General features: G+C 36.7%; 6 protein-coding genes across 9 annotated transcripts in view; 2 read left to right on the top strand and 4 right to left on the bottom strand.

Moving 5' to 3' along the window:
* Positions 1-2,875: 2,875 nt before the first annotated feature.
* ppil2 (peptidylprolyl isomerase (cyclophilin)-like 2) lies at positions 2,876-48,320 on the bottom strand. The gene is made up of 20 exons (XM_059549591.1): positions 48,165-48,320; positions 47,849-47,898; positions 39,356-39,401; positions 38,797-38,859; positions 38,270-38,321; positions 34,818-34,869; positions 34,546-34,637; positions 33,823-33,912; positions 31,652-31,727; positions 28,088-28,248; positions 25,989-26,064; positions 25,045-25,151; positions 17,315-17,404; positions 16,630-16,663; positions 10,107-10,224; positions 9,773-9,829; positions 6,643-6,715; positions 6,230-6,292; positions 5,996-6,138; positions 2,876-3,255 (listed from the first exon to the last, which is right to left on the bottom strand). The coding sequence occupies exons 1-20, from the start codon at positions 48,194-48,196 to the stop codon at positions 3,156-3,158; spliced, it is 1,575 nt and encodes a 524-aa protein (XP_059405574.1). The 5' UTR covers positions 48,197-48,320; the 3' UTR covers positions 2,876-3,155.
* Positions 48,321-50,207: 1,887 nt separating this feature from the next.
* Positions 50,208-62,316, bottom strand: gal3st1a (galactose-3-O-sulfotransferase 1a). The gene is made up of 3 exons (XM_059549057.1): positions 61,887-62,316; positions 53,005-53,165; positions 50,208-51,598 (listed from the first exon to the last, which is right to left on the bottom strand). Exons 2-3 carry the CDS (start codon positions 53,133-53,135, stop codon positions 50,446-50,448), a joined length of 1,284 nt encoding a protein of 427 aa, XP_059405040.1. The 5' UTR covers positions 53,136-53,165; positions 61,887-62,316; the 3' UTR covers positions 50,208-50,445.
* Positions 62,317-65,288: 2,972 nt separating this feature from the next.
* On the bottom strand, positions 65,289-77,969 carry pes (pescadillo). Of its 2 annotated transcripts, none has more exons than XM_059549590.1 (15): positions 77,786-77,969; positions 77,339-77,418; positions 76,081-76,234; positions 74,996-75,105; positions 73,780-73,951; positions 73,592-73,681; positions 71,967-72,083; positions 71,778-71,855; positions 71,592-71,681; positions 68,124-68,254; positions 67,378-67,503; positions 67,105-67,289; positions 66,884-67,014; positions 65,994-66,161; positions 65,289-65,605 (listed from the first exon to the last, which is right to left on the bottom strand). In XM_059549590.1, exons 1-15 carry the CDS (start codon positions 77,807-77,809, stop codon positions 65,525-65,527), a joined length of 1,737 nt encoding a protein of 578 aa, XP_059405573.1. In that variant the 5' UTR covers positions 77,810-77,969; the 3' UTR covers positions 65,289-65,524. The 2 variants fall into 2 exon arrangements, with proteins under 2 accessions (XP_059405573.1, XP_059405572.1); XM_059549589.1 differs by having other exon boundaries at positions 66,884-67,020; positions 77,786-77,968.
* Positions 77,970-78,526: 557 nt separating this feature from the next.
* On the top strand, positions 78,527-83,263 carry p2rx2 (purinergic receptor P2X, ligand-gated ion channel, 2). Its single transcript, XM_059549056.1, has 12 exons — positions 78,527-78,775; positions 79,317-79,452; positions 79,632-79,703; positions 79,806-79,881; positions 80,044-80,140; positions 80,217-80,297; positions 81,249-81,387; positions 81,494-81,624; positions 81,713-81,803; positions 81,873-81,938; positions 82,183-82,260; positions 82,950-83,263. The coding sequence occupies exons 1-12, from the start codon at positions 78,636-78,638 to the stop codon at positions 83,043-83,045; spliced, it is 1,203 nt and encodes a 400-aa protein (XP_059405039.1). The 5' UTR covers positions 78,527-78,635; the 3' UTR covers positions 83,046-83,263.
* A 1,418-nt stretch (positions 83,264-84,681) lies between these two features.
* On the bottom strand, positions 84,682-118,986 carry pole (polymerase (DNA directed), epsilon). 2 transcript variants are annotated; one of them, XM_059549586.1, is made up of 50 exons: positions 118,917-118,986; positions 118,570-118,655; positions 117,805-117,940; positions 117,604-117,684; positions 116,924-116,968; positions 116,751-116,843; positions 116,346-116,500; positions 116,034-116,178; positions 115,849-115,929; positions 115,621-115,728; positions 115,349-115,459; positions 115,131-115,216; positions 114,855-114,974; positions 114,619-114,751; positions 114,187-114,300; positions 113,853-114,065; positions 113,647-113,754; positions 113,371-113,499; positions 113,125-113,227; positions 112,601-112,747; positions 109,767-109,912; positions 109,400-109,548; positions 109,160-109,252; positions 108,913-109,057; positions 108,600-108,757; positions 108,202-108,397; positions 107,815-108,029; positions 105,817-105,919; positions 105,625-105,705; positions 105,158-105,280; positions 103,992-104,201; positions 103,655-103,867; positions 98,604-98,747; positions 98,294-98,434; positions 97,929-98,082; positions 97,675-97,781; positions 95,937-96,113; positions 95,624-95,847; positions 95,089-95,309; positions 91,844-92,048; positions 91,286-91,459; positions 90,408-90,533; positions 90,118-90,250; positions 89,792-89,996; positions 88,844-88,975; positions 88,366-88,559; positions 87,801-88,001; positions 87,455-87,580; positions 87,201-87,290; positions 84,682-84,935 (listed from the first exon to the last, which is right to left on the bottom strand). In XM_059549586.1, exons 2-50 carry the CDS (start codon positions 118,632-118,634, stop codon positions 84,834-84,836), a joined length of 6,861 nt encoding a protein of 2,286 aa, XP_059405569.1. In that variant the 5' UTR covers positions 118,635-118,655; positions 118,917-118,986; the 3' UTR covers positions 84,682-84,833. The 2 variants fall into 2 exon arrangements, with proteins under 2 accessions (XP_059405569.1, XP_059405568.1); XM_059549585.1 differs by lacking the exon at positions 118,917-118,986 and having other exon boundaries at positions 118,570-118,910.
* Positions 118,987-119,183: 197 nt separating this feature from the next.
* The window catches only part of lztr1 (leucine zipper like post translational regulator 1), a 10,222-nt gene continuing 7,509 nt past the window's right edge, over positions 119,184-121,896 (top strand). Inside the window, exons 1-8 of one of the 2 annotated variants that reach the window (XM_059549588.1) lie at positions 119,184-119,323; positions 119,517-119,730; positions 119,821-119,883; positions 119,963-120,019; positions 120,104-120,183; positions 120,259-120,367; positions 120,454-120,534; positions 120,673-120,730. In XM_059549588.1, the coding sequence (XP_059405571.1) occupies positions 119,561-119,730; positions 119,821-119,883; positions 119,963-120,019; positions 120,104-120,183; positions 120,259-120,367; positions 120,454-120,534; positions 120,673-120,730 (618 nt within the window). In that variant the 5' untranslated portion in view covers positions 119,184-119,323; positions 119,517-119,560. Of the gene's footprint in view, positions 119,731-119,820; positions 119,884-119,962; positions 120,020-120,103; positions 120,184-120,258; positions 120,368-120,453; positions 120,535-120,672; positions 120,731-121,896 lie in introns of both variants that reach the window. The other variant, XM_059549587.1, reaches the window with a different exon arrangement.

Below are 121,896 nucleotides of genomic sequence, written 5' to 3'. Positions count from 1 at the left end.
AGCCTGGAATTGAACTACTGGTTTCGTCTGGTCAGAGGAGAACTGGCCCCCCAACTGAGCCTGGTTTCTCCCAAGGTTTTTTTCTCCATTCTGTCACCGATGGAGTTTCGGTTCCTTGCCGCTGTTGCCTCTGGCTTGCTTAGTTGGGGACACTTCATCTACAGCGATATCGTTGACTTGATTGCAAATAAATGCACAGACACTATTTAACTGAACAGAGATGACATAACTGAATCCAATGATGAACTGCCTTTAACTATCATTTTTGCATTATTGACACTGTTTTCCTAATGAATGTTGTTCAGTTGCTTTGACGCAATGTATTTTGTTTAAAGCGCTATATAAATAAAGGTGACATACAGCAGAATCTTCATTTAACATGTCAACTCACCTAAACTCTATCTTTCACAACTTTAAGGAAACCGCTCAGACCCTAAATAAGTCAAATCTTTTGTCTAAAGCCAAAGTCAAGTCACATGCTGTCCACCCTCACAGTGTAAACATAATCCAAAGAGACTGGCATTCAGACATCAAAGAAAGGGCTCAAACATGAACTTTTCCTGGATTCTCTGGAAGGAACAGATGGCTGATGCTTTACTGAAATCTGTTTCAAAGGGTCTTTTAGGAATGTACGCATGACAATAGAAATTTTGACAAATGCAACGCAATTATACAACACTGAGATAATGTTATCTTCATCCTTTTTAAGATTAATGTTTTATTGGTTTCTTGCCACTGCAAAGAATCTCATGTCTGAAAACTCAAGCTGTGACAAATTTAATGGTTTGCCTAAAGATGAATTCATGAGTTCCAATTTGAAGCGTTTTTATCTTTAACTAGTTTAAGAACCAGTTTCAACCATCACAGGCACTGTACTATTATTATAATGCTTTATACAGTAACACCAACAATGAATTATGTACTAACAATATGTTATCTGGTTGTCACAGAGTATATCTGTCATACACACATACACACATACACACACATATATATACACATACACATACATATATACACATATATATATATATATATATATATATATATATATATATATACACTATCTACCAAATATTAATCTGTCATTCAATCCAAAACCTTTGTTTTGCAGAAAAAAAAATATATATAATGGACAACACTAAAAATGAATGGTTTAAAGTAACCAATAACATCTTTCTATAGGCCATAAGATATTTTAAATGACTCATTTCGTACAAACCTACACAAAAATAGTTTGTGGGAGAGTGAGGAACATGTGGAGGACAGAACAGTGCATTATTTGAACATGAATCTGTTGGCAAGTCGGAGCATTCGGTAAACAGTGACAGATTTCTGTGTGCTGCACTCTGACACTAAAGAGACGAGCCTGACTGATGGGCTGCAGAGACGCTGTAAACCCGCCATCTGTGCCATCAGAGACTGACTGAGAGAAAATGTGTCCCTGATCACCACTAAACGCACAAGAGCAGGTCACGCCGAAGACAGATGCAATGCTTACGTAATGGCCGGAGGAACACACAGAGAGGATCCTCTCAGATCCACAAGTAGTTTACCAGGCCCTGATCACATCACCTGTCTGTATCACTTACACACAGAAACCTCATCTGCAAACCGGGGTCCTGAAACACACGGCACAAAGCTGCTAGCCTGTGCTTCAGTCTCGTAACAGTTCAAACAGTTGAGGTCTGTAAGGTTTTTAAAGTGTTTTTGTCAAAAATGTAGTTTATTCCTTTGATGAGAGAGCAGAAGGGTCACATGATCCTTCAGAACTCATTCTAATATGCTGATTTACTGATCAACTAACATTCATGGTCACTGCTGAAAGCAGCTGTGCTACTTAGTATTTTTGTGGAAACTGATACATTTATGTATCAAGTGCTCTTTGAATAGAAAGTAAAAAAAAAACTGCACTTATGTAAAAAATGTCTTTACTGTTACATTTCATCAAACTGATGGCATTGATACATAAAAGTATTTCTTTGTCAGAAAAAACTAAATCAAAAGACTTTTGAATCGGTGTATGGGTAATTTGTCATTCAGAATTAATAAAACAGATTATATTTTGCAAAATAAATACATTGAATCATATTTTTATGAAAATAATAATTCCACACAAATTCACTTGAATTTAATGGATCTTGACATTTATTTGTTTCAGTTATTCTAAATAGTGAGTATCATTAATAAAGCCATTTTTATAAAAACATGACTGATATGACATTACAAAACAACAACAAAAAAAAGTTTCTATGACGTTTTGTGAGATTTGTCCTTAGCCAGCAAAAGGAAGTGAAAGAGGTAACAGCTTCCAGAAACAGTAAGCTTGCGTAATTAGCCTTTTTGGGGTCGTAGGAAATACTCTTGGGTCACAGCAGCAAAATATAATATATATAATCACTAAACACTCAGCAAGAACAAAGCAAGCTAGAACAGGAAACTCCCCTCCAGAAGAAAAAGACCCACAAAACCACAGACACAACTTCCACAAGAGGAGAAATGTTGTACTGAGTGAAATACAAAGACTACAAAGAACTTCAGAGACTTTCTGTGCACCATTCTGGAAGTTGTGGGATGAACGGTACGTCCCACTGGAGGACCCCTGATACTGAAGCTACAAGCACAATGCCAAAACACTAGTGAAAGAAGATAATGAGACTGCTTCAGAGAGAACATTTAGATTGCTAGATCATTCAGAATTATGAGATATAAACTTTTTTTTTATTTTTTTATTCTGTGGCACAAACAAGAAAAAGTGTCATATAAACTCAGAATTGTTAGATATAAATGCAGAATTGCCAGAAACAATAAAAAAAAATATTCTGTGGTGGAAACGGGCTTCCATATCATATAATCAACAAAAATAAAAACACTACAGCATGAACAAGACAAACTTTTAGCAAATTGCATCTATTAACGCATACATTAAATCATTTAATATGCAAAAAATAACTGATTATTTACAGGGTTCAATATAAAGAAAGACTTGACTTAACTACATGTGAACTAAATCTCTGCCACATTATTCTTTAAAAATACAAGACAAAACCAGGCCCATAAAAGGGAAAAACCAAGAGGTCTGCATCGAGTACGATCAGTCCAATATCTCAATTTAGCCACGATCTGTCTTTGAGAGGAGGGACAGTGCCGTGCTTCTACCAGGAACTGAAGTCTCCAAAACCTGTTCTGCCTTTGGGTTTCTTGACAGGAGCTTCACTAGTGGAGGGTTTGTCACCATCCGGGAGGGAATGTTTCCTGATGAAGGAGAGTGTATAAGACATTCAAGTTAATTAGGTTTGTGTAATTGATTCACTAGTGATTATGTGAGTCCAGTCAGCAGTTTGTCTGGCACATTTCAGACCACAGTGCTTTGTGAATCTGTCACATCGTAAATGCAAGGTTTGGCAAAACACAACACAACAGCAGCAAATCTGGAACTTGAATGTAAATCCTGTTACTCGTCATTTCACATGCAATGAGTTTAGCCAATGACAATGGACATCATTTACATACAGAGTTATTAAAGGTACTATAAAAATAAATTGTAGGAATTAAAAGAGTATAACTTAGCTGAAAGAATAAATACCTCAAATACAAAAAGTATACATATTAGGGGTGTAACGGTTCACAAAATTCACGGTTCGGTTCGATACGATACACTGGTGTCACAGTTCGGTTCGGTACGTTTTAGATACAGCAAAAAGAAAAAATTGGCAGATAAATTTCCTTGATTTTTAAAAAATGTTTTATTCATTAAAACTAACAAAGTATTGTTTTTTTTTTTTTTTACATTGAACAATGATGGAGCTATTCTTTACCCATCTTCTATGGTGTTTTCTTAGCAGCATACTGTATAAAACAAAAACAGCTCCTTATAAAAAAAAATGAAAATGTTATATTATTGTAGTAGTTATGAACAAATACAAAGATGTAACTTTTTATATGGAACTCTATAACTCTTTATATTGAGTGTGTTTTTACTCAATTGGTTCTCTATAGGGCTTATGTTTTTTGGAACAAAGCAGGAATTACGGTCTGTCTGAAATGGGCTCGTGAAGGAATATTGTAACGGGGCTCAATTACATTAAGCATGTTCTTAAAACCTACGTTTTCCACTACAGAGTAAGGCGCTCGCTCACTCAGTACGCGCTGAAGGCTCGTTGCAAAATGGCTAATGCGTTTAACAGACCAGAAATAGAAGATCCTCCAATAACCAACAGGTCTGGTGTTTGGGTGCACTTTGGATTCCCTGTAAGCTATAATGGTGATGATAGAATGAATGGTAAATAGTAAGGTCTCATATCCGCGGCTATAACGTAAATGTAGCCTACCAATCGCCGTGGTGATGTCTTTTGCCCTGTTTTAATCCGTTGGAAATGTCTGTCTAAATGCTGCGGGGATAGTTTGTTGCGTGTATGTTTCTCCTTTTTTTTCGTCTTTTCCCAGATACTGACACACTAAGGTGATGTCGGCGTAAATGAGTTGACATGTTTCAAGTATTCCCGCTGGTGGTTTTTTTTTTTTTTTTTGTATTCCCGCTGGTGTACCCTAGATGCGACATATCGTTGTTTTTTATCCACCACTCTCTTGCCATCACCATTATAGCTTACAGGGAATCCAAAGTGCACCCAAACACCAGACCTGTTGGTTATTGGAGGATCTTGTATTTCTGGTCTGTTAAACGCATTGGCCATTTTGCAAGAGCCTTCAGCCTGTATTGCTGAGTGAGCGAGCGCCTGACTGAGTAGCCTAACATAAACATATAAGTTGGTGTTTTTTTCTTCTTCGGGGTTTGTCAGGGGCGTTGCCTGTTACGTCGTTTGGGTTATTGGGCTACCTTGTTGAACGCATATCATTATATTTCACTATTTTTTTTTATTTTCCAAATATAATTAATTAGTCCAACGAACCGTTCGGTCCATAATGCGTACCGCGTACCGAACCGAAAGCCTCGTACCGAACGGTTCAATACGAATACGCGTATCGTTACACCCCTAATACATATATATAAAAATTAATACATGGCAGATTGATCTTATTTCCATGTATTTGCATTTGTTAAACATTTTAAAACAAACAAACAAAAAAATGTATCCTTTTATAATTTTTGTAAAATATATATTTCCTTTCTCATTTTCTAAATTCCTCTTATAGAATCTTAACTGGGTATATGGGTCATTTTTCATCCAAAATGAATCAAATTAATAATAGATTATATTTTGCAAGAAAAAGAAACCTATTTTTTTTGCATCATTTTTTTTTTATTGAGCATTTGTTTCCACAAATATTCACATGAATTTAATTAAATTTGTTTATCTATTTATTGCAGTTAATTTCAATTGTATCATTATTAGATTTGTTATGTAAACATGATTAATTGACATGACATTAATTGACGATGTAATTGTTTACATTTTTTTGAGCTCATTTAATTATCCGAACCCCATGTCTGTTTAAGTAAAAGGCAGTAAGTGAAACTGAATAACACGCATTTTTTTCATATTACTTGCATGCAGCATGTGCATGTGAAACATGGCACTGTTCCCATCAGGTAGCAGTGTGTGTGTGTGTAGCAGGTGTTCATATTACTGTGTATGTATGTGTATGTCTGTTTAACAGTCAGTCGTGTGTGTGTGTGTGTGTGAGAAGCAGTGGGGTTGTTAGGGATAATTAGAATGATCTCCTGCCGTTCTCTGTAAACTTTGCTGATATCCTGAGTCCTGCTGTGGCGTGGGACGAACCCCTAACTAGTGACACCCACAAACACACTCATTTACCATCAGAGCGGTTTATAGCATTAAATAATGATCCTGCCATTATGAGATATGTCTATCCATCCATTTATCAAACTATTATTACAAAGACAGAATACAAATTTCCTCATGTTAGAGTCTAAATCAATTCTGGTAGAATCATTTATTTTGCTTTGATGCTGTAGATCTGCAAGATCTGTGATTTTACACATCATCACGGATGTGTGTGTGTGAGAACTCACGTGGCAGTCATGTTGATGTATTTGCCCACTCCTGGTCTAAAGGTTTTAGGCTTGTCCTCTGTTTTTGCCTTGTTGACTGAAGCAGAGGTTTGTGCTCTCTCTTCCTCCTGTTTCTGTGCTTCCTTCTCTCGCTCGGCTGCAATCTAAACACACACACACACAGTGTCACATAAACGGCACGCCATGAAAACAACTAATATCATAGGGACTATGTACATGAACACAAATGCTGACCTGTGTATCTGCTTCCTCATACGGGTCCACAAATACTGTAGCGCTCAGCAGCTTTATCTCAGACTGACAATGTGAAAGAGAAACAGAGAGTCTGAGAAAACACTCTTCACCTATTAGCATGCTGTCACCATGAGAGAAATGTAAGAAATGCAAGTCTTAACGTGTCAAAAACACTGCAGCCCCAAGTAAAACCTTTTACATGAAGGAGAGAAAAATCGTTCAAATTCTGCTGTTTTGAATTGGACTGTTTTCTTTTTTGGCATTGTGGGATTTGACAGCTGGTGGTAAAATACTAATAAACAGGAGGTACCGTGAGTCAACATAAAGCACAGCCCTACACTGCTGACATGTGCGTGTGCAACCGAATTGTACATTTTCTGATGCTACAGAAGGGACAAAAATGGCTTCAGCACCTTGGGTTTGTCTGTCTTTGGATCACTTTCAACATTCTCCATCGCTGTGAGGGTCTCTAAACCACCAACCACTCTAAAAAAACAAAAAAACAAAAAAAGAGCAAAAGAGGGACAGAATCCTATTAAAATCCTGCTGCAAAGAGTAAATGAGGTAATATTCAGTGCCAAGTGGTGATAATATCTCTAATGAGACTGGATCAAACTCTCTCACTGTAGCAAACAATCTTCTACTTTTCTTAAAGGAACAACATTTCCAAATACGAAAAATTCAGTGATTTATTTATCCTCATCTTGAGCTGTTATGGTACAAGAAGTGCAAAAAAGTACCAAAAAGTATAATCCATGAAATAAAATACATGTATTTATATTAAAGTTATATTTTAAGCCTTCTGAAAACTGGTTTTAACAGGGTTGTTATTGTTAATTGAAACTATTTAAAATCATTTTCAGCAAGTACAAAATTAAATTATAAAATAAAAAATGTTTGATTAAAAACCTAAAACTTGCATGAAAATACATGCTGCCTTGGCAATGTAACTTAAATAAATCAGCTTAAGTTGAAGTACTAAAATTGGTCAAACTAAAACTGAAATAATAATAAAGTAAAGCTAAATAAAAATAAATAAATTAAAATAATTAAAATAACAAACACATAACAAAATGTAAAAAAAAACTCAAACCAAAATTAAAATGAAAACTGAAAATCTAATTCAAATTAATAAAAACTACATACTAAAATAATACATATAAATAATAAAATAAAACTAAAATATAACCAGGTTTCAGTAAATAAATTAATATGGCTTCAGGAAAATTGTGCATCTATGATCATTTCTTGGCGATTTATTTATTTATATATTGTTGGTCATTTTTGGAGCTTGACAGGCCAATTTTTCAACTTTATTTAACAATCTAATATGCAGCTGCAAAGTTTAAACAAGTTATTATTCAGTACCAAAATGTGATATCTGTAACGAGGGAAGCTCGAACCCAGTCACACATTTCTTATGTTGGGAGGACAGCAAACAAATCTATAAGATGCAAATGACCAGTAAATGATGCTCCATTTGTCTTGTTTGTTGCAGTGGATCTACATCCACACATGCTGTGTACTTTCTCTCTTTTGCCGTGTCTCCACCGCAGGAACTTTACCCAGGAACTAGGGACTTTGGCCTGGTACTCGGTGTGTTTCCACCACAGGAACCAGGAACTAAATAAAGTTCCGGGTAAAAAAATGCCCCTCAGAAAGTCCCTGCTGGCGAGGTAGTACTTTTTCAAAGTTCCGGAACTTTCGGGGGTGGGACTTGGCCGCTAAACGTCCTGATTGGTTGAGTTCACGCAGCATTGGTTGGGTTCAACCACCATTTATTCGGATCATTTTCAAAATATTACTGTTATTGTGTCATGAAATGTAATTTTAAAAGTATTTCAGACGAGAATGTAGTTGTTTAAAACTCAAATCTGTGGTTTATTTATAAACACAGAGCCTATTTAAAAATGTGTTTCGCTGATCTCGGAGACGTGAGCTCTACGCAGAGCAGCCTCACCTCGGCAAGACCTTCTGATGTGTGCCGCTGGCTCTGATGTCTCTTTAGTGGTTAAACATAAAATATAATTCATTTTGGGTAAATCTAACAGGTTATCTTTGGTCTGTATTTAATTTATCTATAGGTTAAAATTAAAATAAAAAAGGCAAATTTGTATAACATTTTGTTTCATTGTAATGGCTGTATATATACACATATCCCTGAACTAAGTACAAGAACTAAGAACTAAGTTTCTGCAGCTGTTATTATGTTTAAATTAAAACGAAAGGAGGCAGTGGTATTTGATATCCTATTTCGTTTTATTGTAAATATACAAAGAGGAAAATTGCAGTAGCCAAAGTGAGCTGGCTGAAGTTATCAAGTACAGCTGCTGTTTGCAGATTTACTGGACTTGCGTCGTCGCGGACATCACACTCCTGAGTCGAATGCACAAAGTCCGCACTACCGAGGATGCACGTCCAAAATCAGCATACTTTGTATTGAGAAACGCACGCAGACCTACGTCACCAGTCTATTTGCCTAATCTTCCCGGTACTTTACACCGCGGTGGAAACGCAGAAAGCAACAGGTCTGGGGGGAAAAAAGTTCCCGGGAAAAAAAGTTCCTGGTACAAATGTTCCGGGTAATTTTGGTGGAAACGCGGCATTTGTACAGCTGTTCCTGCTAAACAGGAGCCTCAAGTTTCTAGTGGGTTGAGGTGTGTGTGTGTCTCCGTCCTCACTGCATGTTCTCAGTATGTACACACAGACTGAGGGTTGCATGTGAGTGTGGAGTTTGTTCAGGCTAATGCTGACAAGCCTCTGAATTCCACAGCTAGAGTCCAAGGATTTCAACTCAATGCCAAATGGGCAAGACTTTCCCTCAGAGTGAGGGAAGTGTGTGTGTGTGTGTGTGTTTGTGCCGGAATGTTCTGATTTAACAGAAGACTTGCTTTTCCCCAGGAAGGGTTTCACACAGAGAAAGCTGACCAAATGAGAAATAGTCCATTTAACCTTCACTGGAATCCACCGTTATAAACGATCTCTACACACATACACAAACAGCACTACTGTTTTCAACATTGATGATAATAATAATAAATTATTATTTCTTGAGCAAATTAGCATGTTAAAGTTATTTCTGAAGAATAACATCAGTGAAGACTGCTGAAAATTCAGTTTTACCTTTAAAGGAATACATAGCATTTTAAAATATATTCATACAAAAAACTGTTATTTTAAATGTTAATAATATTTCACAATATTACTGTTTTGCTGTATTTTTAATCCGATAAATTCAGCTTTGGTGAGCATAAAATATTTTCTAAAGCATTAAAAACATCGTAAAAAAAAATGTATTTTTATTGATTCACAATTGATATCATTGTCAGTTATTTTCCTTTATTTTTTTACGAGAAACTGCATGTTAGGCTAAAAGGTTGAAAAAACATTTACCAACCCCTTGAAGAGTATATTTATTTTTAAAAAGTAAAAAAAACAAAAACTTTTTTTTTTCTTCTTTTTTAATTTAGTACTGCCTTGATGAAGCTATTTGACTGTGAATGCCCCGTTACTGAAGATAAATCAATCAATAAATAAAATTACCTTCCAAACACAGTGTGTTTCCTGTCCAGGTATGTGCATGAGCGAAATGTTATAAAGCTGAAAGTAAACAGAAAAGAAACATTTTGGTAAGGGCAATTTCATACTTAAACTATATTTGCCTTTCATGGGCTAAACATCAGTGCTTAGACAGGCAACAAAAATAGTGCTGAAATTTCAGGTCAGTTTAGGCTTAGTATCCTCTCGTTTGTCACTGCTGCTACAGAGGGTTAAATAAGTTCAAGAAAGACAAGTACTTCAGATGTTTAAAACAAACTCTAAACAGAGCGTTTGATATGAATCCAGTCACTAATGAGGACATGAAACATTTACTCACAACTGGGATTTATTTGTGTTGGGTCCTGAGTTAGCCATGCTCAGAATACCACGACCCGTGTGAGACAGATTGGGCCTGAACTCGTCCTTGAATGGCTTCCCCCAGTAAGACTCTCCTCCTAATACACACAACAACAGAGAGAAGAACAGGAGCGGGGAAATATGGATATTAAACACAGTGGGGAGCATGTGTATAAGATTAAGAGTAACACATCATGACACTTGGCTAATAACAACCCTGCTGTATGCAGCATCACATCTGTAGTCTGGTATAATTACAGGAGAAGAACAAAAGCAGTGATCCAACACAACACGAAAACATAATTACATTCACTCAAACAGAAACACATTAGTTTATATATAAAGTATCATTTTGGGCACTTAATCAGCACATTAGAATGATTTCTGAAGAATAATGTGACACTAAAGACTTGAGTAACGATGCTGACAATTCAGCTTTGTATCATAAATGACATTTTAAAATACTGTATAATAAAATAAAAAAGTTATCAAAAACAATAATATTTGACAATATTGCTGTTTTCAATGTATTTTCGATCTAATAAATGCAGCCTTGGTAAGCTAAGAGTTTTTTTTTTTTTACAGACCACACTTAGTATGTTAGTGTATAATGCAATAGTCTTGACTATTTAATTCTTCCCAGATTTTACACTGAAATATTAAAGCAGTTCAACTGAACTTGACCCAGATTGTCTTTTTGAATTACAACCCGAATTCCGGAAAAGTTGGGACGTTTTTTAAATTTTAATAAAATGAAAACTAAAAGACTTTCAAATCACATGAGCCAATATTTTATTCACAATAGAACATAGATAACATAGCAAATGTTTAAACTGAGAAAGTTTACAATTTTATGCACAAAATGAGCTCATTTCAATTTTGATTTCTGCTACAGGTGTCAAAATAGTTGGGACGGGGCATGTTTACCATGGTGTAGCATCTCCTTTTCTTTTCAAAACAGTTTGAAGACGTCTGGGCATTGAGGCTATGAGTTGCTGGAGTTTTGCTGTTGGAATTTGGTCCCATTTTTGCCTTATATAGATTTCCAGCTGCTGAAGAGTTCGTGGTCGTCTTTGACGTATTTTTCGTTTAATGATGCGCCAAATGTTCTCTATAGGTGAAAGATCTGGACTGCAGGCAGGCCAGGTTAGCACCCGGACTCTTCTACGACGAAGCCATGCTGTTGTTATAGCTGCAGTATGTGGTTTTGCATTGTCCTGCAGAAATAAACAAGGCCTTCCTTTCGTTGTTTGGAGGGAAGCATATGTTGCTCTAAAACCTTTATATACCTTTCAGCATTCACAGAGCCTTCCAAAACATGCAAGCTGCCCATACCCCCATACCATCAGAGATGCTGGCTTTTGAACTGAACGCTGATAACATGCTGGAAGGTCTCCCTCCTCTTTAGCCCGGAGGACACGGCGTCCGTGATTTCCAACAAGAATGTCAAATTTGGACTCGTCTGACCATAAAACACTATTCCACTTTGAAATAGTCCATTTTAAATGAGCCTTGGCCCACAGGACACGACGGCGCTTCTGGACCATGTTCACATATGGCTTCCTTTTTGCATGATAGAGCTTTAGTTGGCATCTGCTGATGGCACGGCGGATTGTGTTTACCGACAGTGGTTTCTGAAAGTATTCCTGGGCCCATTTAGTAATGTCATTGACACAATCATGCCGATGAGTGATGCAGTGTCGTCTGAGAGCCCGAAGACCACGGGCATCCAATAAAGGTCTCCGGCCTTGTCCCTTACGCACAGAGATTTCTCCAGTTTCTCTGAATCTTTTGATGATGTTATGCACTGTAGATGATGAGATTTGCAAAGCCTTTGCAATTTGACGTTGAGGAACATTGTTTTTAAAGTTTTCCACAATTTTTTTACGCAGTCTTTCACAGATTGGAGAGCCTCTGCTTCTCTAAGACAAAGCTTTTATAGCTAATCATGTTACAGACCTGATATCAATTAACTTAATTAATCACTAGATGTTCTCCCAGCTGAATCTTTACAAAACTGCTTGCTTTTTTAGCCATTTGTTGCCCCCGTGCCAACTTTTTTGAGACCTGTAGCAGGCATTAAATTTTAAATGAGCTAATTAAGTGGATAAAAGTGTAAAATTTCTCAGTTTAAACATTTGCTACGTTATCTATGTTCTATTGTGAATAAAATATTGGCTCATGTGATTTGAAATTCCTTTAGTTTTCATTTTATTAAAATTTAAAAAACGTCCCAACTTTTCCGGAATTCGGGTTGTACTTCAAATCATTTAAACCATAACTAAGCCAGTACCCCACGCACAGGCACCATGCGTCGTCTCCTGCCATCATAAACAAACACCTCAAGCCAAAGCCTCCAAATCAGGTGCACTAATTAATGCTTCACGCTCAATCTAAAGCTCTGCTGGATGCTGGATTTGTGTGCGCAGAGACTGACATGACACGTCGAATGCTACATTAGGAACATGTTTCCACAACTCAGATGGTGTTCTGAGATACCTGGAGCGACTGAATTCACACAGTCCTGTGAGCAGTAGCATATAGTTCTAGCTGTAGTGGAGCAGAGAGGAGTTTAACATCCAGCAGCTGGTGTCGTTGTGGAGCGATGGCTATAAAGCACATCAGTCTGCCCACCCTCATAAACATTCCCCAGTTGACATTTCTGCATAATTTATGACCTTGATGACATTTCCTACCCCATGCCACTGACTTGTTTAAAAAGGATGAGGAAAAAAAAGGATGAAAATCAACCGGACAGAATACCAAGGCTGCCATTATTAAAACAACAGTCAGAAAAAGTGGTTAAAAAAAAAAAAAAGAAAAAAGAAGAGATTAGAATACTTAATAGAAATATTAAAATCCAAAGTTAGATGGCTAAATCCAAGAACCTGTGGAGTTCTGTATATCACTGAAAATTCACATAATTGGAAAATTCACCAATGGATCCTTTGCAGTGAATGGGTGCCATCGGAAAAACAATCCAGAAATGTTATGAGATCAAAAACACTCCGATCCATAAAAACAGTTCCTCTAATGAAAAAGTCCATTGTTTAGAACTATTTTGTTTGCACTTGCAAACTGTGCTTGATCTGTGCATATTTCTCTCCTGATTTAGACTAGGTGAATGTTCACTGGAGAAAGCAATATTATGGACTTATTTAAGCCAGAAGAAACAATTTAAAGTTAAAACATCCTATTGAAGGATTTGTTTTTGTTTTTTTACAAAAATGCAGCTCGTCACTTCACAAGATGATTATCTTATGGTCTGGAGTGGCATGGATTACTTTTAGATTATTGTGATGTTTTTATCAGCTGTTTGGACTCATTTTGACGGCACCCATTCACTGCAGAGGATCCATTGACGAGCAAGTGATGAAATGCTACATTTCTAATTATTTGGAGACACAGGTAAATAGCAATAATTATGCCACATATTAATTTTAACATTAAATTTAACATAAGTGTTACTTAAAAAAAAATGATGCAATTATGATGTGTGTAGTATAAATGACTAGATGGTGTGAGGTTGTAGAAGTAGTTTTGTAGAAGTACCACCTTCATGGGTCTGCAGTGACTAATTACAAATTTTCGCAGATGGAAATATGCAATTATGTTTAATCTGATTAATCGTCAATTCATGTAAAAACCCAATCGTAACTTCAACAAATCAACAACAATTAAACTCTTCTGCAAATAGATCAGAGTTGGTGACTACTACAAAACTAACTGGAACTCAGGTTTTCTTTTCCTTTTTTCTTTTATGTATACAGACTATTACATACTCATTCATCTGTGGGTAAATCTAAAAATGTTTGTGCATGTCAGCGGGAGTTGTGATGTTTTCTGCTGCACTGATAGAAAACCACTGTGTAAGAAGCCTTCATTTAATTTTGTAGACGTATCCTGCAGAATCATAATCACTGCACATTCATTCACAGCCTAACAACACACCATTATTACAGAAAGCTGCGTCTCTTCAAAGGAACATTGTGTGATTTGTCACACTCATGACATCTTGTTACAGCATCCAAAACACATTTTGATAATTTGGTTAATATGATCTATTTTTCAACTAAATGGAGAAAAATAGGACGGCTAGACACATGATCAAAGCCTTCAAAAAATAATAATAAATAAGCCACGTTATTATGGTTGGTGTAATGTCAACATTTATCGGTATATAATTTTAACGGTTTATATTAACGGGACAGTTCACAGAAAAATGTCAACTTTTACTCACCCTCACACTCTCATACCTGTTTCTGAACCACAAATTTAATCAAGTACTGCTTGTTCCTCTGCAATTACAAAGTTTTTATGAAAGTCAAACAAAACTTTTGTATAAGATGTAACAGACCGAAATGTAAGTTATTAATTGCATCCAGTGTTATTTTATTATTTTGAATTAGATTAAATTTTTATACTTGTTTTTCATTTTAATTTGCAAGTTGTAGCAGTTTTATTGTGTGATTTTTATTGTTGTTTTTTTTTAACAATATGTCTATATAGTTTTATAAGTTTTAGTTTAGTCCATTTTAGTTATTTTTGTACTTCAACTTAAACTAAATGAAAACGAGAAATGTTGCTCTGGCAACTAGATGAAAAAAGAAATTTAAGTTACTTTTATAATTCATTTGGTTTTATATTTCATTATATTTCATAAGTTTATTTTATTTCAAGTAGTGATTTCTTTAATGATTTGAATTTTTTTTTAAATAACAGATTCACTGAGAAGATCCGACTTAAAAAAAAATTTGTTCATCATGATTGATATCATCAGTTTTTTTATTATTGTCACGTTAGAGCTTAACAGCCCCAGTCCATTTTAACTTCAATAAATGAAAAAACGTTGCCAATTATTTGAAAAATCCTCCTTCTGTATTCTACAGAAGAAAGTAAGTCATAGAGATATGAAACGACAAAGAGTAAATGATGACAAAATAACGATTTTCATTTTTTTGTGAATTATTCCTCTAAAAAAGGCATGTGCCTTTAAATACATTATTGTACAATTACAATCAAGATAAATTATTTGCATAATTATTGCTATTCTGACAGATAATCACGTGCATCTGAAAATGCCTCACTGTGGATTGAGGACACTGCAAACTCTTCCCTAACATCTGTGAAGAGACATTTACACTCTGTAACACTCTATTAACTAAAAGCACACATTTGATACAAAATCTCACCCTCTTATTTGCATCTATTTTAGGTTAAATGCAATAACAAACCTCGTCTCAATGTGCATGGTAATATACGTGAGAGGATGACTGGAAGATAGAAGTTGCTTCTGACCTTCAGGTCTAACACTAAACACATTAAAATTCACTCTATGTTAAAATCTTTCAGTCTACTTCCTTCTCCTCTTGCTTTCAGTCCCTCTTTTTACACAAAGGTCTCAGGTGAAGCTGGTGCATTTTTTATGGGATTAAATTTTAGATACATGGGAATAGAGTGCACTAACTCCTTACCCTTACTGTTTCTCAGTTAGGCCTGCACCTTTTAACACTCATGAACACAGGAAAATGTGCGTCAAAAAAGCCATTCAGTTTGATGTTCTGACGAAAGCGGAGGTCATGTTGTCTAGACAGCTCAGGAAAGTCTGAGAAAGTAATATAAAGCTGACCACCCGAATATGAAAAAGACTAACAAAGACTAAACTTCCTGTAATTGCTTTCATTCGAAAAACCTTGGCAATTTTAAGGAGTATTACAAAAATGTGCATGAGTCATCCAACTGACTTGTAACTAAAACCATGTATTCAGTATATTTTGCACTTTGGTGAGGGTAGATGCCATATTTAATTTGATGTGATTGAAAACAAGGCTCTACTTGCACTTTCCTGGAAAAAGATCAGGTTAAATATCACTATTGCTCACAGTTTTCCAAATAAAATGTGAAGAGGGAAGCCAAGGAGGACCATGTTGTAAAGTACCCCGCTGCGGATGGTACAATAAAACACATTTTTGTGCATATGATGTATATATTCGGACATGAGTGAAGTACAAAGCTTTGTTCACAAAATAAATCATTGGTTAGCAGCCAAATGTCACATTTTGATCATGGAAACATTTGGATTCATGTTGAATGAGAGCGGTACGTGAGCCCATATATTTGACTTTGACATGTATTTCAGTTTCACTTTCCCTGAGTGTCAATTACTTTGGAATTTTGGAGAAAACATGAAGATAAGAGACAAGAGATGGACTCAGTCCTGCTTGTGTCAAACAGCTCTTACTGGGATATATGAGAAAACATTCATTTTTGTAGGGAAATATACTTAAACGAGACTTAGATATATGTTAAAGGACTTTATATTGTTTTGATTTTAATGCACTTTTAAAGTCTAAATGACCTTAAAAGCATAATTTGTGCATTGTAAATATATTGCATACAATGTATACACTGTGCAAATAATCATCACCGTCAGTTCGAGTTGTAACCGTTACACATCAGTGATTAAAATGATAAATGATTGAGAACAAATGTAAAATGATTACCTGTACCAGTCCCTGTAGGGTCTCCTCCTTGAATCTGAAAAATAACAAATAACATAAATATGCAACACATTTTCAAAGATTAAAAAAAAAAAGTGAAGGTAATTCTATGGCTTTAAATGGCTAGAAATCTATGGGAACTCCAATATCATGGAAAATGCCAAGCCTGAACAAAAATGTAAATGAAAATCTTGAAAATCTACGGCTGGTAAACGATTAATTTTTTTAATCGAATTAATTACATGATGTGGTGATTAATTAATCTTAAATAATAGTAAAAAATAATAGTATCACATTTGCACTCGTGTGTTATTGCACTTAGCCTATTGCTCATGTGATATTACTTAACTAAATGATGTAAATATGAGACAAAAACTCAAACAGAAGGCATTTTTGCCCCATATCTTGAATTTTAGGGACATTCTACATTCTCTAGGCTCCATAGAGTTTTTGCCCTGTCTCATATTTGTCATCAATCAACTGTATGAAATGTCAGACGATCCACATAGGTTTGGTGCAGGGCAAGTGCGTTAAATGCATTAATAATTTTAATGTGTTATTTTGAACCGTAATTAATTAAATCTAATTAACCTGTTAAATTACCAGCCCTAAAAAAATCTAATATCTAAACTACTTCACTTGCATCAATACAATGAATAAAATGTAATTTTATGAAAAACTGGTTTACCATGAAATTTCGAATAGAGCGGTGGAATATTGTGCCATCATAATATCCTTTCTTACACAGTTTAATAAAGTTTTCTCCAGCCTTGGGGACCTGCAAGGAATTAAACAAATACCAGTGTTAATGTCAAGAAGTTGGATTTATAAAAAACTGTTTGTTTGGAGACCATACAAATCACAAAGTATCTCAGGGCGAGCAATAACAACATACTTCTGAAGATCTTAAAACTTGATAAAGAATCGCCTAAATCTCCAGGAAGTATGCAAATTGTAAATAGTAAAAAAAAGTCCAAGTAAAAACAAATAAATTAAAAATGACAAAAAAAGAAGAAAAAAAATAGATTTTTTTTTATTATTGTGACAAAAAAAAAGTCATTACTATAATGCAAGAAAAATTATTATTTTATTATTAAACAAATGTATTTATACATCATGGATGAATGCACTGCACTTAATAAAAACAATGTCTGTAGAGCTTAAGTATTATGAAAATAAAGCCACAATGCAAAAAATCTTGATTATGCTTTTTTTTTCTTATGATATTGGAGGTGAAATACATGGTATTTCTTGTCGAGATTCAACCAAACAGAATTGAAGCCCATCTCCAATTAAAGGACTGCAAAACATTCACATTAATGAAACTGCAGCTTGCATCTTTTAATCACTTATGAATATTACATGAACTGTGTCCACTATAAATTCAGATGATGACAATTATTTTACTTAAAATATATACAAGCCCTTCTCTCAAAGCCCTTGTGTGCTACCAAAAGGACCGTCTGGGGGCTATAAAGGTCAATAAACAGTTAGGTTTGTTAGTAATACATCTGGCAGCACTGAATGTTTGAGTCTGCTAGGTCAGTGGTTCCCAACCTTTTTCAACTCGCGGCCCATACAACTACACATATATGTTTGCACGGCCCACTTCAAAAAAATTAACTGACCCCGCTATTGTTGGGTTAATAACTTAGTACTCAGAAGCTAGATTGTTAACTGTATTTATTGAATAAACTAGGGCTGTGCGATATGAAAAAAACAAAAACAAACAAAAAAAAAACCTATCGCGATTTCTTTCACATTCAGGATTCGCATTCAGGATTAATTTAAAAAATATTTCCAAAAGAAAACCAATTAGAGCTTTATCAAAAAGTTGTAACGTCTCTAGAACAGACATAAGTCAAAATTATCACTATAGTAAAGATGTAATAAAATGTATAGACTTATGGCAAAAAAAAAAAAAAAAATCCTGTGTACAGGGACTTTTTTTTTTTCTTTTTTGCCATGCATTGTTCATAGAGCTCATTAATTGTAGCGGTGCCTCAGGTGTTAGCACATTGAAATAATGCACGAGCGCGAATCTCTCTGTTCGCACACAGATTTCCTTTGCTCTGTCACAAAACCAGACGTACTTGCTCAGATACACGCTGTTCTGTGCGGAGAGAGTGCACACTTAAAACGTGTCTCCTCTCACTTAAACTGCATCCTGTGCACTCACAATTCTCTCTATGATCATGTGTTAGATATTAATTATTTTCTTACGTTTTTATTTTTTTAGCCTTTTACCGCATGCAGTGTGAATGCTCGGATCTATTAACATGGGCTCAGAAAAAAGGCGCATCACAGACAGAGTGTGAACCTGGAGTTAGGCATATGCCCAGTCTGTTCTGTTCTCGCGCTAGGCGCAAAGCATTCTGATTGGATCGGATAGCATACTACGGGAGGTCAGGGCTGCGGAAAATCGTGCTATAAAGCGATTTAGAAATCGCGCACGCTCAAATCGTGAATTTATGACTATTTCTTTTAATCGCACAGCCCTAGAATGGACTGGAAATTAACAGAAAATAATTGGTGGCCCACCTGCAATACCATCGCGGACCACAGGTTGAAAACCACTGTGCTAGGTCATTCAGGAAGTGAAAGGCTTATGTAAGAAAACAAAGCACTGAAAGTTAAAGCAGTTGCTTCCTCTCCCTCTCTGTTAATGTTTGTGTGTTAGTTTCTATGGCGATCAGACATCCTTCTCTTAAAAAAAAAAGCCTCTGCAAGGCAATAAACTGATTTAGTGTTTAGGAAAGACTGCGTGCCTTACAGAAGCAAATTCCACAATAAACTCTTCTAAGTCACCCCGAGAGGAGGTCCAGCATGTCAGATCTTAAAAAAATCATTTGCATTTCAAATGTCACACACTCATGCATGAAAAGCACACAAAACACCTACAAAAATAAAGTTGTCAAGTAAGATCTCAATCATCTGCTCCATCTAGACCTGACAGTGTTACATAACTGTCCACAATGACATTCCAATCTAGATGCCATCATGTGCTGCAAACTCTAAACCCTGGACAATAGGGCATTTGTTTCTAGACAAATCAAAATCAAAAATAAAAAAGAATCATATTTTAGAAGACTAGTTCGTTTTTGCATTTGCCTCATTTTCTAAATAATTAAGCGATTTCCAGCCAAAATACTCATAACTACAATGCTAAAAACTCTATTCTCATTATAGTAACACAAAATAAATATAGAAATGATTTTTATTTAATATTCAATTATACATATTTGTATTATTACATTGATTATGTAAATAACTATTTAAATTGTAAAGTGCTTATAAAGGCTAGGTTTCATTTTAAAGTCATTGTAATTACTGTATTTCAAACTAGATTACTGTAAAAAAAATTGCTTCATTGTTATGAAAAGCAAAACACACTAAATAGGCAAAATATAATACTATTTTTTTCTACAGTGAGATATGAACGTAATCTTGACATTTTTCTTTCCCTTTTATAAGATTTACCCGTACAGTAAAAAAAAAAATGCTACTACTTTGTTAACACTGCACCACAAATAAAATCATCACAGATGCAGGCAAACCACAGGAGGGAGGCAGTGGAGGAGAGGAAGAAAGAAAGCAGAGGGTAATTTCCTTATCAATGTGACCTTTCCTCTTTATCCTGATTTAACAAGCACTCAGCCAATGAAAAGACACAAAAATAGCACCTAGTTACTAGGACTATGAAGAGCATGAAATACTGTTTCTGTGTCCATTAGGCAGTGTTCACCTTCCCAAGTCACAATGCCACACACACACACACACACACGCTACCCGAGGATGCATTTTTATAGCTGTCATTGCAAACCTGAAATATGACAAAGTACTTCAGTTTTCACAATATGTTCCCTAAGCTTTAATTCTAATATTTGAGGAAGTTTCTAACCAAATAAAGTATTTTATCCTGTGGCCTTGTAAAGGCCGTCTGCTGCTTTTGTGCACTGCATCAATTAAAGACTGAGCCAAATTGTTCATGAAAGTGATAAAAGTGCTAAAACACAATAAATGTGATTTAAGCATATGGAATCTTATGCATGTAATTAAAAAATATCTGTAAAGACAAAAGCTCACCAATTTCCCAGCATTGTGTTAAAGTGAAACACTAAATGATAGATATAAAGGGATTGATGTGCAGCTCTGACCCAGGAGTGAGAGCCTGGCACATGCTCTCACATAAATAAGAACAGGGAGCCTGCATCTGCTCAGCTGAGAACAGAGAACTATGGGTAAGTTTTACCGCCAGAGCAAGGCCAGAATGAACACCATTTTTCCGAGGAAGTGTTTTATGGCAGGGATGATTTTACAACCTCAGTGGGACACAGAGCACATCAAGGAAAAGAAATGAGAAGAGAGAAAACGCATTAGAATTTGACATTAACAGCAAAAACAGGAAACTATTATAGAGCAGAGTAAGAAAAACAAGACAACGCAAAAACAAGAAATAAAGAAAATGGAGTGAGAGAAACAATGTAGGTCAGCAGTTGCAGTGTGTCAGTGAGGTGGAGCACTCTGAACACATGAATTATACATTATGTACAGACAAGACGGCCTTTAGACCACTACTCGCACACAGAGCAAGGACATTAAACAACACCTCTGCTCTCTCCAGAAATATGTGAGCAGCTCTGTGTTTTTATAAGCTAGTGTGAATTGGAAATTAATTGTATATCATGCCGTATGTGAATTGACTGCATTGACCAACAGAAAGCTGCTTTGTTTGAAAGTGACCTCTGTGTGAGTGGTGCTTTAATGCATTACTACAATACTGGACATTTTTTGCAGAATTTCTGCTTATTTTATCATATCTTTAAGCCACAACTAAAAATTTATTTACAAAATGTAACTATGCAAAATATCAAACAAGTACCATTTATTTAAAAGAAACATAGCATAAGCACACTTTTCAAACAAACAAGTTTGTTAGATTTTAAAATATGAAATAATCAAATTGGCATTCAAAAGTAAGAGACAATGTTAATAGTTTTAAAAGTTAAAGCGTCTTCTGCTTACCAAAGCTGCATTAAAGGGTTAGTTCACCCAAAAAATGAAAATTATGTCATTAATGACTCACCCTCATGTCATTCCAAACCAGTAAGACCTCAGTTCATCTTCAGAAGATATTTTAGATTTAGTCCGAGAGCATTTCTTGAAAATGTATGTACGTATACTGTCCATGTCCAGAAAGGTAAGAAAAACATTATCAAAGTAGTCCATGTGACATCAGAGGGTCAGCTAGATTTTGTTGAAGCATCGAAAATACATTTTGGTCCAAAAATAAACAAAATTGTGACTTTATTCAGCATTATCTTCCGGGTCTGTTGTGAGCGCGTTCACAACACTGCAGTGACGCTGCTGACCTACGACGCTGCTGACGTGTTTAGGGATATGCCGGTATCTAATTTTCCTGTTGCGGTTAATTGATAATGCTTTTATCACGGTATATGGTATTATCACGGTATTGCAATTGTTTTAAAAAAGTGGTCATAATACAGTATAACAGGTTAAATAACTTTTTTTCTTATAACAAAAATAACTAAACATTTAAAACAAAGCAATACAGAAAAATATATAAAAGTTAAATGTTTTACACATTAAAGTGCAAAAGAACTATAAAGACCAATAGGTATCACTTTACAGTAAGACCTCATTAGTTAACCTTAGTTAATGCATTAACATTCAAGGAAAGTTTATTTATATAGCACATTTCGTACACAATGGTAAATCAAAAATAAATAATAAAAAAAAAAAAGTCATGAAGAAAAATAATCACAAAAATAAAACAAGCAATTTAAGAACTTGAAAATGATTTAAAAATTGACAAAATGAATTTAAGACAGTTTAAAAATAGAAAATGATTTTACATAAAATACAGTGCAATACATAAAATGCATAGTGTAATCAGTTCGGACATCACATAATGCTCATTCAATGAATGCACAGCTAAACAATGAGCAATAGCTACATTTGTTATAGATGTTATTAATCTTTGTTAAAAAATCTTAAAAGCCTTGGTTCATGTTAGCTCATTAAATAACACAGTTGCAACTTTCAATTTTAACAATGGGTTATTATAAATATTGGAATTAGGGCTGGGATAAACGATTATTTTTTAAACGATTAATCTAGCGATTATTTTTTCAATGCATCGGTTATTCTAACGATTAATTTTTTTGACCGATTCGATTACGATTATCTCCCCATTAATTGACTACTAACAATTTATACATGTTGATTTACATATCTGAATGAAAAAAACATTAATTCCTTAAAATTACAAAATAAAAGACTGACTAAGAATGCATTACTTTGCACTTGTATAGAGATAGCATTCAATAAAACCTTGAAGCCTTGAAAACACATAGCTTACTGAAACAAGCTTACTGAACACATAGGGCCTAGCTTACTGAAAAAAAGTTCTTCTTTCAGATGAAAATAACAACAACTTGATGTCTAGCATTCAATAAAAAAGGTCACCCAAAATACTTGTTTAGAGCAATTGAAAGAATACAGTAACCAATGTAAACTTGAGGGCTTTAAGCTAATACAGAGTGCTTTTCCAAAAAAAAAAAAAAAATTTACAGTGGGAGCCAGCAGCCTGTCATGGAGAAAAAAAAAATCTCTGAATGCTCCACGTGAAACTTTGGCGTTCCGCCCTTTTTCTATCGTGTCTAATGATTTTGGTTAATATGCACGAGGGAGAGAGAGAGAGAGAGAGAGAGAGAGAGCAAGACAGTGCTCGTGTAGTTTGAAGACTGTGAGTGCGCGAGCGCGCGTGAAACTTTGGTGTTTTCTATCGTGTTTAATGATTTTGATTAATATGCACGAGGGAGAGAGAGAGCAAGAAGCGCTCCTGTTGTTTGAAGACTGTGAGTGCACGCACGCAGCGGGGCTCTCTCTCGTACGCGCCCTGTCAGGCGCAGCAGTCGTTCTATTCTACATCACTCACCGATCAAATAAGGCTTTGACAGCCGCCAAAAAAAAAGATCAATGCAGAAAAACCCCTGGATTGGTTATATAACGTTGGACAGAATGTTGATCCGGCCATCGCGTATATTCAGCGCACATAAGGTAAACGTTTTGCAAACGTTTTTTAGAGAAATAAAAACAGGTCGAGGAATCGATGCGCATATTTTGCGTCGACGTCATCGATGACCTCGACGCGTTGTCCCAGCCCTAATTGGAATACCTAAGATTAATGAATGTTCAGAATAATTTTTTCATTGGCAGTTTATGTTAACTAATGAAGCCATAATGTAAAGTGTGAATGAACAATAAAAGATCAAAACACTTTCAAACAATATCTAGGGCATTTGTAGTCCAGATAAAAAAAATAATAATAATAATGTTTGAAGATAAATAGCCTATTAAGTCTAAATATTTCAGTAGTTGGCTCTGTAATAAACACCATAAGGAAAACACAAATCTGAATGGTTATTTAAGATTATTTTTAGCGCCATCTGCTGTCAGAGAGTGAATGTGCTTTCATTCAGCGCGTCTCTCACGTGTTCCTCCATGTGCTTCTCATGCGTGCTTGTTTACATCAGAGCGCATACAGGTGTTGTGCATTTTAAGCAGCTGATGGGAATAATATTCTTAAAATGCATTCCAAATTCAAAATAATTTGTAATGTATATTTATTCACGGTATTTAGAAGTGCCCACGATAACAATATCGTGCATATTAATCACCGAAATATCGCATTACTGAATACCGGCACAAGTCTAGACGTGTTATCTTTGTTATTGGGCGCACCAGAAAACACGTCAGCAGCGCCATACGTCAACAGCGCCGTGAAAGCACTCACAACAAACCCGGAAGAGAAGATAATAAAAATATCTTAAACTGTGTTCCGAAGATGAACTGAGGTCTTACGGGTTTGGAACGACGTGAGGGTGAGTCATTAATGACATCATTTTAATTTTTGGGTGAACTAACCCTTTAATTTGGTCAAAATATAATAAAACTGTGAAATAACAAGTTTTTTCAATTTGCACAAACTTTGAGAAACATTTTTACTATTGATATATTATTAATCTGCTTTAACACCTGTGTGAACTTGATTGGAACTGATATATCCAAAAACATGACCTTTAGGCCAGCTGGTTAAAAATGATTGAAAAACTGGCACAAAAATGCGAAGTTACTTTTGAGAAAAGCTCTAGCAACAACTGTCTGCAGATGCCACTTTAATGTTTTGTTTCTAATGCAATGAAAGCATGACTTAAGTGTCCAAAAGTGGACCACAGTCAGATCTGGTCTTGATCTGACACTGTGACAGCAAACAAGGTGCCAAATAGAGCCAGAAAAATCCCATTTAGATAATGAGCCCATAAGATGACAAGAAATGTTACACAAAAACAGAACAACTTTAACCACTGAGGTTTGTGCTAGTGTTCACGTTACCTTATCACAGTGCAATTCCACATTCAGGTCTCCTTTGTTTGTGTGCAGGCGGACATAGCCTTTCTTCTTAACATATTGGTAGCGAACGGCATCGTCAGAAATAGCATCTTAAATCACAAAAAAAATACTTTCATTCTTTACATTTATGAATGACTCTGCTGTGGACAATACTGACAACATTTCTGTATCATTAACAGCCTTATACTAGACTGAAAGAGAATGAACAGATATGCGAGACCGATTTGACAGCTGCCAGATGGTTTCCTGAGGTATACTGAAGCCAGATTCACTCTAAATGAGAATAAAATACGAACCAGATCTAATTCTTGCCAGGTGTTTCAGGTACTGCAATGATGCAATGTTATGAAATGCATGCAACTTCTTCCAAGCATAAACAAAAAGGGAAATGGTGTCATTTGTTGTGTGCATCAGCAGTCATGGTGTCATTTACATTTGCACATTTGGCAGATGCATTAACCCAAAGCAACTAAGAGCATTCAAGATATGTAGGCAGTAAAGAAATGGTTTACCCAAAAATGCAAATTTGCTTAAAATGTACTCACCTTAAAACGTCTTAATGATTGATTTGCTTCTTGAGTGACTCCACAAGATGCTAACTAATGGACTGGAGTGGTGTGGATTATGTGGCTTACTGTGATGTTTTAATCAGCCATTTGGACACTCATTCTGACGGCACCCATTTACTGCAGAGGATGCATTTGTTGAGCTAAATTTCTCCAAATCTACATCTTAGATGGCCTAAGTGTGTACAAATATTCAGCAAATGTTCATTTTTGGGAGGACTCTTCCTTCAATTAATCCAATCAGAATCCGTAGTTGCTCAAATACAAAGAGTAACTTGGAGAAGGGACAACGAGAGAACTAGCTGACTGATTTGTTTGGTATGAGTAAGCAAGGAAGCATTTCATTTATAACTCCATTACCTGCTTCATTGGTGGTGGCTGGAGCCATAGCTGTAGATGTGAAGGAGGCTGACACTCTTCCAGTGGAATAGTGAGCCTGGGAGGAAGAGAGACAGACACGGTTTACAGATAAGACAAAATAAGCTATAACACCCACATCTAAAACAACTAAACGATCTTCATATGCAAACCATCACTCAAATACCTCCTAATGTGTCTATCACACTTAACAATAGTGTTTGATCCCCCATTCACTGTGAAGACAGACAGAGAGGTGGATATGTTTTATTGATTCCTGTGGGAAAATTCAGGTGTGTTTGGATGTGTCTGTGTACTGATGTTTCTTCTCAACAGGTCTGTGTTCAAAGCTCACTTTCTGATCTTAAACGAATAGTGAACGAAACTTTTTCTTTATCATTTTGTCATTTGTTTCAATATTCAAATGGAATTCATCTAAAGTAATAAACTACACAACCATTCAAAGGTACACAAGGAGTAATGCATTTTTGTGAACTTATAATTTGAATTGAAATCTATCACTATTAAAAATGGCTATTTAATGATTTATTTTGCTTAAATGTTGGGCTTGGGACAGTTATCTTTGGGATATTATAGTTATCTTAGTATGGTGTGGAAGTAGCAAAGCTAATTCAGTAGAACAGTGGGCCTGGATGCCTGTCTATTTCAGCGTCACAATGCCAATCCAGCACAGCTAGGGCTGAAATAGACTGGCATTCATAATAAAACAGTCGAGCCAATTCCATTCAGTGCCTGCACAGTGAATAGCCTGAGCAAGCAAAACTAATATAGCTGAAAGCACGGGGGCAGACACACTTCAACCTGGGCTAAAAGAAGACTTGAGACACGGCCAGAGATGCACTTAAAACCATCGCAGAGAATAAAAAAAAAGAAAAACGGTTTAGATACCAGGTATCTATCTAGAGTCATTTCCCAGGAAGTGAGTAATTGGTGTGTTAATTAAGGATCAATAAAACAAAAATGCAAAAAATAAAATAATGCGACTTTCAGAAGAAATTATTAATCTTGCTCTGAGTTTATGTGGTCGGTTGAGAATCCTGCGAGGTATTTTCTTCTGCTCCAGTTGCTGTTTGATGGTGGTAGAGTCTGAGAGGCAAATCACCTCATAATACACAGACACTTCAACATACACACACACACACACACACACACACACACACACACAACACACACACACACACACACACACACACACACACACACAGCAAGATACTTCACTGTGACCCAAACAGAACTGCTTTATCTGGCCTCAAACACCTCGCAGGAGACCCCATTAGCACCCATTTTTACACTACTGAAGGTCTGATATTTGTAATCCTTTTAATTTTTTTTGTCTTACACTCACAAAGGATCCATTTCAGTGTTAAATTTTTGTAATTTTAAAATATTATTACAATTAAAAAGATCTCTTTTCTAATTTCATATAATAGTTTAGAATTTAAACCTGTGCAAAGTTTAATTTATTTAGCATCTTCTATTATTCTAACACTGATTTGCTGCTCAAGAAACATTTCTTATGATTGTTAATGTTGAAAACATTTAAGATTTCTGCAGAAACAATGTTTTTTTATGATTCTTAGAAAATAAAAAGTTCAAAAAGGAACAGCATTTTTAAATACAAATCTTCCGTAACAAATATCTTTACTGTCATTTTTATAAATTTAATACATCCTTGTTGATTACAAGTATTAATCAAGTTCACCTGAAATAGAAACGGCTATTATTTACGTCAAATTAAATTCTGGTTATGTCCACCTTTTAGAATTAAACATGTTGTTTTTGCTACTGTTAAGAATTATATATACAAGTTAGTTTTGATATGAGTGGATAACATTTTCATTTTGTTCTGTATGATAAATAATTTTGGTACTGTGTTGAGTCACCATTTAACATCTCATTTCAAATCTAGATTGTGGCGCACAACCAGTTCAAAAATGTATTTGAGTCTGTGTTTCTCATGATATATAACCACTTTAAAACGACGACAAACTGAAAAGAGAAATGAATCAATGAAGACAAAGAGGAGAGAGAAGACTTGGCCACATACCACAGCTAGAAAAGCAATATCTGAAAACACTCACAGCATTGAGCTTGTCTGTTTTTTTGGCTTCTGGCACTTTCATAGTGGAGGCCAACATCTCATCTCCTTTATAGTCTCTGTAGAGCTCTGCTAACGTTTCTCGTGTCTCCAGGTTTGTGCTTTTCAGATGGTATGATGGATCCTGCTTGGCTTTCTCCTCATCTGTAGGGGATAAAAATGGAGATCATAAATGTGACATCTTCACAACATAATACAACGGTCACAAAAAACTTGGTGACCTTGCATATGATGTATATGTTAAAATGCTGTTATTCTGGACTTTCTATTCCATTTACATTTAGTCATTTGTTAGATGCATTTCTCCAAAGCGACAAATGAGGACAACAGAAGCAATCAAAACCAACAAAACAAGCGCAATAATTAAGTCATTGCTCAAAAAAAAAAAAAAAAAAAAAAAAAAAAAAAACTTGGTTTCGACAAAAAAATTAAGCATTTCAACCCTGATAATAAGAGATGTTGAGCAGCAAATCAACATATTAGAATGATTTATGAAGGATCATGTGACACTTCAGCTTCTCATCACAGAAATAAATCAAATTTTAATATTGAAACAAAATTTTTTATTATTGTAATAATGTTTACTGTATTGTAGAGCAAATAAATGCAGTCTTGATCATAAGAGTTGTCTTGTTAAGCTTAAATTATAATGCACTATAACTGTGATTACAACTAGGGATGCACCAATAGGATTTTTTGGGACCGATACTGATTTTCACAAACACTTATTGGCCGATTCCTATACTGATACCAATATGTATGTTACTGATAATGCAACTGAGAGATAGAGTTTAATGTGCACTTCTTGTGTTGTGTTTTGTTTAGCTTTTAGCTTTTTTTGAATGAATAAGGACACAATAAAAGCAATAAAACATGGTTTGGTCATCATTCAGATGAGGTCCGCTACCCTTATGAAAGTTACAAAAGTTATTTACAGGTGTAACTAAAAAAATTAGAATATCATGGAAAAGATCCTTATTTTTTGTAATTGAATTAAATATATCAAGAGTTTTTTTTGTTTTAATTCTGATGGTTACGACTTACAGCTTAGGAAAATTAAAAATTCAGTATCTCAAAAAATTTGAATATTCCATTTTGAGATTGATTAGTTTGATAATTTTTTTGTATAAATACTGGGTACCTTTTGGGCTAGTTTAGAACATGCAACCACAATCATGGGAAAGACTACTGACTTGACAGTTGTCCTGAAGACAATCATCAACACCTCCACAAGGAGAGTAAGCCACAGAAGGTCATTGCTGAAATGGCTGGCTGTTCACAGAGTGCTGTATCAAAATATATTCATAGAAAGTTGGCTGGAAGGAAAAAGTGTGGTAGGAAAAGGTGCACAAGCAACAGGGGTGACCACAGCCTTGGGAAGATTGTCAGGAAAAGCTGATTCAAGAACTTGGGACAGCTTCACAAAAAGAGGACTGAAGCCAGAGTCAGCGCATCAGAGTCCCCACACTCAGACGTCTTTAGGAAAAGGGCTACAGCTGTCACATTCCTAGAACCAAGCCACTCCAGAACCATAACAAATCGTCAGAAGCATTTCACCTGGGGTAAGGAGAAAAAGAACTGTACTGTTGCTCAGTGGTCCACAGTCCTCTTTTCAGATGAAAGTTAATTTAGCATTTCACTTGGAAATCAAGGTCTGGAGTCTTGAGGAAGACTGGAGAGGCACAGAATCCAAAGTCCAGAGGGAAGTTTCCAAAGTCAGTGATGATTTGGGTGCCGTGACGTCTGCTGGTGTCGGCCCATTGTGTTGACATTGTGGTCCAAAGTCAATGCAGCCATCTACCATAATTAAACCTGCTTTGGAGATCTTGAACATTTCTGTTTTGTAAATCTTTTTTTTGACTGATCTTTGAGAAAATATTCAAATTTTTGAGATACTGAATTTTTTATTTTCCTAAGCTGTAATCATAACCATCAGAATTAAAACAAAAAACTCTTGAAATATTTCAGTGTGTGTGCAATGAATCTAGTATATAAGAAAGTTTGCTTTTTTGAATGAAATTACAAAAAATAAGGAACTTTTCCATGATATTCTAATCTTTTGAGATGCACCTGTAGTCAAGAATAGTGTGCAACAGTCTTTTGTTATTTGATTGTCATTAAAGTGAAGAACAGTAACAGTAGCGCTGGGATTATGCAACAGACACAGCTCAGTGCCTTCACGCAGTAAATTAATAAACCATTGGTTTGTTATATTAGCCTATTTCCTTATATAGCCGATACGCCAATGTTTGTAAATTGAGGAAAAATCGGCCGATAAATATCGGTGGTCGATACATCGGTGCATTCCTAGCTACAATTATTTATAAATTGACATTATAAATATCATTTTAATGTATAAAGAATATTATAATGCATCATATGGCATTTCAAGAGCATTTCATGGTTTTTAGAGTATTTAAATGTTGAAGTTCCACAGAGTAAAGCAGCCCCATCATCATGAGATCTGCTGTAACAGCAGAGTGTTGTGCAGTGTTGTGGTGCTGTCAGTTATATGGATCTGTCCAGCTAATTTAAGACCGGCAGGTCACAGTGACACACACACATAGCCATCTTCCATTCCTGTCATGGTTAATTTTATGGCCTTTTGAGTATGCCATGTTCAGACCTTCCACTGAATTCCCAACATCTGGCAAACACACTTCTTTCATTAATTCATTATGCACTGTGATTCCTCAGCGGATTAAGTGGAGCTCTACTTCATTAACCAGTTAGTTAATTTCCTAAAATCATTACAGATGGGCTAATGCAGGTAATATGGCTACATAATAAAATGTAAGAAATAGAAAAGTAATGTGAAAATAGCACACCTGAGCCTGTAGCTAAATGATTCAACTCTCACAGGATAAGTCTAAGTGACTGACAGGCAGGGCATGGTGGGAAAATAGGAGCCAAAAGCCTTGTAGTCAGAGCTTACATTAAATCCATACTACTAAATAAATGTAATATACAATTTAAAAATCCAATTGTTCCTAGGAAAAGACATTATTACTAAAGTCCAATTGATAATTCACTCTTGATTTTTAAGTGCTCTGTTGTAAACCACACATAAGTGTTAATTTTAGTATTATTTATTTACTAATAAAACTATTACAGTATATATTATTTTATAATTTTTATACAATTTTAGAATTGGATTTATTATAATATATTTTACAATTTTTAATTAATCATTATCAATAATTATCATTTTAAAACCATTAATAATTAAAGTAATTTTGTTATGTACTATTGTAATTTTTTATTAGGGGTAGTTTTTTCATATATTTATTTGGCTTACATTTATTTCAGTTTTATTATCAATTAGATCTCAAATAAACAGTTAAAATTTTCATTTAGGTTTTTCATTTAATAATTCTATTTTATTTCTTTTTAATAATTTTAGCTTACAATAGGACACTGCTGAACACAAAATGTACACATACTGTAATCACACTTTAAGTTAAAGTAGTATGCTCTTTCCAAAATAGCGAGACATTTGTTGAAACGAACTGAACTCTTTGTACTACACTGAAAACACTGAACTCACCAGGGTCGAGGACTTTCATATTGTTTTTCACATGAAAGAAGTTGGAGACATTGAATTTATCCAGATTTGTGGGATCCTGTGATATAAAAGGACAAAATTAGATGTTATACGACAACTCCAGATTTGCTGACAAACTATACAGGGATCATTATGTAAAAACAAATCAAATATGTACTCATCATAGGACTGCACAGTTGTTATAAAACAGCTCATATCATATTTTTCCCTAAATAGAAAGACAAGTAAACAACTCTCTAATTAATTTGTTTTGGCAAAGTTTTATCAGTTTAGTGGAAATGTTGCTGGCTGGACAGTTTGAGGGCTCGCCTGCTGCAACACACTCTCACACAAACAAAAGAGAGTTCAGGACCTTCTCATCTCTCTCTCTCTCTCTCCCCCACACTTTGAGTGACCCACCATAGTATCTGTTCCAAATAGGTCAGACAGTGAAACTGTACCACAGCCCGTTTCAGTCCTGCTATTTCAGCTAAACTCCCACTCTACCAGCGCTATCTCTCATATATTACCCCCATCAATCCTTTTAAAACTCCCCCAGCTTTCCCACCCAACATGGCACCCAAAATAACATCTGTGTCTGTCTGGAAACCCTGCCGCCCGTCACCTCCCTGACCTGCCCTTCCTCGAGCTCCAGGGATAGACACTCTGAGCCATATGGCCTAATCTCACCCGAAAATAACTCCAAGTCCATCTCTATTTCTCCAAACACCCATCAACTCTCTCCTTGACCCAAAATAAACCATGCAAGAACAGCATGGCTTTGCTTGCTTTCTCTGAATAAGGACACCGCAGGTTACACACACACATACACACACACACACACACACACAGAAAACACCGATTCAAAGAGTCTTTCACACATGCCTACGCTTCCTTGTCTGAAGGAAGACATGCCATAGACTTCTGTCCTTATATAAGTGCTGTCATATTATACATTTCACAACAGATTCTGTATTCCCATATTACTGCATAAAAATACACAGGAAATGCAAACATACCTCAACAATACCCTTCAAAGGTTTAAGGTCTGGAAGACATTTTAAAATGTTTTTGAAAAAAGTATAAAGTATTTTAAATAAAAATACAGAAAAAAGAAATAACGTGTAATATTAACAGTTTATATTTGTCAAATGCAATTCATTCCTGATGGTAACTGAATTTGCATTAGTCATCACTTTTCAGTTTTCAGTGTCCCATGATCCTTCAGAAATGGTTTAGATAGGCTGATTTGAAGCAACAACTTAGCCTTGATTTTTAGTTCCACATAATGACAAACTTGTTTGCAGTTATATACGTTTCAAAGCACAGTTGTGCAAGTTTGTATTATTTGTGTTAGTGTGTTTATATTAACTTCACCTTACTAAAAGGTTATTTCAGCTTTAAATCCCTACAAAAATCCATTAGTGTTCAGATGCTAGAAGCTACAAGTGAATTTTCTGTCTAGTTTTTTGGTATCTTTGTTACTAGGTGTACAGGCTTTATGGGGACATTACTCATAAAAGGGTTTCAAATATTAATTTAAAAACACAAATCATATGTTAACAATGTTGCTCTTTTGAACAGTGAGCATTTTAACATTTATCCTGATTAAATGACTGTGGGATCAGTGTTGTAATAGTTAACTGAAACAGTATTAAAAATCATTTGCAGTGAAATAAAAATGTAATAAAATATAAAAAAAAATTAAATTATTTCAAAATAGGTTTAAAATACTATATTAATATAAACAAAACTTACTAAAGCTATTGAAAATATTGAAATTAATATATCTAAATTAAAATACAAATAAATACTATGAAAGCTGAAAATACAATTTATTATTGTGGCATGCAAATGATTCCCCCTCTGACTGTCTGTCAATCATCAGAATCAGCCTGACTGTCTGTTTCTCTCGACAGCTGTAATCGCTGTGAACAGACTGTACATTAAACCTGCCATTTCATAACACTCTAATCACACAGAAAGCACAGGTTTTGACATACAACCATATACAAACGTCAAACTAACTGGCCAACTGTTGTCTGAAACCTGTTGCCTGATTCGAACTTCTTGTGTACAGAAAGCCTGTAGGAAATAACAGCTATGCTGACATAACGGCACCCTCACTTGATCATACTCAGCAGTCATGAACACACACTTCCTATGCCTGTCACCTGTAGTGTGATGAGGTCCTGACGAGTGAATGGTTCATCTGTCAGCAGGTCTTTATAACTCTTTGTCTTGATGTTGAGCTGTTCTACTGCCTAAACAAAACACACATCCACAGAATATTGACTATTCATGTTCACATTTATACAGTTTAAAGAAGGTTAACACATCAATAATAAATTATTGATGTCAGCGTGATATTAAAGGGGGGATGAACAACTGGATTTTTCTTGCTCTTTAGTGTAAAGTAGACCTACATTTTCAACCATGCATGGAAACGAACAGCAAAAAAAAGTGTAATCTTGGATGTGATGTCAACTGTATTAATGACTTAAATTTCATTATATGGATCCAGAAGACTTGCAATATAGTGCATGAGTCATGTGGACTACTTTAATGGTTCGAGTTCAACCATCAGTGGTTACTGTTTTCATTGACAAAACATGAATTAAAAAAAATATATATGCCTTTATGCTCCATGAAAGATGACAAAAACCCAACAGAGGTGGAGGATGGATTAATTCATTGAAATGTATAGGTTTAAATTAATTAATTCATATTTTATTTATACAACTAAATACACATTTATAAATATTTATTTTTATAATATGTATTATAATCTATTTTTGGGGTACAACTACAAAATGTTCAATTTTAAACATAAAATGGCTATTTAAAAAGTCATGAAAAACTGAATTATGACCCTTGAAAGATTTGGGATGTTTTACCTCATAGGAGAACACATTTCCTGTGACTTTGTTGGCAACAATGTGGGAGTTGTTTGTGAACACTGTGTAGAGCACAGGACAGTGGTACTTCCCTAAAGTACAGGAGAGAAAGACAGAATACACACTGTAGAGGACTTCAATCCATTATCTCGTCATTAGCACATATTGTTGTTGACGCAGGCCAGGTAAGAGGATCACGAGCACATGTGCGCGCACACACACACACACATGCACGCACGCACACGCACGCACGCATGCACAAACATATTTACCTTCATTGTTTTTGCTGAAGTTAAGCTTGATGAGGGATTTAGCCTCCAGCTTCTACAGAAAGAGAGGGAAACAGGAAGTTAAGTAGACCGTGACAATACCTTTAAGACTTTGGCTTTCTGACACACCTTCATTTAAAATATAATGTTAGTGTCTGATTTATTTACCATGAATTTGCGGATTCACACGGCACATGTTTGGGCAATCACAAAACAAGACACAATCTAAATAGCACTCATTTCAAAGACCATCATGCAACACTGTGGCTAGTATGGGTTTAATCGTATTAACAAGTAAATTCCTGTCTCTAATAGGGATGGGACGATAACCGGTTTTATTGATAACCGTGATAAAATGTGCTGAAGGTTAGTAATATCGTTTAAAAATGAATTATTAAAACCGTGTTTGATTATCGCGGTTTTAATAACTCACTATTAAATCATGTCCAGCCAGCAACAGTCTGACGCAAGCGCAGCGCACAATGTTTTTTTTGTTTTTTTTTTCGAGAAGGAATGGCGAAAGTCAGTGACTTTTCTATGCTTTTCTATGCTTCTACACTTTTCATTGTAAGGAAGGAAATGCCACAGAATTTAATCTTTCTTTAAATTAAGTGCATAAAGTTGCTTGTTTTATTAGTTGTTTGTTGATTATTAAATATAAAACTTGCTGAAATGTTTTCAGTGTGAGCATCAACTATTTTTGAACACTTTCATCTCGTTTCAACAAAACCGTGATAATATTGATAATCGTGATAATTTTAGTCACTATAATCGTGATATTAAATTTTCATACCGTCCCATCCCTAGTCTCTAATGACACTTAGATGAGATGAGCAAAGAAAGATTTATATGTGTTCCTGAAGTGCTACTTGCTGAGCTGACCGGTTTACTTTTTAACATATAGTAAAACTGTGACTTATATCATCTTTATAATAAAACTATAATAAAAAAACAGAGCTGCACATTAATATTGAGGGCACTTAGTGTGATCAGCAAATGAATGGCTGTGATTTAATTAAATAACTGTAAGTCCGATGTGCTGTCTCTTTCAATGTCAAATTAAAGCATAAATATCAGTAATGTAACTTAGCATAAAATACAAATTCTTATAATTCACTTCAAATAATAACAATACTGTTAGATGAAAACTTATAACCACTAATAATAATTATAATTATTCAAAATGACTGGTTTCCTTATATACTGTGAATGTAATCTGACACTACCACAACTAAAAAAGCTACAAAATTCCAGCTACAAAGTATAAATTAAACAAATACTAAAAATAACAACATTGTGAATTTACTTGCATGTCACATGACCATTAACTGACATCAGAGAACTGTAAATATGCAAATGTGTCATTAAATTACTGAAATATTAATTTACCATTTCAATGTGTACTTCAAGAAAATATTTTCTACTGGGCTGACAAAAAAGTTTGGGAATGCATGTGATACAAAAGTGATCATGCCTTGCCTAACAAACACAAACTGACACTTGAAAAATGCTATAAATAAGAGTAACACATCATAACGCATATCTTTTAACGCAAATTTGTAAAGCAGACCAGATGAAAGCATGATGTCTGCACATGAGAACAAGTCATGGCATGTCGAAAGGATCTCTTAAAAGTCCCTCCAAAACACACACACACACACACACACACACACAGACAGTCTGTGTTTCTCAATAGCCCTAGTCAACTCCAGCACTTACTTTCCTCTTCTCTAGTGAGACAAATCAATCATGAATACTTCAGATAACACAGTCACATTGTGTGTACTAATACACACACACACACACAAACTCAGTGGCATGTCCAGACATGCTCTCACTCAGATGCACAGCTATGAAGACGTAAAGATGCATTACAGATGACAGCCGTGTGCCTTGATGGACACTAAACATGAATTTTGAAGAGAGTAAACACAGGATGCCCTACATCACGCTCTCTGTAAACATTCACACAACTTCTGCTGATGCCAGTGCTAACCGGTTATATATGCAGCGTGCACACAGAGATCCTATAACTCCTATTCCATAAATTAAGAGTGCAGAGACGTGCGTCCTGTGAACTGATGATTATGCAGCAATTTACACCCCCATCCACTCCTGGCACACTGAACGCTGTGAAATATCTTCATTATTGTCTCAATAATGATTTCTAGATGAGTACAGTAATAAGAGTATTTTCCCTCTAACCAACGCATTAAGCTTGACTTCTCTCCAAAACATAAAATGAAACTCTCAGAGCACAAAATACCTACAGTTTGGCAGCATGTAATGAAATTAAGATTATGAAAGGCTTTCATTATCTTAACATTTTATTGGAACTTGCATCATATTAAATTTCTTTTATATTTAATTTGTCTTTTATTTTTATTGTTTTTTAATTATTATTATTATTTTTTTTTTTACTATTTACTGTTATTTTTATTTCTTACGCATCTTTTATGATTATTTTAAAATGATTTTGGGTACAATAGAGCATTTCCCCTCACATTAAGCTTGACTATAAAACAAAATTCAACTCTCAAAGCAGAAAATATCTACAGTTTAGCAAATATGTAATGAAATTATGATTATGAAAGGCTTTGGGTTATCTTTTTTAAGTTTATTGGGCTGTGATTTTTTTAGAGGCTGCTAGGGTGTGCTGGGTGCTAGATGGTAATGTCATTTTAGCATTAAATAGATGATACTATAGGATTTAAAATGTAATTGTTTATATATTTATATTTTTAGTTCGCTTTTATTTTAGAATGTACATTATATATGATTTTCATAATTTAAATTTACAAGCTTGTTATTTTTATTAGCATTTTTGTGTTTATATTTATTTTTATATGTAATATTTTATTTTAATTATAAAAAAAAGAAAATATTTGTAATACTTTTATTTAACTGGTTAGTGGCCCAAAGTAAAAAAACAAAAACACACGAGAGGCTCAGGAACTTATTCAATGCAAGTCTATGGGATTTTTTGGCCCAGTTTATTATCTGAAAGGTAAAAATCATAAGTCTAGCTGCATAAAGAAGCTCTCCCATATCTCTACTCAACATATAACATGATTGAAGGTCCATATCACAAACAAGATACATTATTACTTGGGGTAAGAGGTTAACTAACCCTAAATACAAGTTGGAAAACAGCCCGCGATTATGATTAATTTTCTAAAACCCGCAGTGCCCATTTAAATCATGTGTATAACAAGAGATTCTGCTTTATAGCTTTGGACACTCTAGTAGGATGCACAGGCAAGCAGCTGGAGTTGATGATATTGCATTTTACTCATTCAAGCACTTGGGCTTCCCCTGGAATGGAGTCTGACGCTCTCTAGTGGTTGAATTCATGCAGGATTTTGATTGTAAAAAGCTTTCACCTCTAATGATTTTAAATTGTATTGGTCAGTGTCAAATAAATAAAACATTATAAATAGTAATAACTAGAATACCTCTCCAGTTATGGGGTTGGTACCAAACTTCTTAATCCAAGGCACTATGCTCCTAGAGAGAAAGCAAACGTTAATCTTTTTTTTTTCTTGAATCAACAGTAAAAAATTGTATATTGTAAAATATCACAATTTAAAATAAGTTTTCTAGTTTAATATACTTTAAAATGTTTTTTATTTTCAGCATCATTACTCCAGTCTTCAGTGACACATGATCCTTCAGAAATCATGCTAATGTTGAATGTTAATGTAGAAATCAGTTGGACTGTTTAATATTTTTGTGGAAACAGAATTATTTTTCAGGATTTTTTGTTTTGATTTTTGATAATAGAATGTCAAGAAAAAAAGAAAAGAAAACATTAATATAAATATATAAATGTAAATGATTTTACTGTCACTTTTGAACAATTTAATGCATCCTTGCTGAATAAAAGTATTCATTTCACCCCCCTAAACTTTTCGAGGGTAGTGCATTTAATAATAAATACAAGCTACTATAAACAAGTGTATTATTTTGTATATATACTCACATTAAATCAAAAACCACCCCATCCACCGTGCACATGGGATACTCAAAGGGCTGAAGAGACAAACTATGCAAGAGATAAGAGATGAACATTAAAAATCATACATATAGTATAAAACTAAAGCTGCTGTGTTATTTCTGAGCCAACAAACATATCTGCCTACAAATATACTGACTGTTTTCAGAACAGTCCACCCAACTAACAATGAAATGACGAAAAGACAGTCCAGCCCTAAACTCACATAATTTTTTTGAGAACCATCAGGCCCCTCCAACAAACAGAGCAATGTTTAAAATTAGTAACATTTTCAGAAAGTCAATCTACAAATGTCTTACTATAATTGTCTCTGCAGATTAAACTAAAATAGGAGAAAAGTATTTTAAAATTTGGGGGAAAATCTTACACACAGCAGCTTTAACTCACATAAAACCAATGAAATTCAAGCATTGTTTGAAACACTGATCAACAGTTATGAAAGCAGGATCTATTGTGCTAGACCTAAATTACTGAACAGAAGAAACAAAGGACTTTTTCATCAAACATGAAAGACGTGAAAACTCACCTGCAGTGATCAAAGGGCAGACGTCTGAAATTGGATTGTGGGATTTCTATAAACATGATGACAAAAGGCTTATTTTACTCATCCCAGTGGGTTATGGAGGAAAAAGCACCAACAATATCAAACAAAAAGTGCACTAAATAAAACAATAGGTTACTTGCGTAACCCCGGTTCTCTGATAGCATTAAGTGAGGTGTCTCACTATGGGATACGCCCCTTCCGCGTATTCCTCAGAAACCCAATTCCATTAGCCAGCCCCAATTTTGAATGTCATTACGACATTCAAAACAAGCATACCTCTTCCTCACTTCACACAGCAAGGAGGGTGATCTGGTGAGACACCTCACTTAATGCTATCAGAGAACCGGGGTTACGCAAGTAACCTATTGTTCTCTTTCAAGCATACGTTTCGGTGTCTCACTATAGGATATCCTAACTCCCGTATTGCCAGATAGCCTGTCTCGAAGTCTCCTGCCAACCAAAGAACTATTACTGGGCTGATTAACACTTAAGATCCAACGCTCAAAACGGCATGTGCAAACGTTTGAGCTGTAACATCCAGTTTATAGAACCTCGCAAATGTGTGCGGTGAGGACCAACTCGCCACATCACAAATATCTTGTAACGTAACTCCTTTAAAGAGGGCCCATGTCGTTTCCTCGACATTCCTCTTGTTGAATGAGCACGTAAACCAGACGGAGGCGTAAGACCCTTACTGGAATATAGGGCTGTCAAAATTGCTCAAAATTGACGTTCGAATATTCCCTCTAAAAAATACACGAATATTCGAACTATTCGAACATCTGGTTGCGCATGTTGTCAATGACGCGCATGTTGTCAATAACAGGCCAAAATAATACAAAGAGACATAACTACTTGTATAGATAGTCTATTTAAGTTTAAACATATATGACAACGTATTACCTACACAAAAACAAGGAAATCAACTAATGGCCAAGACTGCAGACCTCACGCTCTCTCACCCTCACGTTCTCTGCGCATAATGGTTTAAATGAACAAACACATTTTTGTGCAAGCAATTTAAGGTCGCGACTGTTGTCCCAAATATAGCAGGCTTCATTCAGTGATTGAAACAAATATTATTAATATTAATTGAAGTTTTACAGCATATAGAACTGACATTGAATGCTCCCAGCGAGCTGTGCTGTGGTAAACATGGAACTTTTCCTTGACATGAATAGATAAATAATCAAACCTCGGATCCATTGCTTTACAGAACTCCCCGAAGCCTACCCTATCCGCGATACTGATCGGTCTCATGTCCTTAAAAATGAACGAAATTATTTTATCCGTTATGGCCTCTTGTCGTGTTGCAGACAAAGAGCTTGTGGCGGGCGATGCAAAGTAACGTTAAGTGTCAAGACGTGACTGTTTAGCTGGAGTTCCATACATTATGCCATGCTCATTTGGGTGCACATTTTTGAGATGTGATCTCATGTTGCTAGTGGTCGAATGGTATGCTAACTGTATCTTAAATAGCTTGCATACAACAATCTCGCGGGTCAACAATTTTACCTCATTTTCTCTGCTGCGGTCGAGTTGGGCTCTGCACTTGCCGGCATCTTCCATGAAGACGCGTCAACTTTCAGCAGTGATGCTGTGCCAGACACAGTGCGACTCCTGTGAGGCTGTGACCTGTCCCTGAACCCTCAAGCGCTAGCGCGCCCACTCGCAAAGCAGACAACCACGCCTCTACTACCGCGGGCCTTTTTTTCCACATTTTTTTTTTATTCGAATATTAATTTTCACCTTTGAAATTCGTTTTTTTAAAACTATTCGAATACATATTCGAATTTAGAATATTCGTTGACAGCCCTACTGGAATATGCAAGAGAAATTGTCTCCACTATCCAGTGGGATAAACGCTGTTTAGTAATCGGCTTCCCCATACGCGGCTTCACCCAAGACACAAACAGCTGATCATTCGCTCTGAACCCTTTAGTCCTATCTATGTAAATGCATAAAGCACGCACCGGACATAACGTATTCAGCCTTTGCTGTTCTGCTGAAGCAAAGGCGGTGGGTTAAAGGCTCTTAACCTGAGAGGAACAATAGAATTGACCACTTTGGGCATAAAAGCAGGATTAGGTTTCAAAAACACCCCTGCGTCCCCTGGCATAAACTGCGTACACGCTAAATTCACAGAAAGTGTATGAATATCACTTACGCACTTCACTGAAGCCAAAGCTAACAGCAGTGCCGTATTAAACGACAATAATTTCAGGTCAGCTTTGTCTAGTGGCTCAAATGGAGTCACTGAAAGCGCATCAAGCACCAGAACCAGATCCCATGACGGAGAGATCGGTTTTGAGACTGGCAAAGCGCGATGCGCACCCTTCATAAACCGGCACACCAACGGGTGCTGCCCCACAGTTTTGTTATCAAAACCTACATGACAGGCAGATATAGTGGCCAGAAACACCTTTATTGTCGATAAGGCCTAAAAAAAAAATTGTTTGGTTCCGGTTTCCAACCGACCCTGTCAATTTATGTGCGACCCAAATTTATTTTATGAGACTGGGGAAGAACGGTCTTTCACACATCGTTAATTAAATTACAGTTTCCTTTAAATGCTGTTTTACACTTAAGTAATCCGTTAAAAACCATTAAGTATTGCATCAAAACCCTTTAACTGTCAATTCCTAAAGTGAGCTATAACTTAAGGTTTGGAAATCGTAACATTAAGAGAAACACGGGGGGAGTCAACAATATATCGCGGAACAGAGAGGGCACTGACAACATGCTGACAGACAGGACATTAACATTACCAGCTTACTTTTAATATGAAACAAAGTCTCATTTGGTTATTTCACCTTTCAAATGTGGTCATTTTTTAAAGAAATGTAAACAATAAATACCGTTTTGTGGCTCTTGAATGTGTCGAACAGATCGCTGTAAGTTAGATCATCAGTTAAAACTAACTGATCGTCTCTTGCTTCTAGTTAATTTATAGCATCAAAATCAAATAAACCACATAAATGAACATAACAAAGAATGTTGTTTGACTACAAAAAGATGTCTGTACACTCCGTTTTTCAAGTTCAAATCCTCCATGTTAATCTACTATGAGATCGCCTGTCAAACTCCCGCGAAGGCTTTTTGTGTGTGTGTGTGCGTTTTGCGTGTCTATGGCAACAACAGACTTTAAACGGGAATACAGAATCACTGTCGTAAAAGTACCGGGTACACACATTTAAAATCAGCGCGTGTGTGTGTGTAAAACTGCCACTGGAGAAAAAATAAATAAATAATAAAAAAAAAAAAATCCCTACCGACCAATGACCTCAACTGACAACCAACCGGAACCAAACTTTTTTTTTTTTTAGTCCTAATGCTTTACCCTGATCTATCATATCCTGCAGAAATGATAGAATCACTGCCACTGAACACTGAAAGGGAATTATGTGTCTAGACGCGCACCAATGCTCAAACACACCCCATTTACATTCATAGAGTGAACGAGTGGACAGGGCCCTAGAATTCTGTATAGTTCTAATAACACTGTCTGGCAGACCAGCCGCATTCATATTTAACCACTCACTGGCCAGGCCCACAGTGCCAGGCGCTCCGGATGAGGATGAAATATCTCCCCTCCCGCCTGTGACAGCAGATCCCTGCGCAGTGGCAGGGACCATGGCTCTGCGTACAGCATATGTATGATCTCCACCTGCCAGAATTTCCCTGGCCACCGCGGAGCTACCAGTATCATTCTCAGGCCCTCCTCCCTCACTCTGTGAAGGGCTGGAGATATCAACGCAATCGGTGGGAACGCGTATAGGAGAACGCGAGGCCACTCGTGCGCCAGTGCGTCTATTCCCAGAGGCGCGCTCTGATCCTTCAGAGAGAAGAACAGAGGGCATTGAGCATTGTCCTGCGACGTGAACAGATCCACTGTCGCTCTGCCAAATATGCTCCAAATTTGACCAATCACTTCCGTGTTCAGCTTCCACTCTCCATAAAGGGGATTTCCCCTGGACAGCATATCTGCACCCCGGTTCATGATGCCTTGTACGTGTGTCGCTCTCAGTGATAAAAGACTGGCACTGCTCCACAAAATCAGTTTGCGTGCCAACATGTGTAAAGGGAGTGATCTGAGACCTCCCTGTCTGTTTATGTATGCCACAACTGTAGTGTTGTCCGTTCTCACGAGAACATGATGTCCTTCCAGAAAAGGAAGAAAATGCTTCAACGTTAGAAAGACGGCCAGCATTTCCAAGTAGTTTATGTGACAGTGGCTCAGATGGGGACCCCATCTCCCGTTCACTGCCCTGCCCTCGTGAATGCCCCCCCAGCCGGACAACGACGCGTCCGTCGTTATGACCTTCCTGGTCTGGACAACGCCCATCGGCACCCCTGGTACCAGAAAGCATGGGCGCCGCCAGTGACGCAGTGCCAAGACTGCCGCTGACGTCACTCTCACTCTTCTCCGGGAATGCCGTAACAGGTCTAGTCTCAGACGAGCTACCCAGCGTTGAAAATCTCTCATAAATAGTCTGCCTAAAGGGATGACTATTAGAGCTGAGGCCATCAGACCTAATAGTCTGAGGCATGTGTGTAAAGAAACATTGTTCCCTTTCCGAAATTCGGCCAGGCATTTCGTAAAATGTATTACTCTCTCCTCCGACAGTCGTGCTCTGAATGTCACGGAGTCCAGTAACAACCCCAGATACGTTATTGACTGCCTGGGAACTAAAACACTCTTTCTGCTGTTTAATTTTAATCCCAGTTTTTGTAGATGTTCCAGGAGCACGGCTGTGTGATCTCTCGCTCTGTGCTCTGATTGAGCTGTCACCAGCCAGTCGTCTATGTAAGTAGCGAGACGAATGCCTTTCTCCCTGAGCGGAGCAAGGGCCACTTTTCACGAATACCGTCAGACTGAGAGATAAGCCAAAGGGAAGGACTAGATACTCGTATGCCACGCCGAGGGATGCAAACCTCAGAAATTTCCTGTGGGGTGGATATATTTTTATGTGAAAATATGCATCCTTCAGGTCGATTGACGTAAACCAATCGCCTGGGCTCACCAGTTTCAGAAGTGTAGAATGAGTGAGCAATCTGAACTTGTACTTTCTTAGGTATTTGTTCAGTGCACGAAGATCTAATATGGGGCGGAGAGCTCGATTCCCTTTTTTTGGGACTAGGAAATATCTAGAGTAAAACCCACTGTGACTTTCGTCAGGTGGAACCACTCGAACTGCCTTTTTGTTCAACAGGGAGGTAATTTCGTCCTGAAGAACATGTATCAATACTCCCCGCACCTGGGAATAAATTATTCCCTTGAACTGCGGGGGAGAAGTGGCAAACTGCAGTCTGTAACTGTACTGTACTGTTCTCAGCACCCAACGGGACTGTGTGCACTCTCGCCAATAATTTGTTTGCAGCGTTCCGGCGCCATCGTGTGGCCGAGTCGAAAACAGGTTTGTGGTCTGAACTGCGCATGCGTGGACACTTAGCGCTTGGACAGAGTTTACGTGGTTCACCACCTTCAGCGGAGCGATGACTCCACGAGGTGGTGTTACGTTGTGTTCTGATAAAGTGTTTTGCAACATTTTTTGGGGCATTATGTTTTGCAACATTTGTGGGGGAAACAGTGAAAACTTTATTGAACTGAGCATGTAAAGTGCTTGTGGGTGGGTGTACACCACTGCACCGTCTCTCGTTCTCTTCACTGCTCTGCATCCCTTGGACCAGCTCGGCTCTGGTTTCCCCACAGAACATCTGTAAACATCTGAACTTGTTTTCTGCTGAACGCTGAACAACTGAGGGTCGGGGACTAGCGAACGGGGTTCCCTCAGGAAGACCCCCTCAAACGGCCTTCTTCTTCCTCCTCATCATCACCTGGGTAGGGCGAGGGGCAGGCTGGTCCGTCTGAGCAGCTGCGGGCGGATAATTTTTCCTGGGCCAGGCTGGTTTCTGCTCTGGTACGCCACTCTGAACTGCCGTTGCATTCACACGCAATTTCTGTCGCCTTGGAATGCGTAAGCTGGGGGGTGGGCGAGCTTTAGCCTGCGCAAAAGTCTGCCGAGGAGGTGGCGAGGGCGCAGTCTGCATCTTTCTTGGGATGCAGAGCTGCATGGCCTCGTCATCCCTTTTCTTCTCCTCGCATCTCTTCTGCATCCGTGTCAGCGCTGAACCAAAAATGCCTTCTGCGACGACCGGTGCATCTAAGATGGCTTCCTTTTCTCTGTCAGAGAGATTTGCCAAATTAAGCCAGCGTCCTCTCTCCTGAATGACCATTGTGGCCATGGCCTTGCCCGCTGCCTGAACGGCACATCTCTGAAGACGGAGCGAGAGATCTGTGACAACATAGTTTTCTTCCCAATGTGTCTGACTTGTCAGACACCTCGTCTTGTAGCGCCGCCTGATATGCCGTGAGCAGAGAGATGGCGTTCATGGCCCGGACTGAGAGAGCGACTGCTTTGTAAGAACGCTCCATCATGCTTTACTGGAAGCGGTCCCCTTTTGATGGCAATGTTGGATTTGCAGCCGCCGTATGCTTTGGATGCAGGTGCTCTGCGACTAAAGGCTCCATGGGGGGCATGCGAAGAAGGCCTTCCTTCTCCATACCCTCCACGTCGAGCGCAGACCCCCCTTGCACGGGCATTTTACTAGTAAACGGGTTGTCCTTCCAGGTGACAGAAACCTCTTCCAGAAGCTCTGGAAAGATTGGAAGGAGTTGTCTCGCTGCCCGTTTAGCTCTCGGCAGCCTTTTCCCCTCATAGCGCGACTTTGCAGTCTCAGCTACTACAGTCGGCCACGGAATGTTGAGTTTCTCCGCAGCGCGTTTGCACACGTCCTGCAGATCCACACTAAGAAGCGGAGAGGATGGTGCCCCGCCCGCCCCCTCCGTGGATCCCGCCGTAACGAGGGGCTGTGCCTGTTGCGCAGGGGGGAGAAAAGCGGAATCCTCGAAATCCTCCTCCTCTTCAGAGAGAAGGAAATCCGATTGCCCCTCTTCCTCAAATTCATATGCGCCCTCCTCTTCCTCGTCCGCGCTGAGGACACCGGCCAGAGGGGCGCATACATCCAGTTGTTCACCCCACGATAAAGTTGCCGTGGTGGGCAGCTCCACAGGAATAGGTACCTTAGGGGCGGGAACCGGAGCGGGACTAGCTGAGATGAGGGGATCATGGTCAGACAAGCTAGCTTGGCGTGCTAACCTGCGACGGAGGCTCTTCATTGTGAAATGCGCGCAGTGCTCACAGGAACTGGGACTATTGACCGCCATTTGAGCATGTTTCAGCCCAAGACATGCAGAGCAGACCTGGTGTGTGTCTTTGCATGAGATCTTATTCCCGCATGAGCAAAGCTGCGCATCTCCCTCGCTTGCTACGGTAGTCTTCATTGCTGCAGCTATAGTCGCGGTACTGAATGACCCTGACAATGAGCTGGAATGCCGATTGAGGGGTAGGCGAAAGCGGCGTGGTGGCCAACAGATCGTCTATACGCACATTACCAGAATGATTAGCCAGCAACCAGCGTGGAGACTAGTTGATAGCTATCAGAGTTGGGTAGGCTTCTGGTGTGAAGTGAGAAGAGGTTTTTGAATGTCGTAATGACGTTGCGTCGCTCCTTTTATACCGAGAGGAGGGAGCCACTCCCTGACGCAACGTCATGTCTGCCAGCCAATTGGGGCTGGCGTAATGGAATTGGGCTTCTGAGGAATACGTGTAAGGGGCGTATCCCATAGTGAGACACAGAAACGTATGCTTGAAAGAGAACTATATGCAGGGCAATCAAACAAACAACAAACCCAGTCACAGGAAAACCAACAGCACTGTATACACTACTGTGCAAAAGTTGTTGTTTTTTTAAAGATTTTTTAAAATGCTGTTTTTATTTTTATATGTTGTGAACTATTATCAGGGTTGAAAAAAATCTGTGTTCTATTGTAATATATTGTAAAATGCAATTTATTCCTGTGATACAAAGCTGAATTTTATTAGCATCATCAGCATTCCGTGTCACACGATCCTTCAGAAATCATTATATGCTGATTTCTAGAAATATTTCTTAGAAAGCTCAAAAGAGCATTTACTTGAAATAGAAATATTTTGTTACATTATAAATAGCTTTACTGTAATGTTGGATCAATTTCATGCGTCTCTGCTGAATAAAAGCGCAAGTAATAATAAATAAATAAAAAACTTCAAATGAATGGAATTTTGAATGTTACTGTACATACCAAAGACCTGATTTATTATTCATTCAGGCCTGATAAATCAAAATTTTAAAATTTTCCTGATGCTTACAATATTTACAATAATTAATGTGAATATTTTCCCCTCACATTACATGACACTACACTTTACTTTCTGAAACATACATACTGCAGTAAACATGCTGCGTCTAAACTGCAAATGTAAAATAAAAGTGTTTGTTTGCACAATGTTTTGTTTACTGCTGACTGTTTTCAACAGTTGTTTTCTTAATACAAATAAATCAGTACATCTAAACTAGATTAAGAAACGTTACCTGATTTTTTCCCTCCATAAAACTGAGTGTATTCTGCACATGTGATATACCTGAAACAGACAGATATAACAAATCTTATTAACATAACTAACGTTACACCGCTAGAAAGCTGCAAGAATGACAGCTGAACTTGTGTAACGTTACAGTTTAAGACAAACACGTTATAACCCCCAGCTTACACACAACACTATCACTGCAATAAAGAATATACCGATGTTGTTTTCAGTGGAATCATCAACTGCATAAGGCTCTATAGTTAACGTACTGTTGAGAGCGAAAATGTCATATTCTAACGTTACGCTTCATTTCAACTCACATCTTATCTTTTTGATGCTGTCTTTTCCCCATTTTTGTGGATCAAGAGGATGTAGCAAATAAAAGAATAAAAGTTTATAAACGTCTCAACAACCAACCAACACAAATCCTCCGACTGTGTTTAAATCACACTTCCGGTCAGCGTTCAGTGCGACTGTAAAATGTGTTCGATGTGAAACAGACGAACGTTTTTAGTTTCCTTTTTCGACACGGAATATTTAGATAACTAAAAATCTCAAAACAAAATGAATGAAGCACTTATTAAGCCGAAGGAAGTTTTGGGGCTGCTTTAAAGCTATAACACACACACACACACACACACACACACGCGTTTGTTTTTATGAAAAGTTGGGACATCCCATAGGCGTAATGGTTTTTATACCGTAGAAACTGTATATTCTATCGCCCTACACCAACCCTACTCCTAACCCTAACCCTCACATGAAACTTTGTGCATTTTACTTTCTTAAAAAAACTAATTCTGTATGATTTATAAGCGTTTTGAAAAATGGGGATTATGTCCTTATAAGTCACCCTCTCCTTGTAATACCTGTGTCATACCCATGTCATTATACAGAGTTGAGTATATATATATATATATATATACCAAAACATAGACAAAAAAAATCATTATAAAACCATTATAGCAATGAAACTACAATTACACTAGCTTTAACACATTGTCACACCAAATAAACAGATAAAATATTTTCTTACCCTTAGGATGATGCTTCTTCTAGGCTTAGTGGCAGATGTACATAACACATTAAAATGCGTTTATGAAGTGGTCATCTTCTGCTGAACGTCTCTTTTCTATGGCATGTACGGAGAAAGGTCAGTGTGCATTATCAAACAGCTCCACTGCAAGGTTTTCTCCAAGAGTCTAACATGGGTCAATCCTATTCATAATGCACTTCAGCTTTATTCTTGTGAGAAGAGAATGTATGTTAACATGGAATATACAAAAAGGCAATAGAAATCAGTTGTGTTTATTAATTTATCCATTCTGAACTCAGAATAGATCTGTGCTAACAGGGACAGTGAACCATGAATGAGCCACGAGTGTGTCACACAAAGTTTTTATTTTGTCATCTTTCATGGATTTCATTGCTGCTCGCTCAGAGGCCTCTTCCACGTGAAGCCCAACACATCATCACATTTCAGCTTAAAAGCACCTCTCCTCTCCACTCAACATTCAAGCCAGAGATATTTACTGTATCATTCATGTGATGATAACAGTAAAGCTCAAAGTTCAGAATGAATCTAAACCAGTTCAAGAAATTATTATTGCTATTGCCATTGGCACCAACAATAAGAGCTTCAAAGAATGAGGTCATTTTGATGATTGATTCAAGCACCCACACACTACATACATGTAATACATAGCGGTGACATACAGTACATTTCTGAACACAAAACTTACATGTTAAAGATGTGACTGTCACCACTTATTTGGGTAAGATTCATTTAAATATGAAAATGTTTTATTCAGTCATGTCTTTTAATGTTTTTAATTCTTTCTGACACAGAAAACAGGTTTTAGGTCGGTTGTATACAAGTCTATGGAAACTTATTTCCACCACAGAATAAAAGAAAACACAAGAAAACAACAGAATTTTTATCTTGCAATTCAGGCCTTCTTCTTTCACAATTCGCTCTTCTCCAGATTGCGAGTTTATATTTTGCAATTCAGAATTTAAATCTCACAACTTTCTCTCTCTTTTTCTGCAGTTTTTTTCTTCCACAGTTCAAACGTTATTTCTCAGAATTGCAAGTATATATCTCCCAAATTTAGGCATTGCAAGATATAAACTGTGAATTGTGATAAGTTAAGTTATTATAACTCTGAAAAAAATAAAAAAAATCTTATTGGATTTTATATCTCACAAATAAAGACAAACTTCTGAGAAGAAAAGTCAGATTTTTATGATAAAAATTCACAATTAACATTATTATTTTAATGTCTATTTATTTTACAGGCAGAAATAAGCCTGTTAAAACAACAAAGAGTTATATCGAGATAGTCCTAGTTTTTATCAAAAAAAACAAAACAAGTAAATTGCAAAAATTGCAATTCTAATGAGAAAAAGTGTAATTTGTGGAAGAAACAAATCTGAGAAAAATGTCTTTACTGTGAGACATAAATTCAGAATTGTGAGGAAAAAAAGCTGGAATTGTGAGCTCAAAGTCACAATGAGATTTTAATCTTTTATTATCTGGCGGAAACAAGCTCCCATAAAGTCAGTGCTGACCTTTCACCTAAGCAAAGCATTTCTTCTGAGCTACCAGTGAAGGATCTCTCTTATGTGACCCCACAGTCTTGTTATCCACAGGTTGACACCCATATCAGTGAGATACTGCAGCTCTGGCGTGAGCATCTTCCTGCAGAGCTTTCCATGTGCTTTGTCGACATTTTTTTTCAGATTGTATCCCATAATCGACTTCTCTCCTATGGGTTGCCACGGCTGCATGGACGTCTCCAAGATGCTTCCTGCATCGACAGCGTGGCCTCCTTCAATGCAAATAGAAGCCATCTCTGCGTTTCTGTGCTGCAGCTCTGCGACATCTCTCGCCATGCGCTCTCTGCCATAAGCATCTACTTTATTCCAGAATGTGGCGTTGAAATACTGGTAAAGTTTCCAGTCGATGGCGTTCCACTCCAGTGCTTTGGCCCTGAGCTCTGGGGTCAGTTTAGAAACAGTTGAACCTTTCCGGACATTGAGTTTGAAGAAAAGCAAGTCCTCCATGTCCCAGCAGAGTGCATCCTTGAGCAGGATGAGCGACTCTTCGAAATACTCCACAAGCATTACCAAATGGAAGCGCTGGGCGATTGCGTGAATGGCCAAGTCCACTTTTGGGTCATCTGGATTTAAGTTATTATCCTGTCCAAAGTCAAAGAAAAGCAAGTTTTTGAGATAGAACGAATTGAATCCCTCTGGGTCGTAGTAGAGCTTCGGATCCTTCAGGAACTCTCTCAGCTTATCATCTCCAGAAAGCTTCCAAGTGAGAGGTACAACGCGTCCAAAATAGTGGAACGAGGACTCCGCGAGATCAGCCGGGTCCCGGAGGATTGTGATGTACGAGGTGTCAGCTGGAAGCACTTTGGCCACCTCAGCAGAATTGAAACGCATGTGATTACAGATGATGTTGAAACACATTCCGGGCCTGTAGTCCTTCACTTGTGAGCGATGGAAAGGGGAAGGGTAGAAGAAGTCATTGCGGCTGTTGGGGAAGGCAAATATGAGGTGGTGTTTTTCGCCAAAGCGAAAGAGAATGTTGAGGAAAGTGCTGCTAGCTGTTTTATGGGTTTTCATGAACATGATGTCCACTTGAGGAGTGCAGGTTCGTTGCCCAGAGGCATGATGGGAGCTGTTAGAGATCGTTGAGGAGTGGACGGCAGAAGGGCGATGAGCACATGAGTAAGGCACTGGGACCCTGAAAACAAAAATTTAACAAAAATATTGTAATGCGAATGTATTTTAGATGCACTGATATATCATTTTTAGAACGAGTTCTAAACTACTATAATCTTAAAAAACACACACACAAAAAAGAAAATGTTTTCGTGAGAAAATCTTTATCCACATTTTACCCTAACATAAAACAGTAAATATTGAAAAAATAATATGCTTTGTGGCACAATTTAATGATAACTAAGCAGGTTTATAGACAGATACATATGGATTTTTTTATGAATAATTTTATTATTTTTTTAATGAATTATACAGATCAAGAGTGAGAATTAAAAAAAAAATGTATAATGTTATGAAAGTCATGAAAAATGGTACTATTCCATAAAAATATTAAACAGCATAACTATTTTAAACATTGCTTATAACAAGAAATATGACACTAAAGACTGAAGTAATAATGGTGAAAATTCACCTTTGTATCAAATGAAATAATTATACTTAAAGATTGGAATAATTCATATTTTAATATATAAATTTGTTATATATACAGTACAGAGCAAAAGTATGGACACACCTTCTCATTCAAAGAGTTTTCTTTATTTTCATGACTATGAAAATTGTAGAGTCACACTGAAGGCATCAAGGGCTATTTGACCAAGAAGGAGAGTGATGGGGTGCTGCGCCAGATGACCTGGCCTCCACAGTCACCGGACCTGAACCCAATCGAGATGGTTTAGGGGTGAGCTGGACCGCAGACGGAAGGCAAAAGGGCCAACAAGTGCTAAGCATCTCTCGGGGAACTCCTTCAAGACTGTTGGAAGACCATTTCAGGTGACTACCTCTTGAAGCTCATCAAGAGAATGCCAAGAGTGTGCAAAGCAGTAATCAAAGCAAAAGGTGGCTACTTTGAAGAACCTAGAATATGACATATTTTCAGCTGTTTTACACTTTTTTGTTATGTATATAATTCCATATATAGTTCCACATGTGTTAATTCATAGTTTTGATGCCTTGAGTGTGAATCTACAATTTTCATAGTCATGAAAATAAAGAAAACTCTTTGAATGAGAAGGTGTGTCCAAACTTTTGGTCTGTACTGTACAAATATATTACTTTTCATAATATTACTAAATAAATGCAGCCGTCAGGATAGAATGACAGAAGAATTAAGGATAAATTATCTTAATAACTGTCATGAAAATAACATCACAATGCAGACCTGGTTTATTTTCTTTATGAATATATAAATTATTTTTGTTTTATTTTGATTGTAGGATGAAATATTTCCTGGCTATTTCATCATGAAATTCACACCAAAATACTGCTCTAATCCACTGAAACTTTGACTAGGTTGCAGAAATAAATGGAATAAACTGCTTTCTGTTGTAGTGTACATTATTCCTGTTCAAAATACATTAAGGAACTCACTCTTGCAGGCCAAACTGGACCTCTGGGGTCGACAGGCAGTACAAAAGAATCATGCAGGTGGTCAGGAGCGCACCCAGGATCAGTCCCTTACAGATGGACCTCCACTGCCTGACTGACTTTCCAACCATCATAGCTTCCTGGTTGGACCCTGAAAGAAAACCCTGTAACAACGAGAAAGACACTTAAATGATGATTTAGTGCTACTAAATGCAACTTCATTATCTCTTAAGGCCCTTTTACATAAATACAGTAAAATGTGCTGTGCTATGTGGTGTGCGTACATATGCAGAGTCCTCTAGTGCTGCTAACATTTGATTATCTAAGCATTTCTAGTGTGTTAAGAGATATCCATCACCATTTCCTCAAGTGCCCAATTATTTAGGTACACTGCTGCTCACTCAACTGCTTTTCTCCCCCGAGTTCAGCCAGGCGGTCTACATCTGCTAAACATCTTACTGTTTGTGGGGATTTGCAGTGGCATTGCAGGTAATTCAGCTATGGGGAATTCTATAATATTTTCATTTTAAGTGATGTAGCAGGTCACTATTTATTTAAAGGTATTCTCTATTTCCAATCAACAATTTATTTCCACTGAAATAGAAAACAATAATACTCCTCTCTAAAGAAATTTAAAGTAAACATAAGTATCCTTTTGAAAACTTGAGAAACCCCTTTTGAGTGCACATTTTTGGATTAAAAGCCCTTAGGGACATAAAGTATGAGAAGCAGACAAGTTTTTTTCCCCCTCAGTGGATGCATAAATTCATTTTTCATATGAAAGTCATGGACTTCAAAAATTTGATAGTGACTATAAGATGTTTGTAACAAAACGGAAGTCAAATGAATTTCAAGGCTTTGACCGCACTAATTATGTACTGTTTTTCAAGACTAAATAATGACGTACAGTATTACTTTACTTGCATGTGTATTAAATATGATAAAAGGTTCACTGGTCTCCACCACTTGTCAACAGGTTAATATTTTATGTATATATTTAAAAATATTTAATGTAATCTGTCAATTAATTTAATGTCATATAACTGCATATTTAACATAACAAATATAACAGGCCTAAATAGTGAAAAATTATTGTCTGAAAGTAGCCTATTATCATATTAGCCTATTACATTGACTCACCACATACATTAAAAAGTGGCATTAAGTATTCCTTTTAATGTAAATAATTTTTGTCACTTTAACTGTATATTATCTTAACGTAACCTCAGTTCCCTGAGATAAGGAAACGAGCGTCATGTATGGGAAAACATTCTTTTTTGTGTAGCTGCACAAACCAATGGCGCTTCAGCCCGCCAACCGCTATATAAGTCAGCCTGTGGCGCCTTTCATCAGATCATTCATAATAATAAGGGCCCTAAGGGACTTAGCTGAGGGCATGAGAAACAACTACCCACATGGGAGGTTAGACCAGAGGTAGGCAAGTTTGGTCCTGGAGAGCCGCAGTCCTGCAGAGTTGAGCTCCAACCCTAAAAAAAACTCTCACCTCCCTATAGACTCATTAATCCTGAAGACATTGATGAGCTTGTTCAGGTGTGTTTGATTAGGGTTGAAGCTGAACTCTGCAGGACTGTGGCTCTCTAGGACTGAACTTGCCTACCCCTGGGTTAGAATCTGCACCTGCAGGGTAGGGATGTCTAAGTTATAGAATCTGGCAAAAGTAGATGGCGACAATCAGCCGGCGGGCCGTGCCGAGGAGGTCTCCTCACGCCCTTCAGAAATGTAACGACCAAGTTGTTGCTGCCTATTGAATGGCCAACCTCGAAAGAATGATTCGCTGCAATTGCCGGCACATATACTTTGAGTGTGGATGGGGCACACCCCTTATCCAACAGCTCTTGCAGAAAAGTCAACATGCAAGACACGTCACATGAAAACAGGTCCACTTGCCATGCAGAGCACCAATTGAGGAATACTGTCCATTTCTGGCCATAGAGCCATCTCGTAGATAGTGCCCTTGCCTCAAGAATGGTGTTGCTTACTCTTGCTGGGAGTCTATCAGATGCCCATCGATATACCAGACATGAAGTCTCCACAGCTCTGGGCGGGGATGCCAAATCATAGCTTTTGCCTGCTAGAGAAGGTTCCTCCTCAATGTGATGGACAATGGGGCTATCGTTACGAGCTGCATCAGCTCTCGAAAACAAGCCTGGTTCTTCCAGAGTGGAGCTACTGAGACGAGGGAGCATTTGGTTTCCCTGACTCGCCTGATGATCTGGAGTGTCTGTTGTGATCACCTTCCTTCCAAAGGCAACGCACATCCCCATTCCTGTCTGAAACAGGTGAGTAGTCCTCCAGGGGGCCACAGGATGCTTTTAGCCAAAATTGAAGGGGCCGCATGTGGTTTTGTTCCCGTTCTGATCTGGCTAGAATAAGCCAATTGTTGAGGTTGTCAATACGGGGATTTTCATCTGCCAGAGAGGGGACAAAGCCGCATCTTTGCACTTCGCAAAAGTGCGTGGGGCCAGGGACAGTTCAAACAGAAGGACTGGGTACTGATAGGCCACTCCCTCAAACACTAATCTCAAAAATGATCTGTGCATCTTTGTGGATTTGAAAGCATCTTTCAAATCCACGGTCAAAACCAATCCTCGAGGCAAATATGAACGACAATCTTTTTGACCATCATCATCTTGAATGACCGTCGCATAACCAAGCTGTTCAGATGTCTGAGATTTAGAATGGGTCTGAGCCCACCGTCTCTCTTTGGGACAAGGAAGTAGCATATGAAAAAGGCTGACTCGCTGTTCACTGGGGGCATTTCCACAGCGCCTTTTGCAAGCAGTGCTTGCACCTCCTGCTGGAGAACAATAGCTTCGTTGTCCAGGACAGAAGTGTGAACGACGCCTCTAAAGGGCAGTCTGTGAGCGAACTGTAGTGAGTAGCCTCGTCATAGTGTTTGCAAAACACATCCCCAGATTCTCGGAATGGCTGCCCAGGCCGTGTAATGGAAGGCAAGAGGTTTTATTTTCTCGAACGAGAGCTCGCCTTGAAAAAGTGGGGAGTCTACGTTCGTATAAGTGATTGAGAGAGGATGAGTAATTTTGCTCTTTAAAGTATATGGGTCCACTATCACAGAGGTAAAATATTTGGGTATGCGCTGCACCTGCAGGACGTGACCCGCTGAAAACGGCCATCCCTGATCTCTGTTAGCGTTAGCCAGAGGTGGCACTCCAGCAACACCAGGCTGGCCATGGTCTTGCCGATCGTTTGTGCTGTGGCCTTTGTAGCGCGCATCTGTGCACAGCTCCTTAAAGGCCTCTTGGTGCTCTTGGCCAGACTAGTCAATGCTACGGAGAAGTTTGGCTTGAAACACTTGAAGGATTGCCATTGTGTGCAGCACCAAGCCGGCCTGTCCGGCTGCTGCATAAGCCCTGTTGGCGATGGACGAGGTGATCCTGCAGGGCTCAGATGGATGATTGCATGGCCCTTTAAACTGAGGGCAGATGGTGGGCATAGATGTGCAGAGATTGGGGGGGGGGGGGTTTGGTGTACCCCTTTTCGTCAGCGCCGTCAATGGTGGTGAGAGCTGCTGCAGTAGAGGGGTTTATCACGGTGGTGAGCAGAGCTGGAGCTTCTTTCACAGCTTTTTCTTGTAGAAGAGTCAACGAAGAGATGATTTCTGTCGCTGAAGGAGAATAATCTGATGAATGGCGCTATGGGCAGAATTATATAATGGTCAGCCCCGTCCCTTCTGGTGGGCTGAAGCACCATTGGTTTGTGCAGCTATACAAGCAGAATGGAAAAAAGGAGTTTTCCCATACATAACAAGAGTGAACGTTCAAAAGGGAAACAATGTTATCCTACCCACAGTAAAGTACTCCAAGTCCAAAGTCTTTTTCACTACAATCGATAACTGAAGCGTTAGATGGTGCGAGTTGCCTTTTGTCAAAACGACAGCATGCGTGTCTTCAAAATGATTCAAAAGACAGCCTATAGAGTCAATGAGAGCGCAGGGAATCCCAATCGTCATTTTAGTGTTAAGAAGGGTGCTCGCAAGCACCCCCTTTGCGGGCCGTTATGTGCCCTCGATACGAACTTATGCCGAGCCGGCACTGGGGTGAGCTTCGCAGCAGACTTTCACCTGACAGTCAAAGCGGCATTACATCATGAAAGTGCAGACTCAGCGGAAGACTGTGAGGGTTTAGGGTGCCATTTAGGACCATAGACAGTAAAAGAAATGGACACAGCGACCCCATTGGATTCAATGAAAACAAGTGAAGTCAATTAGAAGCACGCACTTCCTGGGGGACGGGCGTACTGTGCAGACTCAAACTGAGCTTGATGACGTAGATGTCATGTGAGCAACCTGTAAGTCTTCTAATCGCTGTGCCAAGAGAAATCCAGAGAAGACGAGCGTGAACAGGAGCAAATTTTGGTAAGTATTCTGATTAATTATCTCCCTTGACTTTATGCCTCCACGTCCCCCCGATAGCCTCATAGACAGTAAAAGATTGTCTGCGAGCTTCTCCTCCTGTCCATATGGTAATTTCTCTACTGTGCGACAGAGAGTCGCTGGTTATGACGCAGTCGTTAGCCTATTTTTTACAAAAACTGCTTCTATGGGACCATAACGTAAGATACAAGGTAATGGAGCCTTTTATACATTTTCGTGTTTCTTTAGAAATAAATTAATGGACAAATGGAGTCTTTAAACGCCTCAGATGTAAAGTTATTCACTGTCAAAGTGATGTCAAAATGAATGGGAGTCAATGGAATGCTAACAGCAGGTGGGGGTCCGCTAGCCAATGGCAGTGCCCAGGGGTGCTTCAAAAAAATATGAAACCCTGCCCCCCTGTTTGGGACAGGGTAATGCAACCTAATCCATAACATCACACATTCCAGGTAATATAATCAAACTACTTTTTGAATACTTTAAGATTACTTTTGACCTAACTCGTTGATTGCATTAATTTAAAAATGATAATCTTGTATAGCCTACCGCATTTATATAAAAAACACAAAGAATAAGGAAATATATTCCATTCGTTAACAAAATGAAGTAGGCTACATTAAACATTACATGATGTCAAAGTTTTCCTAACTGGTGTTCGTGAAGGAACTGCAGTAAGTGAATTTAATGTAAAGCTAATAGGCCTAATGTATTACATCATAAATAAGTTTAATTAAAATAAAAGCCTCTCAGTTTTCTGTGTAATATAGCCACCTGACTGGTGACAGTTTTTTGTGTGGAAGACTTGAATATTTAAACAATGGAAAAGAAGAATCAGGGAGAATCAAATTATGAATAATTTATTGCTTCTGTGTGAATAATATGTAATCATGCAATCAGTAAAAAGTAACTGTAATCTAATAATGAGTATTTTAAAATGTAATTTAATCTAATTACATGTACGTACTTAATTTATAGAGTCTGAGTACATAATCCAGTTACTACCCAGCTCTGTTGACATGTTATATAATCTACTCAACAAAACATAACATATTCAAAAATAAACATTAATAGCATTTTCCAAATAAAAAAATATTGTATTATAAATTCTAATGCTGAGATGAATGCATTGCAGTTGTTGTCCAGCAAATGAATTATGCATTCAGAAGAAAAGCGACACTGTCCGCATCTCTTCATGACTCATAGACCAGGATCAGATATCTGCAGTGCAGGGCCACAGGTGGATAACCTAATACTACCAAGAGAGCATGTTAAAAGCATTGACTACAATGACTACGACTACAGCGGCACCAAAAGAGAGACTGAAGGAACAAAGCTGTTTATCTCCAAATCTAGAAAGGCCAGAAGAAGTCTGAAGGAACCCATTGTTCTTATTTGCAGCGATCTCTAACCCTTCATTTTTCAAAGTCATCCTTTGTTGACAGCAAAATCACTAACAACATCATCATTGTTATGCTGATGGTCACGAATAGAGGATTTTACAGAACCACAAAGAATTACTACAGCAGCTGCAGCTCTAAAACTAAAAAGAAATTGCTTTCGTGGAGATTTGTGATCTATCAGTCCATCGTATTAAAGTTTTTGGAGATGCTGATTGTTGTGTTTACGCATGGGTGTATTTAAACTGGGCAATGATTGTCTTTCCTCCATGCAATCTGATTCCATCTGTAATTTAACAAAGAATGTCACATGTTATATTTGAAGTGCTGCTGGCAAATTCATATCAGACAAGAAGCCAATGTAATTTGATGATGAGATACAAACAGAATAAAGGTTTCTTTTGTTTTGCCTCAGAAAGCAGTCCAAATGACCAGCCTGATTATAGAGAAAAGTTAAGAAATGAAATGGATAGTGTTTCATCAGCACTGTGAGGCCTCCAAAAGTGTTTTGGAAATAAAACACATGACATTCCATCAGCAAAATATCTTAAATTCATAATAAACATAGTAATAAAATAGTTTTTCTTTTATTTCCCAGCAAAATCTCCAAACATCCATATAACAACTGCAAAAATATTAAAGGGGTCATTGGATGCCCACAGGGTCCATTCTTTTTGGGTCTTAATAAAAAGTCTGTAACATAGTTTGGTTAAAATTTCTCAAAGGTAGTGTAAAAAACACCTTTTTTACCCTGTCAAAAACAGCTCTTTTCAGAGCAAGCCGTTCTGTAGTATGTCCCTTTAAATGTTAATGAGCTCTGCTGACTCCGCCCCTCTCTTTCAGCTGCTCTCTGAGGGACTGTTTACTTTTTGCATTTATTGTGAAACTTGCTAATTAGCACATTGTTAGGAAATGCTATTTTTCAGTTAATATTAAAAAACCTTACACTCACTTTTTCTGTAGGTGAAGCTGGACCACGAATGATTCGCGTGAACATAGACACATTTAGGTAGATTGGGGGCGCATTGCTTTCAAAAACAAATGTAATCCACTGTGTCTTCAACCGCTCAGATGTCGGGAGTAAATGGCGACTGCTATGTTCATTATAACATCAAACAACAGAACACCTCAGTCGCTTATAGGAGTCCTTCTTGTCTACATCTGCTCCTGCAGTGAAACAATGGTGGACTGATGACAGCTCACTCAGGGCGGGTTTAAGGTTAGATGCCAGTCAAGTCTGTGCTGAAATGCTACTGTCTGAGATAGGCTCGATTTGAGAAAGGGTTAAAGATTTTAGGTTTTTTTTGGGTGGATTTTTATCATTATAGGGTGGTTGTGTACACACCCTGCTTACACACATTTAAGTTCAAACAACTTGTAAAAGTGCATGTAGCACCCCTTTATAACCCCTTAATATTATGAGATTTCAATTTTTCCTTTCTCTTTGGAGTGTTACAATCTGTTTGTGAATAGATAAGATCCCTAAAGTTGCAAAGAATAAAGTCTCAAACCCAAAGAGATATTCTTTATAAAAGTTAAGACTCGTCCACGCCCCCTTAAAACGCCTCGATCAAACATGCCCCCATGTCTACGTCACTGTGTGAGAAGATTTGCATAACACCACCCAAATGTTCACGCAAAGAAAGAAGGTTTTACTTTTATTCTCGCTGTAGTATTGTTGCTCCCGCCACTGCAATGCCATTGAGATGCTGTGTGTTTCTTTGAAAGAGAAGCTACTTTGTTTAGTCTTCCAAAAGAGAACAAAACTAGAAATCAGTGTTTAAGTTGTATTTACAACCCTGTTCCAGAACAGTTAAACCCAAATATCAGATGTGTGCAACGCATTTCACAGAGTATGAGGACTGTTTCCTGGGAGAGTGGCCTACAGTGCCGGTGTTCTGACAAATAATCCTGACTCACAGTCTGTAAGTACGTTTTAATATGTAAAGGATTTGCCACTGATGATTCAAACATGAGTTTTGAGCAGTGTAGAGTAGTGCTTGTTGTTTGTTGTTTCTCCAATCACAAATGCAGACATGGTTTATGTTTACTTGGCAAGATGCGATGCAACGCAATGCATAAAAATACAGTATTTGCCATTATAATCAGTAATTATGTCCCCACTGGATGCTACAAATGCCTAGTTTGTAATGGGTTTTATTGGTTTTGTCTGGTCGTGCTGGGAGACGGCATCACCCTGTGGTAAGGGGCGTAACATTTCCGTCACATGCTTGAGGTATTCAGTCAATCACAACACACTTGATAGCTGGCCAATCAGAGCACACCTTGCTTTTCAGAACGATGAGCTTTGTAAAAATCAACGCATTTCAGAACGCGGGGCATAGAGGAGCAACAATAATGTACAGTATGTGAAAAATAATTTTTTTTTTTTAAAACTATATAAACAAATTTCATTACACCAAATACACAAAATAATGTTCTTTTTTAGCAGCATCATATGACCCCTATAAGGCTTTTTTATTTTTTATAAATAAGACTTTTATAGAATATACCTTGATTTAAATGTATTTGCCTTATAATGCATCATTAGGAATAAATATTTTATTTATTTATTTTTTAAGATTCAGCCTTGTAAATAAAAGTGCTTTTGGAGCAAATTATCCCCCCCCCCCCCCCAAAAAAACGATGTATTTACGTTTTTTCTAATAAAACATCTAAACATAACACAAGCTACATTTATTGTATGAACTATATAAATTAAGGCTTTAACAGAAATTAAATTAATTAAATGTAATTAAATGTATTTTTCTTACCACATTAGTCAATTATTACTCTTTAATAAATAACATTTTGTGAGGTTTGTGCTTAAACACAGAAAACCTGAAACATTGAATTCGTCAGAAATATGTTCTGAGAACAATCATCTTTTTTTGAGTATCTTAGTTGTGAGGATGTTTAGACTACATCAAAAATATTGATTAATATATATTAATTCTGACTTTTCCTTGTTCAAAGGTACTACAGACTCATTTAAACAATGGCAATACAACTGCACTGTAAATATTTTCCCGATATATTGAAAATTAAATATAAACATTTTTATAATCTCTTACCAAATCATGTAGATTCCTGTCACAGCTTGATTGCCAGAAAAAAGCAATGACTCTGAAGAGAAAAATCTGACTTTTTTAACAATGATGCACGGTCAAGGCTGGAAAGACATTGATTCCTTCATTTAAAGCTGTCCAGTCGTGCTATCCAAGGTTAACAGATCTGTATCCTTCTTATCTTCTGTGAAATATCCAGGCGATCATTCACCCTGTGCGCGCACACACACACACACCTGACCTCCTCTCCTCCTCTGTCTGCACGCTGTAGAGCTGAGCTGGCTAAACTGCATACAGAAAAGGCTCGACTTGCGCTCTCTGTGACGCAAGACCAGCTGTCTAGGGACCTGCACTTGTCACTCTTTGTGTCTGTTTGCATTTGTGAATGAGCGTATAGAAGATAGAAAGGCAGAAAGACGGAGGTGATGTTAGGATAAGAAAAGACAAGACAGAAAGGCAGAAAAAGAACAATGAGCAAGAGGGAGGGAAATGAAGGAAGGAGGAGGTGGAAACAGAGAGCCATTGAGAACAGATTGCTGGCTTGAAGTGGAAAAGTTGCTAGAAAGCGTAGTTAAATGCATGAGCGGGGCCAATACAAACTCCCAGGTATATGGCTGTACACAAAGTCCTAAACTGCACCAGTTTGCTAGCTTTCCGTGTTCAAATCACAAAAGTTGACCAAAGTCGCCCTACCCAGAAAGAGAAAGTCAGTCAATTTAAGCCCAATACGATAACATAAACTAGCATTTTCAAGAAAAACTAAACCCTCTCCGGATCAAAATGATCGGAACACAACATTAGGGTTTAAAGCTTAGACTATTTAGTGTATTTTTTACATGATGGGTTAGTGACAGCTAGTTTCATGTGAATGTAGACAAGCTCAAGAGGAACTTTCTGCATCATATTGATGGTTTTCATGCTGTGATTTCTGGATGTTTGCTTTAGTGACCAATCGGAAGAATTGCTTCTTATCTCAGTGTTTGCTTAGGCTGCTGTATGAGTTTCCATACGGAGGTTTGTGGCAGGAGATCATAAATTGGAGCATAAATTAAACAATCATTTCACACATCAATTTCAGAAGCTCTGGTTGTCCAATACAGGAATACAGTGATGTATTTTTTTTTTTACATTTGGAAAGCATTTGTGGAAAAATTGACACTGAGGCACATGTCCTCCTCGTGTTATAAAAAGTTAAGTTACACATTTTTTTTATCATTTATATTTTAATTTTAGTTTAAAGTTTGTTATTTCCTCCGTTGATCACAGAAGAATGCAGATACAATTTAGTGCTTGGTTACCAACTTTATTCCAATTTTTTTTTTTTTTATTAACAGAGGAACAAAACTCATACAGCTTTGCAACAAATTGAGGGTAAATGACAGAATTTTTGGGTAAACTATCCCTTTAAATGCATTCGGACACTGCAAGAGCTCCTGATATAGCTGATAATTCACTGATCAACACTCTTTTTTTATCTTTACATTCCTCTTGAGTGACATCACCCAAACCATTCTCTTGATTTCGCTCGCTTCTCAATGTCTCTTATTGTCCAGCACAAGATTATTCTGTTCATCCAGATCTCCTTTTGACTGGTCTCAAACACTCGGTTCATTGTCTGCAGCCACACACACGGACACACAGAATGTCATGTCAGTGCCAGGCAGTGTAAGAGCGACATGGCTGGAATGCAGATGGGTAACGTGGGTAACACTGCATGCTTGTGTGCGTGAACATGAATTAGTAATAAAAAGGGCCATGAGTTGCCTGGCCTAAAGCCCACAGGGGTTACACAGAAGCGAGGAGAACACCAACGTCATAACTTCCCACCACAAATACAAAGAAAGAGCAAACATACAAAGCTGCAACCAAGGAGCTTTACTGAAAACAAACACCTCATACATTTAAATGGTTCTCTGGGTGAGACATATGAAGAGACCATGTCATGTGTTACATGTTTACAGAATAAAAGAGAGCAGATCACTTCAAATACAGATTTATGCAAAGCCTGCATATAATAGTTTTTTTTTTTATACCTCATATGACTAAAATCTGTCACAAAGGACTGAAATGAACACTGGAAAACATTCAGAGCTAAATAATTCAGCTTGTCACCCTAAACCAGGAGAATCTGACTCCATTCATTAGGCCTGTTTGGAAAATTCACAATGACAAATTCAATGCATTCTGAAGCGCTCATTTTCTCATTGTAACCTTCGTTCTCTGAGGATTTCAAAACCTGTACCACTCAGGTTACATTTCCCAAATTATGAGTATATCCATTAAAAAGTAAGCTAGTTTTTATATTATGGAACATTCACAGTTTTGCCTAATGTCCACTGGATTGTAGCCTAATAAAGCAAAACTTTTTTTAATACGACCATAACGGTTGTGTAAAACAGAAATAGGTCTAATGCAGTAGTTTCGCTTGTGCTGTGAAGACTTTGCAAAAAAAAAAAAAAAAAATATTTTTTTTTTATATAGCATCATAAGTTAGTCATGAGTTTTGCTGATTTCCGCCTTTTTTGCATCTGAGGGATATAGCAAATTATGGTGAGACAAGCTTTTTTTTTTTTTTTTTTTTTTACATTTGTGGTCCAAGAGGTACATTCACATTCAGGATGGACTATAATACATCTCGGAATACATAAGAGCCATACTTTCAAGGTTACATGATTTACTGGTTGGTAAAGTTACCGTCGTTGAATCCAGCTAAAATCTCTGAGGGTCTAGCCTTTAACGACATTTTGCATAGGAAACAACTTTTCAGCAGCAGTGAACCTATAACTCTCATCTCTAAAGCCACTTTTATGTTGTGATGTCCAACATAAGAGTCTTTAGGGAAGGGAGTGTCAATGGTTTTTTCACTTAGGAGTTTGACAATGCGAATGATCCCAGAAACCCTCAGTACATACTAGACTTCTTTGTCCTTGGGTATCAAGGCCTATTTACATGAGAAACTAAACTGCTAAACTCACATAAAGATTTTTTTTAATTTAGAACTTACCATGGTGATATTTACTTGATCAAAAATACAGCAAAACAGTAATCTTGTATAAGGATTATTAAAATGTAGAATATATTTTTCTATATTTTGGAACATATTTCATTCCTGTAATGCAAAGCTTAATTTTCAGCATCATTACTCCAGTCTTCAGAGTCAAATGATCCTTCAGAAATCATTTTATTATACTGATTTGCTGTTTAAAAAACATTATTATTAATATTGAAAAGCCATTACACTTTATTTTCAAAAACGTGATATGACAACTTTTGTCATCTGCTCTTTTCTAGTTGATTCTAATCGCACCTGCAATTCTTTTAAAACTTTCTTTATTCAAGTTAGTACGTTACAAATTTCACAAATTTGAAACATGCAGACAGAAAAAAAGAAAAGAAAAAAAAAAATAAACTTTTCATTAAAGATAATCATTATCTTATGTTTATTAGATGTCAAAGACAGATAAGAAATCCAGAAAAGTGTCACTGTAACCAGTTCGGGCAAACTTAAATGATACATGGGAGTTCAGTGAATCATGTACAATTTCCATTAAATGATGCAATGAGTTGAAACGAGAGAAGAACAATTCTCAAAGTCTCTCAGCAGAGAGAAAATGCACAAGAAACACTTTAATACATGTAAAAAATCAGCACTTTTTCTTCTTCTTCTTCTTGTCGGCTTTGTTGGCGTCATCGTGAGCTTTCCTCTTAGCTGCTAGCTTGTTAGCCTGTTGGAAGGTGTGCATTAGATTCATGAACATTGAATTCTGTCAAGGTCAATGAAGCTTAAATAATGAACCAAATGTAGGTCAAGCACCTTTTAAAGTGTGAGCTGTGAATGACCACTGTGTTTATTCACTTAACCATTAAAGGCAGGGGAAGCAAATGGGGGTTTGTTTTGGTGATTTCAAATGTCAACATTGGCTACCAGAAATTGCTTACCCTGCCTTTAACCATAGCACTCGTTTACAAAAAACCATAAAAAACTAATGCATAAAAATAAAAACAATAACTAAGAATCAAAATGAAGTATTATTCTGAATCATTCTACTGGTTAGATATAGCATATAACATTGAAAAACGGTACCAAACACATCGATTTCTAAGCAGGCTTACCTCTCTGACGTGTCTCTTCTTGCCAAACATGATCTTGTCATAGAGGTATTTCTCTCTCTTCTTCATCATCATAATAGCCAGTCTCTTCTCCTCTGCCTTTTCCTCTTGTTCGGTGCGCATGCGGTTCTCTGGTTTGACTTTACCAGGGGTCACCTTTACTGACAGACTCTGAGGGAAAACCAGCACATGACAGACTTTTACATTCTATATTTTACATATTCCTCCACAAAATGTTATGACGTCACGTTATGTAAATCACAGTTATTACACACTGACTCCGAAACTTTCATCACATATATCACAATATTTTAAAGAAATATCATGATTCACAATTTCATCACAATTCATTGTCACGTTGGTTTTACTATTTTGTAAGTTGTCTGAGAATTACAGGCAAAATAATTTCCCTATTATAAAGCCAAACCCTTTCAAGGTAACAACTGTAAGTTGTAAAGCCCCCGTATACTTCAAACGAAGTTCACCTTCGTTTCAGGGCAAAAAGAAGTTCGAAAAGGCTGAATGACGGTATACTGTTAACGAACTTTCCAACACCCCCGCGCTGCTGGAGGTGGGGTGTAGATTCATGTAAACAGGACTTGCGACGGTAGCGCATATCCCCTAAACACAACAACTATGAAATTATGTAGTGGAGGTGTTTAGGAGCCAAAGCGAACTCCCCCACAAAGTTCGCATTGGTGAGCCGTTTTGAACTGCCAAAATGAACTCAAAACGAACTTCGTTTTGGCCTGATTTTGTTCGAAATGACATATCAGTTCATTCTTCAATTTGCTTGAAGTACACCGGGGCCTTAAGTCTGCAATTTTTGTGCCACTAAACAAACAAGCAGCAAAACTGCAAAAATTACTTCCGCAAACTTAAAACCATCGTACCTTTCCCTGAGCTCTCTTCTCCTCCATTTCAGCTAAATTAGCTTCATCTTCAGCCTCATCTTCATCCTCACTTTGATCATCTTCCTCTTCGTCATCTTCATCCTCCTCTTCTTCCTCCTCCTCCTCCTCTTCTGCTTCTGTGAACAGTTTGTTTGTGATGTCAACAACCATTGAACATTCACACACAATCATATGGCAAGAATCCTTTCATAAAGCCTCACGTGGCTTCTGTCCTCGCTGCAGGGCCAGGAGTTTGAGTTTCTCAGGAGGCACATAATCTCCCTCACTCTCCTCCACGAACGGTGACAGATGGGGCGGCAGTGTAACTCCCAGGAAATATTCCTCTACGGGTAACAGTATCTTTCCATTTACACAGTCATACACCCACTGGGGCTGGATGTAGTACCTGCCAGGTCGAGAAATGCATTAAGTACAAGAATATACAGTACATGTGAAGTAGACACTGTACAGAATGAGGGAGTTTTGTTTCAGACCTGTTGATATACTGTTTGTCGATGGTGGGTCTGTCCACAATGTGATGTGTGATCGTTTCGTCGGTTTCATCGTAAGTGCTGCCGATGCACAGTGATTTATCCCAGGACACCTGTCCACCGAAACACCTGCACAGTGTACAACACATTCTTATATACAAACAAACATCTTACTTTCGGTACATATACAAACTATCAACTGCTGATGCTCAGACTTCATATTAGTTTTACACATATCTTTTATACAAGGTTTGCAATTTAACACAAAAATACAAATAAATTAATACATTTTAGAAGAGTAAAAAAAGAATACAAGTATCAATAATCTCAAGACAAATTACACACTCTTTTACATGGCTGAATGGCTGCTAAAAGTTGAGAAAATCCATCAATGTTCCCACCATGCTGTAGAAATGATGTCACTTCCTGCATGTCACAGTAGAGTTTTTAAAGGAAATATCTATGCAGTGACATCAGTGGATATCAATTTTTACAGTCAAATGGACGTTGCATGATTTTTATTGTTGTAATGAGCGGAGATGAGACAAATACCTATTTGCTGATCTACTTTTGATTTAAATTATGTTAATTACTAGATTACAAAAAACATCTAAACTAATATCTAGTTCTACCTCTAAAGAACATGGAATTTGTGCCTTCACTTATAAAAAAAGTAAATAAAAGAACCCTATTTTGGGGAAAGTGTCGTAAATAAGATGGTGTGATAAAAATAAGTTAGTATGTCACACCTAATGACAAAAGCCAGCGATTCCCTGGGAACTTCTCTGTTTAGGAAAAACTTCAGCCCTTCGAAGAGCTTCTTCTGTTTGTTCTGCTCCAGCTCAGTCCTCTCTCTCGCCTCCATTTTCTCCAGGTCTTCCTGCAATTGAAAGTGCATTTCAACACCACATTAAATAAAGAGGACAAAGGTCGTCTGCAATCATGCCGGTTTCATCAGAATGTTTTTTTAACACCTTCAGCGTGTAACCATAGTAACAGTCTCCCTCAGTGAACTTGAAACAGGAGAATACGAAGTCCATCCAAAACAACAATTAATCAAACGCAGGTTGAGTGCTTCACTGACTCACGCTTCGTGAAGTGAGACTAAATAACAAGTGTCTTGTGACACTTTCTTTTAGTGAACTTGACGTGTGGAAAATTATTGTGGGGTCACATAATTGCATTAATTACAGATGGTTTAGCAAGTCGATAGGAATCTGATAGCTTTGAGTTTCCTACCAAACAGCTGTGCAAACTGCATTTTATGACAGGTGCTCTACAAACAAACTTAGTTACTAAATTAAACTAACTTTAAGCCTCCATTGTTTTTGCACTGTGACATTGTCATTCCTTGGATACATATACAGTTCTATGGAACCAAAAATGACCATATTCATATCCAATTTTATGATAATTCAGTGCATACTATAGTATTAAAATTGGACATGGCAAAATAAATAACTATGGTAATGATGACTGATTATATTATTATTATTATTATCTTCATTATTAATTACATTACCATGTTCAAATAACCATGGCAATAAAAACAATAATTGAGAACAATAATAATTTTTATTGTAGTAATCATTATTATTACTAGAGGTCGGCCGATATTTTTCATTTTTTAATATACCGGCATCGGCCGATATCCGCGTTTAGTAGCGCCGATTTAAAGTCAGGCACGTCGGTGGGCAGCCCCGTGTTATTGGTGAGGTGGAAAGTGCTGCTGCCGCATGTGAAGCACCCCAAGCCAAAACTTTTGGAAGATTCAACAACAGTCCTGGGAGATAAAGGTAGTCAGAAAATTTCACTCTGTAAATAGGGTGGAGAAGTTGGCAGCTCTAACAAACACTGCAGCGTGACGTTACCAAAGTAAACGGTCTCTGAGAGACAGCTGTCCTGGAGCTGCACAGAACCGTGAATGACATTTGTTCGGAAGCATGGTTTGATGCAGACAATAACCAGTTTTCCATCCAACTCATTTGTATTTAGGGATGTCAATATTCGATAATTTCCATGATCGATTGTCGTTTAAATTAACGATCAATTAATAACCTTAATGCTGCAAAATGCGTCTGCAGCGGTATTATTATGTGCAAAAGCCACTAGGAAAAAAAGCTCTCTCACCCGAATTAAAGGGGGTTTTAGTCTGAATAAAATGCTAGTAGCAGGACTGTAAAATGAATAGATGTGATTATGATCATTTGATAAAATGAAGAGAGCGCGCAATACGTTGGAGATCATTTTGCTTTGTTGACTATTTCCCGTGAAAAAGACCGCTGAATGCGTCTCTTTAAATGGTTTCGTGGCGCTCGTTGTTGTATTTTAAAACGCATCTGCAATGTTTTCAAATGACACTCTATAGTAATGGTGCAACGGATCATCATTGATCAATATCTTCGGTTCGGCACACACGTGACCCGCGGATTGATTTATGAAAAAAAAATAAAATAAATTGCGCATGTTCAGTCCACACTCAGTGGTCATGGCGAACGGAGGAACGGAGGAGCTTGAACGGCCCACGCATTTTGTATTCCCTGTCAGATATAATGATGAGGAAAGAGGTTAGAGTGAAAATATTGTGTCAGATCTTTATGAACAGGAGAAGAAAACAGTTGTGGATGAACTATCCCGAGCATCCTCTGTTGCGCTCACGACAGAAGGGACGTCCAGGGGGACGGAGAGCTCTGTGATGATAACTGCTCACTTCATCACAGCACACTGGAAGATGAGAAGTCGGGCTATTATGTTAAAAAGAAGATATTATGTGCACTTTAAGTTGATTTCATATATTTTAATTTAATAATTTAATGTTAATAAAAAAAGACAAAACGTATGTTTATTTGTCTTGGCCTTTTTTTTTTTTGCTGATCCGAAAAATGATCCGATCAATACGAGGACGAGCGAGCGCGGGTTTGACTAGATGTATTTGGAGGTTATTACTCATGTCTCGTTCTGCACATATCCAAATGTTTCCATATTCGCAATGTATCTGAATGTTAAACTATAATATTTTTTATTTATTTAATGTAAACTAGACGGAAAGATCATCCTCTACACATGAGCAAAAACCTCCTTGGCATAACAGCAGAGTGGACCGGTATACTACGGTCTATTTAAACTGACCAGTGTAACCTTTTAAATGTTTGGTTGACTGTACTTTATTTTAATAATGCACAGACTGCGATGTAAGTTTGAAATTAGAATGCACTTTAGATGTTCTGTGTCATTTATACCAAACACATATGTTGCTGGTTGCTAGTGTGTTTGCAGCACTACTGTTATTTATTTTTTATATATTTATTTTTTTTATATTTTTCATTTTAATTGATTTTTATTTCTAAAATTTTATTTATTTAAATGTATATTTAAGTTTACATTTATGTTCCAACAAACTTGAAACATTCTACTTGATAAATGCTCTAAAACTTATGTAAATGATTGACTTAATAAAAATGATAAAAAATGACCTGTTTTATATATTTAATACTCGGTCAGTTTTGTTTGGTTAACTTTGGATACATTTTTTATTTTAATACCGTGCAATGCACAAAATTAAGATTCGAGAGATGGTTCAAGTCAGTGCTCAATAAATGATGATAAGTTTCGAAATGTTGTGCATCCACTTATTATTAGTGTGACATTTTAGCATGCAAATAAAGGGGAAAACTTCAAGATATCGGCCCTAAAAATCGGCAGCACATATCGGCCATCGGCTGACCCTGACCTCTAAACATCGGCTCTAGAAAAACCCATATCAGTCGATCTCTAATTATTACTATTATATTTTTATATATTAAATTCTAATAATATTATATACATTTTATGTATATATATATATATAATACTGCTTTATAAATACTTAAAAACTAATGCCATCTCCAAATGAAAGTCATTAATATTGCTATTACTGTTGGTATTACAATTAACAACCATTTATAATATTATCAGAGTGTATAATAATATTAATAATAATAATAAATAATATTGTCCAAATAACAGTGAGTATATTATTATTATGGTTGTGGTTATATGGTCATGGTAATATCATTTATTAGCTATTATTATTATTGCAACTACAGCTATTTGGACATGGTAATAGAATTTATAAAGATATAATCTAATATTATTAAAAGATTGTAACCAGAGGTTATTTTTGTAAGTCACTGCAGGTGTTCACGATACAGACAGCTGTCGGTCACTTGCTCGCTCACCCCTTCAGCAGGGAAATGGTCCAGCTGTGCCTCCTCATCCTCCACTGAAGGAACTGTACGGGCCAGGCTGGCACTTAACGCTGACAGTTTCTGGTAGAAGATATAAAGATGCATATCTTTAAACACACTGTCATATTTGGTCCAATTTAATGTTGATATGAAAAGAGAAAATGAAATAGTCAGTACCTCAGTATAGCTCTCTGATTCCAGGGCATAATCTTCTTCAAACTCTGATTTGAGGCTGAACTCTCCTTGTCCATCAAGCTAACAAACACCAGAATACAAAAACAAACAAACATTCCATTGGAATGAACTGGAATTCTGCTACTGAAAAATAAAAAGGCATTTAACAGAAGCTCATTTAGTGTGTTTTACCTTGGGCGGGTAGACAAGGTTGAGGGTCTGGTAAAGGCGGAAGTTGACGAATCCAAGCAGCGTTGTGTAGAGTTCTGTAAAGGTGGCCATAACTCTGTAGTCCACATCTGTAGGGTGCTGAGGAGAGCAGGGACAGGGGTGTGTTAACAGACATTAGAAAACAATCTATCCTATAGAAAGACCTCAGCATCCAGAATACTGCGAAACAGAAGACACTGTTAAAAAGAGCAAAGAGCCATTCGTTAAATAGATTTTACATGGCTAAGTAGTTGGGTAACAACTGCAATATACTAAAAACAATTCCAATTCCTAAATAATAATAATAATAAAAATAATTAAATTAAACCTCATTTGCTCATTTGGTGTGTTGCAAATCCTAGTTGTGACTAACTACAACTAAAGTTAGGAATCGTTAAGATTTTTAAAAAGACATTTTTTTTTTAAAAACATTATGTTCACTAAGGTTGCATAATTTTATCAAAAACAATATCTAGGGCTGCCTTTGACTAAGGATTTTTCTGGTTGACTAGTAGTCGTTCATTTGAAGCATTAGTCGACTTCACACATGTATTAATAAACCGTTTAAAACAATATAATGAGTCTTTAATTGCTTACATTGCCTAATAAGTGCTCAAGCACACGTATAAAGCATTAACATTATAATACTTTGATAAACTAATGCTTTCTTTGTCTTCGGATTAAGAGATGAACTTGGCGACAAAGATTCATCATCTCCACAGTAGTGATGCAGCTGTATACATTATTTCATACGGATTAATCTGAGGAATAGGCTGTTTGTTTTCCATTTGAATTAGTTCATTTGAAAGCAGGCATTTCACTCTCTATAGATATATATTTAATATATGTAAGGCTAAGATATACACAGAGTATCGCTCTCAAGTTCACGGAGACCGAGACGGCAGAAAGCATGTTTTGTTGTTATTGCAAGTGCTCACAAATAAACAGTGTTTACAGATTTAAAATATTACTTAAAACATTTCTTATTATCAATGTTGAAAACTATTGTGCTGCTCAATGTTTTTGTGGAAACAGTGATACATTTTTTAATTCAGGAATATTTGTAGAATAGAAAGTCCAAAATACCAGCATTTATCTTTAATATTATGAATGTCTTTACGGTCTCTTTTGGCCAATTTTTGTCCTTGCGGAGTAAATATATATATATATTTTTCAAAACAGATTTTGTCCAATTTTTTTTTGTCTACGTTTACCGTGTACAGCTTCCCCGAGAACCCAGTAAAACTAGAGACTAAAAAAAGACTAAAAGGCTTCAGTCATCGGACAAAACGGCATCGCGCCTCGGGACTGAAAAGCTTCAGGTCTCAGGAAAAACTACGTCAGGTGTCAGGTCTCATACAATTAGGCATCAGATGAAACAGACTCAGGTGAAGTATCGTGTTTCCCCGCCCCATGTGACGTCACATGCACGCCGTTGCTGCTCGTAAGTACAATTGCATCAGATTTCTGTATTTTGTTGGAAATCTAGGACTTTTTGGAGATAAGGATGCAGTACTACTCTATAGGTCCTCAAGATTAAGATGAGATTAGGTGAAACTGTGTATGTTATGTACCCTTTAAAAAATATATTGTATATTTATACTCACATCATGGGCAAACTGATATGGCATGATCCATGTGATGGTTTGTCCCAGAACATCAGCCTGGTAATAAATACCCTTAATAGAAAGAAAAACCTGAAGAAACAAAAATATGATCATTATGAGATCCATAAAGTTGAATCATTTAATCAGCTTTTAAAATGCAGGTTTTTCATAGCTTATGTTTACAGTACTTTTCTCAGGGACCGTGAGGCGATGATGTAGTTCATCCATTCAATGCTAAGTCTCCGGCAGAGCTGAATTGTCTGAACATGGCATTTTCCCGTGCGAGCGAACGTAGAAAACAGAAAACACATAGAAAGGGCATCATCTACATCTCGGACCGCATCAATGAACGTCGGATACCTGGAAAAACAAAGCTATTTTAGAAACAGTAGGTGACAACGACAGATCATTCATAGAAAAACCGGAGCAAGTTATTCAATGTGGCTACTGAGCAAAATATTTTAGCAAAATCTGAGCTAAAGAAGCTAAATTCGGTGCCAAATATAGGTGACATATGTTTTGGAAATATAAGTCTGACTGACAGTTTTGGAGATTTCCCCACTCAAGTAGGAAAACAGGAATGAAAGCTGAACTTGTTGAGATATTTCATGGTGCTTTTAATCGAAAATAAGTTATAAACTGCAAATTCATGTCCATTGTCAAGAACTGTAATATTTGCTCAAGTCATATCAGTAACATGTCCATAAAGTAATATTTTTAACCAGCGAAGATGCATTAAACTGAAGGTAAAGACATTTATAAGGATTCTATTTTAAAAAATGCTGTTCTTTTGAACTTTCTATTCATCAGAGAATCTAATGGAATCTAATTTCAAAAGAAATATGAAGGATCATGTGACACTGAAGACTGGAGTAATGATGCTGAAAATGTAGCTTTGCACCATTTTACATTTAACAATGCATTTAAACAGAAAATAGGTCTTTCAAAGTGAAATATATTTTTTTATAATATATTACCGGTTTACTGTGTGTTTTTTTTTTTTTTTTTTTTTTACCAAATGCAGCTTGGTGAACTTGCATCTAAAGCATGAAAAAAAAATTATTGTCCCAAACTTTTGAACAGTTGGGGAAAAAAACCCTCACTTTCCCAAATTCCCAGACCCTGCTGTAAGCCGAGTAAATTGGACGGAGGACGAGACAGTCAGTCTAGCCAAGATAATTAATGTATCATATTCTTGAGACTTTTTGGATTCTCATAACTCATCTGTTTGTGAACAGGGACTGAGACTCTTCCCGTACTCATAATACTGTTTGGACACAAATAGGTGCTTATCACATAACACTGTCTGGACACACAGAAAAGTCATTCACAGCATGTTGATGTTGTTGGGACAGAGTTGAAGTGCGCCCCCTGCAGCTCACGGAGAGCACTGTGTACTCTCACCTCTCCTTGACTATGTGGTCCAGTTTGTACGCAGGCTTGTTCTCTTTCATTCTCTGCACTCCGCTCCACTCAGCTTTTCCATATGCCTTCCGCAGTTTCCGCACAAAAATCTACAACCAGGGAATGTATAGTCAGCATATAGATTGTATCATGAACTATTCCCTCAGTGAAAAACATAATATCAGAATTTAATCTAGGATGTCTATTTTTTATCTTTAGAACTTTGTGGCAAATAATACTTAATCTTGTACTTGAAATAATTAACCAAAACATGTGTTTTAATGTTGTTATGAGTTTTCACAAAAATAATTGCTAGAGTGTCACATGCACTGTTAGATCATGCAAACAAAGAAAAATAGTTAAATTAAATAAGGACAAAAGCATATTCCTAAAAAAAAAATAATGACCAGTTTTCAAAAAAATAAAAAAATAAAATAAAAATAATTCACACTAATAAATAATATTTTTCCCACCAATTTCTAACATTTTGTAATGTTATGTCACAATTGGTAAGCAGGTTCTTAACGTAATTTCCTACCGTAATTTTTTTTTCTGTAATTAGATAATGCTGACATAAAATATTGCAACTACTAAGCAACAAACTGAAATGAAAAAAGTTTAAGTACTAAAACAAATAAAAAAAGGCTAAATAGAAATGTAAAAAAGAGAAAAGCACATACAATTACTAAACTTTAAAATGGAAACAAAATATAAAAATATTAAAGCCAATTTCAAAACATTAATAAATCAATAATATAATAATACTAAAATAACACTGAAAGGGATGAATTTAGTTATTACAGAACCAAAATAAATAAATAAACTTTAAAGTAAATATTTCTTTAAAAAGCTGATATTTCTCTCTCTCACTTTCAGCTGCTTTCCACATCAGATCATCTGCATGTTTCTTTGGCATATATTTTACATTGTCATTGACACTGTTATTACCTACCAAACCAGTATTTTAGCTCCACTGTCATTTAATCTCGGGCTTGAACATGAAAAAGTGATCAAAATGATACAGATTATAGGATACAGCTCCAAACACAAAGCAGCATCTAGCTTTCCTAAAGCACAATTCTCACCTTGTACTCTCTGAACTTGCCAACGATAGGCTCATGCAAGAGGAAGCGGATGTCTTTCAGCAGGTAGAAGGTTCTGGGTGCTGTCGAGCCCTTGTTGACCTTCTTTTTGTGTTTGGGTTCATGAGGATAGATCCCTTTCAATATGCATAACCGCCTATTAAATGTAAAGCATGTATTAATTCAAAAACACCAACAGTATTTACATCTGTTATCTCAACTGGTGGTTCACAAACAAACCATTGAAGAAATACTAAACATAAATAATAAAATGCAATTAACGGCATCATTATACATTTTTGAGAAGATAGCAAAACAAAAACATCTCATCTTTTAATAACTTTTAAATATCTTTTATACTTTTAAACATTATTGATGTCAAATGTTCAATCCAAATCTGAGGTATTGTAGCACAAATTTATGTCATCTAGGAAAAGCTAGTTAAAAACTACTAATACACAACATTTAAAATATAACACTATATGTGCAGTATATGAAATTCTATATTATATTAACTATACTTCATGTAACACTAGGGCACAAAACCAGTAAAAAGTAGCATGGGTATATTTGTAGCAATAGCCAACAATACATTGTGTGGGTCAAAATTATGGATGTTTCTTTAATGTCAAAAATCATTAGGATATTAAAGCAACACTATGTAAATTTTGGCGCTCTAGCGGTTAATAAACAGAACTGCACGCATCCCGCGGAAAAACATTCTAACCGGAGCAACTTCTCCAAGTTTATGTCTATGGCGATTCACGCAAGTATGTGTTACTCCGCAGCGGTGACCAGCCAAACAGGTTAAATAGTCCAAAAATTATAACTTATTATAAATGTACCGTAGTGATTTGGGATAAGACAAAAAGCAGTTTTGGTAGATTAATTTATGATGTAATTTATGATGTAATGATGTAATTTACTCGCTTACAGAAAAAGTTACACAGTGTTGCTTTAATTAAAGATCAATTAAAGATATTTTGTAGATTTCCTACCGTAAATATACTTCAAATTATTGGACAATCTTAGGCGATTTTCTTTGTATTTTTTTTTAGTACCCTCGGATTTCAGATGTTCAAATAGTTGTATCTCGGGCAAATATTGCCCTATCCTAATAAACAACCATACATCAAATGAAAGCTTATTGACCCTTATGATTGGTTTTGTGGTCCAGGGTCACATATAAAGTATGAGGTACGTAAAAATACCAAAACCCCAGAAAAGAACACAAGTGAAATGCTTTGTTTTGTTGACCAACCTGAAATCAGCCAGACTCAGACTCAGCTTCTTGCGGGCTTTATTCCTGCTGATATAGTTAGTGGCTGATCCACTCTCATACTACACGAGAAGAAATGACAGGTTAGAAAGTGCTTTGACAAGCGGGAATATGCAGAAACGACACACATATTTCATACGGAGTCGAGTCTTAAGATGATTTAGACTTAAGAACCCTTATTTCATTCCTCTAATGCTGTAAAGTACCGCTAAAAACAGATGCAATGAATATTAAAGTTACACAATTCTAGTAAAAATGATGCTGTGGTCATTTAAGAACCATGTATATGTTTATCAAATGTCATACAGAAAACACTGTTAAATGTTTAGAGTATAGTAACATGTTTAAAGCACGCATGTCTTCAGGGCCCTGCGCTCATCAGCCCTTCATGCTTTTTACCGACAGTTCTGCTCTAAATCATATTCTTACCTTCTTCTTCTGTAATCCGCCCATTACAGCGGAGTTTGTTTTGTTCACTCTACAAAACCTTAATTAAAATCTATTGCAAGTAAAAGCAAATCGATCTCAGCACAGATCCAGTCGTAACGTGCGTCTTCCGAACACACGTGTTTTGTGTGACGTCCGTCAGCCAAGGACCCCTTGAATTGAGGCGCACGAGTGAATGCCTGCATAGAAAGTCATAAACGTGTAGCAATTACGCACAAAACCGTACTACACGTGTAATATTTTTATAATTTATTATATGTATAATATATTTATGTTGTAATATAAATACCCAATATATATAATTTAAGGTATGTGTACATGAAAAGCAACAGCAGCTACATATAACATTCAATATTTATGTAAATATTAAAAAGTGGGCTAGTGTAACTTCTAAAAAAATCTATCTATCTATCTAGGCCTGATTGTAATGCAATAGAAATAGATACATAGCATAAAAGATAAAATATAAAAAATTATAAAAAATATAAAAATATAAAAAAAATATAAAAAATATAAAAAGATAAAAAAAAATTTTTCTAACTGCACAAATAGAAAATGGGCAAGACTATTAATTTCTCAATGCTAGATAAACAATATGATAAAGAACAATGGAAAAAAGGGGTGTCATTTGAGTAGAGAGAGAGAGAGAGAGAGAGAGAGAGAAAGAGAGAGAGAGAGAGAGAGAGAGAGAGAGAGAGAGAGAGAGAGAGAGAGAGAGAGAGAGAGAGAGAGAGAGATACTGTAGTACTCAAGTGGGTGTCTCTGTACAGTATCAGTTCAGTGTGAAGATTGGGATGTTCATTTTGCAGAAAGATAAGGATTTTTTATAAAAATGGGTTGTCTGGGATTCCTCAAAGACTTTTTCCTGGGTTTCTGGGACTATGAGACTCCGAAAGTGATGGTTGTGAAGGACAGAAAACTAGGAGTCATATACAGAGCTGTGCAGTTCCTGGTCATCACATATTTCATTTGGTAAGAATCTGCTTTCCACTGTCTGCTGTTAGTATTGTACTGAAAACTTGCTTTACATCCATCACAAAATTATATATTTTTTTATAGCAAATATACATATATATATATATATATTTATATATATATTAGTATATAGCATATTTATCTCTGTGCTAGACAAACAGAGAACACTGAAATGCAAAACTTGAGTTATTTTATAGTCTCTGGGTGATTGATTTTACTATAAATCCAAAGAAATATATATTTTGCATAAAAATAACTTGGTGAGGTTTTAGTTTGTTTTGTTATCTTTTGGTTTGTTTCGGAGTACAGCTGCAAAGAAGTCGAGACAAATGCAGAAGTAATGCAATAAAACAAATCAGTGATATAGAGATTTATCTATAGCATAGATGAAATGTCAAATCTAATTAAAACGGTTTCAATTTCAACTTTATACAAATTCAGTTCCTCTATTACACATAAAGGTGTGTTTTGTTTTTCAAGTTGTTCATGTGTTCAGATGCATGTGGATGCATGTTTACGTCATGCTTCATTTGTGCAGGCATGTATTTATCAGTCAGAAAGCGTATCAGGAGACAGAGACGCGTCCAGAGAGCTCGGTGTACACTGAGATGAGAGGTGTGGCCTTGCTGGAAGACAGCATTCAGGACACAACAGAATACGTCAGACCATCGGAGGTGAGTAAACTGCATTATTTTACTCCAAAAAAAGAAAAAGTTTCCAGGGCAGACCAGATATCCTCTGTCACTTCAGATACTGTAACATGATCAAATCAAATGTTCCCTGTTAGGTAGTCTTGTCATGCATGGTCAACATTACTATTAATTGTATAAACTCTGGATTTCTTAACATACAGGGTGGTGATGTCATCAGCACAATTCTTAGAAAAGAAGTGACGCATGATCAGACGCAGGGCACGTGTGCAGAGGTGAGTGCAAAACATACATAGCTGCATATAAATACAAAGTATTCGTGTTTTGGTTGGAAAGACTGGTCCGAGTCAAACAGCATTTTCTTCTTTGTTTTTCAGCACTACAGTGTTGCCAATGCAAACTGCACACAAGATTCTGACTGCACTGAAGGGGAAATAGATTTTGATGGACATGGTGAGGTTTACTTCTATAATAAATACATACATACTGTACATACAGTGCCCCTCCATAATGTCATTTTCATTTTCATTGTGACCCCTAAAATAAATATCAAAATAATTTCAGAATACTAAAAGGCTTGGTGTTATATCGACATGTAAACTTGTTTTTGAACAGGTCAAAGAACAGGACGGTGTGTCCCGTACTACAACGACACATTCAAGACCTGTGAGATCAAATCCTGGTGTCCCATTGAGAAACATGCTGTTGTCAGGTATTGTGCTTTTATTGACTGATCTTTCAGAAATCAAACCGAGAAATGCACTTAAACGTCTTTCTTGTCCCCACAGAGAACCAGCTTTGGAACAGGCCATTAATTTCACCGTGTTCATTAAGAATGCCATCCATTTCCCAAAGTTTAAAGTTCTGAGGCACGTCGATGAGTTTCAGCAGAGGATATGTCGAAGCAATGCCAGCATGCTTTTTAATGTTTGGTTTGATCAAGAAAAAGCATATAATAAAACATAAATGTTATCAGAAATTCCTGTGTACACTACAGTTTTGGTTACGATTATTTATTTTAAAAGATGTCTCTTATGCTCTCGAAGGCTGCATGTAATTGATCAAAAATAGATCACAAACAGTAATAATGTGAAGTATTATTACAATTTAAAATCATTTTCTTTTATAAAATTTATAGTTCTTGTCCTTGATTCTGATTGGTTGAGCAGCGTTCAAAGCTGTTGTAAATTACTCCACTAACATACTGTACACCTTTGTTTACATTTGTGTGTTACTCGGCAACCACTTTGTTGCAACCAGAACCGTTTCTGAGGAACTACATTGTTTTGCGGAAGAATGTTTTTATTAATATCATTATATTTTATTTGCTTTGTTTCATATTTGGAATAACCGTTTTATAAAAGCAATAATCCCTGTGAAGCTGTGGTTTACAGTGAATTTATAACAGCTAAAGAGTTTTTTTAGCCCGTTACCTGTTATAAATTCACTGTAAACCACGGCTTCTTGCTTTATTTGAATATATTTTAAAATGTAATTTATTCCTGTGATGAAAAGTATCATTACTCCAGTCTTCAGTGTCACATGATCCTTCAGAAATCATTCTAATATGCTGATCTGCTGCTCAAGAAACATTTATCATTACCAATGCTGATCTATTAATATGCATGTAGAAACTGTGATACACTTTTGTCAGGGTTCTTTGGTAAATAGAATGTTCAAAATAACAGCTTTTATTTGAAATAGAATTCTTTTGTAACAATAAAAATGTCTTTACTGACACTTAAATTGAATGAAGATTGAATGCACCCTTGCTAAATTTATGTTTATGCTAATGAAATTGCTTATGGTTTCTACTATAGGGGCAACATCAAACCAAACAAGCCAAAGAAATTGTTACGGTGCCATTATCACCCAAAAACCAACCCGTATTGTCCGGTGTTTAGCCTGGGCTTCATCGCAGCACAGGCTCGAGAGAAATTCAGTGAACTTTGCAGAACGGCATGTATACGGCTTCATGTCAAACAACAAATCAACATTTTTTTTCCTTTTGAATGCAGTCATTTTTAACAGCGTTAATGTATATTTTGAATGTCATTTTCTTTAGGGTGGAATAATTGGTGTGTTCATTAACTGGAGGTGTGATTTTGATATGGATCCGTCAAAGTGCATTCCAACGTATTCATTCAGAAGAATAGACATTAGAAAAAACCAGTCCAGCTCAGGATATTACTACAGGTATGAGCTCTCTTTATGAATTCCAATAATAAATTGTAATTAAAATGATGATCATTTAGTGAAACATATGAACTCCCAAACATTTCAGGTTTGCAAAATATTACCGTAAGGATGGTGTGGAGTATAGGACACTCATAAAAGCCTATGGGATTCGCCTGGATGTCATTGTTCATGGACATGTGAGACCATACAGGAAGTACATTAGTGACATGTTGACGCCTCATATTAATCTCTACATTTCTTTTCAGGCAGGACGATTTAGTCTGATTCCAACCATCATCAGCACAGTCACGGCCATGACATCAGTAGGAATTGTACGTTTTTGCTGGATGCATATTTTGGGTTAAAGTGTGAGATAATGATGTCTTAATGATGCTGATGGCAGACATAAACACTTCACAAATTGCATTTTGCGAATGATTCTCAGGTTGCACTCACAGTGCTTGACCTGGAGTAACCCTGTTAGAAAGAGGCATTTCCAGACACATATCCAGCTTGTGTTCATTTGTCCTAATGCTTAATAAGAGTAAATGTTGTCTCCTTTTCTGTCAACTATAGTGCTCTATCATCTGTGACTGGATCATGCTGACGTTTATCGATAAGAATGAAGTCTTCAGCGGAAAGAAGTTTGATGATGCAAGTTAAAAGGATGGAGAATATTACCCAAAGTTGTAAATAAAACATTATGGGAGTACGTTTTACAAGAAAATACTATTTCATTTTTTTTTGCCTTGAAGTTACTTAATATGGAATAGTAAAATTTGCTAGAAATTTCTGAGAAAATAAAAATTGGTGACACTCATAAATTGCTAGTAAACTTCACTAATAATTACAAATGCAATTAACATATTTAAATAAATGTGTAATTTGGAAGTAGAAATTCAGAAGTAATATTTTATGAAAGCTTGTTTCCACCACAGGATAAAAAACAAAAACCTCTCATACTTTTTTTTTTAAATTTCATTGCATATAATGCTACAATTACCTTTAAAATTTTATTCAAATATTTGTTTAAGATTATTAGATTTGCTAGATTTAAAATCAGTATTCTGAGAAAAAGTCAGAAGATATAAACTTAAAATCATGAGATGTAAACAGAAGTGATGACAAGTTTGTTTTGAAAATCTGAATTTATATCTCACAATATTCAGTTACTTGAAGCAGAAACAAGTTTTCTAGTATTTTCTTGTAAAATATACTCCAATTATTTTAGTTCTACTTACAACTGTGAAAAAGTATTTTTAGTGTATAATGTGGTTAGAATATTTTTAATTCATTTAGTTTTTTTTAACAGAATAATCAAAAGCTTCCATTTCTTTAACCAGATCTCCAAGGAACCCAGTCAGCCAATCACAACAGACCTCATGCTTACAAGCTATGGCTCCACCCACTCGGACCTCTCAGATGGCGTGCCATTATAAAACATCCTGCCATCACCAAAAACTCTCCAGCGACAGCATGCTGCCAAATATACAGCACCGTAGGATACTTTTACAAAAAGAACAGGATATTTAACTGTCGTAGGAACAACAAGTGTAGAAAACAGCACAAAATGTCATATCGGAATCTAGAAATGCTTCAAAAACAGGCAAAACCAAGTATCTGTTAAGCTTTGCTTCAATAAATGTTAAACAATGAACATCAATTAATGTTTCTTTCAACTACACAATGGGTTTGCATGTATCCTCCACCTCTGAACTGTCATGAAAATGTTTTCCTTCTGTAAAATGTGACATATTTCCATGAAAAAAATCTTCAATAAGAAAAACAATCATTGAATATTCGGTTTTTATATAAATGTGTCACATGACTCAATTCTTAGGACTTAAAGAAGCAATTGTTTTGATCAGACTGTTAATGTTTTGAACAAATCCCACAAAATAACCATGAATTAGATTTCATAACAAGTGACACTAATTTAATCTGGTGATCAAAAAAAAGGTAGACAAATTCTTTCCAATTGATTCTTTTTCTGGGAACCTTCCATCAAAAAACATCTTGTTTAAGGTAAGATGAGACGGTTTCTCCAAAGAGCAGCACTCTGCTAACCTGATAACAACTCTTCCTATGATATTGGTTACAGTAATGAAATTTAGGGGAAGAGTAACTGTGTCTGCCCAGCTCTACTCTAAATCTGATTAATAGAAACGTATCGATTTATGCAGCTCACACTTTTGAGGTTTATGTATCAGTCTTTTAAGTAATGATCAAGGGTATATATATAAAACCTCATCTCCCCAGACAGGAAAAGAGATTGAAACCAGATGCTGAAGAACATGGACAGTAGGACTATGTAGCCGTTTGTCTACAGCACAACATACTCTTGTATCCATTCCTCACAACAGTTCTATTGGCTTATATATATATATATATAAAAATAAAATAAATAAATAATAATAATATGAAAGGCAACCAATTATAATTTCGGATAATATTGCCGTGTTGACAATATTTGTCAAAGCACATTTGTTTTTTTTTTTACAACCAAATTCTCATCGAGGCTGCACATATTTGTTTATACAGTCCAACTTTAATATATTTTAAAATGCAAATTACTCCTGTGATGCGACCCTGTCCTCTTTTGGGAGAAAGAAACATTTCAGTTAAAGTGGTGAGTACAGCAATGCCAATTCACAACAGTGGTTGGATTCAAATTGAACAGCATGTCATACATCTCCATGACGCCCAGGTCTTTGCCTCAGAGATAAGAAATCAAATTATAATGTGCTAATGTAGAGTGGGCAGGAGCCAGGCAGGGATATGGTTCATCTCATTAAGTTAAACTGGGTAGTTGCTGGCAATTGCACCATCCTATATGTGGTTCTAAAAACTTAAAAGCCATATTCTTTACAGAATTAAACTTATAAACGTAAAAAAGCTATATTCAAACAGACCATTACTAATGAGACATATTAGCTGCATGCCACTATGAACAAGAGTGATACCCCTCATCTGCAAATATCATAGCAGATTCAGTTAGCAACCATGAATGTCCAAAATAATAATTTGCATTCGATTACTTAGGAAGTAGTGATTGAGGATCATTACAAAAGTAAATTTCTCATATACAAAAATGTTTATTAACACAAATAAAAAAAGTTCCAGTACAAGAATTGTTCCACCGTTTCATATGAATTCAGATCGGTACAAATGGCTCAAATGACAAATTGTGTGGCACAAATGATGGCGTGTATCTGGAGGAAAAGCACCTACGCATTCATACTAAGCACCCAGTCAATGGTCTCTAACAGGAAGTTCATGTTATAGTGGGCAGCAATGTTCCGGAACACCTCCACCTGCTCAGTGAAGCTCTGTAAACAGGCAAACAAGTGGAAATGAGCAAACATGAGACATTACATGACTAGGTGGTCCATTAGCTGTAAAATGTTAGGTAAAAAACAATACTGTTAGCCTGAATGCACTGTAAGTTGCTTTGGATAAAAGCGTCTGCTAAATGCATAAATGTAAATGTAAAATATTAAGTATTCAAAAGTTTGAGGTCTGTGATATTTGTAAAATATTTTTCAAAGTAGTCTCTTATGTTCATTTTGTCGAAATGTAGCATTACATCACTTGTGCACCTATGGATCCTCTGCAGTGAATGGGTGCCGTCAGAATAAGAGTCCAAACAGCTGATAAAAACATCACAATAATCCACAAGTAATCCACACCACTCCAGTCCATCAGTCTTATTAAGCTTCTTGTTTATAAGAAAACAAATCTATCAAGACATTTTAACATTAACCATTGCTTGTGGCCAAAATACGAGTCCATAGGGCTGTAATGGTACACAAATATTACGGTTCGGTTTGTATCTCTTTTTCCTTTATGTCACGGTTTGGTATGGTTTTGGTACAGCAGAGGAAAAAAACTATACATTAAATTGCTTTTTCATTATTATTAAACAATTGTTTATTGAACAAATTGCTCTCTTTAAATAAATTCAATCAGTATCACAATTCACAAGGAGAATAATCTACCTTAGGTTTGCTCTAAACAGGGAGCTCTTTTACATTCCTATAAGTTTATAATTAACAACAGAGCCCAAACTTAAATTTAATTGCTATTTATTTCTAAATATAATAAATCAACACACAACTTTACTCAGTGGCTGTCATAACAGATTTATTTAAACATGTTTTAAAAAATAAAGACATCACTAACAGGTAAAGTAAAATATGAGTACCGTATTTTCCGGACTATAAGTCGCACTTTTTTTCATAGTTTGGCTGGTCCTGCGACTTATAGTCAGGTGCGACTTATTTATCAAAATTAATTTGACATGAACCAAGAGTAATAAACTAAGAGAAATGAACCAAGAGAAAACATTACCATCTACAGCCGCGAGAGGGCGCTCTATACTGCTCAATGCTCCTATAGTATACACTGGAAACATAGAGCGCCCTCTCGTGGCTGTAGACGGTAATGTTTTCTCTTGGTTCTAAATAAATGCGACTTATAGTCCAGTGCGACTTATATATATGTTTTTTTCCTCATCATGACGTATTTTTGGACTGATGCGACTTATACTCAGGTGCGACTTATAGTCCGAAAAATACAGTATATAGTCCAATATTTTGTGAAATGCTCTTTACTGGACTTAATTTCTCTAGTGAACCAACAAGCTGTGGACCCTAAGGTAAATGAAATGCTACATGACATTTTGTTTACTAGCAGTTTTATTGACGTCTGATTGAGGTTAAAACACTGATTGAGTGATTACATGAGGCATGAGATGTTCATTCATGTTTATTTCGTGTTAAACTAGTAGTAAATAGTAAGGGATGATCGCTTTCACGCTGACATTTCAACTGAGGTGTTTCTACAGCGATCTGTCACGCCACATCAAAGAGAGCCAAAATGGAATTTGTTTGAATTTCCTGATTTTTTTTAACTTAATTTGAAAGATGAGACTTTGTTTCTTATCAAAAGTAACTGCATTTAACTGGAAGTTTCTAATTAAGTTCCACTCGTGCAGTGGTTAAAACAATGCTGTATTCGTTCTGTAAACGTGTACTGAACCGAAAGACCCCATACAGAAACTTTTTGGTCATTTTTTACGAATGTGTGTACCGTTACACCCCTAACAATCCATAACATTTCCTCCAGTGGAAAAATTCATCTCCTGTCGTCCTCTCACATGAAAATTCAACATATTTGTTTAGTACTGTTTTCACTTGTAAATGCTGCTTGATGTGTGTATATTACTTTCCTGATTTAGACGAGACAACATTTTCATTGGAATAAAGCATTATGAAGACATTAATTGATGGACTGGTGTGGTTTACTTGTGGATTATTGTGATGTTTTATCAGTTGTTTGGACTCTCATTCTGACGCCACCCATTCACTGCTTCCATTGTTGAGCAAGTGATGAAATGCTACATTTCTACGAATCCGATCCCATGAAGAACCAAACTCTTCATTTTCAGCAAATTTTTTTTTTTTTTGGTGAACTATTCCTTTAATGCATCCTTTCTGAATAGAAGTATTAATTTCTTTCAAAATTAATACATAATTTGAACAGTAGTAATACTAATATGTGGAAGTATTAGCAATTTAGTTTAACATGAATACCTTTGTGGTAAAGCTGAGGTTGAAATCTCCAGCACAGCTACAGTACAGCGGCATGTTTGCTTCCTTCACACCTTTGCATTTGGAACATTCCTATGATGGGATAAAGGACCATTTACATAAGTGAAGGTCAATGGATCTGCATATACATTACACTGGGACATTTAACACTCAAACATTTTACTATCAAAAGCCTTCAAAACCCTCTGAAAGCATCAGAAACATGGTAAATAATACTGTAATACTGTGTCCCTCACCAGGTCTTGTAGTGTGTAACTCATGAGCTTCTTCTGGAGCGCCTCCACCAGGGCCATTTCTATGGACTCTGTGTCGTACTGGGCCTGACAGTTGGAGCAGAACCACTGAGGAAGAACTGAACCATCCTACATAGGTAAAAAGGAAAGAAGAGCAAAGTGAGAATAGTACACACCCTTTTTTAGCTAGCTTAATCAGATGACAAAGGTGTGAACACCAAGTAGTATTATGACTTTCAAAAAACCACTGGAATCCGTTAAGCAAATGTAAACACGAATGAGCAGCAAACTTTATCATTAACTGCAGATTCAAATGAGAGATAAATTGTTACAAGAGCCCTGTTGTTACCTGGGAAACTGCAGGGTCTTTGCAGAGGTCAAGGTCACGACAGAAGTTACAGTGGTGGCAGATGACCTCTGGCAGGATGTAGGACTTGCAGGGGTCACGGAACTGGGCATCCTCCGAAAATTCTCCAACATCCACCAGTCGCAAAAGATCTCGCTTCAGTTTGTTCACCTGATTGACTATGTTGGCATCCAGAGAGAGCACCTGAAGGGATGTTACAAACAATATCAGACAGGTGTGAGGTCTTCAGAAAAATGTACTCTACTGTTCAAAAAGTCTCTTATGCTCTGCAATTTATTTAATCCAAAATACAGTAAAAACAGTAATGTTTAAGCAAATCTGAATCTTCAGCAAAATAATCATTGCTGAAAACATTAGCTGCTTAATTGTTTTTGTGGAAACTGACACTTTTTAAAAATTCTTTGATAAGTATAATGTTCAAACAAATACCGTTTATTTGATATAGAATCTTCATAAAAGTTTTTACTGTTATGGTCATGTGTTGTTAAGAGTTTAAAACACAATACTGCAGTATAAAAACACAGGAGCAGGAGGTGCGTGTTGATACCTGGCAGACGTATTTAATAAACTCCAGAGCTGGGTTGTTGAGGGGCAAGTGAGAACCAGGAAGAACAGGAAACATCTCAGATGGGAGCGTAACACTGCGAGTGCTTGACACTTTCTTCTGAATCTTCTGAGTGATAGTGAAGAAGTTCTGTGTGAGTTCACTAGACACATACTCCTGAGAGAATGTAATCAAACCTACAAAAGCACAAAGACAAGAAAAATAAAAACACTTAGACAATCTTGTAAAACATTTTCATTTTGATTTTAATACAGTAAACATTTAGAAAGAAGTAGATTTTTTTTTTTCAATATTTCAACTTCGAAAATATAAAATTAAAATATTTGAATCAAACAATAGTGCAAATAATTCATTAGGATTAATTTCATTGAAAGTGTATTAGAGAAAACATTCATAAATAACCCATTACAAAAGCATTCACTCAATATTTCAGACAAAGCTGAACAGATTTATGTCTTACCAGGAAGTGCACTGACATCCCCAGTTGGCTGCTGGGATGCTTGGGTCACTCCTCGTCTCTTAATGGGAGTAGCACCAGGAGCATTTCGCCGAAGCTCTTGTTTCATGCTGTGATAGACAGCTGCAATATAGGCTGCAAACAACCAACCAATTTTAATGAAATGATGAAAAATTATAATAAAATTGACAAAGGGCTACACCAAAAAATAAAAAAAATAAAATCTAAATCTGTGCATTATGATTAACTTAATGATAAACTTGTCATTATGATTCAGAATGTATTGAAAAATTTCAGGTTTCATGTTTATATGTTCAAGGTTTGTAGTGCTCGACAATTTGACCAAGATTTTGTGATTGTATATCAACTTGACTATAAAATAATTTATCATTTTTACTTCTACTCAAAGTAACTAAATAATAACAAAAAATAAGAAACATTGCTATAATATTTCTTTGTAAAATAAAAAGTTTATCATTTAATTAAAAAAAAATATATAATTCTATTGTAATTTTACAGTTGCAATGAAAATCTCATATTTACGGATGTCTTAATTTCTGCATTTTTAAACCTTAAACCATCAAACCTTTATTTTGATGGAAAACCACAGAGAGCCCTTAAAGCATCTCTTTTGCTGCTAAAGGTTTTATTTATTACACATTTGGGAAGATGAATGTTAGAACAACCCAAACTAACATGGAGCTGCCCACACGTAAGAACACGATGCACTTCACTCCAAAACACGCAGTGTATATATTAATTTAAATAAATCACCACAATTGATAATTGCACTAAGCCATGCTGCAATATCAGTTTTATTTAGATTATTTGTGCAGTCCTAAATCGTCGTACATGAAACAAACAACACAAACTCATTATTATTATAAGGCTGAACAATCTAACAGTGAGAGGAATTTTGAAGGGTCAAACAAATTAAACCTGTAATATTACCTGAAATGATCACGAGAAAGTATTTCTGACAGGATGCTGTCTGAGGAAGGTACTGCATGATGTTCCAGTTACTTTCAATCAAGTCTTCTACATCATCTTCCCCATCCTGATCTTCATCCTCCCCTTGGTTTTCTTCATCTTCTTCCTCTTCCTCACTTCCATCCTCCTCCTCTACATCCTTCTTTTTCTTCTTTTCATTGCCATCCTAGAATGGATAAAAAATGTGTTAAAACTCAACTTGAGATAAAATGCCAACAACGCTTTTTACACTTAAAAATGAATAACTTGTAAAGAGAAACAAGCCGTTTCTAGGCCCTGTGCTTTACCTCTCCATAAAGAAGGCTAGAGGGCAGCTTTCCCTTCACTCCTCCATAGTTAGTTGGATCCATCCACAGCAGAAACTCCCAACAGCGTGAGAATGTGATAGACAGAGAGTGGAAGATCTCCTTTGAATGGATACTAATGCCGAGACACAAGACAGGAAGACAAAAAGTAAACAGAAAATGAATCCAAATAATCTAATACCAAATCCGGGACTTCAGACTTTCACCCTGCATTAGAAACTAGGTTAAGAGTCTAGACAAGAATGGGATTTAAAAAAAAAAAGGTTTAAAACCTGTTGGTGATGTACTCCACGTATGCAATGGCATCGTCAATGCGCCGTTTCTTAGTGCAGAGGATGAGACGGTTGAAGTTTCCATAGATCACAGATGAGCCCAGGCGCTTAAACTCTGCCACAAGTCTGACATGTTTAGAATAAGAGGTGTGAACAACATGTGCAGTCATTCTGTGGCTCAAACAGCACCGCATGGTTCGATCAACACCAAAGCCATGGGTTTAACTGATAGTGTATACTTTGTGGCTTTGGGCAAAAGCATCTGCCTGTCACGCAATGTCCGAACTGTTAGAACTCTTGTGAACAAGCAGCAGGCGCCTGAGACGACTTCTTCATCTTCTGTTTTATGGCAGATCGCAGACTTAAGTGCATTACTGTCACCTATCTCTCAAGTGGACCATTGACACTCTTAATTGAGATTGTAGATAAAGAGTCTGCGATCTACCATAAAACAGAAGTCGTAACAGGCGCCTGCTGCTGTGAAGCACGTTCACAAGAGTTCTAACAGTTTGGACATTGCGTGAATCAGAGGTAAAAACTATATAAATACTGTTCAGTTTCTTGCACAGACTGATTGTTTTGTGTATTTAGACATCAATGTATCGTCATGAGCCGCAGGGTTTAATTTGGATTTGTCTGTGTATGTTTTTTTTACTTTCATAGATTCTGTTACCATTGTACGGCTGAGAGACTGCAATGACTGAAGCTAAAAATCATAATTTGTGTTCTACTGAAGAAACAGTCACCTACATCCTGGATGCCCTCGGGGTAAGCAGATTAACATCAAATATTCATTTTTGGGTGAACTATCCCTTTAAGACAAAGTTCTGAAACTGCATATAAACTAATAGAGCAACTTTCTTTAACCCCAAACTTACTGCAGGAAGATCTTCTTCATCATGTTGAGGAGTGTGCGGTGCAGGGCCGGGTCGTACAGCAGAGAACTGGGTGATCGTAACCACCGGTAAAAATGCATCACCTGGTTATCAGCGTAGACGTTATGATACTGCGTGATTTCTCGGACCCAACCGACCACCATACTCTTCAGAATCCTGCATGAGGACAGATACAAGTGTTAACTAGGGATGCAACAATAGCAAAATCTCACAGTACGATATTATTGTGATCCACGATACAATTTTTATTGCGATATTTAAAATTCTGTACATTAAGGTTAAAGAATTCTATCTAATGCACTTTGAGAGTTCAAAAGTAAGAGCTCCATCCCATGTTATTAACTAAGAAAGCTTAAGTCAGTGAATTGACTTTTACTACTACATTCAGGTGACCCCAATAATATCAAGTTTTGCCATCGCGATATCACAATATTAATAATATCGTTACATTCCTAGTGTTAACCTCTTTTGTACACACAGTTTTTGAAGAAAAACAAGATGGATTACATTTGTTGGCTTTACTCATTTCTACATGCATACCTGAATGTATTGGAGCAGAGCGCCGTCTCGTCATAGCTGGCCACTGCGTTTGCTCCCTGATTCCCTGACATCATTTCCTCCAGAGATGCATGCTGAATGACATCAAAGCTGACGCCAATGCTGGCCCCGCCTTCCATGTCGTTTACATGCTGGGATTGCAGAATGGTGTTTACTGCCAAACTCTGAATATCCAACTCCACACAAACTGGAAAAAACCAAAAGAGCAAAAACTTTTTTTTTTTTTTAAACTGATATTCACTTTTCAATCATATTTTTTTGAGGCCATTTGGTAGGTTTACCAAAGCAAATACCAACAATACTTAATACTGGAGACTTAATGTCATTCAAGTGCACATTTGAAACATTTTTGGTCAAATTACTACTCGGAAAAAAAAAAAAACCTATGTAGTAAATGCACTTTTAAATCAAATACAGTTACAATAAAATCTAAAAACCCAAGACAAAGATCTAAAACTGCAGATAAACAGGGCAACTTTAACCTCAAACATCAAATTGAAATTGAAAAGCTTGTTAGTCTGTAAGCTGTACTCATGACATTAGTACAGTTCACAGGATAAATTAACTTAAAAGTTTTGTTTAGAGAATTACTTAAATCTCAAGTGAGAAATGTAGCTCAAATATATTTGTGACCATGAATCACACAAATTTGCATAATTATAATGGCATAAATATCAGTGATTATCATTGAATATGGTTAACTAAAATTAGGGATGGGCATTTTCCACAAATATCACATTCGAATATTTGAGCTCACAAAAAACGAATATTCGAATATTCGTTTATTTAAATTAAGTTTAATGAGTCAGACGTTATTTTTCAGCAACATTTGTTTTCGTCATTTTGAACAAGCTTACAATAAGCTTGAACATTACACATCGTGTTTTGTAGCTGAAAACCTTTAACAATGCGTGCAAACAAAAGTACAGATTAAAAGCAAAGAAAAAAAAAGTGAACAAAGAAAAAACGTAAAGCAGCCTGCAGCAATTATGCTATTGTACAGAATGTAGCTTACACTTAACTTTTAAACTGTCAGCAAATCTTTTTTGCTTTTTTTCTATTGTTTCAAATGTTCTTGTTAAGAAATACGGGCATGTAAACATGATTGGGGGAAAGTCGGCTCCTTAGTCTGTTAACAATAAGGCCGGCCGCGGAGAAAACGCGCTCTGACGACACAGACGTTGGCGGGACTCACAAATAACGGTGTGCTAAGCGAATACGTATTGTGAAGCGCTTCGTGTTTTCGTTTCACCACTGAATGGGATCCTCATCTGGTGGAATACATGGCTCCAGCAAGAACTGTTCCCACTCGTCTCGGCTGGACTCTGTGTAATCATCGCTGGAGAACTGGCTCAGCCTTTTCCAACGAGTGGGCATTGCATCTTCTTCATCGTGGCGACTGCATCCGCACCACTCGCATCAAGGGAAATGTTCTGATTATGTTAAAAAAAGTTTTTTTTTTCTTACTTCTCTCATGTTTTCATCGAGAAACCTGAGATGTTTGTGCCGAGGGTCTAGGGCAGACGCGAGAAGAGGAGTTTTCACTGCATTCTCCAAGTTAGCTGTGTTTATTCGTTGCTTGAGATATGCTGCAACAATGTTCTTGGATCAATTTCTGTGATTCTCCACGGCATATTTGAAGTACTAGAAGACCGCAGTTCTTTTAGGGGGCATTCACATATCGCGTCTTTTGCATGCTCAAGTTCGTTATCGAACAGCATCGAGTTAAAAACATCTCAACTTTCAGAATGCCGCAAACGCACCGCAGGTCATGTGACAAGAACTAAACATTCAGCTTCATCCTTTCCTGTAACAACGTTGAAAGCTCAGCCAAGATGAAGGAACAGCTGATCATAGCTGTATATGGATTGCCATTTTGAAATAAATTTAGTAGCAGAGCTACTAAAAGCGATTTTTTTTTGTGCTGCAAATCCATTTATCCTTTGCTGAAATTTCCGCGTCTTCATGGAGAGAACGCGTCGCCTCAGGAGCGCTTCTGCCCGAGCGCTTTGGAAAGAAGGAGAAAGCGGAGCACATAGCCTTTTCCACGCCTTATTAGGCGCGATATGTGAATGGCCCCTTAATCATTCATTAATTATTTTTTGCTTGCATACACCTTCAAATATGCCGTAGAGAATCACAGAAAGTGACCAAATTAGGTTTTATTGTGAACTTTTTTTTTTTTTTTTTGCAAAATTCGAATATCATTTTTATTTATCGAATAATTAGAGCAGAACGAATATTCGAATGTTCGACTATCCGTGCACATCCCTAACTAAAATCATTAAAAACGTTACTTTACATTAGTGTTGTCACAATACCAATGACTTTTTTTTTATATGATAACTAACTAAAATATCACAATACTTTGACTGAATAACTAGAGCATTTATGTTATTATATAACATTTTAGTTATTTTATATATTAAAAAAGGCATTTCATCCCCCAAAATATTAATAATCACATGCCAGTGCCACTACACAGGACTACGGTAAGCAACTACCAAGCCTACAGGTATGTAGAGATCTTTGCTAAATTGGTTAAGTTAAGCTAAAACGTTAAAGCCAAAGCTTATTTTATTATATAGTCATTTTATTTCACAATAACAATTTATATCATGTTAGTCATTTTAGTTATTTTCTTTGTTATTAATAATAAGAACATAGATGCAAGTAACAAACTAAAGGACAAATACAATAAAACAAAGACACGAATGAAATAAATAGGGCCCTATATGAAATTGGTTTAATTTTTTCCCCAAATTCCATAAATTTTTCTAGACTTTATTTTAATGGTTACATTAAAGAATATTAATCAAAAAGCATGTATAATTAACTGAAATCATGAAACTTGCACAATGTCTTTTTAGCCATTTATTAAAAGTTTAACAACAATTACATTTTTTAAAGCCCTATGAAATACGTTTTAAATATTTTTCTCAATTTCAGTTTTGTTTTTCTCTGTCTTTCTCTTATCTGTGTTTTCCATAAATTTCCTAGATTCCATTTTTATTTTTTCATTACATTTTAACAATAAAAAGCATATCTTATTAAAAAATAATTTAAATGATAAATTAAATCAGGATGTTTTTAAGAAATGCTGTTTTGTGTATTTACAATTTTCTGATAAATAAATTCTAGTAAATATTTTTTTTGGTAAATATTCCTTAAATATTGTTTTAATAATATTTGTATTATTAGTAGTAGTACTATGTTGGATTGCTTACCTGTTGAGTAGCAGCCATGGCTATTGATCTCCATGGAGCCTCTCTCATCACTCTCCATCACCAGCCTGCTGTCGTCAGCCTCTTTCCCCCCGAGGTCTGGACGTGCCGTAGGTGACAGCCACAACAAGTGGTTGTGCTTTCTCAGATGACGTGCAAGAAACAGATCTGATCCAAATATAGAAATGTCCTGAGGCAGATTTCCCACAGGCAGGTGATAATACCTGCAAAGAGAAAGGACATTACGGTACATTAGTCTGAATTCAGCTTCTCCTAGCATGCTCTCTGATGGTGATTTCTTTAGGCTTATAGGGGTCATTACATGAAAAAATTGCCAGTTTATTATAAAGGAGAAGAAGATGAGAAAAAAAAAGTCACTTCAACAACAAGAACAAATCCAGACACCTATTTAAAATGGACTTTAGTGCAAATCTTTGTGTACCCAAATAAACACAGTTTTCCATTCTTATTAAATAAATCTTCATAGTCAAATCAAGACAAAACCTATTGTATAACAAAAAAAAAGTGTGTGATGTACCTGGCCATATCAAAAGCCTGTGAGAGGCAGCTGTCCAGGTTCAGGTAGTGTTTTATCATGCGGCGGGCTCCGTGCCGCTGCCAGTCCAGTACATTGTAACTTATCTCATCAATAACATGAACCGGGACCACCGGGAACTCCTCCAGTACAGTCATGCCAGCCATCAGCCGCCGCAGCTCCCAGTTAGACTGAACAGCAACCAGGGTCGGACCACGCCGCTCCTCCTGCGCACGTTCAGAAAAACATCAGTTATTCATCTGCTCAACTGTGCTGTCAGCTGTATGGTGCTTTAAATAACACGTTGAGGCCATACCTTGTAGTTGAGGAGAATGCGTTGCAGTGCGCGGTAGATGGCTTTGATGTCGTTTTCAGCACGCACTTCAAACATATGTTTCTCAGGTGGCAGCAGCTCCTCTGTGGTCTTCTCCAGGAGTGCTGTGCGCTCTGCTCCGTACAAAGAGCTAAGGTTCGGCATCTGATTACTGCGGACCTACATTTTGTGTAAATTTCAGTAGTGTCAACTGCATCATCATTTTACATTGGGTGTTTTTCATATTACAGCATGATTAATTAAAACCTAAATAGTTCAAGAGATATTATTAAACAGCAAAGGGTGCTAATTAAATAAAGACTGCTTTTACACACAAACTCAAAATATTTTCAGAGCAGCTCAGCTCTAAATTCATAAATGCCACTATACACTAACAAAAATTAGTTTGGGTTATTTATATTTGGGAATGCAACAATAACTAACCATCTAACCAAATTGTAATGAGCAACGTTTATAAACTGTCAACTTTAAGTTCTATGGTTTAAAGTTTGAAAATTAAGAAATTAAATAAGATGTAATTAGGGATGTAATGATTAACTGCGAGCCAGTTGAAAATCGATTTAGATGTCACAACTCAAATCAGTAAAGATGCCAAACAAACTGCATTACAATTGGAGTAGGAGCTTATATTAATACATTTCTGAGGGGAACTGACTAGCTTGAAAAAAAAATAGAAGAAAAAAAAAAGGTTTACGAGGTATTTTCTTTTCCTCTTGCCTCTGAACGATGGATATTAAAAGTAGTGTTCATAAGGCAGCTCTGCTATATTTACAGCGGTAACCCAGGAAACTCCGTATCACTGCTGTTCATAAGCCCCACCTGCTGGCAGACAGTGAATTTGTGTCTCATTCAGCTCAACTATTGTTTCTTTCAGACAATGTTTTATGTAGAATCGTTTCACAAAACTAAAGTCAGATCATTCCATTTTTGCTTCAAATTTCTAAATTATACAGTATATTTTAGATTAAAAACTGATCAGTGAAAAACTGAACTTAATAAACGACACCTTTTCATTTACTGTATAATATCTTCAATCCCATTTTGTAAAAAAAAAAAAAGGTGAGAATTGCATCGTGGAATCAAAATCATGAATTGAATCGTGAGTTGAGTGAAACGTTGCATCCCTAGATGTAATAATTAATTTTGTATGTTTACAGCTAAAATTATTATTTTATTATACAGTGAAATATTACACAACTTCAATTATTTAACTTAATTATTTTATAGTCATGTTGATATCTAATCATAAATTAGCCAAATCATGTAGTACTATAAACAAGAACATTTAATATAAACATTTAATATAAACATTTGCCCTAGAATTTCATTTATAAACTCATTGAGCTGACAATATATCTTAGCTGACATTTCAATATAACCTACAGTTAAGCTAGTAAACCATATTATTCAGTATAAATGTGATCATTTGATTACAGTTTTCAAAAAAAACTGGGTGTTGCCATTTTACCAAAGCAATAAGCCACAAGGAGAAGGGGGTTTTAGGTATAGAGTACCTTAAGATTGTAAAAGTACTGTAAGGTGAACATCAGCAATCCCATACCACTTTCCGACTGAGGCATATGACCATTTCCCTCTTTTTTTGTCAGTTATTTCCTGTTCACTGACGTTTCATCACTCTTAGGGTCATCTTTTTGTATATTTTGGTTTGTTTCCTATTCATTGAGTTCACACATGCTTTCAGCTGAATTTTAGAGCTTACCGTGTCGAGAACAAAGATACTGGCTTTGCGTTGGGATGGTATGAAGAGGCCAAAGAGAGCCTTATGGCCCTGACTGTGATGGTACAGATAGATGTGCCTTACACTGCCTGCAACACATAAAACACATTATGTTTAACTCAAACAACTTGAAGCACATCAGCCACTAGATGTGTAAGCATTGCTACAGTGCACGTACGAATGTTTTAACCAATAATGAACAAAACTAATAAACACACTGAAAGTGATTAAGTCACCTGGCTCGAGGTAGCTGAACTGGGCCAAGGATCTCATCTCTAGGTGCTCCAGGTCGAAGGTATCAGCCTCTCTGCCAGCCAGGTCTCTGACCACCTGTTTATTGACCATACACATGCAGCCCAACTGGACCAGAGCCCGGAACAGCAGTGGAACCTACAGGTCAAGAGACAGGCATAGCGAAATGACCTCTATTGATACTATAAATAAGGTCAATGCACCACGGAGCAGAAACCCACTCTGGAAATGTCTATTTGTATAATACTGTATGTAGAATATTCCAGGCTTACTATCAAAATAAAGACAAATACCTACATCACAACAGTCAAGAAAAGGCAAGATCTCATATTTTGGGAAAGGCCCTTACCTGTGTCTCATAGACACCCTCAATATCAGGAGCTGAGAGGTCAGCATTGATCTCATTGATGTGTTCCTGGTACATGTCCTCAGGAACAGCATACTGATACAGATAATACACCACACCAGAGCGTGGAAGTATCCGGTTCACCTGTAGTTAAAATGAATCAAAATGAAGTTTGTCCCAAACCCAATTAAAAACTCAATACTTGCTTAAATCTTTAAGCAGCTGAATGGGCTGGCACTAAATTAACTTAGTCAAGAATGCCCATCGCACAGATCATTTACAGAATTGGTGGTAAAAATGTTATACTGCAGACCTTTTTGCAATTAGCTCCCTCTTCTTGCTTGGGCACTTTCTGATTGACATAAAATACTCGTGGGATGTTGAGCTTCATGCAGTGCAGGTCACTGCCAATGACAGCCCACAGCTTATAAAAGCCTGGGTGACTGGTTTCAGCAATCTGGAGAAAGTGGATAAAGAAACACATCATGCGTTTTGATAGTACTAAATAGAACAAAACTGCTGTTATGTTTCATAGTGTAGATTTCACTAGCATTCAAAAGTCTGGGGTTAGTGAGATATTTTTTTATTAATATTAAATTGGCAGTAAAGACTTTTGTAATATTAATATTAGGGCTGTGCAATTAATCGCATTCGATTGTCATACACATCTCGTCAGTAAAGCCAGTCTGTGATTAGTATCCGAGTATATTAGATCTGCATCACCTGCTTTCAGATGGAGCAGCATTTACTAAACAGAGCCGTAGTTCACTGACAAGCTAACCAATATCATGTTCATTATCGCAGGTGATTTATCATGTGCATCTCTTTACTGACAAGTTAAGTTATTGTCAGTGTTGGGGAGTAACTAGTTACATGTAACGGTGTTACGTAATTTAATTACAAAATTATTGTAACTGTAATTAGTTACAGTTACTACGAAAAAATGAGTAATTAAATTACAGTTACTTATGAAATTTTTAACGATTACAAAGGGGATTACATTTGAATATTTACACGCATCCACATACAGATTTAACTGATTTCTTTCCCAAATTGCACTGACTATTCTGAGACATACCACCCTAATAATTTCCGGGATGCGGAAATACAGTCTGGTTCGTAGCATGGTTCAAAACATGACATGGCCTAGTGTCTGTGAATATTAAGCCCCAAAAATGCAATATATGACTTGCACATTCTGCGTGTCTGTGGAAATCAGGCGCGGACTGGACACCGGGAGAACCGGGACAATTCCGGGTGACCTGGCAGCAGATTTTGCCCGCTATTTAAAAATATCATTATTGTATAATTGCCTGCCGAATGTACTAAAGCGATCATTTGCGAATCCGCCATTTGATAATTAAATCTCTAATAAATCATGAATTGTTAGTCATGACTCGCGCGCTCTCCGCGCCTCCGCCAAACGGTTTGGATCAGACTCAGAGTAATCAATGAGAGAGAGAGAGAGAGAGAGAGAGAGAGAGAGAGAGAGAGAGAGAGAGAGAAAGAAAGAAAGAAAGAATAGAGTGGACAGCTGGAGCAGAGAAGCAGAACTCCTGTTCAGGGTTTCAGGTCAGTTTCATCTGTAAAGATGCTTTTTTGTCTTTGTTTTTTTATTTATTTAATCAAGCAGCAGCACGTTGCTCATCAGTCATTACTCAAAATACTATATAAAGGACATCATTATTATCTGTTGTAATGATACAGTAGTCATTTAGCTGAAAAAAATTCAGATTTTTTTTATAGGTTTAGGGGGAGCTACGACAGACAACAACACAACCCTTACGAAAATTAACGTTTTAATATTTAACTATAAATCCAGAGAAAATGGTTACTATTGTTTAACTGTGATAACCAAAAATGTAAAATTATTTTACAAATGTATTTATTTAAAAATAAATACAAATCCATTTGCAAAAAAAAAAAATTACTCAAGGTTATTTTACTTTTATATAGGCTAATAAAAGCATGGTTAATTTTTGTAAGGGAAAAATATGGATTATATATAGGATTTTTCTATAAAGATATTGTAGTATTGTAGAGTATTGTATTGTAAAGTATAGTTTTGTTCAATCTTGAGTATTAAAGTCATGAGAGAGATGGATAACAGGGCAAAATAAAGAGACTGAAGAGAAAAATGGAAGTGAAGGTGCAGTTCAGGAGAGAACTTTTAATTATTTTGCATGTCCCCAAATTAAAGATTTAAAATAGATAAAAAATAGTTTTGTCCATGAATTTGTTTGTATGAGTTTGAATTTTCCAGTCTGATTTTTTTTCCCAGTCCGCCCCTCCTGTAAATTAATGGCAAAGACATGGTTTCATTTACTACACATAGGCCTACTGAAGCTCGCAGTGTTTTCAACCTCTGCCGCCTCAATATAGGAGTACACGAGCACATAAACATAATTTCTAGAACTGCTCTGTGTCACTTCATGTGCATTTTACTTATTTTGAGAAAACTATCATCATATACAAAGAGACAGCAGTTTAAAAGAAACACCAATGTTTCAGGAGTTTATTACCCAGAATACGTCACATGCTTATTAGATAACTGTATTTAAGTTGATGTATATGCTTTTATTTATTATTCTTTAATTTTCACAAATTTAGAAAAGTAATCAAAAAGTACTCAAAAGTAATTAGTTACATTACTTTAATAAAGTAATTGAAAAAGTTACACTACTATTACATTTTAAACAGGGTAACTTGTAATCTGTAACCTATTACATTTCCAAAGTAACCTTCCCAACACTGGTTATTGTTTAATTAACAGTTGTACATGGAAGCAGTTCCTGGCTGATGACGCTCATGCGCTGGTGAGTCTCGTGAAAACCAATGTTTTTTTTTGACAGGATCAAAGGAAGCAAAGTTTCCTTACTTTAGCAAAAGGAAAACCAGTCTCGGCTTATATCGAAATCCTCTGACATTCTTCTTTACAAATCCTCGATTTGTATTTCTAATTCATGACCACTATTTTGTTTTGATCTCTCCGCTGTGCTTCCATGTTCGTCACTTCTGAGTGGCACATGTGCAACACCGACCTCATACGCCAACTTCCTGGAACTGCTTCTGTGTACAACTGTTGGCACAAGCTAGACTAAAGTGAATATTATGTTTTGAACATAGAGATTTTTCTTACAAAATAGACATCGATTCCCTACAGGAGGCCTTTGTTCACCCCCGGAGCCATGTGAGGTACCTTTTATTATAAATGGGTGCGCTTTATTTAACTTAAATAAACTGCAACACTTGTTGACTGGCATTAAACAGTTTGGAAGATCAAAGTCAATTCGTCTGAAATGGATTCGTCTGAAAGAAGAAAGTTATACAACGGTGCATCTCAATAAATTGTTGTGAATGTCTTGGAAAAGTTACTTTATTTCAGTAATTCAACTCAAATTATGAAACTCATCTATTAAATAAATTCAAATCACACAGACTGAAGTAGTTTAAGTCTTTGATTCTTGTAATTGTGATGGTTTCGGCTCACATTTATTCCAAACGTAACTGTGGTGCGCGTGTGACTGTGCTGTGCATTAAGTGAACTGCTTACATCGGCGCTGCTGCAGCAAAACACTGCTGCTCACATTAATATTATCCTGCTGGATTCTGTTCTAGAAAATGTCGATTGTGAATTTTTGTGTTCCGGTAGGCCTAGCCTATTTGTTTTTAAAAATCTGGCATCTAGTGTATTAGATCATGACAGCGCGTGCATGCATACAAGGACGAGCGAGAGCGACTTTGGCTAAATTTATTGGGAGGTTATTGCTTAGGTCTCATTCGGCACAAATAAAAAATTTTTTTTTCACAATGTATTTGAATGTTAAACTTTTATTTATAATGGAAACTAAGCTTGTACTTAACACACATTCGCACATAGACGGAAAAGACGATCCTCTTCATACGAGCAAAAACGTCCTTGGCATAACAGCAGAGTGGACCGGTATAGTACAGTCTATTTAAACTGACCAGTGTAACCTTTTAAATGTTTAGTTGACTGTATTTTATTTTAATTATGAACAGACTGCGATGTAAGTTTGAATCGCTAGAATATATGTGTGCACCAGGCTAGTGATCGAAACAGCTGAGAAAATAAATAGATTAAAAAAAACTTCACAAAAGTGTTTACTTTCTTTTGTGCACACTCACAATAAAAACAGAAGAGTTGTGCTCTTATAGGGTTTGGAAAATGTTAGATCGTGACCATGCCTCTGGATGCCGTTCCGAGATATAGCCTTCATTTATGCGGCTTTGTTCTGGTTTGCCGGTTGGTCATAAATTTCCACAAATTCAGTAACATTTAGGCATCGCTTTTTTTCCTAAATCTTCACAGTCTAGCCCTCTAAATTCGCAGGTTTATTTTATTATTTTTTTTTATTTTTATTTTATCTTCCACTTTTAATCACATCTCTTACTGTGTGTGGTAAACATGGGAGGGGAAATTAAAGATTTCATGAAATAAGATTTGTAGGAATGAATAGACTATCTGTCCTGTGTCCCGCAGCCCTGCAGAGCGCAGTTATCTGATGAAATGACTTAGTTACTACATTTCTATTGCTTTTCATGTTGAAGAACTTGTGTGGTTCTATTTTAATGTACTTTTAAAGTTGAAATCACATTAAAAGCTTAATTTGTACACTGTAAATTAATGATGATGCATTTATATATGGTCACCGTCAATCACAGCCGCTCGCACGTGTTTTGCGCATGAGCCGCACACAGCCCAATATTAAATCAGTTAACCAACCATCTACAGCCTTAATCGTTTGGATCTCTTATCGACAATTAATCGATCATTGATTAATCGTTGACATCCCTAAAATATATTCAGTCAAGACCGGTGAATGATTTTCTTTTTTTTCTTTGATTAACATTAATGACAGGCAGTGGGTTTATTAGGCTTCTGGCTCTTTAACACAGAACGCACACAAAACTAAAAATACTGTACAGGTGCATTTTTTTCCTCATCTGTTTACGTTCACTTAAGATGAAAATGGCTGTGTTTATGATTATATACTGAAGTAGTTTTCTGCATACTGGTCGATAAATATGAAAGTCAGTGCTGGCCTGGAACAACTTCTTCTGCAGTGGAAATGCATGGAATGGTTCGAGAATGGACACAGGCTGGGAACCCGCACTGAGGCAGCTGTTCTCTGTGCACACGCTTCAGACAGGGTGCAAGTTCTTTTTGTTCCTGCACTTAAAATGTTTTAAATTACATTAAAATGCTAACCCAGGAATTGTTAAATACAATTAAAATGCATGTGTCCTATCGAATTCCAGGTTATTGGAAGTTTGGAACATTCTAAAATGGAACCGGTTTGATATACCCAACCCTAGATCTAAACTGCTAGTGTCACATACCTGTACAATTTGCCAGGGCATGTCTAGAATACTGCGGGCAGTTCTTCGCAAAAAGCTGCCTAGCCCTGTTGTCGGTCCACCACGGATTACGCCACCACCAGTTGGCTGAGATTCACCATCAATTAAACGCCGCCTCTTCCGCCGTTCTTTCCTCTGACGAAGCTGCAGCTCCCATTTTTTCTTATGGTAGCGCAACCAGACAAGAAGTTCCTCCTATACACATATAAATTTAGATGATTTTATTGTGGAGCCTTTCTTTTATTTGACAGTACAGAAATACTGTAACAAAATCTAATTTCTGATCATATGTACAACATTGTTATGGTGCCTGAATTACCCGGTTGGCGCCGATAGTTGGTGGTGGCCCCAGTATTTCTCTCCAAGACTGTGTGAGTTCTTGATCTTGAGACTCAGCCTGGCTGTCCTCTCCTTGAGATATCCTCTTCCTCTTTGTGCTGATGAGAATGGCGGGCTGCACAGGGCGCTGAGGAGCACCAAAGTCCTCCATATCAGGAGTCTCACCTGCTGGTAACGTTTGATGGGCCACCTGAGAGAGACAAAATATGTGCATATATAAGCAGCCAGCCAGCAAGTTGTGTGAAAAGTATGTGTGACAGCTACAACATGGGATTAATCAATGCAAGCTCATGAACTTTTATCATAGTTTATAGTTATATGGAAACGAAAGTGGTTAACATTCAACCCGTTCTTTTTCATCAGTAACATTTTTTGTGAATTTTGTGAACGGGAGTTCCTCTTTTGCTGTTCGGGTTTGAATTTGTTATCTTGTTGTCATGTTTTACAAGAAAATATGAAGATTTTGCTTACATACAACCTTTCACTTTTTAAGACTAAAACAAAAGATGGATTCATTGTAATTCTTAAATAAAAAGCACAACAACAGTAAAACAGTAAGATACAATGACAAACTAGTTAACAAAATGTTTATTACCAAAAATGAATAAGATGAGGCATGGCATACACCACAGGCTGTATTATATAACGACTAATAAATTACATAACGTTTAGCAAACACTGAGGAATCATAGAGAGAGCCCCCATAGCGTAGTGTGAGGTAAACAGCAAAGATAACAAGCTTTACAAAATGAAAACAAAAAGAAAATAAAACTAAACTTGCTGTCGGTGACAGTTCTTCCATGTTTTTGTCCCACAAGAATACCGATTTGTTTACCTCTGGTTTACGAAACGGTCTTTAACTTTAGCTTGAAAACCATCCATTGTTTCTTCAATACTGGTGTCATTTTTGCTCCATGCACCTTCGCGCTCCTACTGACGCGGCGAGTATAAACCAGGCTCTACACTCGAAACACTGTGCAGCTCAAATGAGTTTCGTGGTTTTGTTATGCTTTCAGTTTTGTTTGCCGTTTGAGGTTTCTCATATGCAACAGAAATGGCAGCAATGCGATGGTTATGCCAGTGTTACCACACACAAACATTTGTCGCACAGGCAGAAAAAATGGTCGCACCCTGCAGTAGACCTACCTGTCTCTTTCCCTCACTGGTAAAGAGCTCACTGATCTTCTTCTGCTTGTAGATGTCATTCTTTTCCAGAAGCTTTTTATGCAGCCAATCTGGATGCCGTACTCGGGGTACTGGATTTTTCACCTGAACAAAAATAGTAACTGTTAAGAACAAGAAAATTATAAATTCAAATACAGCTGATTATAATAAAGTCTTTTTTTTCTCTCCACATTTCTAATCAGCCAAACAGAACACTGTATGATTCATATACAACGTAATGTAGAGTGGAATTCTGCACCAATGAGACTTCACAATGGGTGGGGCAATTCAGTGCAACATGACAAACACAGACAACAACAAAATGTTGCGACTATGTCTTGGTTAGGACAAGAATTTTGAATATAGTGGAAGGCGACAGGATTTAGTTCTTGATTCAGCTGGTAAGTACAAGGACTCACAGGGGTTTAACTGACAGTGCATTTATGTACCTGTTGTAGAGCTGCAGGAATAGTGATGATCTTCTGAATGGCACTGCCCAACCGCTCAATGTAGTAACTCCAGTCCAGAATCTGACATGGGAAAGGATTAAACAATATATGAAAAATAGAAAACATAATGACATTGAAAAAGCCAACAGTGAAATTGTGATTTCATGGTTAGTGATAATAAAATAAACTCACAGATCTGATATCAAGGTCATGGAGACTGGGCATCTTCAGCCATTTGCGTAGGAAATGCTTTTTAACACTCTCTTCAGCTTGAAAAATGGCCAGAGGGATCGCCCTGTGTAAGGTAGAAAAAAAATTACTTATTTATCTTTATATATAGATAATTTCATCGGGTGCACGTGCATGGCCCGAAATTAACTTCTGGTCTGTGTTTGTTTATCAGTCTGGCTATGTCGCCGACTACAAATGCAGTTACAGTAAAGGAGATGAGTAGACTGAAGTTTGACTCAGGTGGTTGTGCTGTGGGATGTGTTTCCCATACACTAATTTATTTGTGCCGCTCGCCACAATATTAAAACTGAACGATTTTCCAAAAGGCATCGTTGAATAAACAGGAGCATGTACTAGGGCTGTCAAAATGGCTGAAAAACTAAATTCGAAATTGCAAATAAATATGATCAAAATTCAAATTATATTTGAATTTAAAATGCATAATTTCAGGGTGAAGAAAAGCTTTTGGCTTCTCTTCTGAGGCCACAAGAGGGCGCATTGGGCAAAATATTACTAATGCACGTTAATTCAAAGCATAAGAATATATGACTGTGAAAAAAAGTGCATCTTTTTTTAATAATGTTTATAAACCAATTATAACTAAGTTGCTTAAACAGCTATAAACGGAACAGTATCATGTATGCATGCATAGTTTAATACAAAGGGGTGAAAGCCAATCAAACAGAGTACATTTTTCATTTAAACATGAAATGTAAAAATTTAACAGATTGGATGACCAATAATTTTCTCCAATTAAATTCGGATAAGACAGAGATATTAATTATTGGACCAAAAAACAGTATACAGAATCTTGTAGATTACAATCTGCAATTAGACGGATGTACGGTTACTTCCTCTACAGTCAAAAATCTGGGTGTTATATTAGACAGCAACTTGTCTTTTGAAAATCATATTTCCCATGTTACAAAAACTGCATTCTTCCATCTTCGAAACATTGCCAAGCTACGAAACATGTTATCTGTTTCTGATGAAGAAAAGCTAGTTCATGCATTCATGATCTCTAGACTGGACTATTGTAATGCATTTCTAGGTGGTTGTCCTGCTTCTTCAATAAACAAGCTACAGGTAGTCCAAAATGCAGCAGCTATTTAGAGTCCTTACCAGGTCAAGAAAATATGATCATATTACCCCAATTTTACAGTCTCTGCACTGGCTACCTATTAAGTTCCGTATCAGTTACAAATTATCTACTATAAGGCCCTAAATGCTTTAGCTCCTGTGTACCTAACTAGCCTTCTACCACGCTACAACCCATCACGCACCCTAAGGTCATCCGCGCATCCATCCACGCGGTCTCAAAAAGTGCCTGCACTCGGACGGGGTGCGCGGCTGTCAACAGCGAATGCACGAGTTGAATGATGACAGAAGTGGTACTGGTAAAGTGGTAAAAATGTAGATTTTTATTTTAAATTCGACGAATATTCCAAATTCACATTTTTTTGACAGCCCTAGCATGTACTGCATGGTTAAAAATCAAAACAAGGCGCGAATGTTTTTATATTACTTTATTTCAGAAGGAAGACTATCTTTAGAAAATTGTCTATGTCATTTTAATTTAATCTTGCATGTTATATGCCTGATAAAGCAGCATTTGTGAGCTCAGCGCTGCTTGTGTACAGTCGTTACTGGGGAAACCTGTTTCTCCTGTTTTAAAGCACCTCCTACTGGCTAGCAAATGAATTAGCATTTTCTGTAAGTCATGATTATGCAGCAAACATATTTGCTTATCAAAATTAATCTATTCTAGAGGGACTACTTAGCCATTGTTATTGATTCTATTTGAAAGTCTACCGGAAGTTAAGTTAGGGCTACAAAAGCATGCACACACAGTAACATTTGTTTATGTTGCTGCCATTGAAACCACCTATACACACAATAAAAATACAGTCATTTTGTGAAATATTGTTACAGTTTAAAACAACTAAAAGATGTTCTCACCTTTCAGTGACAGGCGAACCCTCCGGTTTGCGGGAGATGACATAGCGACAGCTGAGACCAGCGTCCTTCACCATCTGATCACCAAGGAACTCAGCAAGACGCTTGGCTGTGCTGATGGAGGTGGACTTCTGTTCGCCATAGTCTTCCAGCTTACGGGACATGGAGCGATTTTCTGAAATCAGCTCAAACAACTCTGCATCTGGCATGTTAGCAGCCTTGAAAACAGAAGACAAGAACAACACTCTCATCAAGTATCCCTCCCATGCAGCTTTGCCTTGTTAAACTACTAAACACAGGCTTAATTTTTATAATAAAATGCAGTATTAGCCATCATTCCAATTATTCAGACACTTAAACTTTTACATGATTTTGTAACATCGTCAATACCTTGCTGTAGAGCACATCAAGCCAGTAGTCAGCCACTTTAGCCACAGAGGCATAAACCTCTTCTAGAGTTGTGCCTTTCAGGAAGGCCTCAAACACAGATGACTGGAAGATCTTAATGAGTTGAAGTTCTCCTCTTCTCTTCACCTCAAAGCCCTTCAGCTCAGCCAGCGACCCATCCTCGTTAAACACGGCATACCTGAGGATAGAGAAGATATGAATCTTGCAAGCTCTATATTAAATGAGCAGAAACTCTGAATAAAACACATTTTTTCCTTAATAAAATAATTAATGTCCATTAGTTTAGGCTTTAATCTAAAGCAACAGTAGTTTAGATCTTCTAGTGACAGCAATTACTGGACAATGTCCACACACAAAGTGATTTGATGTGGTTCTCTCACCTTTTCTTTAGCTTTTTCCCTTCTTCTTTAGAGGCAGGCAGGATCATAGCCAAGTACGGCCCATCAACTTCAAAGAAGATACTGTTCTCAGCTCTGGTCTCATATGTTAAAGATGCTGGGTCCACCAGCTCTTGATACTGATGATTCGTGAAGCCTTCCTACACATACAAGTGACAAAAAAGATAAAACAATTATCATTGGTTTTTCCCTTTCAACCATTTTTTTTAACATTTCTTCCTTTTTAATATATAATTAACCTGCCAATAATGTGGTTTACTGGTTTACTTGTCAAAAGAAGAGAAAGATAAATTACCTTGACCATGATGTTCAGCATGGCTCCTGGATAACTGATGGTCACCTTTGCCTTCTTCTCATTGGTGGATTTTATGACAAAGTTTTCAGGAAAGGTGTTGGGAAGAACACACCAGATACCATCAGTGTCCAACTCCAGAGGCCTCCTAAAGAAGAGGATGAATTCAACAAATCAATCGATTACATTAAACTACAGTGAAAATCATGCAACCACAAAGTTGTTTATGGGTTTTGTGTAAGAGTCTGACCCAATCTGCTCAATGAGTTCTCTGGCCTGTGTGATAATGTTGGCACCAGTGAAACAGACAATCCCTGCCATCTCCATTGAGTACCAACGTGCTCTGTGAATCACAATAAAAGACATCATGCAAAACAAGAGTTATAAAACAATCAGCAATCTCAGCAACTACTGAAGACAAGAAACTCCTCAGGTATATCTGGTCTAGGACCAGGCAATAAAATTCTCTTAAAAAGTAATGGTTCAATACCCTTTTCTCATGACGTATCCGTAGAAGGAGTTGAGGATACACTTGTGCGCCAGTTGCAGAGACTCATAGAGAATCTCCATGTTCTTGCAGCGCTTCACCTCTGCTGCATCCCCATTATCCTGTGCTGTAGACAGCTTCTTCTTCCACACCTGGACAGATGATAGGAACAGACAAAGCTTTTAAAAGAAGATATATAAATGACTCCTTCATGCAGAGGTGAGCACACTAAACTATCACATAAAAATAAGTTATATCCTAGAAAAATATATTTTTTGAAATAGGAGTTTTATGTACCATGTAGATAGACTGTAACATTCATAAAATAATAAACAAACAAACAAACATGATTAAGGTCTGAATACAGTACCTTGTGGAGTCCTTTGAACTCATATCGACGGTCTCTGAAGGCTCGAACCGTGTCAACATAAAAAGAGTTCTCTCTTTGGCAAATGGTAGTGACTCTCTCCTCGAGTCTGGTCAGGTGAACCTTCTTATAGGCTTTTCGACAGTAGTCTAAGAAGAAGAATTAATAAATACCGTATTTTTCGGACTATAAGTCGCACCTGAGTATAAGTCGCATCAGTCCAAAAATACATCATGAAGAGGAAAAAAACATATATGAGTCGCACTGGACTATAAGTCGCATTTATTTAGAACCAAGAACCAAGAGAAAACATTACCGTTAATAGCCGCGAGAGGGCGCTCTATGCTGCTCAGTGTAGACTACAGGAGCACAGAGCAGCATAGAGCGCCCTCTCGCGGCTGTAGATGGTAATGTTTTCTCTTGGTTCATTTCTCTCAGTTCATGTCAAATTAATTTTGATAAATAAGTTGCACCTGACTATAAGTCGCAAGACCAGCCAAACTATGAAAAAAAGTGCAACTTATAGTGCGGAAAATATGGTAAATAAATGTATCCATATTAGGGTTGGGTATCGAAAAACCAGTTCCATTTTAGAACCGGTTAAAATTTTCAAGAACCAGGTATTCGGTAAGACGGGTGCATTTAGATTCTGCTTAACGATTCCTGCGTTCGTATTTTAATGTGATTTATAGGGCTGGGTACCGAACTTCGATGCCTTTATGGTATTCGATGCCGATAAGAGTATTGCAACCAAAGCCGGCAATACCACCAATTTAATGAAGCATTTGTTTGGATGAGTGTTTTGCCCTCCCTCCCTGTTTAGTTTGGTCTACTCCATTGCGTATCTTAAAACACGCCCCCTTTCACATCGTCTAAATAACAGAGAGAGAGAGACAGATTTTTCTGGTACAGCGAATTTCTCTAAGCAGCAGGCCACTGTATACGTTCACTTAAAACATAACCGCCTTTGTTTACGAGAATACTTGCAGAGACAATTATTTTGATATAATTGTGTGTGTATGTGTTCATTCAGAAGTTATGATATGCGAAAGATGAATTCATTTTCTGTACACGCATTGTCTGAAATGCTGCTCGTAGCGCGTGCTTTGAATGAGTGAGTGCAAGCCCCGAACGCGCGCGAATTGTTTAAAACGCTTGAATCAGCAATATTTAGAAACAAGTGCAAATGATCAGTTTCACCCCTTCAAGCGAGTGAACAACGCGAATCAAGTTAGGAGTTTTACATCACTGTTCACGATAGCCCATCGGACTGGAAAACACAATAGCCCCGGGACGTGGGGCTAACGATTTTGCGAGCCCTGCACCTCAGATCTATCCAGTTTGTGAAACACTGGTTTTCACACTGGTTTCGTTAAACAAAATAAATTATTATTTTAAAAGATTGACTCAAAAGAATCGTATGGATCTGCTAACTGAATGCAAAGTGTGAGTTCTAGAAGAATGTTTGTGTCTTGATGAGCATGTATCGCTCACTAGGAGTCGCTAAATGAACAGCTGCTGTTCTTTTTTTTTTTTTTTTCAACTGAGGATCAGTTGCCCTATTGGCTAAAATCCCCAAACTGTTTACGTAAATATTAAATTAATAAATGACATAAAAACAGGGGCGTTTGCGTTATGATGTGGTGAGCTGCTGTGGGCAAGAAAGTCAAGGGCAACTTTTTGGTCCCAGTCCGCCCCCGAATTGCGCACCCCTATCCAAAAAGCACAACCAGTTGTATTAATAATGTTATCGTGAGTGTGAAGTGTTACCAGAATTTGTTGTAATTAAGGTGAAAAATAAAAGTTGTGTGTTTAATGTATTTGTGTTGATGTTGAAATGCATTTTAAAACATATGGTATCGAAAGAAGTATTGTTAGGAACCGGTATCGAAACTGAGGTATCGAAATTGGCACCGGATCGAAAGATTTTGAACAATACCCAGCCCTAGTGATTTAAAATGATTTAAGTGCAGGAACGGAAAGAACTTGCGCCATGCTTGCATCCAGATCACACGTCTGAAGCGCGAGCACAGAGAACAGCTGTCTCGGTGCGGGTTCCCAATCTGTGTCCATTCTCAAACCATTCCGTGCATTTCCACTGCAGAAAAGGTTATCGACCAGTATGTAGAAAACTACGTCAGTATATCATCATAAACATAGCCATTTTTGTCTTGAACGTAAACAGGTGAGAAAGAAAACGCATATGTACACTACTTTTAGATCTGTGCGCGTTTGTAATTAAAGAGACAGCTGCCTAATAAACCCACTGCCTGTTATTAATGTTAAATCAAAGAAAAAAAGAAAATCATTCACTGGTCTGGATTGAATATATTGAATAACTTTAATCAATATTTTATTTACATATATAAAAACTATGCAGTGTTTAATTACAGTTTCTGTTCCTAAAAATTCGATTCAGCTGTATTTATTTATTCTATTGCTAACTGGTTTGTTTTTTCTTGTTTTATTACTGACTGTTTACTTGTCTTTAACACTGTGATATTTAAAGTCTAGTTGTATTTGCTGTGGTATTTTTTTGCTCATGTTATTCAGCTGCGACAGAATGCTTTGCAAAAAGAAAGAATAAATGTATGACATCTAAATGTTTGACTTAATTTTTTTATTTTGGATTTTTTTTTATCTTATTGGAATCAAAACTAGGAATCGCTAAGAATTGGAATTGATAAAATTCAAACGATACCCAACCCTAATCAATATTCATCTATACAAGTTAGTATGTAAGTGCATCATTTAAGTTCATCTTGGTCTATGTCAACAGTCACACACACACACACACACACACACACACTCACAGTTCCCCACAGGTGTATACTAACCTCCCAACCGCTTCTTCTCATGCCGAGCTTGTTCTTCTCTGTTGAGCACATGGAAAGCACGTGGTGGACCATTAGGAAAGAGAGGGGGAAACTTCTCAGACTCCAGTTGTTGCTGAATGCGATGAAACTCACTTCTACTCGCAGGCACTAGAAGAAAAAAGAAAAACTATGTTAACATTTCATAACAGTTACGTATATAATGGTTTATAAACTACTTTTTACTTTTCATTTACTTTCAGTGTCAATGACAATCATTCTAACATGCTGACTTACAGCTCAGGAAATATTTGTTATTATTATCACTGTTTAAAACAGCTGTGCTGCTTAATATTTGAGTGTAAACCATGACAAATGTTAGATTCTTTGAATAGAAAGTTTAAAAGATTACAAGATTACAAAACTGCTGTAATGTTATAAATGACTTTACTGTGACTTTTGATGAATTTAATGCATTCATGCAGACTTAATTTTTTTATTTTATTTTTAAGTTACATCTTAAAGATGTAAATGTTCAAATCACTCACTGATCTCTCCTCTCCACTGCCAAGTCATCTTGCGCTGACAGTTAGCACCAGGTTTATTAAAATCACAGGCGGCACAGGTCGCCTCATCCACCATGGCAGAGGGCTAAAAGAAAAACAGATGAAGAGTAAGAGATCCTTTGCCTTATTTGATTCATATACAGCTAAACGAGAAACTATAATTGATCTAATAATGTCATTATAATTAAATCAACACCTTTACAAACTAAGATGAGAACTGCACTGTACCTGTAGTCTGTTGGTGAGAATGATGTTGGGGTACATGGCCCCTACATCCAGATGGTAAATAAGAGGACACTCGATTCTATTAGGCACTTCCTTTAGAGAGATAAGCTTCCTCTTGATTTCATCACACACCTAAAACAGGTCAAATAAATGACAACTGTAGAATAAGTTGGAAACATGTACGCATGCTAATGATAATTTATAAAACAGGCATCATGTCTTGAGTGTCCAAATGGACAAAATGTCATACTGAACATTAAACAAATGACACCGACTGACCTCATTAAAGTTGGTGACCTGATCAAGGGGAACCTTCTCCTCTTCCTCAATTGCATGACGGAGAGTATGCTCCACCCTCTGAATCAAGAAGTCAAATGCTGCTGGATTCTGTCAGAACAAGAATAATTATAAATAATTATGCAGATATAGCAAAAAATAAACAGCTAAATACTGTGTGCTTAGGTTAAAGTTGAAGCCCTAGTTACCATTTTAAAGCGGCAGGGTATATCACTACGAAACACACCAGACTCTAGAGCCTCGACGTGGCCACCAACATAAGTCTCAGAGTCAAGTACATGACCATCATCTGTGAGTTTGTTAAAGACCTGCTCCTGCTTGTTTGGGAAGACAATGTTGACATGGAAGGCCTGAACCATCAGCAAGGCCTCACACAGGGTACCGGAGCCTTTCCGCAAAACCTGTTTGAATTTGTGTGTCGAAACGCATATAAAGAAACACAATGATGTTACCATTACATCTACAGTTTTGATTCATCTCAGTGTAGTACCAACAAAAATAGAAGATTTATTGAACACTGACCTCATCGGGTTCCATAGGAATTATAGTGCAGAGGGCAAAAATGAAGGGATGAACATATTTCATGTAAAGGTAGTATGTGGCCACAGCGTCAGACACTGAATAGGTGGCCAGAGTCTGGAAAAACAATAATACAGCAAATAAAACAAAAAGTAAGCACTGATTGGAATTTTTAATAAAATAAAAAATAAATAAAAAGGCAATGAATGATGCACAAACTGATAAAAATTACAGCTAATATAAGAGCATATTAAATGGCTTTATAATGCAGCTATATTAAGCAGGATTAAAAAAAATGTGATCTTGTTAGCTGCACAATACATTGAAAATGATAACCGCTGAGCTAAATGTCTTACTGCAGCGGTTACTGTGCAAGTGAACAGTCAATCATGTAAATGAGTGAGAGTTGGGAGCTGGAGAGTATAGGAAGAGCACCTGTGGTTCTTCAGTAGCCATACGGCACATCTCCTCTGGGTCCAGCTCTACAGGGTCATAGCCTAACTTAGCTTTCGCTGCAGCCTTGAGGTTATGACTTCCTACAGGCAGGTAACTGTCTCGCTTCACCCACCTGAATAATGAGACACACACACGGTATATTTACTAATGTAAAGTCATAAGAGTGGGTAATTTTCATTCAGTCCCCTTTAAGAAAACATTTCAGCTGCTCTCACCTGAGGCAGTCCATGTGAATAGCCTGGCTGGCTTTATATTCCCCCTGATTGTCCTTCTGGAAGCCGATCTCCCGATGCATACTCAAGCCAAGCTGGGCTGCTCTGGTTTCTATAAATGGCCTGAGGAAACAGAGACACAAACCAACCATGAGCATATGATATTGAATAAACATTTGTGAAGAAAACACCATTCAACAAGTAAATGCCATACAATTATATAAAACATTATATGTAAAAACTAAAGCATGATATAGTATAACACAAATCATGTCCCACCAGTCAAAGAAATCTCCATTGTAAGTGACAAAAATGTTTGGCTTGGTCTCATGGATGTGTTCAAACCATCTCTGAATAAGAGAGGCCTGCAAGCAGACAGAAATGGTCAGAAATATGGAAGGCCAATTTACAAACTACAGAAAATTGGTTAACTGTTTAATTTTGGCACTCAGTAATATTCTAGCAAACAATGCACATCATATACTGTACATCTTTACCTCATCAGGTTCATTGAATACAGTGAAGGGACCCTCATATTCAGGTTTTGGGGTGAACTCAAAGTCCTCAATGTCTTCAGAGACTATTTCTCTGTTTGTGATGAGGAAGCCCTGTGGGGGGGAAAAAAAGTACACAAAAATACATAAAAAATTAAAAGTATTAAACTCATCAAAGAGGCCAACAAACACAATTTAACCACAGCATGGATAAAACAGCCATGTAATATTGAATGACTGACCTTTCAGAAAGGTAAATGCGTAAAAGACATTACCTGCCCATCTATCATGTATGATATCATCATAATCTGGTCTGTTTCGGCATCAGGAAACTTCAGTGGGAGTTTTGTGGTCTCAATATCAAATGCCAACACTACAGGATCCTTAGACAGGCAGAGAAAAATATAGCAATGATTTAGTGATCTTCATAATTCATGCATAAAAGCTGAATGACATTACTAAAACAAATCTACATTCAAGACAAGGTTTTTTAAGATTCTTACAGGTCTTTCCACAAGATCATCCCTGCGCACAATCTCAGGAGGATAGGCGCTTCCTCTGTATCTCACATTGTACCAGTGAGCCTGTCAGAAAACAGAGCGCACAATCAAGGGCTCATCTGAATATTAAACATATCTGATAATCAGTATCTGACAATAGCTTCTATGGGCCTCTATTGTTTGTTTACCACATGAATCTTCAGGTCAATAGAAACGCGGACATGATAAGGCACGTCATATTCCCTCATGTCTACGATGTTGTCAAGCTGCTCAGTCATTTTCTTCGAAGTGCCATCCTCGTCCTCAGTCACTACACTCCCACCAACCAAAGCACTGTAACACACAAATGCCTTATTCCATTTACAGGACCAAATAACAATAGTGAATAGTGTCAAGTGCATTAACCGAGAAAGTATTTTCTTTTAAACTGTTCTTAAAGTTTAACTAATTTTCAAACTCTTATTTAAGTTTTTTTTTTGTTGTTGCCAAAGTATGAATACCTGGATAACATGCTGGTATAGGCATCATTGGACTTCTCTCTCTCTCTGTTCTTGCGGACAGCAGGTGAGATCTCCCTTTTCACTTTAATAAGGTCATCAACCGTGTTAAAAGAGAGTTTGATGTAATTCCTCTTCAGGCCCACCAGGTGATTAGGCTTTAAAAGACATACAGCAATCAAATGATTGACATTATAAAAAAAAAGTGGCCACACTTTTTACTAAAAAATGTCAGAGATAAAATGTGGGCCGAATGTTGCATTACATCCAATAGCATTACATTAAAAAGTAAAATTACATGTAAATATTAAACTTTGGCATATGCTCCAGTGGAATGATTTGTTTCTTCTTTATTATAATGAAAAGGTTGCGAAACACTGACCTAATGTATGACAGAACTTTACTCACCAGATCCAAGTCTTCCTTTGGGACAACTTCAAGCTTAGCAACTTTTCCCTGGAACTTCTTGGACAGGAAGGAGATGACCTCTCTTTCACAGTTCTTTAGAGAACACAAAGGGTATATCATTCAACCCATCCAACCCAAAATGTTTTCATTCAGTGCAAAAGCTTTAAACTCACCTTTTTAGTGGCTATGTAGAAATATGGCTTATATGGAAGAGCAATCTGTGAAGGACACGTACACAAAAAGCTGAAACTTACAACATCAGGACCTATTTCAACATAAGATATTCTTTATCCTGCTCTATATCAGTGTGATTCAGGATAAAATATACTACTGTTCAAAAGTTTGGAAATCTGTAATTTAAAAAATAATAATAATAATAATAATAATTATTAATTCTTTAATTTAGCAAGGACACATAAAATTGATCAAAACTTAAAAGTGACAAAAAAGATGATTTTTATAAAGTTACAAAACAATTATATTTCAAATAAACGCTGTTCTTTTGAACTTTTCTATTTCTTCAAAAATAGAAAAAAAAAAACTCATGGTTTCCCCAAAAATATTAAGCAGCACAAGATTTTTCAAAATTGATAATACAAAATGATTATTGTGCAGCATATTAGAATCATGTGACACTGAAAACTGGAATAATGATGCTGAAAATGTCAAAAAATATTACTGCTTTTAGAGTATTTTTAATGGAATAAATGCAGACTTGGTGAGCATTAGAGACTTCTTTCAAAAACATAAACTTCCAGATCCCAAACTTTTGTTATTTTACAACATGGAGTAATTTTTAATATTTGCTTTGGAATAAATAAATATTCATATTTGCAGAATGCTGTAATGACACCTTGAATCTGTTTCCATCCTCCTGTATGAAGTAATAGTCCACAGCACTGATCATCCGCTTGTCATCATCCAGAATCTCAGTCTGAGAAGAAATTAATTGTTCAATGTTTAAAACCCTTCAATAATATTTAGCTAGATTATCAGAAAGCAAAGTTTACTGCCAATTTAAACCCTGTGTTGACTGTCTGACATTCATTCTTACCGGATGCATGTTGATCAGCCAGCCCGTTTTCTCCCCAGGTTCCTTCATCCGTTCGAAGCCAAAGCGCTCATCCATCTCATCAGTGAACTGACTGCGCTCCAGCCGCTTGACGGCGGACATAGCTGATGCATCATCCCTAAAAAAACAACAGAAAATTTACTGCAATATGATTTGCCAGCCATTGACAATTGTAAAAACTGCTTAATATTTTCTTTAATTCCTCCATAATTATGTTACATTCAGTTTTTATGACTTTATATTAATTGGCATTGCATGAATTGGTAATTAAAAAAAAAAACATTTGTAATACACAATTACTGTTAACTAAACTGTCAAAAAATAAATAAATATGAAACTCATTTTAAATTAAAATAAATTTAGGTTGTTGAAGTACTAAAATTACTACCTGAAATAAAAATAAAACTGAACAAAACATTTACGAAAACTAATGTTACATAGAATAAAAAAGTAATAATGAAAATTACAAAAAAAATACGTTATAATTCAACTGGAAATATACTAATAAAAGCTACATCGATACATTAATAAAAACTATAATAGTATAAAACAATTTCAGACAATTTCAGTGCAAAAAAAAAGCTATTAAAATGTTGACAACCAATTTCTACCATTTATCTGGCCATAATACAACATATACTTGATAACCAAGATATATCAAAGGCATTAACGTTAATTCATTTGATTTTACACTAAATTAACATTAAACTTCATAGACTGAAATATGTCAACATGATGAACACTTACTGCTGGTTGTCCTGATCTCCACCACCTCGGTCTGCTTTAAATCGCCCACTGTTTTGTAAAACCATAGCTGACGAGAAAATCCGTCACTAAACAGAGGAGAACTAGTTAGTTAACAGCTTTACTGTAAACGTTAACGTTACACAACTCGAGCGGTCGCCCGTCTTCAACACTTTCAACGCGAGTTAATATTAGACTTGCTGCTCGCATGAATATCACTAATGTCCTAATGGCCAACGACAATGAAACATCATAGCTCCTCATACATGTTCATACAATTCGCGTTGTTACTGGTACACAGAATGCTACTGTAAATATGTTTATAAATATTTCCGTTGCTCACACTTTACCTCCACCATAGAATTTTGGCGCGTTTTGTCTTGTTGCCGCGAGCTCCAGTCACTTTCCTGCTTTGATCCCGCCCCTCAAAACTTCAACCAATGAAAATGCAACCTCACGCGTACGTTGTCACGTATGCTCTACATTTACTTAATTACATTTTTATTTGAGTACATCTAAGAATGAAAAAACTACGGTTTGATAATAAAAGGAAATTCTGATAAATGAAAATAAGTATAATTCATTTTTGTGTTTTTATGTGACGTCTAGTATGCGCTCCTCCATTCAAAGCCGCGAGTCTGCGCATGTCAGGAAGTCTCAACTCCTCCCTCGACGTTTAGATCAGAATAGCTGGAAGAGATGAAAATCTTATTTATATATATTTCATAATATTACTTCTTTATACACACTGGTTGAGGTTTGATATCTCACGTTCTTTTTACGATTTCTGTTAAGGTTTTAAATGATTACAAACCGTGGTAGATTATCAGATACAGTTATAGCTAGTTCGTAAACAATCATCATCTTTTGGGCAATATGATTCAGATGAACCAGAAACGGATCAAACAGTCAAACAGCTTGCGTACAAATTAGAATATTTTTCGTTCTAGACTTGGTCCTTCGGCTGGACTAAACCTTGTTAGATGTGAATTGGATGACATGGTTTCCTGGAGCCATGTCTTGTAAATCCAAAGTGGCTCCCAGTGTTGAATTTGACCACAGCTGCTCTGACAGTGTTGAGTATCTGACGCTCAACTTCGGGCCTTTTGAGACCGTCCACCGCTGGAGGAGGCTGCCACCGTGTGATGAGTTTGTGGGTGCAAGGTACACTGTTTATTTATTCATTTACACCAGCTTTTCTCAATTTTTTAGCTAGATGATTTCAATGGTGAAACTGAGTTTTGTTTCTTGCAGGCGTAGCAAACACACTGTTGTGGCATACAGAGATGCCATCTATGTCTTTGGAGGAGACAATGGGTAAGGATTTGTTTCCCCTTACTTTTCTTACACTCTAAAACACACAGAAGGATCTCATATGAGTGATTATTTCTTCTAGCAAGAACATGCTTAATGACTTGTTGCGGTTTGACGTGAAGGACTGCTCATGGTGTCGGTGAGTGTTGTGGGATAAAAGCAAGGTCAATGTGCTTAAATATGTTTTATGTAGCCTCATATATTGATTTATGTCATTAAATAGGGCATTTACAACTGGCACCCCACCAGCGCCAAGATACCACCACTCTGCTGTTGTGTATGGAAGCAGCATGTTTGTGTTTGGTAGGTTTTTAGTGTGCCTTTCAATGTCAGGTTTTTCATTCCTGGGAGTGAAATGTTTTTCTACTTGTATTTTAGGTGGCTACACTGGAGACATCTATTCAAACTCTAACTTGAAAAACAAAAATGATCTATTCGAGTACAAGTTTGCCACCGGACAGTGGACTGAATGGAAGGTGGAGGGACGGTAAATCATTGATTCTCATAATTGTGTTATAGCCTGTCTGACACACAATATTTTTTTTTAATACTTTTTTGTATTGTATGTTCCAGTCTGGTAGCCAGATCAGCTCATGGAGCGACGGTCTATAATGACAAACTGTGGATTTTTGCTGGATATGATGGAAATGCCAGGCAAGTGTATTATCATTTCTATCTTTACACAGCTTTGAATGGCAAATATAAATATGTTGTAATTAACAAATCTATTTCAACATAAAACTAAGGGATGTTTTTGAAATTATTCTGTAAACCTTTTTATGTTTTCAACAGGCTAAATGACATGTGGACCATCAGTCTTCAGGATCGTGAGCAGGCATACTGGGAAGAGGTGACCATGTTTGCACAAGTTTTATTCAGAAACAGGATTGTCTTATCACACCCATTTTCACATGCATGAATGATTTTGAAGACATTATTTAATGCCTTACCCTGATACAAATCGTAGAATTACGGCCAGTAACAGAAGAAAATGCAAACAAGACCCAGATTTTGTAAAGTTATTTGAAATTAACTGCATTATTTGAAGATTTCTTATAATGGATAGTAATTTTGGAGCTCAGTATAATCAAATTAGATAATAATATGCCTTTTTTGCAAATCGACACACACACACACACACACACACACATATATATATATATTAGGGGTGACCCTGAATAGTCGACGAATCGATGCTTTGATTCGAGGAGTCTGATTCGACTACCAATCTAACAGTAGAATATTTGCGGGGTGTTATTGATTATGCCATTTTGATTTTATAGGGGAGCTCAAATGTCTGATTTCACACAGAACTACCGGTTTTCTCCCAATAAGTTAATATACAGCCTATTATGATAAAGCTGTAAGAATCTGAAAAGAAAGAAGCTTCAAATTAATATTTTAAAGTGCGTGAATAAATCCAACCAGCCATATAGATTTATGTTTCACTTTCCATAATCCGTGACCATCTTGGTGGCAGGGATTTAAAACTTTACCAAGACTCAAACTGACACAGGCAGAGACTGGATTTTTTCGAACAGGTAGGGTACAAGTGATTTCAAAACATCTCAGCCGGTTTATATATATATATCGAGGATATATTATTTACCTTATATAATATGCATTTGCTTTTGAGTCAAGCGCTTCATTGTAGTTCTACGGTGATATCTCTTCAGCTATTATACTACTAGAGTTTAGCTGCCGTGTTTCTGCACATTGTTTCGTGAAGAACGCATCCACAAAAGGAGTTCTCTTTCAGAGCTCCGCTGATATGTTCTATAATAGCCTATAAGTCTTAATATTAATGTTATTTTGTATAAATAACAAAGCGTATTCTATATGAAATTGAGTTGAATCCCATTGATTAAAAACTTGCTATCAAATGCGTCACTCTTTTGGTCATCTTCAGCCCGCGCAGCTCAAAACAGAAATGCAGAACATAACTGTCTGCAAACGTTTTAGGCTAACGTTATAATGAGAGCACTATTGTAAAAAAAATAAATAAAAAATGTTATG

The sequence above is a fragment of the Carassius carassius genome, chromosome 5 (assembly GCF_963082965.1).
Source record: "Carassius carassius chromosome 5, fCarCar2.1, whole genome shotgun sequence".
Lineage (NCBI taxonomy): Eukaryota > Metazoa > Chordata > Actinopteri > Cypriniformes > Cyprinidae > Carassius > Carassius carassius.
Note: the sequence above shows the minus strand (reverse complement) of the source record. Positions and strands in the feature narration are given on the sequence as shown.

What these genes read in the sequence shown, in the direction of transcription:
- pole (XM_059549586.1), bottom strand. Translation starts at nt 118,634, where the DNA reads ATGGTTTTACAAAACAGTGGGCGATTTAAAGCAGACCGAGGTGGTGGA. An exon ending in GAACTCATTGAGCAGATTGG is followed by an intron (nt 109,058 to 109,159) that starts GTCAGACTCTTA and finishes CCTCTTCTTTAG; the next exon opens with GAGGCCTCTGGAGTTGGACA. An exon ending in ATGACCTTGATATCAGATCT is followed by an intron (nt 105,706 to 105,816) that starts GTGAGTTTATTT and finishes TTCCCATGTCAG; the next exon opens with ATTCTGGACTGGAGTTACTA.
- gal3st1a (XM_059549057.1), bottom strand. Translation starts at nt 53,135, where the DNA reads ATGATGGTTGGAAAGTCAGTCAGGCAGTGGAGGTCCATCTGTAAGGGA. An exon ending in GTCCAGTTTGGCCTGCAAGA is followed by an intron (nt 51,599 to 53,004) that starts GTGAGTTCCTTA and finishes TTTTGTTTTCAG; the next exon opens with GGTCCCAGTGCCTTACTCAT.
- pes (XM_059549589.1), bottom strand. Translation starts at nt 77,809, where the DNA reads ATGGGCGGATTACAGAAGAAGAAG. An exon ending in GCAAGTTCAGAGAGTACAAG is followed by an intron (nt 75,106 to 76,080) that starts GTGAGAATTGTG and finishes CCCTGGTTGTAG; the next exon opens with ATTTTTGTGCGGAAACTGCG. An exon ending in GCAGCGAGGACAGAAGCCAC is followed by an intron (nt 67,021 to 67,104) that starts GTGAGGCTTTAT and finishes AACTGTTCACAG; the next exon opens with AAGCAGAAGAGGAGGAGGAG.
- ppil2 (XM_059549591.1), bottom strand. Translation starts at nt 48,196, where the DNA reads ATGGGGAAAAGACAGCATCAAAAAGATAAGAT. An exon ending in TTATGGAGGGAAAAAATCAG is followed by an intron (nt 39,402 to 47,848) that starts GTAACGTTTCTT and finishes TCATGTTTATAG; the next exon opens with AAATCCCACAATCCAATTTC. An exon ending in ATGAGGAAGCAGATACACAG is followed by an intron (nt 6,139 to 6,229) that starts GTCAGCATTTGT and finishes GTGTGTGTTTAG; the next exon opens with ATTGCAGCCGAGCGAGAGAA.
- p2rx2 (XM_059549056.1), top strand. Translation starts at nt 78,636, where the DNA reads ATGGGTTGTCTGGGATTCCTCAAAGACTTTTTCCTGGGTTTCTGGGAC. An exon ending in AGCTCAGGATATTACTACAG is followed by an intron (nt 81,625 to 81,712) that starts GTATGAGCTCTC and finishes CAAACATTTCAG; the next exon opens with GTTTGCAAAATATTACCGTA. An exon ending in GCGGAAAGAAGTTTGATGAT is followed by an intron (nt 82,261 to 82,949) that starts GCAAGTTAAAAG and finishes TTCTTTAACCAG; the next exon opens with ATCTCCAAGGAACCCAGTCA.